This window comes from Cynocephalus volans, chromosome 12 (assembly GCF_027409185.1).
Source record: "Cynocephalus volans isolate mCynVol1 chromosome 12, mCynVol1.pri, whole genome shotgun sequence".
NCBI lineage: Eukaryota > Metazoa > Chordata > Mammalia > Dermoptera > Cynocephalidae > Cynocephalus > Cynocephalus volans.
Genome location: NC_084471.1, coordinates 105,739,679 through 105,883,857, shown reverse-complemented (window position 1 = coordinate 105,883,857; position 144,179 = coordinate 105,739,679). Strand labels below are relative to the sequence as shown.

Here is a 144,179-nt window from a genome sequence, read left to right as displayed (position 1 = left end):
GTATCTATGAAAAGAAAAAAAACATAAGAAGGTTGTAGGGTTTCCTGAGGAGTATTTCCTCAGTTGAGAGTGTGCAGTAGAGTAAGCTAAAGCAGGGGTCAGCAAACTTTCTGTGAAAGGCCAGATGCAAATATTTCAGGCTTTGTGGGCCATATGGTCTATGTCATAACTGATCAACTCGAGGCGGTAGCCATAGACAATATTAATAGAATGAGCGTGTCTGTGTACTAATACTGCCTCATTTACGAAAATAGGTGTTGGGCTAGATTTGCCTTGAGGGTTGTAATTAGTCCATCCTTGGGCTGAAGGAGATACAATTAGCTGTGAAGTCAAATGCTTCTATTAAAGATATCTATCCTAAAAACCAATGAACAAATAAAAGCTTATTGACTTTTCTGAGAGTGAATATCTGAAAGTGGAGAGTCCACTACAAGATAAGTGCTTTACTCCAGAGTTTTCTCTTCGTGTAAGAACATGCCATGTGATTCATCTCAGATTGAGACAGACTTGTAGAGAGTTTAAATTTTAGGGGAAATTTAGAGAGCAAATTTACTGGGGTATAATGCAGGTCATAAAATGTGACCTCTCACCTGTGCTGCAGGGGCCGACATATTCAGCAATAGCAGACTCATCTGAAAGAAACATTGGGTGAAGGCAGAAACAAAAGATCTATGAACTGGGGACCATATTAAATCTATTCACTTTACTCCTGGAGAAAAGTGAATTATATCAAAATTGTCAAAATTCCCTGTGAACAGAGCACATTTGAACCAGTTAGTTAAAATACCTGTATTCTCTTTCTCTGGGATGGGGAGTGGGGATTGAAACCTGTTCAGACAGCAGCTGTTCAAACTTTAAATTCTTAGGAAGATGTCCATCACGGCGTTAGCCCGTGGTTCTCTCCCCCATGAACTCTGCTTCTATTCGCTTTGTCCAGTTTGCTTCTTTACTCCCTTCTCTAAGATTATTGCTCCAGCTTGAATCTGCTCTACAAATTGTACTCACCCTTCAGGATCCAATTCGGATCTTTCTTCCTCTGTTTTTCTTTCTTGAGTTTTTCCTTCTTGAGCCTTCTGTGCCGTTTTTGTCTCCCCAACCTGTCCCCTAGTTTGCTAACACTCATTGGTCATTAACTTTCTTTGTTATATTATCTTTTCATGTGTATTATGTGCTCTGTGTCTCAAAACTACTTGACAGCAGTGACCTTATTTTTAAACTCTTAAGTTTCTGACTCAATAAATGTTAATTAATAAATTTGTTTAGTAGGTAATTTCTACAGTACAAGTATGTATCTTGGAGGAAAGAAACAAAGATGTAGTGTTGGTGGAATGGACTAAAGACAGGATCAATTGTCACAACAGAATCTATTTCTTAGCTCTGGTTAAGCTTCTTTAGTTGACTCGGTTTCCTCCCACTCCCCTGTCTCATAGTAATCATAGACCTTAACAATCGCTGGCTTCAAGTCTCTTGCCAGGATGTCTTGCAGAACCATGAAGGAAAACCTTAGTGTCTGATTTGTCACCTAAAGGAAAAGTGGGAGTCCCCAACAGCCCAGAAAGCCTCCTACTTTCTTCTTTAAACAAATCATATTCTGTATTCTTTATTGCTCTGTAACTTGACCCGTTGCTCTGTATTCACCTGTGTCTTTTAGATGAGCAAGCATTTGTGGATGTCACAGCAGGTTTTAGAACACAATCTTGGGAACTCTTTACAGTGAACAAAATTCTTCCAAATTTCTCCTAAACAACTGAGATAATCTGTAATCTTTTGAAATTTCCTGTATGAGATTAACTCTCTGGGCCTATGTGAATGTTTTCTAAGATGCAGAGACATGGCTTTGTACGATTTTTTTTTTTTTTCAAATTTTATTTTGTCGATATACATTGTGGCTGATTATTGTTCCCCATCACCAAAACCTCCCTCCCTTCTCCCTCCCCCCATCCCTCCCAACAATGTCCTTTCTGTTTGCTTGTCGTATCAACTTCAAATAATTGTAGTTGTTATATCTTCTCCCCCCCCCCCAGTTTGTGTGTGTGTCTGTGTGTGTGTGTGTGTGTGTGTGAATTTATATATTAATTTTTAGCTCCCACCAATAAGTGAGAACATGTGGTATTTCTCTTTCTGTGCCTGACTTGTTTCACTTAATATAATTCTCTCAAGGCCCATCCATGTTGTTGCAAATGGCAGTATTTCATTCGTTTTTATAGCTGAGTAGTATTCCATTGTGTAGATGTACCACATTTTCCGTATCCACTCATCCGATGATGGGCATTTGGGCTGGTTCCAACTCTTGGCTATTGTAAAGAGTGCTGCAATGAACATTGGGGAACAGGTATACCTTCAACTTGATGATTTCCATTCCTCTGGGTATATACCCAATAGTGGGATAGCTGGGTCGTATGGTAGATCTATCTGCAATTGTTTGAGGAACCTCCATACCATTTTCCATAGAGGCTGCACCATTTTGCAGTCCCACCAACAATGTATGAGAGTTCCTTTTTCTCCGCAGCCTCGCCAGCATTTATCGTTCATAGTCTTTTGGATTTTAGCCATCCTAACTGGGGTTAGATGGTATCTCAATGTGGTTTTGATTTGCATTTCCCGGGTGCTGAGTGATGTTGAGCATTTTTTCATATGTCTGTTGGCCATTTGGATATCTTCCTTAGAGAAATGCCTACTTAGCTCTTTTGCCCATTTTTTAATTGGGTTGCTTGTTTTCTTCTTGTACAGTTGTTTGAGTTCCTTAAATATTCTGGATATTAATCCTTTGTCAGATATATATTTTGCAAATATTTTCTCCCACTCTGTTGGTTGTCTTTTAACTCTTTTAATTGTTTCTTTTGCTGTGCAGAAGCTTTTTAGTTTGATATAATCCCATTTGTTTATTTTTCCTTTGGTTGCCCGTGCTTTTGGGGTCGTATTCATGAAGTCTGTGCCCAGTCCTATTTCCTGAAGTGTTTCTCCTATGTTTTCTTTGAGAAGTTTTATTGTTTCAGGGTGTATATTTAAATCCTTAATCCATTTTGAGTTGATTTTAGTATACGGCGAGAGGTATGGATCTAGTTTCATTCTCCTGCATATGGATATCCAGTTATCCCAGCACCATTTGCTGAAGAGGCAGTCCCTTCGCCACTGAATAGGCTTGGTGCCTTTTTCAAAGATCAGCTGACAGTAAGTGTGTGGGTTGATTTCTGGATTCTCTATTCTATTACATTGGTCAGTGTGTCTGTTTTTATGCCAGTACCATACTGTTTTGGTTATTATAGCTTTGTAGTATAGCTTAAAGTCAGGTAGTGTTATGCCTCCAGCTTTATTGTTTTTGCTCAGCATTGCTTTGGCTATGCGTGGTCTTTTATTGTGCCATATAAATGTCTGGATAGTTTTTTCCATTTCTGAGAAAAATGTCTCTGGAATTTTGATGGGGATTGCATTGAATTTGTATATCACTTTGGGTAGTATGGACATTTTCACTATGTTGATTCTTCCAATCCAAGAGCATGGGATATCTTTCCATCTTCTTGTATCCTCTCTAATTTCTCTCAGCAGTGGTTTGTAGTTCTCATTATAGAGATTTTTCACCTCCTTGGTTAACTCAATTCCTAAGTATTTTATTTTTTCTGGTGGCTATTGTAAATGGGCAGGCTTTCTTGATTTCTCGTTCTGCATGTTCACTATTGGAGAAAAGAAATGCTACTGATTTTTGTGTGTTGATTTTGTATCCTGCTACTGTGCTGAAATCATTTATCAATTGCAAGAGTTTTTTTGTAGAGGTTTTAGGCTGTTCGATATATAGGATCATGTCATCTGCAAACAGGGACAGTTTGACTTCATCTTTTCCAATCTGGATGCCCTTTATTTCCTTCTCTTCTCTGATTGCTCTGGCTAGTACTTCCAACACTATGTTGAATAGGAGTGGTGAGAGTGGGCATCCTTGTCTAGTTCCTGTTCTTAAAGGGAAAGCTTTCAGCTTTTCCCCATTCAGGATGATATTGGCAGTGGGTTTGTCATATATGGCTTTGATTATGTTGAGATACTTTCCCTCTATACCTAACTTATAGAGGGTCTTTGTCATGAATGAGTGCTGAACTTTATCAAATGCTTTTTCAGCATCTATAGAGATGATCATATGGTCCTGGTGTTTGAGTTTATTAATATGGTGTATCACATTTATTGATTTGCGTATGTTGAACCAACCTTGCATCCCTGGGATGAATCCCACTTGATCGTGATGAATAATTTTACGTATGTGTTGCTGTATTCTGTTTGCTAGTAATTTAGTGAGGATTTTTGCATCTATATTCATCAAGGATATCGTCCTGTAGTTTTCTTTTTTGGTTATATCTTTCCTGGTTTTGGTATCAGGATGATGTTTGCTTCATAGAATGAGTTTGGGAGATTTGCGTCCGTTTCAATCTTTTGGAATAGTTTGTAAAGAATCGGTGTCAATTCCTGTTTGAATGTTTGGTAAAATTCTGCTGTGAATCCATGTGGTCCTGGGCTTTTCTTTGTTGGGAGCCTTCTGATAACAGCTTCAATCTCCTTTATTGTTATTGGTCTGTTCAAATTTTCTACGTCTTCACGGTTCAGTTTTGGGAGCTTGTGTGTGTCCAGAAATTTATCCATTTCCTCCAGATTTTCAAATTTCTTGGCGTATAGTTGTTTATAGTAGTCTCGAATGATTCCTTGTATTTCAGATGAATCAGTTGTAATATCGCCTTTTTCATTTCTAATTTTTGTTATTTGAGTCTTCTCTCTTCTTTTTTTTGTTAGCCATGCTAATGGTTTGTCAGTTTTATTTATCTTTTCAAAAAACCAACTTTTTGATTCGTTGATCTTTTGAATTGTTTTTTGGTTTTCAATTTCATTCAGTTCTGCTCTGATCTTAATGATTTCTTTCCGTCTGCTAACTTTAGGTTTGGATTGTTCTTGTTTTTGTAGTTCTTTTAGGTGAATTGTTAGTTTCTTCACTTGCCATCTTTCTATTCTTCTGAAGTGAGCATTTAATGCAATAAATTTTCCCCTCAATACTGCTTTTGCAGTATCCCACAGGTTTTGGTATGATGTATCATTGTTTTCATTAGTTTCAATAAATTTTTGGATTTCCTGCTTGATTTCTTCTTGGACCCATATGTCATTAAGTAGAATGCTGTTTAATTTCCATGTGTTTGTATAGTTTCCAGAGGTTCGTTTGTTGTTAATTTCTAGTTTTAATCCATTGTGGTCTGAGAAGATACAGGGGATAATTGCAATTTTTTTGAATTTATTGAGACTTGATTTGTGACCTAATATGTGATCTATCCTGGAGAATGATCCATGTGCTGATGAGAAAAATGAATATTCTGAGGTTGCTGGGTGGAATGTTCTGTAGATATCTGCCAATTCCAATTGGTCTAGAGTCTTGTTTAGATCTTGTGTTTCTCTACTGATTCTTTGCCTAGATGATCTGTCTAATATTGACAGTGGGGTGTTCAGGTCCCCTGCTATTATGGTATTAGTGTCTATTTCCTTCTTTAGGTCTAATAGAGTTTGTTTTATAAATCTGGCTGCTCCAACATTGGGTGCATACATATTTATGATTGTTATGTCTTCTTGATGGATCAGTCCTTTTATCATTAAGTAGTGTCCCTCATTGTCTCTTTTTATGGTTTTTAGTTTAAAGTCTATTTTGTCAGATATAAGAATAGCTACTCCAGCTCGTTTTTCTTTTCTGTTTGCATGGTAAATCTTTTTCCATCCTTTCACTCTTAGTCTGTATGAATCTTTATGGGTGAGGTGGGTCTCTTGTAGGCAGCATATAGTTGGGTCCTGCTTTTTGATCCTGTCAGCCAGTCTGTGTCTTTTAATTGGGGAATTTAAGCCTTTTACATTAAGAGTTGTTATTGAAAGGTGTTGATTTATTCCTAGCATTTTATTGGTTGTTTGGTTGTCTTAAGTGTCTTTTGTTCCTTGCTTTCTGATTTACTGTTTGTTTTCTGTGTTTGTTGGTTCCTTAGGTTGTAGATAGTGTTTTTGTTAGCTTGTTTTCTCTTCATGAATGCCATTTTTATTATACTAGCGGGTTTAGATTTTTCTTGGGTTTTTATGGCAGTGGTAGTTATTTTTCAGGAACCAAACCCAGTACTCCCTTGAGGATTTCTTGTAAGGGTGGTCTTGTGGTAGTGAACTCCCACAGTTTTTGTTTGTCTGAGAAATATACTATTTGCCCCTCATTTCGGAAGGATAGCCTTGCAGTGTAGAGTATTCTTGGCTGGCAATCTTTGTCTTTTAGTATTTTGAAAATATCATCCCATTCCTTTCTAGCTTTTAGGGTTTGTGATGAAAAGTCTGATGTTAACCTGATTGGGGCTCCCTTATAGGTGATTTGACGCGTCTCTCTTGCAGCTTTTAAGATTCTCTCTTTATCTCTGAGTTTTGCCAATTTGACTATGACATGTCTTGGAGAAGGTCTTTTTGGGTTGAATACATTTGGAGATCGTTGAGCTTCCTGGATCTGAAGATCTGTGATTTTTCCTATACCTGGGAAGTTTTCTGCCACTATTTTGTTGAATATGTTTTCAATGGAATCTCCATTTTCCTCCCCTTCTGGAATACCCATGACTCGGATTATTGATCGCTTATGGTTGTCTGATATCTCTCTCAGATTTTCTTCAATGTCCTTGATTCTTTTTTCTTTCTTTTTGTCTGCTTGTGTTATTTCAAACAGCCCATGTTCAAGTTCAGAGGTTCTCTCTTCAACTTCGACAAGCCTGCTGGTTAAACTCTGCGTTGTGTTTTTTATTTTGTTGAATAACTTCTTCAGTTCAGCAAGTTCTGCTACATTTTTTTTCAGGTCATTGATTTCCTTGTACATTTCCTCTTTCAGATCCTGTATACTTTTCCTCATTTCATCATGATGTCTAGCTGAGTTTTCTTGTGTCTCATTCAGTTTCCTTAGAATTATCACTCGAAATTCCTTGTCAGTCATTTCAAGGGCTTCTTGTTCTATAGGATCTAGAGTTTGAGATTTATTAACTTTTGGTGGTGTACTTTCTTGATTTTTTGTATTTCTGGTAACTTTTTTTTGGTGTTTATTCATTGTGGCCGGGGGTTTCACAGTCCACCGTTTTGAGACTAATGACTAACTAGGGTGTTGCTGTGGTTGCCAATTTGGTATGGCTCCCTCCGTGACTGCTCAGTTGGCCTCTAGTGCCTTGTGTGTGTGGTTGCCTCGGGTCTTGGGCTTCTCCGGGGAGCCACCTTTCTGGTCAGCTTGGACTCTGCTGGGCTGCTGGATCACGTACCACAGGGTGTGTGATCTCTGTTGAGCTTTCACTTCCTGTGCAGGACTTCTCCCCGTTCCATGTGCTCTGGCCCAAGCTGTTAGATCTTGCAATAGCGACCCCACTGGGTGTGTGGTTTTTGTCGAGTCTCCGCCTCCCTGGCCGCATGTCTCCCCACTCTGTGCACACTGTGCTGGGCTGGGGCATGTCTTCTGCACCCCTCGTCTATCAGCTGGGCCTTCAAGACCCTGCTCGGCACCGCCTCGCCCAGGAAGTCTACCAGGTTTCTGCTGGGCACAGACGACCGGTCTCTCTGGGTGCCTTTGTAGCACTATGTAGATCTTTCTCGGGTCTTGTTCACCTTTGTATCCCCCCAGTATAAACCGAGTCTAGCGCCCACCTGCAGCCTGGTCTCCAGCAGGTTCAAGCGGACCTGGGAACTCTCCTACCACACTATTCCCAACCAGAAATTCGTTAGGCTTTTTTCCAAACTGGTGGCCGCAGAGATGGTATCTGCCTCCCAGTAACAGGGAGTTTACCTGGCGCCGGAGTCCAGGGTATGGTGGCGTGACAGTCGGCCCACCCGTACTTCCTTGCCCTCCCGACACTGGCCCAGGACGCCCTCCGCCACCAGCCCCGCCAGAGAACCACCGAGGGAGTGGGAGCGAAGGCCGGTCCGCAGGCTCCGGAAAGCCTGGCGCCAGGCCAGCAAGTGGGAGGGCTCAGTGATGGCCAAGCAGGGTAGAGCTGCCCGCACCTGGGAAAATGGAGGCAGCACCTGGCGGTGAGTGGCCTGGTGGTGCAGGCGGGAGCCGCGTGGGCATCCACCCCCCGAACAGAGCTGTGCCAGGGGTCACTCACAGTGCTGTGCCAGGTCGGGTGCTCGCTCTCTGTCTCTGGTTTGCCGCCTTTCCCAGTTCTCGGCCGCTGCCGCCTCAGGCTGTTCCGTCGCAGCGCGGCTCGGGCACTCCCAGGAATCTTCTTTAATGCCGGCCTGAAACCTCGAATCCTGAATAGGGCAGCTGGCCGCCTTCAGCGCGGCCCCGGCCTCCGGGATCCTGGCTGCATCCACAGCAGCCCTGGCGCCGTGTTCCCTGTTTCGAGACTCACTATTGCAGCTAAGAAACAGTTCTTTTCCTGCTCCACACTTCAAAGCTGTTGCCTGTAAATGAGGCAGCCTTTCCTGCCGGGGGGCAAAGTGGCGGTCACCCCCCACGACCGGTCAGCAGCAGCAGTCCTCCCTTAAGAGATGGCGAGAGGAAGGTCCACAAGTTTCCCGGCTGCCTGAGGCCCAGTGGCCACCTTTTCCACCTCAGCTATTCCGCGCCAGCCGCCGCAGCCGCCGCCATCTTGAAAAACCCGGCTTTGTACAATTTGTACAAACCATTCCTTTTGTGTGGTAAGATTAAAACATTGCCTTGGCCTTGTAGTCAGATTTGAGGATATTCATGAATCCATATATTTTTTTTAACTAATGAATATTTTAACTATTAGAATATTAACAATTTCATTAATCAACCATTGTGGTCCTGTTTATTCCTTTTGGGGAGGGTCTTTAAAATAACAGGGGTAGATGATAAACATTTTGTTCTATTGATTTCGTACTTGAAATTTTATGGAAATACTCATATTCCAATTTCAATGTAATTAGAAAGAGAGCACACCATTCCATGAAATTAAAAGATTTCTCTTTTATTCTCTTTAGAATAGAGAAGTTTTCTTAAAAAGCATTGTTAATCATGCTTTCCTCACATTAGTGGTTTCCTAGTGAAGAGACCCTCTTAGAAAGACCACCAACGTGCACAGTCTCAGCCCGAATGTCAGAGGCCTCACCTTTTCCACACAAGTGAGGACATGGTGGTGGCTCACGTCTGTCCTGCTCACATAGCTAGATCTTTCAAGCTGAGTAGAATTAGAGAATAGATCAGAGGACGCTGTGAGACCTAAAGCAGATTGTCGTAAGGAACAAATGGTTATTCTTCAAACAATGTAGGACTAGGATTTTTATTTTATTTTTTTTATTATTATTATTAATTGATTAATTTATTTTTTTGCATTTCTTTTTTATTTTTTTAATTTTTTTTTATTCTTATTTTTTAAAAATTTTATTTTGTCGATATACATTGTGGCTGATTATTGCTCCCCATCACCAAAACCGCCCTCCCTTCTCCCTCCCCCCCTACCCCCCAACAATGTCCTTTCTGTTTGCTTGTCATATCAACTTCAAGTAATTGTGGTTGTTATATCTTCTTCCCCCCCCTGGTTTTGTGTGTGTGTGTGTGTGTGTGTGTGTGTGTGTGTGTGTGTGTGTGTGTGTGTGTGAATTTATATATTAATTTTTAGCTCCCACCAATAAGTGAGAACATGTGGTATTTCTCTTTCTGTGCCTGACTTGTTTCACTTAATATAATTCTCTCAAGGTCCATCCATGTTGTTGCAAATGGCAGTATTTCATTTGTTTATATAGCTGAGTAGTATTCCATTGTGTAGATATACCACATTTTCCGTATCCACTCATCCGATGATGGACATTTGGGCTGGTTCCAACTCTTGGCTATTGTAAGGAGTGCTGCGATGAACATTGGGGAACAGGTATACCTTCGACTTGATGATTTCCATTCTTCTGGGTATATTCCCAGCAGTGGGATAGCTGGGTCATATGGTAGATCTATCTGCAGTTGCTTGAGGAACCTCCATACCATTTTCCATAGAGGCTGCACCATGTATGAGAGTTCCTTTTTCTCCGCAACCTCACCAGCATTTATCGTTCAGAGTCTTTTGGATTTTAGCCATCCTGACTGGGGTGAGATGGTATCTCAGTGTGGTTTTGATTTGCATTTCCCGGATGCTGAGTGATGCTGAGCATTTTTTCATATGTCTGTTGGCCATTTGTATATCTTCCTCAGAGAAATGCCTACTTAGCTCTTTGGTGCATTTTTTAATTGGGTTGCTTGTTTTTTTCTTGTATAGTTGTTTGAGTTCCTTGCATATTCTGGATATTAATCCTTTGCCAGATGTATAATTGCAAATATTTTCTCCCACTCGGTTGGTTGTCTTTTAACTCTGTTAATTGTTTCTTTTGCTGTGTAGAAGCTTTTTAGTTTGATATAATCCGATTTGTTTATTTTACCTTTGGTGGCCTGTGCGTTCGGGGTCGTATTCATGAAGTCTGTGTCCTGTCCTACTTCCTGAAATGTCTCTCCTATGTTTTCTTTAAGAAGTTTTATTGTTTCAGGGTGTATATTTAATTCTTTAATCCATTTTGAGTTGACTTTAGTGTATGGTGAAAGGTATGGGTCTAGTTTCATTCTCCTGCATATGGATATCTAGTTCTCCGAGCACCGTTTGCTGAAGAGGCAGTCTCTTCTCCAGTGTATAGGCTTGGTGCCTTTGTCAAAGATCAGATGGCTGTAGGTGTGTGGGTTGATTTCTGGATTCTCTATTCTATTCCATTGGTCAGTATGTCTGTTTTTATGCCAGTACCATACTGTTTTGGTTATTATAGCTTTGTAGTATAGCTTAAAGTCAGGTAGTGTTATGCCTCCAGCTTTATTTTTTTTGCTCAGCATTGCTTTGGCTATGCATGATCTTTTGTTATTCCATATAAATGTCTGCATAGTTCTTTCCATTTCTGAGAAAAATGTCTTTGGAATTTTGAAAGGGAATGTATTGAATTTGTATATCACTTTGGGTAGTATGGACATTTTCACTACGTTGATTTTTCCAATCCAAGAACATGGGATATCTTTCCATCTTCTTGTGTCCTTTCTAATTTCTCTCAGCAGTGGTTTGTAGTTCTCATCATAGAGATTTTTCTCATCCTTGGTTAACTCAATTCCTAAGTATTTTATTTTATTTTTTTTGGCTATTGTAAAAGGGCAAGCTATCTTGATTTCCCTTTCTGCATGTTCACTATTGGAGAAAAGAAATGCTACTGATTTTTGGGTGTTGATTTTGTATCCTGCTACTGTGCTGAAATCATTTATCACCTCCAAGAGTTTTTTTGTAGAGGCTTTTGGCTGTTCGATATATAGGATCATGTCATCTGCAAACAGGGACAGTTTGACATCATCTTTTCCAATCTGGATGCCCTTTATTTCCTTCTCTTCTCTGATTGCTCTGGCTAGTACTTCCAACACTATGTTGAATAGGAGTGGTGAGAGTGGGCATCCTTGTCTAGTTCCTGATCTTAAAGGAAAAGCTTTCAGCTTTTCCCCATTCGGGATGATATTGGCAGTGGGTTTATCATATATGGCTTTGATTATGTTGAGATACTTTCCATCTATACCTAACTTATAGAGGGTCTGTGTCATGAATGAGTGTTGAATTTTATCAAATGCTTTTTCGGCATCTATAGAGATGATCATATGGTCCTTGTGTTTGATTTTATTAATATGGCGTATCACATTTATTGATTTGCGTATGTTGAACCAACCTTGCCTCTCTGGGATGAATCCCACTTGATCATGATGTATAATTTTGTGTATGTGTTGCTGTATTCTGTTAGCTAGTATTTTATTGAGGATTTTTTCGTTTATATTCATCAAGGATATTGGCCTGCAGTTTTCTACTTTTGATGCATCTTTGTCTGGTTTTGGTATCAAGGTGATGTCTGCCTCATAGAATGGGTTAGGGAGATTTGTGTCTGTTTCAGTCTTTTGGAATAGTTTGTAAAGAATCGGTGTCAATTCCTCTTTGAATGTTTGGTAAAATTCTGCTGTGAATCCATCTGGTCCTGGGCTTTTCTTTGTTGGGAGCCTTCTGATAACAGCTTCAAACGCCTTTATTGTTATTGGTCTGTTCAGATTTTCTACATCTTCATGGCTCAGTTTTGGGAGCTTGTGTTTGTCCAGAAATTTATCCATTTTCTCTAGATTTTCAAATTTGTTGGTGTATAGTTGTTTATAGTAGTCTCGAATGATTCCTTGTATTTCAGATGAATCAGTGGAAATATTACCTTTTTCATTTCTAATTTTTGTTTTTTGGACTTCTCTCTTCTTTTTTTTTTTTTTTTTTAAATGATAAATTAAATTTTATTAAAACTTAAAACTTTTGCACTTTATTTTTTATTTTTTATTTTTTTTAATTTTATTTTGTCGATATACATTGTAGCTGATTAATGCTCCCCATCACCAAAACCTCCCTCCCTTCTCCCTCCCCCCCTCCCCCCAACAATGTCCTTTCTGTTTGCTTGTTGTATCAACTTCAAGTAATTGTGGTTGTTATATCTTCTTCCCTCCCCCCCCCCCGATTTGTGTGTGTGTGTGTGTATGTGTGTGTGTGAATTTATATATTAATGTTTAGCTCCCTCCAATAAGTGAGAACATGTGGTATTTCTCTTTCTGTGCCTGACTTGTTTCACTTAATATAATTCTCTCAAGGTCCATCCATGTTGTTGCAAATGGCAGTATTTCATTCGTTTTTATAGCTGAGTAGTATTCCATTGTGTAGATGTACCACATTTTCCGTATCCACTCATCTGATGATGGGCATTTGGGCTGGTTCCAACTCTTGGCTATTGTAAAGAGTGCTGCGATGAACATTGGGGAACAGGTATACCTTCGACTTGATGATTTCCATTCCTCTGGGTATATTCCCAACAGTGGGATGGCTGGGTCGTATGGTAGATCTATTTGCAATTGTTTAAGGAACCTCCATACCATTTTCCATAGAGGCTGCACCATTTTGCAGTCCCACCAACAATGTATGAGAGTTCCTTTTTCTCCGCAGCCTCGCCAGCATTTATCGTTCATAGTCTTTTGGATTTTAGCCATCCTAACTGGGGTTAGATGGTATCTCAATGTGGTTTTGATTTGCATTTCCCGGATGCTGAGTGATGTTGAGCATTTTTTCATATGTGTGTTGGCCATTTGGATATCTTCCTTAGAGAAATGCCTACTTAGCTCTTTTGCCCATTTTTTAATTGGGTTGCTTGTTTTCTTCTTGTAAAGTTGTTTGAGTTCCTTATATATTCTGGATATTAATCCTTTGTCATATGTATATCTTGCAAATATTTTCTCCCACTCTGTTGGTTGTCTTTTAACTCTTTTAATTGTTTCTTTTGCTGTGCAGAAGCTTTTTAGTTTGATATAATCCCATTTGTTTATTTTTCCTTTGGTTGCCCGTGCTTTTGGGGTCGTATTCATGAAGTCTGTGCCCAGTCCTATTTCCTGAAGTGTTTCCCCTATGTTTTCTTTAAGAAGTTTTATTGTCTCAGGGTGTATATTTAAATCATTAATCCATTTTGAGTTGATTTTAGTATACGGTGAGAGGTATGGATCTAGTTTCATTCTCCTGCATATCGATATCCATTTATCCCAACACCACTTGCTGAAGAGGCAGTCCCTTCCCCAGTGAATAGGCTTGGTGCCTTTGTCAAAGATCAGATGGCAGTAAGTGTGTGGGTTGATTTCTGGATTCTCTATTCTATTCCATTGGTCAGTGTGTCTGTTTTTATGCCAGTACCATACTGTTTTGGTTATTATAGCTTTGTAGTATAGCTTAAAGTCAGGTAGTGTTATGCCTCCAGCTTTATTGTTTTTGCTCAGCATTGCTTTGGCTATGCGTGGTCTTTTATTGTGCCATATAGATGACTGGATAGTTTTTTCCATTTCTGAGAAAAATGTCTTTGGAATTTTGATGGGGATTGCATTGAATTTGTATATCACTTTGGGTAGTATGGACATTTTCACTATGTTGATTCTTCCAATCCAAGAGCATGGAATATCTTTCCATCTTCTTGTATCCTCTCTAATTTCTCTCAGCAGTGGTTTGTAGTTCTCATTATAGAGATTTTTCACCTCCTTGGTTAACTCAATTCCTAAGTATTTTATTTTTTTGGTGGCTATTGTAAATGGGCAGGCTTTCTTGATTTCTCCTTCTGCATGTTCACTATTGGAGAAAAGAAATGCTACTGATTTTTGTGTGTTGATTTTGTATCCTGCTACTGTGCTGAAATCATTTATCAATTCCAACAGTTTTTTTGTAGAGGTTTTAGGCTGTTCGATAGATAGGATCATGTCATCTGCAAACAGGGACAGTTTGACTTCATCTTTTCCAATCTGGATGCCCTTTATTTCCTTCTCTTCTCTGATTGCTCTGGCTAGTACTTCCAACACTATGTTGAATAGGAGTGGTGAGAGTGGGCATCCTTGTCTAGTGCCTGTTCTTAAAGGAAAAGCTTTCAGCTTTTCCCCATTCAGGATGATATTGGCAGTGGGTTTGTCATATATGGCTTTAATTATGTTGAGATACTTTCCCTCTATACCTAACTTATAGAGGGTCTTTGTCATGAATGAGTGCTGAACTTTATCAAATGCTTTTTCAGCATCTATAGAGATGATCATATGGTCCTGGTGTTTGAGTTTATTAATATGGTGTATCACATTTATTGATTTGCGTATGTTGAACCAACCTTGCATCCCTGGGATGAATCCCACTTGATCATGATGAATAATTTTTCGTATGTGTTGCTGTATTCTGTTTGCTAGTATTTTAGTGAGGATTTTTGCATCTATATTCATCAAGGATATCGGCCTGTAGTTTTCTTTTTTGGTTATATCTTTACCTGGTTTTGGTATCAGGATGATGTTTGCTTCATAGAATGAGTTTGGGAGATTTGCGTCCGTTTCAATCTTTTGGAATAGTTTGTAAAGAATCGGTGTCAATTCCTCTTTGAATGTTTGGTAAAAGTCTGCTGTGAATCCATCTGGTCCTGGGCTTTTCTTTGTTGGGAGCCTTCTGATAACAGCTTCAATCTCCTTTATTGTTATTGGTCTGTTCAAATTTTCTACGTCTTCACGGTTCAGTTTTGGGAGCTTGTGTGTGTCCAGAAATTTATCCATTTCCTCCAGATTTTCAAATTTGTTGGCGTATAGTTGTTTATAGTAGTCTCGAATGATTCCTTGTATTTCAGATGAATCAGTTGTAATATCGCCTTTTTCATTTCTAATTTTTGTTATTTGAGTCTTCTCTCTTCTTTTTTTTGTTAGCCATGCTAATGGTTTGTCAATTTTATTTATCTTTTCAAAAAACCAACTTTTTGATTCGTTGATCTTTTGAATTGTTTTTTGGTTTTCAATTTCATTCAGTTCTGCTCTGATCTTAATGATTTCTTTCCGTCTGCTAACTTTAGGATTGGATTATTCTTGTTTTTCTAGTTCTTTAAGGTGAAGTGTTAGGTTGTTCACTTGCCATCTTTCCATTCTTCTGAAGTGAGCATTTAATGCAATAAATTTTCCCCTCAATACTGCTTTTGCAGTATCCCACAGGTTTTGGTATGATGTATCATTGTTTTCATTAGTTTCAATAAACTTTTTGATTTCCTGCTTGATTTCTTCTTCGACCCATATGTCATTAAGCAGAATGCTGTTTAATTTCCATGTGTTTGTATAGTTTCCAGAATTTTGCTTGTTATTGATTTCTAATTTAAATCCATTGTGGTCTGAAAAAATACATGGGATAATTCCAATTTTTTTGAATTTGTTGAGACTTGATTTGTGACCTAATATGTGATCTATCCTGGAGAATGATCCATGTGCTGATGAGAAGAAGGAATATTCTGAGTTTGTTGGATGGAATATTCCGTAGATATCTGTCAAGTCCAATTGGTCTAGAGTATTGTTTAGATCTTGTGTTTCTCTGCTGATTCTTTGCCTAGATGATCTGTCCAATATTGACAGTGGGGTGTTCAGGTCTCCTGCTATTATGGTATTAGTGTCTATTTCCTTGTTTAGGTCTAAAAGAGTATGTTTTATAAATCTGGCTGCTCCAACATTGGGTGCGTACATATTTATGACTGTTATGTCTTCTTGATGGATCAGTCCTTTTATCATTATGTAGTGTCCCTCATTGTCTCTTTTTATGATTTTTAGTTTAAAGTCTATTTTGTCAGATATAAGAATAGCTACTCCAGCTCGTTTTTCTTTTCTGTTTGCATGGTAAATATTTTTCCATCCTTTCACTCTTAGTCTATGTGAGTCTTTATGGGTGAGGTGGGTCTCTTGAAGGCAGCATATAGTTGGGTCCTCCTTTTTAATCCAGTCAGCCAGTCTGTGTCTTTTGATTGGTGAACTTAAGCCATTTACATTAAGATTTGTTATTGTTGATTTATTCCTAGCATTTTATTGATTAATGTTTGGCTGTCTTATGTGTCTTTTGTTCCTGTCTTTCTGATTTACTGTTTGTTTTCTGTGTTTGTTGATTCCTTAGGTTGTAGATAGCGTTTTTGTTTGTTTGTTTTCTCTTCATGAATGCCATTTTTATTATACTAGTGGGTTTTGATTTTTCTTAGGTGTTTTTGGCAGTGGTTGTTATTTTTCAGGACCCAAACCCAGTGCTCCCTTGAGGATTTCTTGTAAGGGTGGTCGTGTGGTGGTGAACTCCCGCAGTTTTTGTTTGTCTGAGAAATATACTATTTGCCCTTCATTTCGGAAGGATAGCCTTGCCGGGTAGAGTATTCTTGGCTGACAATCTGTGTCTTTTAGTATTCTGAATATATCATCCCATTCCTTTCTGGCTTTTAGTGTTTGCCATGAAAAGTCTGATGTCAGTCTGATTGGGGCTCCCTTATAGGTTATTTGATGCTTCTCTCTTGCAGCTTTTAAGATTCTCTATTTGTCTTTGAGTTTTGCCAATTTGACTATAACATGTCTTGGAGAAGGCCTTTTTGGGTTGAATACGTTTGGGGATCTTTGAGCTTCCTGGATCTGAAGATCTGTGATTTTTCCTATACCTGGGAAGTTTTCTGCCACTAGTTTGTTGAATATGTTTTCAATGCAATCTCCATTTTCCTCCCCTTCTGGAATACCCATGACTCGGATATTTGAGCGCTTAAGGTTGTCTGATATCTCTCTCAGATTTTCTTCAGTGCCTTTGATTCTTTTTTCTTTCTTTTTTTTGTCTGCTTGTGTTATTTCAAACAGCCCATCTTCAAGTTCAGAGGTTCTCTCTTCAACTTCCGCAAGCCTGTTGGTTAAACTCTCTGTTGTGTTTTTTATTTCGCTGAATAAATTCTTCAGTTCGGCATGCTCTGCTACAGTTTTTTTCAGGGCATTGATTTCCTTGTACATTTCTTTTTTCAGGTCCTGTATACTTTTCCTCATTTCATCATGATGTCTAGCTGAGTTTTCTTGTATCTCATTTAGTTTCCTTAGAATTATCACTTGAAATTCCTTGTCAGACATTTCAAGGGCTTCTTGTTTTATAGGATCTAGAGCTTGAGAGTTATTCCCCTTTGGTCGTATACTTTCTTTATTTTTCATATTTCTGTTATCTTTTCTTTGATGTTTATTCATTGTGGCAGGGGGTTTCACAGTCCACAGGTTTGACACTATTGTCTGACTAAGATGTTGCTGGGGTTGCCAATTTGGTATGGTTACCTCAGTGACTGCTCAGTTGGCCACTAGTGCCTTAGGTGTGTGGTTGCCTCAGGTCTTGGGCCTCTCTGGGAAGCCACCTCTCTGGGCTGCTTGGACTCTGCCGCCTGCTGGGTCATGGGTCAGTACCGCAGGGTGGTCTCTGCTGAGCTTCCACCTCACCTGCTGGACATCTCCCTGTTCTGCGTGCACTGGGCCAGGCTGCTGGGATGTGTGGAGGCACTGAAGAGTGTGTGGTCTCTGTGGAGCTTCCCCTTCCCCTGCTGGATGTCTTCATGCTCTGCGTGCACTGGGCTGGGCTGCTGGATCACGTGGTGGTGGTGTGGTCCCCATGGAGCTCCCGCCTCCCCTGCCGGACGTCACCCTGCTCTGTGCGCACTGGGCTGGGCTGGGAATGGAGCTGGGTGGTGGCGGTGAAGCCTATCTGCTGGATCACACAACGGCGGCCCTGCAGGGCATGTGGTCTCCGTGGAGCTTCTGCCTCCCCCGCTTGATGTCTCCCCATTCCATATGCACTTGATGTTATGTTTTATAATTGTAAATTGGTTGATTTGTGGGAGAGAGTGACGCTAGGGACCATCTATTCTGCCATTTATTTGTCCTGTTAATCTTTGAAGATTCAGCAGACTCGACTCAAACCTCCAAAGGAGCCTCTTCTTTTATGTTGCATCCAGCTTGTTTAGAGTTTTGCTGTTTGGGAAATCTGAAGTCCAGGGAATGCATCCAGTTAGGGTCTTCCTTGGTGGTGACTTTACAGCAATTCAGGGGTCTCACATGCTAGAAAATGGCTGAGCAGAGAGAGAGAATAAATGGATTATTCATAGTTTTTAACATCACAAATACCCATGACATGTCTACTTATGCATTTTTGCAAGGGTTTCTCTAAGGTATACAGCAGAAATTGGATTATGGGCCATATACATATATGTACATCTTGAAGTTTATCAGATAATCAGTAAATTGATCTCCGAAGTGTTACACAGATTTTAATACCTATCTGCAATGGAAGATATTTCCAGCTTTATGTCTTTACTATCCTTTTTCTATTTTAAGCATTTTACTTTTTGTTAATCTGATGGGTGAAGAAGTATCTTGCTTTTATTTGTACTAAACATTACATATCTTCTAATATGTTTATTGACCATTTGAATAACATCTTCAATTGGGTATCTCAACACAATGTGTGCAGGGTTCTATCAGGAGCCTCTCCCTGCCCCAGTTTGGTGGGCCTCGGACTCCGATTGCTGTAGATTTATTTAGTAAAGACTTCAAAAAGTGCTTCTCAACCTCTTAGCCAAATCTTCGGGAATTGTCAAATGCCCTGAGGGAAAACTGTCCTCAAACACAGAACAGCACCTCTGGGTTGCTATCTTACCCTGAATCTTGAATTTATAATTTGTCAGTGTTTTAGCATTTTAATACCTTCAGTGAATACATATAACCAACCACTACTAGTGTTTCTAGTTTTTTCAAGGGGGAAGTTTGTCCTCAATTACCGTGTATGCCTTTACTGGAAATTAAAGTCCTATATGTGTATTTTTAATTCATATAAATAATATTGAGACATAGGCTCTGTCTGTCTTTTTGGTTATTGCTAGTTTTAAACAATCCTTTCATATTTTTATGTATGTATATAATTGATTGCATCTTATTACAGTATAGTACTTTTTGGAGATCATCTACCATATTTAATGTTTTCACTCTCCCAGTGATAGGAACAGCATTTTCTCCATATCTCCATTGGTCTGCCACCATAAATAACACTTTGACAAATGTCTTTTTACATTTTTTTTTACAGACTTAGATAAAACATTTTGGGGGACACATCTCACAGAAGTGAGATTGTTGGATCAGAAGCATGAAATTAAATGACTAAATACTGCCAGATTACTCTCCAGAATGACTACATCGCACTAAAGTTCCATCAGTAGTGCATGAGGATTTTTATATCTCCATATTGCCACTAACACTTGATCTTCTCTAACTTTTCTATTTTTCAGCCAGTTTTCTTTAAATAAACATCTGCTTGTTTTTCTTATTCTTGTTCTGGGACTTTCATAAGTTTGTGTATTTGTACGCTTGGTGGTGTTCCATAGGTCCTTTCTTTTTCATTCTTTTTTTCTTTCTGCTCCTCTGGCTAAATTATTTCCAGTGACCTGCCTTTCAGTAGCTAATTCTTTCTTCCACATGACTCAGTCTGCTGTAGAGATCTCTATTAAATTTTTCACTTCTGTCATATTCTTGAGCTCTAGTATTTCTGTTTGGTTCTTTTAAATGGTTTTTATTTCTTTATTAAACTTCTCATTTTGTTCATGCACTGTTTCCCTAATTTTATTTTGTTGTCGATCTGTCTTTTCTTACATCTTGTTGAGCTTCTTTAACATGATTGTTTTGAATTCTTTTTTAGGAAATTTGTAGATCTCCATTTCTTTGGAGTCAGTTACTGGAGCTTTATTGGTCATTGGTGGTATTGTTTGCCTAATTCTTTTTTATCCATGTAGTCTTGCATTGGTGTCTCTGCATCAGGATCTACAGATGGTGGACAGGTTAGCAGATGCATAGATAGATGTGGCTTCCTCCAGTTCCCTAGGGGGGCTCCCTCTGGGCCACTTGGAGGGCCCCTGGGCAGGCAGTACTGGCCTTAGACTGTGACTGAGTGGGGTGGAAATCAAGTTGCAGGGTTGCTTCATGAGGTACAGCTGAGACTGTTTTTTGCAGGCCTGTCTCTGGGTTCATAGATGGGCATGTCTCCTAGTGGATCACTGTGTGGACCAGCCAGCCTCAGACCACAGCTGAGAGGGACTGGAGCTGATTTACAGGGCTGTTTCAGGATCCAGAATGGGGACAAGGTCAGCAGGCCTGCCTGCAAGAGCACCTTCAGGCATGTCTCCCAGCAGGTCTCCGTGAGGGCAGACTGCTCTGAGATTGAAGCTTATGTTACGGGGCACAGGTCAGGCTGCCCGCCTTCTTTCAAAAACAAACCACTCAAAAGTCAAATGTTGGTGAAAGTGGAAGTCAACTTTTATTCAGGTATACCAGTGAGCTGTGGAGAGATGTGAAGCTAACCCGTCTCTCTAGTAAACCTGAAGGAGAATGGCCCGACTGAAGCTATCTCCCTGATTCAGATTTACTGAAGAGCTTTTAAAGAAGGGTTCGAGGGAACAGAAAGCAGGAGGAGATGACGTGAGCTGCAGGGGCTACATGAAAGGGGCCAGGTGCAAATTCTCTTCAAGGCTCTGTCTGGCTTATATTTCCATCCTTATCTCAGGGTCCTGCTAGATAGTACATGCCTCGTTGGAAGTCTGAAGCTTCAGGCTGGCTGGAAAACTGCATTCACATAAATAATGTTATCTTGCCTCATAACCAAGGTTCAAAATATCAAATAACCATGGGAAAAGAGAGAACTTAGAGAAATCCTTGCCAAGAAAAAAACTGTGTCTTTTAAAAATCTTTTAGAACCTATGTGGTTTTAGGTCCCAACATGGCTTCAGTCCTGCTCACTCCAACACTTGGAGGAGTTGGAGTTGAACTTCGGGGCTATTTCATGATCCACTGTATTGGAGAGAAAATTCTCAATGATCTCTTCCAGGTTTTTAAAAAAATTTTTTCTGTTAAATAGTTATTTTTTTGCACTGAAAGTTATAACTTATATGTATAGTTGAGGCTATAGCAGCAACAACAGTGACAGAAAAACATAACTGTGTATGTGAGGTAATAGGACGAGTGTTTTCCAAGGGAAAAAAGGGAGTAGTTTTGTACTAAAATATCTAGTTTGTTGAGAATGTTGAATAAAATAGTGAAAGAGAAAACCTGAATTAATGTAGAATAAGGTTTACAGGAAAAGAAAAATTTCTCTTCAATTATGACATTGAATCTTAAAAACAAAACAGTAAATTTTTTTCATAGCTGGATATTTTTTAGCAATTTTTTTGCTGAGATAAAATTTACATAACAAAATTTACCATATTAATGTGTACAAGTCAGTGGTTCTTAGTATGCTCATGATGTTCTGCAACTATCACCACCCACCATTACCTAATCATAAAACTTTTTTTATCACATCAAAAAGACAACACATACTATTTAGAGTCACTCCAAATTTCCAGTAAATGGATGTGTGATTCCTTTATTCCCTGGCAACCAACCATTTAATTTCTATTTTTATGAATTTACCTGTTCTGGAAATTTTATATAAATGGAATCATAATACATGTGTCCTTTGTGTGTCACTTCTTTCATGTAGCTTAATGTTTTCTAGGTTCATCGTTGTTGAGCATATATTTGTATTTCATTTCTTTGTATGGATGAAAAATATTTTGCCATATGGATGTACCACACTTCATACATTCATTTTTCAGTTGATGAACATTTGGGTTATTTCCATTTTTTTGACTATCGTTAATAATTCTGCAATGAATATTTGTGAACAAATTTTTGCATGAGCGTGTTTTCAATTCTATTAGAAATATACCCAGAAGTCAATTCATGGGTCATATGGTTGTTCCATGTTTAACTTTTTATTATACAAGTTGTTTTCCACAGTGGCTTAACCATATTAAATTTCCACCAACAATGTATGAGGATTCCATTTTCTTCACACTCTTGCTGACATTTGTTCTATTTGAATTTTTAAAGTTATTATAGCCATAGCAGTGAATGTAAAGGAATGTCTTATTGTGGTTTTGCTTTGCATTTCCTTAATAAATAATAATGTCGAAGGTCTTCTATGTGCTTAAAGGCTCTTTGTGTATATTCTTCAGGGAAATGTCTTTTTAGTTTATTTGCCCATCTTTTAATTTGGTTGTTTATCTTTTATTGTTGAGTTGTAAGAATTCTTTATGTATTCTTGATCTTTGATCTTTATCAGATATATAATTTGCAAATATTTTTTCCCTTCTGTGAGTTACTTTTTTATACTTGATAATGTCCTGTGGCATGAAAATTATTTAGTTTTGGTAAAATGCAATTTAAAAATATTTTCTCTGGTTGGTTGTATCATATTTAAGAAATTATTGCCTAATTCAAAGTCACAAAGACTTATATTTGTGTTTCCTTCTAGGAGTTTTATAAATTTAGCTCTTAAATTTAGGTCTATGAAGTCTCTGCAGGGAAGGAGGATTTGGAACCCTGAGGTTTGGGTTGGGCTGTTCACAATGGCGGTGGCTGCGGCAGTTGGCGCGGAGTAGCTGAGGTGAAAAAGGCAGCCACTGGGCCTTAGGCAGCCGGGAAACTTGTGGACCTTCCTCTCGCCATCTCTTAAGGGAGGACCACTGCTGGTGGCCAGTCGTGGGGGTGACCGCCACTTTGCCCCTGGCAGGAGAGGCTGCCTCATTTACAGGCAACAGCTTTGAAGTGTGGAGCAGGAAAAGAACTGTTTCTTAGCTGCAAAAGCGAGTCTCGAAACAGGGAACATAGCGCCAGGGCTGCTGTGGATGCAGACAGGATCCCGGAGGCCGGGCGGCCAGCTGCCCTATTCAGGATTCGAGGTTTCAGGCCGGCATTAAAGAAGATTCCTGGGAGTGCCCGAGCCGCGCCGCGACTGAACAGCCTGAGGCGGCAGCGGCCGAGAACAGGGAAGGCGACAAACCAGAGGCAGAGAGTGAGCACCCGGCCTGGCACAGCCCTGTGAGTGACCCCTGGCCCAGCTCTGTTAGGGGGGCTGACGCCCACCCGGCTCCCGCCTGCATCACTGGTTCACTCACCGCCCCGGGGCTGCCTCCATTTTCCCAGGTGCTGAGAGCTCCGCCCGGCTCGGCTGTCACTGAGCCATCCCACTTGCTTGGCCAGGTGCGGGGCTTTCCGGAGCCTGTGGGCTGGCCTCCCCTCCCACTCCCTCCGTGGTTCTCTGGTGGGGCCGGGGGCGTGGGGCATCCCCGGCCAGTGTCGGGAGGGCAAGGAAGTACAGGTGGGCCGACTGTCACTCCATCACACCCTGGACTCCGGCCCCCGGTAAACTTCCTGTTACTGGGAGGCAGATACCATCTCTGTGGCCACCAGTTCAGAAAAAAGCCTAACCAATTCCTGGTTGGGAATAGTGTGGTAGGAGAGTTCCCAGGTCCACTTGAACCTGCTGGAGAGCTGGCTGCAGGTGTGCACTAGATTCGGTCTATGCCAGGGGGATACAAAGGTGAACAAGCCCCGAGAAAGATCTACACAGTGGTACAAAGGCACCCAGAGAGACGGGTCATCTGTGCCTACCAGAAACCTGGTAGACTTCCTGGGCAAGGTGGTGCCAAGCAGGGCCTTGAAGGCCCAGCTGATAGACGAGGGGTGCAGAAGACACGCCCCAGCCCAGCACAGTGCGCACAGAGTGGGGAGACGTGCGGCCAGGGAGGCGGAGGCTCAACAGAAACCACACACCCAGTGGGGTCGCCACTGCACGATCCAACAGCCTGGGCCAGAGCACACGGAACAGGGAGAAGTCCTGCACAGGAAGTGAAAGCTCAACAGAGATCACACACCCTGTGGTACGTGATCCACCAGCCCAGCAGAGTCCAAGCTGACCAGAAAGGTGGCTCCCCGGAGAAGCCCAAGACCCGAGGCAACCACACACACAAGGCACCTGAGGCCAACTGAGCAGTCACGGAGGGAGCCATACGAAATTGGCAACCACAGCAACATCCTAGTTAGTCAGGTATATAGTTTGCAATTTTTTTTGTCCCATTCCATAGGCTGCCTTTTCATCCTGTTGATTGTTGTCTTTTTTGTGAAAAAGCCTTTTAGTTTAATCCTCCTTTTATATTTTCATTTTGTTGCCTGTGTTTTTGGTGTGATATTTAAGAAATCCTTGACAAAACCAATATCAAGAAATTTTTCTCCTATATTTCCGTCTAGGAGATTTGTAATTTCAGGTTTTGTATTTGATTTTTTTACCCCATTTTGAATTGATTTTTGTGTATGGTATAAGGTAGGAGCTCAATTTTATTTCTTTGAATGTGGATATCCAGTTTTTCCAACAGTTTATTGAAGAGACTATCTTTTCCTCACTGTGTATCCTCTTTGCATATTCTTGGGACCTTTGTCAAAGGTCAGTTGACCTTATCTGTGTGGGTTAACTTCTGGGCTCCTATTCTGTTCCATTGGCCTATATGTCAGTATTTATGCCAGTACCTTGCTGTTTTAATTACTGTAGTTCTGCAGTGTGTTTTGAAATCAGAAAGTGTATTGCCTCCTTCTTCTTTCTCAAGATCATTTTGGCTATTCATGGTCTTTTGTCATTCCATATGAATTTTAGAATTGCTTTTTTCTTCTATTTCTGTAAAAAATGTCATTTCCCAAAGCATATATACAAATGGTTAACAGGTATATGAAAAGATATCAACATGATAATTTTCAGAGAAATGCAAATCAAAACTGTAACCAGATATTATTGCACTCTTGTTATGTGGTTATTATAAAAAAACCAGAAGATAACAAATGTTGGTGAGGATGTGGAGAAACTGGAACCCTTTTACTCTGTTGGTGGGATTATAAGAAGATGCAGCATTTATGTAAAATAGTATAGAGTTTCCTTAAAAAATTAAGAATACAAGTACCATATGATCCAGCAATTTCACTACTGGGTATATATTCAAAGAAATTTAAATCAGGATCTGCACTCCCATATTTGTTACTGTTATCAAGGACAGTGCAGACATGAGGGAGATGGCTGCAGCCACTGGTGCCACTGCTGCTGCTATGAAGTAACCCCACCACTGCCAAGGACACAGCTAAGGACACTGCTGATGCCAAGGAGGAAGTGGCATCTGCTAGTGCTGCTGCCACCCCCATGAGGTAACCCCACTGCCATTGCAGACACCATAGCTGTGCAGGACAACTCTGTGGACACTGCAGCCAAGTGGGTGGCTGCTGCAATTGCTATTACTGCAGTTGTCACCACCACCAATGCTGCCAGGCAGCCACCATCATCATGCAAGCATCCCACCACCATTGGAGCCACCACTGCCATGCAGGCAGCCCACCAAAGGTACCTCCACAACCACTGTTGCTGCAAGGGTGGCCTGCTAGCACAACAGTAGCCACAATACTGATTGACACTGTGCAGGTGGACCACAACCACTCGACTGCATTCACACAAAGAAGGTCACCAGTGGAGTCCAGGGAAGGAGAGTAGTAGAAGAAGCAACCACTATGCCAGATGAACAGACATCAATGTAGATATACTAAAAATACAAAAAAAAAAAAAAAAACCCAAGAAAATATGAGTCCACAAAAGGAATACAATAGCTCTCAAATAACAAACTCCATAGAGCTGGAAAACCTTGAAATGACTGAAAAGAATTTCTGAGTAAAAATCTTAAGGAAACACAATGAGACATCAGAAGATGAAGCTAGATGCCACAATGAATTGAGCAAAACAATCCAGGATATGAAGAAGGAAATCTACAAAGAAATTAATACTTTAAAAAAGAATGCAGCAGAACTTTTGGAAATGAAGGAGTCATTCAATGAAATAAAAAGCACACTGAGAGCTTAAGCAGCAGGCTAGAGGAAGCAGAAGAAAGAATTTCTGATCTTAAAGACAGTCTCTTCAAAATAACTCAGGTGGACCAAAAAAAAAAAAAAAAGAGTTAAAAGTATGAAGAAAATCTAAAAGAGATAGCAAACAACCTAAAAAGCACCACCTATGTGCATGATGGATATTCCTGAAGGGGAGGAGAAAGGAAAAGGTTTTGAAAACATACACAGTGACATAATAGCAGAAAATTTCCCAGGTATAGGGAGAAACACAGACCTTCAGATTCAGGAATCTCCAAACAGATTCAATTCAAAAACGTTCTCTCCAAAGCACATTATACTCAAACTGGCAAAGCTCCAAGACAAAGAGAGAATCTTAAAAACAGCAGGAGAAAAACATCAAGTCACCTAGGAAGGAGTCCCCATCAGACTAAGAGCAGACTTCTCAACAGAAACTGTACAAGCCAGAAAAGAATGGGAGGATATATTCAAAATAATAAAAGAAAAACAAAACAAACAAACAAACAAAACCCCTGCCAGCCAACAATAATATACCCAACAAGGCTATCCTTCAGAAATAAGGGAGAATAGTGTATTTCTGAGGCCAACAAAAATTAGAGAGTTCAACAGCACACAACCAGCCCTACAAGAAATCCTCAAGGGAGCCCTACATCTGGAATCCAAAAAATGATAATCACTGCCAGGAATACACAAGAAAGAACAAAACCCACAAGCAGAACAAAAATGCAAATGAAAAAGAGAAAGAAACTATCTTAACACCTCCAAAAACCAACAAACACTGAAGACAAAAAGCAAAAGAGAAAGAAAATAACAAAAGATATTTAAAATACCCAAATGAAAATTGATAAAAAGCCACAAATATGGCAATATCTTAACAGGGTGATGCTGGCCTCATGGAACAAGCTTGGGAGAATGATCTCTGTTTCAATTTTTTGGAATAGTTTGGAGAAAATTGTTATTAATTCCTCCTTAAAGGGTTGGTAGAATTCAGCAGTAAAACCATCTGGTCCTGGCCTTTTCTTTGTTGTGACATGCTGATTGCTGCTTCAATCTCATTGTTTCCTATTGGTCTATTCAGCTTTTCTATTTCTTCAGCAAGAAAAGAATACTATAGACCAATATCCTTAATGAACATAGATGCAAAAACTCTCAATAAAATATTAGCAAATATAATACAGGAACAAATCAAGAAAATTATATAGCACGGTCAAGTGGGATTCATCCCAGGGATACAAGGATGGTTCAACATACTCAAGTCAATAAATGTGATACATTACATCAACAAAATCAAGGACAAAAACCATGTAAGTATCTCAATAGACACAGAAAATGCATTGGACAAAATTCACCATCCCTTTATTATGAAGACTCTCAGCAAAACTATTATAGAAGGAAATTATATCCACATGATAAAAATCATATATGACAAACCCTCTGCCAATATCATCCTGAATGGGGAAAAGCTTAAAGACTAAGGGAAAAGCCGAATGCTTTAAGACAAGGGTCCCACTTTTACTACTCCTATTTAACATAGTATTGGAAGTACTAAACAGAGCAATGAGGCAAGAAAAAGAAATAAAGCGTATCCAGATTGGAAAAGACAAAGTCAAATTTTCCCTATTTGAAGATAATATGTTCCTGTATATAGTAATACCTAAAGACTCTACCAAAAAACTCTTAGAGTTGATAAACAATTTCAGTAAAGTTGCAAGATATAAAATCAGCATGCAAAAATCATGTTGTATAAAATTGAACAGTGAACAACCAACTAGCAGAAAAAGAAATCAAGAAAGCTAGCCCATTTACAATAGTTAACAGTAAATGAAAACAAAATAAATACCTAGGAGGAAATTTAACTAAGGAGGTGAAAGATCCAAGAACAAACTAGAAGAAAAAGAAATCAAGAAAGCCAGCCCATTTACAATAGTCACCAAAAAAATAAAATACCTAGAAATCAATCTAATTTATTAGGTGAAAGATCTCTACAATTAGAACTACAAATCACTGTTTAAAGAAATTAAAGAGGAACATAAAGATGGAAAGACATTTCACGCTCTTGGACTGGAACAATTAACATTGTGAAAATGTCCATAATACCCAAAGTGATCTACAGATTCAGTGCAATCCCCATCAAAAATACCAATGATATTCTTCACAGAAATAGAAAAAACAATCCTGACATTCACATGGACCAAAGAAAGACCCTAAAAAACCTAGGCAATCCTGAGCAAAAAAAACTACCTCAAACAAATTATATGTGTGTGTGTGTATATACATATCTATCTATCTATCTATCTATCTATCTATCTATCTATCTATCTATCTATCTGTCTATCTTTCTGTCTGTCTGTCTGTCTAAGCCAGAGGAATAACACTACACAACTTCAAATTACACTATGAAGCTATAGTAACCAAAACCAGCATGGTACCAGCATAAAAACAGACACTCTGACCAATGGAGTAGGATAACCCCAAAATCAACCCACAAACTTATACCCCACTGATCTTCAACAAAGTCACCAAGACCGTACTTTGGGGAATAGACTGTCTCTTCAATGAATGGTGCGGAGAAAACTGGATATCCACATGCAGAAGAATGAAACTAGACCTGTACCTCTCACCATAAACTAAGATCAACTCAATATGGACTATAGACTTAAATATAAGACCTGAACCTGTAAATCTTCAAAAAGAAAATATAGGGGAAACATTCAGGAAGTAGGACTGGGCAAGGACTTTATGATCCACAAAGCACAGACAACAAAACGAAAAATAAACAAATCCGATTATATGAAACTAAAAACTTCTGCACAGCAAAAAAAAAAAAAAAAAAAAAAAAAAAAAAAAAATTAAAAGAGTAAAAAAACCCTGCAGAGTGGGAGAAAATATTTGCAAAATCCTGACTAATCCTCTGTATAATCCAGAGTATACAAGGAACTCAAACAACTTAAGAGTAAAAAGCCAAATAACCCAATTAAAAAAAGGCAAAGGAGCTGAATAGGCATTTGTTAAAGGAAGGTAGACAAATGGCCAACAGACACATGAAAACATGCTCGACATCAAGGAAATGAAAATTAAAAGCACACTGAGGTATCATGTCACCCTAATTAGACTTGCTGTTATGAAAAAGACAGATAATAATAAGTGCTATTGAAGATGCAGAGAATGGGAAACTCTCCTCCATTGTTGGTGGGACTGAAAATTGGTGCAGCTATTCTGGAAAATGGTATGGAGTTTCTTAATACAACTGCAGATAGAACTGCCATATGACCCAGCAACTCCAGTGCTGAGTATATACCTAAAGGAATGGAAATCATTATGTCAAAGGGATCCTGCAACCTCAGCTTTATCACAACCCTATTTACAGTAGCCAAGATTTGGAACCCACTTAAATGTCTATTGGCGGAGGACTGGATAGGGAAAATGCGGTACATATACACAGTGGAACACTACTCTGCCATAAGAAAGAATGAAATACTGCCATTCTCAGCAACGTGGATGAGCTTAGAGAAAATCATGTTATGTCAAATAAGCAAGGCACAGGAGAAATACCATATGTCCTCACTCATAAGTGGCAGCTAAAAAATAAGTAAATTTTATGAAAAGAAAGAAAGAAATATTCAATAATCAGAAAGTATGTTGAACTTTCAAAAGAGAGAACAGAACTGAGGTTACCAGAGGTAGAAAAGGGGAAGGGGAAGGAGGTAAAGGAGAAATTGGTAAAAGGACATGAAAAATGATTACATTGTATAATGTTGAATATACTAATTAGACTGATTTGAGCATCACGTATTGCACACAGGTATTGATATTTAACTCTGTACCCTACAGATATGTACAATCAACTATGTTACAATAAAAAATAAACAAAATTAAAAACATAAAAACAGCAACTCTGCACAACAGGTAAGTAAATAAAGAAAATGTGGTATACATGCACAATGAAATAGTATTCAACCATAAAATAATGAAGTACTGTCATTTGTGTCCACATGGATAAAACTTAAATACATTAAGCTTAGTGAAATCAGTCAGTCACAGGAGAACAAATACTCACATGATGTATCTATAATAGTCAAACTCTTAGAAACAGAGAATACGATAGTGGTTGCCAGGGCCTGTGGGGGGTAAACAGGGAGTTGTTGTGCATTGGGTATAAAGTTTCAGTTATGAATAAATGCTAGAGATCTACCGTACAAGATGATGCCTATAGTTAACAATATGTTTTGTTTTTTTCCTTTGGTGGCTGACCAGTATGGGGGTCATACAGACCTTTGAACTTGGTGTTATAATACCACAGCCAACTGAGGTAACCAACCAGCCTTGGATTAAAGAATTAAACCTAAGACCTGAAAGTATAGAGCCCCTAGAAGAAAACACAGGGGAAAAGCTTCCTGATATTGGTTTGGCAATGATTTTGCATTTTTGTAAAACAAAAACAGAACAAAGGGACACAAGAAAACTTGGGGAGGTACTGGATATGTCTGCTAGCTTTATTGTGGTGGGGGTACCATGGATATTTGCATATGTCCAAACTCATCAAATGGTACATATTAAATATGTGCAGTTCTTCAAATATCATGATTTGGCTCCTTCTCACTTTTTCTTGTTTGCTGATCTTAAAAAGTCTGCAAAGGGCACCCATTTTTCTTCAGCTAATAATGTAAATCAACCAAACAAACCAAAAAAACTGCATTGACATGGTTAAATTTCCAGGACCCTCAGTTCTTTAGGGATAAATGGCTAGGTATCATTGCTTACCAAAGTGTCTTGATAGAACTTATATTGAGATGTAACGTTTATATTTTTTATTTTTTATCTTTTAATTCCTTTTTTCCATGAACTTTTTGAAGCCCTCTTATACTTGTTAATTAGCTCATAAATGTTGTAAGAGCTACATGAGAAGAATGATCAAACCAGAAGAGATACTCAGTCTTCCATAAGTTAAGTTTGTATGTGCAACGTATTATTAACATAAATATTTCAGAAATTGTACCCCTTCTGTGAAGGCACTGGAGATTTGTCAATGCCTTCCCTGTTCATAATATGTTCTTGCTCTCAGGAAAACGTTGATGAAATCCTTATGAAATAGCAATGTGTGGTATCCCAAGAGATAATTTTACCCCCCTCCATTCTGATATTATTGTTTATTCTAATAAATTAATCAATTTCATTATTAAGCAGATTTCTGCTTCTTTATGCTTGCTGAAGGCTTCTGGGAAGAACCCCATTAGATACTCTGAACTTTCATTCTTCAAAGAATAAACCCTTGATTTAATCTACTGAGCTATAATTCCTTTGAAAGTTTTCAGACTACCAGTAGATCGAGACAGAATTTCCAAGACTCTTTTTAGTTCAGAAGTAAATATACTTCATGAAAGAAGAACGCTTCACACACAAAAAGCAGAGGAAGAGTTACTAGGACTGGATGAACTGAGGAGAAAACTAATTGTAGCTACTTATTTGGAATAGGGAAGGCATTATTTAAAATATGTTTTTAATGAATATGGGAAAAGTTCTATTTTTTACACTTATCTAACCCTCAATTTAGCATATTATACTTCTGTGGATAGAATTAAACATTTCAAAATGTATCTGATTTTTCTGCCCTCTTTCAGAATTGAGTAAAAAAATACTTTTACTGCATTTCTTTACTTTTTATGGCAATAGTTATTTACGTTATTTAATAAGAATCTGTTCCTTTTTGTTTACCTGAATATAACTGGACACATCAATCCAGTTATATCAACGCACACCTGGAATGTTAATATTTGAAAATAATTCTCATTTAACCAGGCATGATAAGGTCACTGCTAAGAAATATTTATGAAGCTAATGCCTACAATGTCCTCCTATAAAATTGACTTGGTACCTGACTTATTGAGCCCCAGTTTCCCAAGTATAAAGAAAACTGTTTTCTGGCTGGTAGAAATTTGGGGTGAGTTCTAGATAAAGGGAATACACTCAACTTTGTGAGTGCTACAGGTGAAATAACACGTCATATATGTCTTTTCACTTTCAAATCAAGATGTCTTATGAAAGGGCGTGGACAAAAGTTACTTGTGTGGCCTTGGTAGTTGCTTAATACTGAATGGTTAAGATTTGCCGACAAACTTACGGAGCCCTACACAATTAATGAACCTGCCTTATGCACCGATGGAAGTAATCCAAACCTAACGAGACTTTAATCCCCTTTTTCCTAACAAGAACAATCTTTGGTGAGGGGAGACTGTCAAAAGAATTATCAAACTCAGAAATTAGATAAAAATGATGGTATCACATTCTCTCAACACTATTTGAAGGCAAGGGTCACTTAAGCATTATATAGAGGAACATAATTAGTTTATCTCATTGTTTGCTATAGAGTACATGTTCCATACTTACTAAAGTTATTTGTCGATTTTTGTTAGATACTGATGCAACTTCTGTCCAGTGAAACAGATCAAAACTTTGTACCACATTTTATATCAACAAGTTTTATATCTAACATGTCATTTCTATCCTAATAGGTATTTTGTTAAATTTTCTGTATATATCCTTTTCAGATGCTCTTTGAGTTGGTAATAACATCTTATTAACTACTTTATTAATTAACAGGTTAAATAAAATCTGACATGTGTTCTTTTTATATTTGCCTAAGAATCATGGCCTTATGTTTTTAAAAATTATACTTTGACAAATAATTTGTCAAAATAGACAGCTACCATAGTTAATAATACTCATCTATGAGTCCCAGTATAAATCTTTAGTAGAAAAAGTATTTTATAGAAAAAGTGCTCTTTAGGCACTAATTGGGAGTTTCAAGATGGCGGCGGCTGCGGCGGCTGGCGCGGAGTAGCTGAGGTGGAAAAGGTGGCCACTGGGCCTCAGGCAGCCGGGAAACTTGTGGACCTTCCTCTGGCCATCTCTTAAGGGAGGACCGCTGCTGGTGGCCGGTCGTGGGGGCTCAACGCCACTTTGCCCCCGGCAGGAGAGGCTGCCTCATTTACAGGCAACAGCTTTGAAGTGTGGAGCAGGAAAAGAACTGATTCTTAGCTGCAAAAGCGAGTCTTGAAACAGGGAACACGGCGCCAGGGCTGCTGTGGATGCAGCCAGGATCCCGGAGGCTGGAGCCGCACTGAAGGCGGCCAGCTGCCCTATTCAGGATTCGAGGTTTCAGGCCGGCATTAAAGAAGATTCCTGGGAGCGCCCGAGCGGCGCCCGCGACTGAACAGCCCGAGGCGGCAGCGCCGAGAACACGGAAGGCAACAAACCAGAGACAGAGCGAGCGCCCGACCTGGCACAGCACTGTGAGTGATCCCTGGCACAGCTCTGTTCGGGGGGTGGATGCCCACGCGGCTCCCGCCTGCACCACCAGGCCACTCACTGCCCTGGTGCTGCCTCTATTTTCCCAGGTGCGGGCAGCTCCGCCCTGCTCGGCCATCACTGAGCCCATTTGCTTGGCCTGGCGCAGGGCTTTCCGGACCCTGCGGGCTGGCCTCCTCTCCCACTCCCTCCACGGTTCTCTGGCGGGGCTGGGGGTGTGGGGCGTCCCGACCAGTGTTGGGAGGGCAAGGAAGTACGGGCGGGCCGACTGTCACTCCACCACACCCTGGACTCCGCCCCGGTAAACTTCCTGTTACTGGGAGGCAGATACCATCTCTGCGACCACCAGTTTGGAAAAAAGCCTAACGAATTTCTGGTTGGGAATAGTGTGGTAGGAGAGTTCCCAGGTCCGCTTGAACCTGCCGGAGAGCAGGCTGCAGGCGGGCACTAGACTCGGTTTATACCGGGGGGATACAAAGGTGAACAAGACCCGAGAAAGATCTACACAGTGCTACAAAGGCACCCAGAGAGACCGGTCGTCTGTGCCTAGCAGAAACCTGGTAGACTTCCTGGGCGAGGCGGTGCCGAGCAGGGTCTTGAAGGCCCAGCTGATAGACGAGGGGTGCAGAAGACACGCCCCAGCCCAGCACAGTGCCCACAGAGGGGGGAGACGTGCGGCCAGGGAGGCGGAGACTCGACAGAAACCACACACCCAGTGGGGTCACCACTGCACGATCTAACAGCCTGGGCCAGAGCACACGGAACGGGGAGAAGTCCTGTACAGAAAGGGAAAGCTCAACAGAGATCACACACCCTGTGGTACGTGATCCACCAGCCCAGCAGAGTCCAAGCTGACCAGAAAGGTGGATTCCCGGAGAAGCCCAAGACCCGAGGCAACCACACACACAAGACACTAGAGGCCAACTGAGCAGTCACGGCGGGAGCCATACCAAATTGGCAACCACAGCAACATCCTAGTTAGTCATTAGTCTCAAACCGGTGGACTGTGAAACCCCCTGCCACAATGAATAAACACCAAAAAAAAAGACACCAGAAACAAAAAATCAAGAAAGTACACCACCAAAAGTTAATAAATCTCATACTCTAGATCCTATAGAACAAGAAGCCCTTGAAATAACTGACAAGGAATTTCGAGTGATAATTCTAAGGAAACTGAATGAGATACAAGAAAACTCAGCTAGACATCATGATGAAATGAGGAAAAGTATACAGGATCTGAAAGAGGAAATATACAAGGAAATCAATGTCCTGAAAAAAAATGTAGCAGAACTTGCTGAACTGAAGAAGTTATTCAGCGAAATAAAAAACACAACGGAGAGTTTAACCAGCAGGCTTGTCGAAGTTGAAGAGAGAACCTCTGAACTTGAAGATGGGCTGTTTGAAATAACACAAGCAGACAAAAAGAAAGAAAAAAGAATCAAGGACATGGAAGAAAATCTGAGAGAGATATCAGACAACCTCAAGCGCTCAAATATCCGAGTCATGGGTATTCCAGAAGGGGAGGAAAATGGAGATTCCATTGAAAACATATTCAACAAAATAGTGGCAGAAAACTTCCCAGGTATAGGAAAAATCACAGATCTTCAGATCCCGGAAGCTCAACGATCTCCAAACGTATTCAACCCAAAAAGGCCTTCTCCAAGACATGTCATAGTCAAATTGGCAAAACTCAGAGACAAAGAGGGAATCTTAAAAGCTGCAAGAGAGAAGCATCAAATCACCTATAAGGGAGCCCCAATCAGGTTAACATCAGACTTTTTATCACAAACCCTAAAAGCTAGAAAGGAATGGGATGATATTTTCAAAATACTAAAAGACAAAGATTGCCAGCCAAGAATACTCTACCCTGCAAGGCTATCCTTCCGAAATGAGGGGCAAATAGTATATTTCTCAGACAAACAAAAACTGCGGGAGTTCACTACCACAAGACCACCCTTACAAGAAATCCTCAAGGGAGTACTGGGTTTGGTTCCTGAAAAATAACTACCACTGCCATAAAAACCTAAGAAAAATCTAAACCCGCTAGTACAATAAAAATGGCATTCATGAAGAGAAAACAAGCTAACAAAAACACTATCTACAACCTAAGGAACCAACAAACAAAGAAACCAAACAGTAAACCAGAAAGCAAGGAACAAAAGTCACCTAAGACAACCAAACAACCAATAAAATGCTAGGAATAAATCAACACCTTTCAATAACAACTCTTAATGTTAAAGGCTTAAATTCCCCAATTAAAAGACACAGACTGGCTGACTGGATCAAAAAGCAGGACCCAACTATATGCTGCCTACAAGAGATCCACCTCACCCATAAAGATTCACACAGACTAAGAGTGAAAGGATGGAAAAAGATTTACCATGCAAACAGAAAAGAAAAACGAGCTGGAGTGGCTATTCTTATATCTGACAAAATAGACTTTAAACTAAAAACCATAAAAAGAGACAATGAGGGACACTACTTAATGATAAAAGGACTGATCCATCAAGAAGACATAACAATCATAAATATGTATGCACCCAATGTCGGAGCAGCCAGATTTATAAAACAAACTCTATTAGACCTAAAGAAGGAAATAGACACTAATACCATAATAGCAGGGGACCTGAACACTCCACTGTCAATATTAGACAGATCATCTAGGCAAAGAATCAGTAGAGAAACACAAGATCTAAACAAGACTCTAGACCAATTGGAATTGGCAGATATCTACAGAACATTCCACCCAACAACCTCAGAATATTCATTCTTCTCATCAGCACATGGGTCATTCTCCAGGATAGATCACATATTAGGTCACAAATCAAGTCTCAATAAATTCAAAAAAATTGGAATTATCCCATGTATCTTCTCAGACCACAATGGATTAAAACTAGAAATTAATAACAAACAAAACTCTGGAAACTATACAAACACATGGAAATTAAACAGCATTCTACTTAATGACATATGGGTCCAAGAAGAAATCAAGCAGGAAATCAAAAAGTTTATTGAAACTAATGAAAACAATGATACATCATACCAAAACCTGTGGGATACTGCAAAAGCAGTATTAAGGGGGAAATTTATTGCATTAAATGCTCACTTCAGAAGAATGGAAAGATGGCAAGTGAACAACCTAACACTTCACCTTAAAGAACTAGAAAAACAAGAACAATCCAATCCTAAAGTTAGCAGACGGAAAGAAATCATTAAGATCAGAGCAGAACTGAATGAAATTGAAAACCAAAAAACAATTCAAAAGATCAACGAATCAAAAAGTTGGTTTTTTGAAAAGATAAATAAAATTGACAAACCATTAGCATGGCTAACAAAAAAAAGAAGAGAGAAGACTCAAATAACAAAAATTAGAAATGAAAAAGGCGATATTACAACTGATTCATCTGAAATACAAGGAATCATTCGAGACTACTATAAACAACTATACGCCAACAAATTTGAAAATCTGGAGGAAATGGATAAATTTCTGGACACACACAAGCTCCCAAAACTGAACCGTGAAGACGTAGAAAATTTGAACAGACCAATAACAATAAAGGAGATTGAAGCTGTTATCAGAAGGCTCCCAACAAAGAAAAGCCCAGGACCAGATGGATTCACAGCAGACTTTTACCAAACATTCAAAGAGGAATTGACACCGATTCTTTACAAACTATTCCAAAAGATTGAAACGGACGCAAATCTCCCAAACTCATTCTATGAAGCAAACATCATCCTGATACCAAAACCAGGTAAAGATATAACCAAAAAAGAAAACTACAGGCCGATATCCTTGATGAATATAGATGCAAAAATCCTCACTAAAATACTAGCAAACAGAATACAGCAACACATACGAAAAATTATTCATCACGATCAAGTGGGATTCATCTCAGGGATGCAAGGTTGGTTCAACATACGCAAATCAATAAATGTGATACACCATATTAATAAACTCAAACACAAGGACCATATGATCATCTCTATAGATGCTGAAAAAGCATTTGATAAAGTTCAGCACTCATTCATGACAAAGACTCTCTATAAGTTAGGTATAGAGGGAAAGTATCTCAACATAATTAAAGCCATATATGACAAACCCACTGCCAATATCATCCTGAATGGGGAAAAGCTGAAAGCTTTCCCTTTAAGAACAGGCACTAGACAAGGATGCCCACTCTCACCACTCCTATTCAACATAGTGTTGGAAGTACTAGCCAGAGCAATCAGAGAAGAGAAGGAAATAAAGGGCATCCAGATTGGAAAAGATGAAGTCAAACTGCCCCTGTTTGCAGATGACATGATCCTATATATCGAACAGCCTAAAACCTCTACAAAAAAACTGTTGGAATTGATAAATGATTTCAGCACAGTAGCAGGATACAAAATCAACACACAAAAATCAGTAGCATTTCTTTTCTCCAATAGTGAACATGCAGAAGGAGAAATCAAGAAAGCCTGCCCATTTACAATAGCCACCAAAAAAATAAAATACTTAGGAATTGAGTTAACCAAGGAGGTGAAAAATCTCTATAATGAGAACTGCAAACCACTGCTGAGAGAAATTAGAGAGGATACAAGAAGATGGAAAGATCTTCCATGCTCTTGGATTGGAAGAATCAACATAGTGAAAATGTCCATACTACCCAAAGTGATATACAAATTCAATGCAATCCCCATCAAAATTCCAAAGACATTTTTCTCAGAAATGGAAAAAACTATTCAGACATTTATATGGAACAATAAAAGACCACGAATAGCCAAAGCAATGCTCAGCAAAAAAAATAAAGCTGGAGGCATAACACTACCTGACTTTAAGCTATACTACAAAGCTATAATAACCAAAACAGTATGGTACTGGCATAAAAACAGACACACTGACCAATGGAATAGAATAGAGAATCCAGAAATCAACCCACACACTTACTGCCATCTGATCTTTGACAAAGGCACCAAGCCTATTCACTGGGGAAGGGACTGCCTCTTCAGCAAGTAGTGCTGGGATAACTGGATATCGATATTCAGGAGAATGAAACTAGATCCATACCTCTCACCGTATACTAAAATCAACTCAAAATGGATAAAGGATTTAAATATACACCCTGAGACAATAAAACTTCTTAAAGAAAACATAGGAGAAACACTTCAGGAAATAGGACTGGGCACAGACTTCATGAATACGACCCCAAAAGCACGGGCAACCAAAGGAAAAATAAACAAATGGGATTATATAAAACTAAAAAGCTTCTGCACAGCAAAAGAAACAATTAACAGGTTAAAAGACAACCAACAGAGTGGGAGAAAATATTTGCAAAATATACATCTGACAAAGGATTAATATCCAGAATATATAAGGAACTCAAACAACTTTACAAGAAGAAAACAAGCAACCCAATTAAAAAATGGGCAAAAGAGCTAAGTAGGCATTTCTCTAAGGAAGATATCCAAATGGCCAACAGACATATGAAAAAATGCTCAACATCACTCAGCATCCGGGAAATGCAAATCAAAACCACATTGAGATACCATCTAACCCCAGTTAGGATGGCTAAAATCCAAAAGACTATGAACGATAAATGCTGGCGAGGCTGCGGAGAAAAAGGAACTCTCATACATTGTTGGTGGGACTGCAAAATGGTGCAGCCTCTATGGAAAATGGTATGGAGGTTCCTTAAACAATTGCAAATAGATCTACCATACGACCCAGCCATCCCACTGTTGGGAATATACCCAGAGGAATGGAAATCATCAAGTCGAAGGTATACCTGTTCCCCAATGTTCATCGCAGCACTCTTTACAATAGCCAAGAGTTGGAACCAGCCCAAATGCCCATCATCAGATGAGTGGATACGGAAAATGTGGTACATCTACACAATGGAATACTACTCAGCTATAAAAACGAATGAAATACTGCCATTTGCAACAACATGGATGGACCTTGAGAGAATTATATGAAGTGAAACAAGTCAGGCACAGAAAGAGAAATACCACATGTTCTCACTTATTGGAGGGAGCTAAAAATTAATATATAAATTCACACACACACATACACACACACACACACAAACCGGGGGGGGGGGGGGAAGAAGATATAACAACCACAATTATTTGAAGTTGATACAACAAACAAACAGAAAGGACATTGTTGGGGGGGAGGGGGGTGGGAGAAGGGAGGGAGGTTTTGGTGATGGGGAGCATTAATCAGCTACAATGTATATCGACAAAATAAAATTTTAAATAAATAAATAAATAAATAAAATTAAAAAATAAAAAAAATTAAAAAATAAAATTAAAAAAAATAAAAAAACAACAAACCCCCCCCCACACAATTATTTGAAGTTGATACAACAAACAAACAGAAAGGACATGGTTGGGGGGGAGGGGGGGAGGGAGAAGGGAGGGAGGTTTTGGTGATGGGGAGCAATAATCAGCCACGATGTATATCGAAAAAATAAAATTAAAAAAAAAAAAAAAAAAAAAGTGCTCTTTAATTTACATAATTTGACAAAGCATTTCATTTTCAATCTTTTCTCTTTTTTCCCTGCCTGCTACAAAGAAGCAATTTAATTTTACATTCAGCTTCTCTGTGCTGTGGAGAGAGCATTTTGGGGCCAAGTGCGACTCAAGTGTACTGATGATGAAAGACTTTTGGGTGGTTAATATATTAACAGACTTTGATCAAAGATCATTTACTGGACACGACAAGCTTCATCTTGTCAGATTGAGCACACATTACATTTTGGCACAGGTTTTCTCAGCCGAATTTTGTTCAACAATAACTTGAATCCACACAGGATCTCTCCCTTTAATACCTTGAATATTCCTTGTTTTAATGTTATGTCATTAATTCTCATTGCAAAATTTTGTAAGTGTCTAAGAATATTAAGTAAAAAACATAAACATATTTTTCACACTATTGCTATTTAAAAACTAAGAAGAAAGGTCTTCAGCAATACTTCTGCTTTGTATGAAATACTAATCAAACATTCCTTTGAGGATGTACCAGAACAAATTAAAATCTATGAATCAGCTTTTCTACCCAAACACGCATTGCAGTCCAGAAATATTAACGACTCATGAATTTATTTTTGTATTATGACTCATCCTTTTATTTTCCTTATGACCACAGGGAAAATAAACAAGAAAAGTCTTCCTAGAGAACTTTAACAGGAGATTCATCTTTTTTTGATATGTTTTAAGCATGGCAGAGGGCTAGAAAACAGAGAAGTGAGATATTAGACACAGTAGTTATTAAAACTTTTTATTAAGCCACAGTAATTCAAATATGTCAATACTTGTGAAAGAACAGACCAGCTTCTAAATGGAATAGAATAGATCATTGATAATCAAGCCTTAGTATACATGATAATTTAATATGTGATAAAAGAGGCACTTTTTATTAGCAAGGAAAGATTGAATTGGTCAAATAATGGTAATGGGTCTACTAGAAAGTCACATCGAAAAAAGTCACTCACCTACTCACCACACAATACATAACAAAACGATGTGAGATGGAATTAAATGTAAAAATTTGGACTTTTGCTTCCACACATGTAGGATTTCATCACTAAAAAGAGCTCTCTAATGCTACCCCTTTCTAGTCACACCCATCCCCCTCCTGCTACCATCCATAACCCCTGGTAATCACTAATTTGTTTTCTGTCTCTATAATTTTGTCATTTAGAGAACGTTGTATAAAAGGAATCATCCAGGATGTGACCTTTTCAGATTGGCTTTTTATTTCACTCAGCATAATGTTTCTGAGATTCATCGAAGTTGTGTCTATCAATTGTTTGTTTCTTTTTATTGCCCAGTAGTATTCATGGTATGGATACATAACGTTTGTTAAACCATTTACTTATTGGTAGACATTTTGGTTGTTTCCAATGTTTTCTTTTTCCTGTCTTCTTGTGGGTTAATACCAAAAGATGTGTGATTATGGTGTTTTATTGTCTTTGATTTATCTATGGAGTTTTTGAGTGTACCTCTTTGTATAGCATTTTTGGTGGTTTTAAAAATACTGTGGAGAACAGATACATATTTCAGAAAGGAAATATAATATTGATAAAGAACAAAAGAAAAGATAAAGATATAAATGTCATAAATTTATTCAACATACAAATTTTATTTCCAATTCCCTTCCCTTCTTTCTACAACTACACTCTCTTATCCTGATAAGTCTGTTCTTCATTTCTGGAGAAGTTCATCTGATGAGGCCTGTAAGTTTCCATTTTCAAGCATTTCCTTGTTCAGACTCTAAATAGTAGGAAACAAGGTAGACATAGTGAAATTCTGTGACCTACTGAAGAAATATTTTTTCATATTTAAAATATAAATACTTGAACTTAATAACCTTTAATTATTTTATTATTTTTTAAAATTTTAACTTCTCAAAATAACCTTTAATTATTTTTAATGACGGGGATGTTCTCAGTTTCTTTGTATTTTAAAATGGAGAACCCAAGGTCTCACAGCAAATGCTTTATTGCCAAAGATGAATCCTGTCAATCAGCCTAAAACATGTCTCTTAGGCTGTGCTATATAGATAATTACGGTGACAAGTTTCCTAACTTTAACTAGTGTACATTTAGAAAGATCCCAGAAAGGTCATGGATGATAAATATATATACTGGATACAGAATGTTAATTAAGTATTAGATAATTTCGTTTTTATATGTGGCAATTCTTGGATTTATCTTCAAATAAGAAACCAGTAATTATACTTTACTTGCATTTTTTTCTGCTGAGAAATTCTATAATAAATTTGCCATAGTTCAATTCATAAATGACACATCCAGGGTTTTCACAATATGGAAAACATACACCCATCTTAAGAAGCAGTCTTATGCAAAGAACAGAGATGCTTATTTATTTTCTTTAACTTGGCATTAGATTTTACTGTTTATACTTTACCAGCACTGCAAGGGGCACTGTATTCTTCAATGGTGAATTCATCTGAAACACAAAAATAATTAGACAAAGAGAGCTCAGATATTCAGTAATAGGCACCTGAGCAGTTAATTGTAAATAAACTATGTAAGCTAAGAAAGAAAGTATGAAGTGTAGTTATAGAGCCAGTAAAAACGACTTACTTCTGTACTAAACTGTCTGGGATTGGGGGGAGGAGACTAAGAGAAAATTGGACTTGGGAACAGAACTGAGGGGCAAGTTAGACAGATGGAATGGCTCGTGTCACAATAGGACTCCGTGTAGTCTCTTTTCACAGCTGCATTTTTTTCCACTGGAGTTTTACCTTCTCTCTGAACCTTTCCTTAATCTAAGAAGGAGATAAGTTGCAACACTACCAGCATGCTGTGATCCTGGTGAGTTTCTCGCTAAAAGTTAAATGGAAGAATTTCCTGATATATTACAGTTTCCCAAATTTTGTGATACTATCCAAAACACTAGTGAAAAACAGATCAAGTTTTAAGTCTCACAACACACATCAGTACTGAGACATGGCTTTTTAGTTACTGCTGCTCTTCTTGTCTCTCTGGAATAATTCAGCCTAGAACAAACGACTTTATAGGGAAAACTTTATAGGGAAATTTAGATAGAACTAATCACCTTATTGCTTTATGATCAGTTTATAAGAATTGCTCCGAGACTTGTTTAGGGGCCACATGAGAGGTTAATGTATGAAGAAATGATTATCCAGTGAGTATATATACTCACTTTTTCTTCCAATGAAAGACAGTAAAGTTTTGCTTTAGTTAAGGCAACCCTGAGCTAGGTTAGTCATTTTTTCCTTGCAAAGCTCAGCATGTCTGAATCTCACTCACCAGTCTCATAATAATCATAGGCTTTTACTGTAGCTGGTTTTAAATTCTTCACTTGGATATCTTGTTCCACCAAGAAGGAGAAACTCAGGGTTCGACTGGTTAACTGGAGAGACAGGAAAACTGAATTGGAATCAAAGATTAACTTAGTTACTAGTTACCATCCTCTCTTCTTAAGATGTTATTATACCCTGTAGTTATGCTATTCATCTGTACAAAACCTATGGAAAGAATGGGGCATTTTGTCATCTGCACAACGTAGTTGTCTATTCTATGAACAAACATGGAAAATTGAGCCTTGTTGACCAGTTCAGGCTTCATCTCCCTTTCTAGAAATTTTGCCCCCCCCTCCCCCCGCTCACCCGTGTATGTGAAAAGTGCTATTTAGAATCTGGACTGGTCTGTTAGAACCTGTAGCAGTTCTTCCAGATCCAGCAGAGTCACAGAGTCTTACCTCTTCAAAGTAAATTAGGACATGGTTGATGCTAACTTCAGTTCTCTGAATCTGAGGTTGTTGCTGAAGCTGTTGACAAAGAAAATATGGAATTTTATACTGGGAGCAGTTTTCAAGTACTAGAAATCTCAATGGCTTCTCAGAAGCATCCAAACTGCTGTTTTTTATTTCTTCAGGAATAATAGTAGTATTATTAAACCCTTACTGTATCTCCATATATGCTAGAAGTGTATATACAGATACATATATATGGGAGATATATATACATATACACCCTATTTTTCTTTCTATGTATTGTTAGAAGGCAATTCAATACCACGCCACATAGCTAGGTGTCTTAGGGCCTGCTGGAGCATTATTCATTGTGTTTATGGCCTATGACTTATATATGACACCATATAACAGTGACATCTACTTTATAACCATGATATCCACTAGAGAAGCAAGTCTGAGGAAGCAAACCTCTTGAAAAATACATCAATAAAATCAGACTGAAAACTACAAATGTCAATATTTATCATGACTTTGACACCTGTAAGGGACTTAGGGTTTACCTTTTTCACTGACGGTTTCACAGGAATGAAGCCCGACACCATCTTTACGTCAACAATGACCATGTTGGAGCTGGGTCGCTCCCCAGTATAACTATGAAGGCAAGGCATACAGATAAGGCATTCAGACAAAATTCTTTAGGATTCATTCAAGACAATCATCTTCCTTCTTTATTTCTACCACTAGGTTTCTCTGTCTACTGTATTTGCTTCTGTTATGATGGTTTGGGGAAACCTGCCATTTTAAACTTACTTAAAGTGTTCAGATTTGGCAACATTATATTCTCAAAGTTAAGGCTTTTCAGTAAGAATAAAGAAAATTTTCTTGTTAATAAATACTGCAATGATTTCATATTTATTAGGTGTGGCTTTGGACAGTGGAGTTCTCCCCAGCAAGAAAATCAATTTCTCCCTATTCTACAAAAGGTCTGGTAATGATTTAGGATTTACCTAATGCTGATGTGAATCTGGAATTTCCTGTGAGCATCTACTCCGTCACAGTTCTTGGGAAGAGTATCAACCTGCAGAGCGAAGGGTGCTTTCCTTTCTTTCTTGGGAAGGATGTTGTATTTCAGGGATGTCTAAAAGAAATTGAAAAAAACTCTTTGTCTTTGCACTCAGATAGTTTCATAATCTTTTCCAGATGACTCATAGCTTCCCTTAACATACGTTTCTTTTTTTAGTTTGAAATTTAAATTTAACTCTGAGACTTTTCTCCCATTTTCAGCACCCTGTAAACTCTGGGAGTCTCACCTGGAGGTACACACATCCTGACCCTGACACTGTTGTGCTGTACTCCCCTGGAACCTCTGGCAACCCGACCTCCTGCAGCAGTAGGCGGTTGGTGTCATCTAACTGGAATTCTTCAGAGAAGGTCTCTGAAGATTTGACGGTGACCAAAGTTGCATTCTCATTTTTGGTAAAAGTTGCTGATCCATATTTGGCAAGGGCTTGGAGGGCTACCACTGTATCCTGAAAAAAGATGAGCACAGAAATTATTGGAGAAGAAGGCAGCAAATTTACACTGGATGTAAACCATATCAACATTATTCTCTTTCAACTGAATTACAATTCAGTTCATTTCTGGTTATAAATAATGAACTATTCTAGGTACTTTGGGGGAAATTTTAAAAAGTTTCCTCATTCAAGTAGTGTACAAGATACGGAGATAAGACTCAAAAGTTTGACACAAGCACAGGCTATTTCAATAATTTATAAATTTATGTAGTAATATTTGTTGTAAAGAGTCAGAGAAGATAGAAGAAAATATGGACTAGAATAGTAAAAGAAGACTGAAGAAAGTGAGAAATAATATTATATCTGAATAGCAAGAAGGGTTTATGTGGACAGAAGAGAGGCATCAGGGGGTACCAGGGTAGAGAACGTTCTACATAAAGACATGGAAATGGCCATGGGTCAATTCCAGAAAGAGCAAAAGGATCTGCCTAATTAAACTGGTGCATTCATGTTTACTGGGGAGAAGAAATATTTTGGAGAAGATCTTAGATAATTTTAGGCTTTGGATGAAAAAGATTTATTTTCTCAGGGAAGTATTCCCATGAAAATATTGCTTTGGGAAGATTGACGTACTTGTGCTGTTGGGGGTACACTGAGGAGAGAAGACATGAGAGACTGTAAAGAGGAAAGAGTAGTAATCCAGATGTAAAATAATAAGGCCAGGTACTCGTTTAGTGATCAAGGAATGGAGAAGGTATGAGTGAGAAATATTAACTATTCAAGTATTCAACTCCTACAATATGATTGTGTCTAAGTGTGTGTAAATATATTTATTTTCCCTCTTAGAATCCCTCCACAGACCTGAGTGGAGGAGAAGCCCCCATGGGGGTTTTGTTGCTTGGTGACCCATTTCACAATACGTGATGCCGCAGACAGGTCCTCCGAAGACGGAGAGGGCTGCACTGTAAGAAGGGCAAGAAGCACGTAGGACGCCATCTCCACTTCAACAGAAGGAGCCCGTGGTTGATGAAAGACTGTCTCAGCTTCTTGACGTTTCCTGGGATGTTCCCAGTGCATTGAATCCTCTTTGAAAAGGAAAAGAGGTAGAATCTTTAGCTTAGAGAATGGTTTCAAAATGTGATTCATGAATGAGGATTATCATTAGATCTCACCTAATGAATTGACATAAATAAAGAGAAAGTGCTGGTTACCATCAAGCAAATCTTTGCCAAGAAAGTAAATTAAGGTTCCAACTAATAATCAAAGTGAGTCTTTGTGTCTGTCACATACTTGTGTGACATTAGAAGTTGAGCTGTATGGTCTATACTGTGTGGATTGATGAAATGGTCCAGGTTATCTAGAGAATTTAAATGTTAGATCAATGATAGTTGTTCTTATTGTCACTATAGTTAAGGTAGCATGATAGATGTGAGCTCGGTAGAGGGACTCTCTCTTCTTGTGATCACTGGTAATTGTTAGAAGTGAATTTTGCAGTAGCAGTGCTTACCTTCCTTCACAGCATCTCTGACTAGTGATTCAAGTAGCTCACTTCGCTTGGCCTGGTTTCCTGCTAGGGCGAAGGCATAGGCCAATAATGCCTTGGTATAGACAAGACTTCCTTGGGCCTCCGAGGTTGAGCTCCAGGCCATTTCCAGGCAGAACAGAGCATTGCGAACAACATTGTGCTATTAAGAAGATGAAAATCTATCCTCAAATTGCAGAACCAGGCTAACGAACAGTCCCCAGGCTGTCCCCAGATTAAAAAGTTTAATGTGTCTGCACAACAGCACAGTTCTGACCAGAGAATAGTCTCTCTTAAAGCTTCCAAAAGAACCTAGTCCTTTACATTCCAGTGAAATATACCAAAATTAAATATCATGAAAACCACAATTAATTTTCCTCAGGGACTTATGATTCTATGATTTTTATTCCTTACATTTGGGAAGGCGGTACAGGGAATGAGCTTGTACATACTGTGACAGGCAATGGCATCTCCAGCAGAGCAATGGTGACGTACGCAGAGAGTGTCACTTCATCGTCCACTCCACCCTGTAAGGATCAGAGGCAGAGACAATCACACACTCCAGTATTCATCAGCCAGAGTGCACTCTCTTCCTCTTTGGCATCTTCCTCCAGATAGCTTGTGTGTGTGTGTGTGTGTGTGTGTGTGTGTGTGTGTGTGTGTGTGTGTGTGTGTGTGTGTGTGTGTGTGTGCGTGTGCACGTGCGTGTGTGTGTGTGCTGTATTGTTGATATTGTTGATTTTCCCATTTCCTCCTTTACCCTAAAATTCTTGAGTCTGTCTCAAATCACCTCCCCTCACTTTTAATAATAGATTTTTAAGCACTGTTTTCATTCAATAAAAAACTACTAATTGATTGCTAGATTTCAAGAGCTTTAGAATCCACCATGTTTCCTTAAAGCTATGTCACCAGGACTCAGAGACTCAATAGAAGCATCATTTTCTCTTACATATCACCATTTTCAGGGACCAGAATAAATTGGAGAAGGCATCACCTTAATAGCATTGTTTAGCAGTGATCCAGCGCGTTGGAAACACCCATTTTCCTTTTGTTTCCGTGAGAGCCAGGTGAAGGCATTCATGATGTGTGAGCTCTCCACGAAGATGTATGATTGGGCTTGAGCAAAGGACTTGAGCACAAAGGCAGTGAGCCTGTCAAGTAAAAAAGAGACCGAAATGTGAGGACCACCTCACTCTAAGAGCTCACCTTGCGTGCTGGCTCCAGACATTAATCTTCTCAACTCAGCGCAGGAAATTGTTGGGGGGAATTGGTGGGGAAATGACACTTGAAAGCTGAATATTCTCTAGTTTGACAAACTTCTGAATTAAAAAAAAAATCTTTCCACTTTATTGGTTTCCCCAGAGTTTATGCTTTCCGTGTGTGTGTGTGTGTGTGTGTGTGAGTGTGTGTGTAATATTGGTTAAAGCCTCCAAGCCTCCCGACCCTCAAAACTGAACTTCCTGAATGACTTCTGATCTGACTACATCGCAGTCTCTTTCTGTCCTCTCCCTCTGCTCCTCCTTTAATGCACATTGTGATCCTTATTTCACCACTCTCTGCTGTGCTGTCAGAGAGGGTGAGCTTTCAGCTATGAAATGGAGAATTTTTAAAGACTAGCAATTTTCCCTGGAAGAACCCCAGGTATTAGAGAGTAGCTATTTCTAGAACCCTGAGATATTATGCATCTGAAGAGAGTATCTGGAAGCAGTTATCTTACCAAGTGTTTCCATGACTTTTACCATCATGATCCCCAAAGGTGCTGTATGAACCATCACTGTGCTTGTAATTCAATTGCCTTTGGTACCCTAAAGAGGAAGTTTTCATAGATTTATTATTAATTAATGATTATAATGATTTATTAATAATTGGAAGATTATTAAGTTTTTTTCTCAACTCTGTTGAGGAATCACAGTGCAACTATTATTTTATTAAGCTGTTTCCAAGGCTTGATGATACCATTAAATTTTCTAGATGTATGGTGGGACATTTTATTGAAAATCACAGCAACAATGACTATTAGATCTTAACTAAAGCGATGCCAATTTGGGTTCATTAAAAGTTCAATGAAGGTTTCTCCTTTTGAGATAATCTCTCACCACTGATGAGGTGGCTGATGGCTTTGGACTTGATCTTTTCTGTCAGCTGCCGTGTCTCATTCAGATAGTTCAGAACATAGATGTTAGGGACAAAAAGAACCATATTCTGTTCTCCACAACCGTAGGGCATCCGGAGAAGATTCTGAAGGTTTTGCATTGCAGAGCCTAGTATATCACCTGGGGAATGAAAGTTACAAAAAAACCAGAGGAACATAGTAATGGTTTGTGTTGGGCTGGGAAAATAGATTACTAACCTCCTGAGAGGCCAAATTACTTACAGGGGAAAGGATGAGAAAGCACGAAAGGCAAAGAAATGAGAAATAGAAAGGAAAACAGATGGAGGGAAAAATAAACAGTTTAAGGTGGAGAAAGCAGGGAAGAAACTGGATGGCATCTTTTCTGATGGGCCACATGTCTGGCAAAACTGAACTGCCAGTCATTTGCAAATCTACTAGGAGACATTACCCCTTAGTAAATAGCTTGCAGATGAGGGCCAGGGAGATGGCCCTTCTTACTTTCTGGGGTATATCAAGGCTTAATACGTAACAGAACATCTACTCATCCTCCTTCCCGACTAACACAGTGCAATCCCTGGCCTCATGCTCTTCCTCTCAGTACAATGCCTAGTGTTAGGAGCGTCATTAATCATGGACCGTAAGGCTCCTGTGCTAGAATTATGGAGAGAGACAGCTGCTTCCCTTGGGCTGAGACACTCACCCAACACTGAATATGTTGCCCTGGCAGATCCTTCAACCACATTTGAGGGAACTTTCAGTGACAAGTTTTCAGGTACTCCAGTATCTAATGAAAGAAGAGAAATGCATATAAGGGAGGGGAAAATGGGAGAAATGTTCTATTTTGTTATGATTTTTTTTTCCTCTAAATGTTCTATTTTTATTGTGAATTTTTTCCCTCTCCAACCTTTCATTTCTCTTGGTTATTATATAATCTCTCTGATGCAATTAGAGTTTTTCCTAAAGCCATAATTACTCTCTCAGTGAAATTGATATTAATCATATATATTTAGCATGTATATATATTTGTGTTAAAAAAGTCACATATGAGCAGAGACTATAAGTAAGTCAGGGAGTAAGATTTATAGATATCTCAGGGAAGATACTTTTAGAAAAAAGAAACAAAATATAAAAATACTCCAGAGATTGGAGCATGCTGGGTGTATTTCAATAGTAGAAAGGAGACCAGTGTAGCTGGAACAGGGTGAGTGGGGGAGAGATTCGTAGGATACGAAGTCAAGCGGGCAGTAAAGGTTTGTAGTTGACATTAAAGACTTAGGCTTTAACTTTGAGGAATATGGGAACCCCTGAAGGGTTTGGGCAGAGGAGGGACGTGATCTGACATATGCTTTAAAGAATCTCTCTTGCTGAAGGGGAACAAGTGAAGATGATCAGGAGACCAGTCAGGAAGTTATTGAGATAGACCAGGAGAGAAAAGATTAGAGTACAAGTGGATATGGTGAGAAGTGGGCAGGTTGTGGATACAACGGGAAGGTGGAGCTGATTAGATTTGTGAATGGGTTGGGTGTGGACTGGAAGAGAAAGAACATCGTAAAGGAGAACTCCAAATTTTTTTATCCCCCGCCAGTTGAAGAAAGGATTTTCCATCATTTGAGATGGAGAATATTATGGGAAGAGCAGGTTTGTGAGGACAAGCAGAGGTTCAGTTCTGAACATGCTAGTTTTGAGATGCTTACTAGACCTACAAGCCTTTAAGTGGGGATGGTGAGTGGGCTGTTGAATGCATGAGTTTGCGTTCAGGAAAGAGGTGTGAACCAGAGATACCAATTTTGTGGTCTCTATTCCTAGTTGTGGTTAAGGCTACTTGACTGGAAGAGGTTATCAAAGGATGCTTACAGAGAAGAGAGGAGATGTGTAGACCAAACATTATCCTCAAGATGATTCTAGATGGCACAGAGTTGAATTTTTTAGTGGTAAGTTTTATATGATTTTATGAGTGGTATTAGTAAAATATTGGTTTTCTGTACATGTTAGTGACCTGGAATTCCTTTTAAAATAAGTAAAAACATGAGTGCTTTTAATTTAATATTAATTGAATAATAAATATTACTAGTGCCACACAGATATTTCAATATTTTGAACCCATATTAGGAAGACCTGTGGGAAACAGGTGTATCAGAAAGAATCCTGTCCTGGGGTCAACAGCTTTAGTTCTCATTATTAACCAAGAGCTTCAGGAAAGTCTTTAACTTCTTTATGCCTCCATTTTTTTTTTACCCTTAAAATGTGGTAGTATTAATAACCTCAATAGCATTTCCTATTTATTCTTTTGAAGAAATTGAGCCTCATTACAAGTGATTTTTCATCAGGAAAATATCATTCTTCATCAGAGGTTTTTAGATTTGCACATGGAAGAGTGTAAAAGGTTTTTTTTGTCTTGTTTTGTTTTTTTCAGAAGAAAGCATGCTACAAAGGACATTCCACAATTATATAATCTGGCAACAGGCTTAATATAAGAATTCTTTTTTAATATACTTACCTGATGCACAGAGCAGTGTATTGAAAGTTTCCTCCTTTTCTATTCCTTCTTTTATATTGAAGGGGAAAAAAATCAAAAAGTAAAGTGATAATGAATGTATGGGAGTAAAATTAATCACTTTAAAGTAGAGGAGAAAATGTGAGTGAAAAATTGAATTGTAGATACATCTATATTCTTAGGACTGAAATGTCCCTGTCACATACATATTACATAAAGCTACATTTTATAATAAGGCTGCTGAGACTCAGAGATAGCACACTCACATACCTCAACTATTAATGGCTTGACTACAGTGTCCTTCAGTTCAGGTATTTGGACTTTAGGCACCTCATTGCTGCACAGTTTCTGAGATGGCAGGGCTTCCACAGTAGCTGTGAAATTCACCTTTCCTGGGAAATAAGGTTCTTACCGCGTTAAACAGTGCTTCTGTATTGAATGATTTCCTCTTTTAAGTTTCCCCAATATATCTAATGGTTTTCTTCTTCTTGATCAGTGTAAAGGAGAAGAAACATGTACATTCATGTGCTGCATAACAAGATTTCGGTCAATGATGAACTGTGTGGTAGTCCCATAAGACTGCGATGCCGTAGTTTTATTGTACCTCTTCTACGTGTAGATATGTTTAGATACACAGATACTTACAACGTGCTACAATTAATATCCTACAGTATTCAATATAGCAACATGCTGTACAGGTTTGTAGCCTAGGAGCAATAGGCTGTTCTGGCTATATCATCTACATTTGTGTGAGGACACTCTATGATGTTTGCACAATGACAAAATTGCCTAATGACACATTTCTCAGAAAGTACTGGTCATTAAGTGATGCGTGACTGTATGGGGGTCAGAGAGGAAAGTAAATGATCACAACATATAAAGTGGAATTATTTAACAGCTTTACCACTCACCCAGTGACTTTGGAGTCACAACCCAGGACACAGTTTTCTGCCTGTTTTCACAGACACAGTGAGATTCTTCATTCATCTCTGCTGGGACAGCCAGGAACGCAGAAGAGACCGCCAGCTGCACACTGACCTGTCCCCCACACCCAACCACAAGTTTGTAAAAGAACATAGGCAGAGGGTCAATAGTAGGAGAAAAAAGCTGAGAGGGACAACTGTACTAGTCCCAAAGCTTTGAGAAGTTCAAACAAGGTAAATCCCACCAAATACTTTGTAGTTTAGGTGTTTGCAATAAGGAAATTAAAAAGCTGGCTTAAATTAAAAAGAAATTAGGATAAATGCTTAGTGTTTAGGCTGCGCCAACACAAGGAAGAGATGTCTTCCTTAGGGTGAATAAATGAAGTAATAGTCTGGAAATAATGTCTGAATTTAGAAATACACAGATATTGAGGCCTGGGTGAATATAACCTTACTGCCTTAGACCTGTGAGGTAGGTTTGCTCCTAGTCCCTGTTCCATTTCAAAATTAGGATACATCATATTCAGTCCTGATTTCCTAGATCACTTAGGAGACCTAGGTAATGCATGATGATTCCATTTTTCCTTTCTAGTTTCACTCACTTCCAGAGTGCACTCACTTACCTGAATGCAGTAGGACAAATAGTTGAACACAGTGGCTTTGAGTATGAAGGTTTCTCCTCTCACCACAGCATATGGGAGGGTGAGTTCTAGGAAGAAGGGCTGGAAGGCTTGAAAAGAGATGATGGGGGAAAGGCCCAGCCCTGTGGTTCCAGACAGGCAGAGTGCACTGGCCTTCCACTCTGTGATGGTGTCAGGGACCTTCACTGCCAACTCACTTCCACCTGTTGAACTAGTAAAGGGGAAAAGAGGAGGAGAGTCAATGAATCTCTTTTGTAGCACAAACCATAGCTGATCCTAGAGCACGATACCTCAGTCAACTAGTATTAACGCCAAGCTTAATCTAAGGTTTGGTGCTAGTGAGGTTGCTGAAAGTCTTTCCTTCCTTCCTTCCTTCCTTCCTTTTAAGGGGGAGGGTAGCCTCCAGCTTTCTATTATTTTAGTTATCTCAGGACCAAATTAGAAAAAAAAATTAGTATTGTTTAGCCATGATGAATTGTGGACCCAAGAATTTACCGGAAAAGAGTGAAACAGAACTGAGAGGATCAGGAACCAAAGACAGCAGCAGAGTCATAGAGCAGGATTCGGATCCTCTCCTGAGCTAAATTGCAGGCGACGCACAACTTACTTAAGTACCACCAAGTCCCAGATCCAGGTCTCAGGAAAATACTTCCGGACTGTCTCTTTCACTTGCAGAGTCTGAACTTCTTCTCTTGGGTTGTAAGCCACTCCTGCAGCAGCAGTGACTCCATGGACCCCAGGGGATCCAAGTAAAACACCTTGTGGAGCTGTTATGGGAAGAAAACACACAGGCCCCAATGTGAACCTCATTTTTTGTCACTCATCTCTTACAGCTGCCTTATTTCTCCAGAGGAATAAGGTCATTTGCTTAGGGAATGTACGGAATAATGTAACGTACCAGCTTGTTAATTTGTTCACTTATCTATTTGTCTGCTCCTGTTGCTTCTCCAAATAGAGTCTAGAGGTAAGTGTGTTTTTCTCTGTAATAGAAGTTAATGTAGCTCTCTCTAAGATGATTATTCAACTGGCTTTGGGAAGGATAAAGAATAATTTAATACACCACATAGTGCTTTTACACTGAAATGATGGTCACATGTCTTCCATTTGCAGTGAGAATCAAACAAGAGAAACGGATATTAGCTGGGCAGTAGGATTTCAGGAATGATTTTTTGTTTGTTTGTTTTTACAGTGAATGAATAAACAATAAAAAATAGGATACAGTAAAGTAGGTGTTACAGTCAACTGGAAACTCAAGAAAGGAAAGAGAATCAACTTCAGTTTGGCCAGAAAAGACTTCACCGAGGGCTGTGCGGTTAGTTCATTTGGTTAGAGTGTGCTGTTAAACACCAAGGTCAAGAGTTCAGATCCCCATATGGGCCAGCCACCAAAAAAAAAAAAAAAAAAGAAAGAAAGAAAGAAAGAAAGAAAAGACTTTATCAGAGTGAAAATTAAGATGATCATTGATGGATAAGAAGCAGAGGAGAGGGCCGAGCCCGTGGCGCACTCGGGAGAGTGTGGCACTGGGAGCGCAGAGACACTCCCGCCGCAGGTTCGGATCCTATATGGGAATGGCCGGTGCATTCACTGGCTGAGTGCCGGTCACGAAAAAGACAAAAAAAAAAAAAAAAAAAAAAAAAAAAAAAGAAGCAGAGGAGGATGGGGAAGGCATTCCAGACAAAAGGCTATATAAAAATATATTCACAAAATGAGGAAGGTATGCTTCAAAATGATCATGAGGATCTATACCCCTCTAGAGTACAGTGTCTATTTTGGGGGTGTGTTTAACATAGCTGAGTAAACAGTAGGTGTAATTTTATAATAAAACACCATAAAGATCATGACAAATTATATCTGTTCAGGCAGGAGTTAATTAACTTGATAAAAAAAAGAAAGTGCTATCCAGAGATCAGAGGATATACATAGAATCTTCATATATTTTTACTATTACCTTTACATTTCTTGTTGTAATATTATTATATCTTCTATATCTTTTGCTCTCTGGAGTATTGGTTTCTTAATATAATTATATGTAAATATGCCATTGTAAATATGTATATATATAACATATATAAAATAATAGTGTTGGTCATGCTCTTTTAAAATCTTGACTACGATTATTCTATGAATTCTGGCAGCAGTGACTATGTCTGAGAAATAAGTGACATGAAAAAGCATATTGAAAGGCGATTAACCTCTCGCAGAATGCAGGTTAGACTGAAGTGGAAAAGGACAGGAGGCAAAGAAGGTAAATGTGGATGGTTTTTCAGTAAGCTCATTATGAAACGATGAGTAACAGAACTAGATGATATAACTGAAAATGAGGAAGAAAGAATGGATACTGACAAATACCAAAGGAAAAATTTGTGTAAAATATTGCAGATTATTTGAGATAACACTATAATGATGGTACCCTGAATTTTCAGGCTTTCTGAATTATTCCATTGACATATTTTCTTTTAGGGCTGGAAAAAATATATACACTTCATATTGAGGAGTATGAAAATCAATTAACAGTGATTTTCAGTTCCTTTTTAATAAAAAAAAATGCTATTACATAAAATCATAATTCGATTTTTAAATTTTATGCTCATGACCCCTCAGTGAATTCGGTGCTGTGATTCTGACTTTAGATACAATTATTTAAGCCTCTAAAAGGTTAAGAGAGTCTCTGAATTTTCAAAGTCACGTAGTCATAGCAGATAGGGGCGTGATGAGAAGTTGTTCCTTGGTTATTAAAACAGAGTTCTTTATTCACTGTACAGAGTTCAACTCTTTTTTTTTTTTCTGACTGGAATGTTACCCCTTGTCTTCCCAGGTAAATAATCTACTGTATTAAAATATGTGTTTATTCTTTAAAACAAAAACAAAAACACAAAAACCACCTTATACTGCTACTGTCATTTCTTACTAGAAAATAAGATTAGTAGACACTCAAGCATGGAAAAAAAATTTTCTCTAGGCCTGGTAGCAGTAGCAAAGAATGCTCAGAGTTAGAATCTTTTCAACTATTCCTCATTTTTAGGTATATTTAAAGCACACAATGAGACCAAAAGCTGAATTATTCTATTTTGTCCAATATATCAAAAATCACTTTGATTTCCACAGAAAGAAACAGTATGACAGAGGCAATTACTATCCATATGATCCTTTCCATTTCTCAGCCTCCCTTGCAGCGTGAGCAGAAATATGGGCACTCCCATTGCTGGCCATGAAAGTCATGTGCAAATCTACCCCTTCTCCCCCATGGCGTGATCCTGAAAGGCACACTGAAGATGGAAGGGTCAGCAGATGAAAGCAGACTGGTTATCCTTTTCTCACTGTTTGGCAGAGAGCTATTCTGAAGCGCTGCTGTACTTATAAGTAGGTTTTATATGAGCAAAAGGAGATGGCCATGTGCTCAGCCACTGAGATGTGGGGATTGGTTTGTTACTGCAGCACAACCTATCTTAACTAGTTAAGGTATTGAATCTACTTGGGGGTTAAGAGGATCTGAAGTAGCAAATCTATTGAAGGCTACGACAAAAATGTAGTCAATTTTGATGTCAGAGAGAGGGGGGGAGAGAGAGAGAGAGATAGCACTAAGTGCTTAGAGATACTATTTTGGGGGGGTGTTATTTGAAGATAACTTGTCAAGAAGTTGCTGGAGTTATAAAATCCAATACTTGGAAAAATAGCCTTTTATTTCAATCAAAACCAGGAAAGCGTAATTTTTCTTCTATTATTCCAGTAGACATATAAATTACATCCTTACCTGTAACATAGGCCATAGGCGCATACGAGAGAGGTGGTTGACAAAAATGTGGCTTACGAATTTTTGAGTTGGTAAGTATGCTTAATCCTGCAGACTGGAAAAATATTCATTGTTAAGGCATAGTGGCAAACCAATCTTGAGACCAAAATTAAGTTCTTGAACTTGCCTTGTACTTCATCATTTTACACATAGCTCCTAAGATCATCATGAAAATTTGACACAGTAAGGAGGAGTTATTCTATAAGTATGAAAATGGAGTCACAGAAAGTCAAGTTCGCTGAGCGAGTGAATGGGAGTTGAAATTAAAAATCTTCTTCTGATTTCTGTTTCTAAATATTGTCTGGTATACTCTGATGCCTCTTTAATTATTATTTTTTGCACCCAGAAAACGAAGTATTTTAGCTTTTAGGTGTTTTCTTCTCTTCTTTTCCCTCACAAAACAAATATCTATATTTATATATCCATACAGATAGAGAGATCTCTTTATTGCTTTATTGCAAAGAGTAATTTTTTTGTTTGTTTTTTGCCATTTAAAATGGTAGGGTTGCATGTTAGAGTTTTTTCTTTGCAATTTTGGTACACTTTGCTTTGTTTATGTTTTATTAAAAGATATGCCTTTCCCTGAATACTATGCTCAACTCATTCCTTTTGTGATTTGTCCTTTCCTCTTTTCTTTTCTTTTTTTTTTTTAATCTATCTTGAATGTCCTCATCTAAAACACATAAGCAGATGTCCCAAGTAGTCTGATTCCTAGAGTTCACCTGTTCTCAACTTCCTTCTTCCATATCAGTCATAGAAAAATACTACTTGCTGCCTTATCTCAGAGTATACCTGGGAAACTGTGGACTCTCTCACAGTTGCCAGTGGTGACTGTGATATGGGATAGGAAGAAAAAAAACCAGAAGTAATGTTTAATGATTAAACAGCTAGTTAACGAACCTAAAGAGTCTCCTTCCATCCCTCTGCCACATGACTCATCATTCTGGAGGCAGATCTCTAGGAGAAAAATGACGTACGTTTTCCCCAAGTTATAGCAAAAGTTTTTAGTTCTTTTTGATAGTGATAAGATTTAATTTCACAATGCGGATAAACTCTTCTTTTGTAACTTTGCTTAGCTATAGTTAATCCTAAGAGTATACACTTTAAAAACATGCTAACATTTCTAACACAAGTTTTGTTCATCTTTTCTTAGTAAGAGGCTACTTTCAGCTTTCCTGAAATTTTACTGCCTAAAGGTCAGGGTTAAAATATTGCACTTTATATATTTAATCATTTATTTATTCAACAAGTATTTATTGTGCAAATGACTGCTGTGATGGTTGCCCACAAGGTACTTACCTTTCCAATATTTTCTTTGTTTTATCTCACATGTTAGAATCTCTAAGAGTCTCTGAGGGAAATATGATGGTAGTAAGGAGCTCTGGGATCAATTTAGTTAAGGTTTGGGGACCTAAAAACAAACCACTTGCTGAGTGGTTTGCCAGACAAATTCATGTTTGAATGTCTATATACAAAGTTTTTTATGCCTCTGAGGTTCCAATATTTTTTTGTTACTTGTTGTTTTGTTGGGGTAGAGAGGATCAGATCCTGGAACTTGGAAGCCCGTTGGTTCTCTGTTATCAAAGGCTTGGAAATCAATTTGGGTTATGTTTTTAGGAAGAAGAGTTACCTGGAAGATACCGTGAACATCTTCATCACCCAGGGCCTGCTTTGGTGTGTAAATGATTCCATTGTGGGTTATGTCTCCTGCGTTGATGCATTCTTCAAAATCAGTACTCTCTGGATGTCCAAACCGATCATAAAGAATATCCTCTGGTGGTAGCGAGTGATAGACCTGTCAAAACAGGAGAACAAAGGGAAATCCTTTCTTATATATTTAAAAATTCTTTAAATGTGGTAATGTCCAATACAGGATTTAAAAGATGATGGTATTTATTTAACATTTCCATGCTTACATTATTAAAAGTGACACAGAGAATCATGGAAAGATAGTAAAGGTCATGGATCCTAATCATTTTGTTGTACGAAAGAAAGTACTATAGAGAGAGATGAAATGAATTGGTCAAAATCTCAGAGCCCGTTTTAGTTGAGTAAAAATAAAATCCAAGCCTTTGTCTCCTTACCAAATGCCTACTTTTAAAAGGAAGCAGAAAATCTGGACATTACAAAGAAGTGTCATGAAAGAATAAAAGCCACTCATAGTCCCATCCCTAGAAACAAGCTCTGTAAATACTTGATCCATTTCCTCCTAGGGTCTTACCAAGTTTTCTTTTTAGTCTACTATTTTAGGACCAAGTTTAGCTTGAGAAAAAAACAGATGTAGAGGCAACTTAGAAATAAATGAATTCTAGATCAGTTTTTGCCCAGAGCCTAGTAAAAGGCCACCCCCTCAGTTACACAGTGTTCAGGCTCTTGTACACACACTGGGCTTCATGCAGACCTCGTCATCTGGCTTCTGCCGTCCCTTCTCTGAGTGGCCCTTGTACACACACTGGGCTTCATGCAGACCTCGTCATCTGGCTTCTGCCATCCCTTCTCTGAGTGGCCCTTGTACACACACTGGGCTCCATGCAGACCTACTCATCTGGCTTCTGCCATCCCTTCTCTGAGTGGCCCTTGTACACACACTGGGCTTCATGCAGACCTCGTCATCTGGCTTCTGCCATCCCTTCTCTGAGTGGCCCTTGTACACACACTGGGCTTCATGCAGACCTTGTCATCTGGCTTCTGCCATCCCTTCTCTGAGTGGCCCTTGTACACACACTGGGCTCCATGCAGACCTACTCATCTGGCTTCTGCCATCCCTTCTCTGAGTGGCTCTTGTACACACACTGGGCTCCATGCAGACCTCGTCATCTGGCTTCTGCCGTCCCTTCTCTGAGTGGCTCTTGTACACACACTGGGCTCCATGCAGACCTCCTCATCTGGCTTCTGCCGTCCCTTCTCTGAGTGGCTCTTGTACACACACTGGGCTCCATGCAGACCTACTCATCTGGCTTCTGCCATCCCTTCTCTGAGTGGCTCTTGTACACACACTGGGCTCCATGCAGACCTCGTCATCTGGCTTCTGCCATCCCTTCTCTGAGTGGCTCTTGTACACACACTGGGCTCCATGCAGACCTACTCATCTGGCTTCTGCCATCCCTTCTCTGAGTGGCTCTTGTACACACACTGGGCTCCATGCAGACCTCGTCATCTGGCTTCTGCCATCCCTTCTCTGAGTGGCTCTTGTACACACACTGGGCTCCATGCAGACCTACTCATCTGGCTTCTGCCGTCCCTTCTCTGAGTGGCTCTTGTACACACACTGGGCTTCATGCAGACCTCCTCATCTGGCTTCTGCCGTCCCTTCTCTGAGTGGCTCTTGTACACACACTGGGCTCCATGCAGACCTCCTCATCTGGCTTCTGCCGTCCCTTCTCTGAGTGGCCCTTGTACACACACTGGGCTTCATGCAGACCTCGTCATCTGGCTTCTGCCGTCCCTTCTCTGAGTGGCCCTTGTACACACACTGGGCTCCATGCAGACCTCCTCATCTGGCTTCTGCCATCCCTTCTCTGAGTGGCCCTTGTACACACACTGGGCTCCATGCAGACCTCCTCATCTGGCTTCTGCCGTCCCTTCTCTGAGTGGCCCTTGTACACACACTGGGCTTCATGCAGACCTCGTCATCTGGCTTCTGCCATCCCTTCTCTGAGTGGCCCTTGTACACACACTGGGCTTCACGCAGACCTCCTCATCTGGCTTCTGCCATCCCTTCTCTGAGTGGCCCTTGTACACACACTGGGCTCCATGCAGACCTCGTCATCTGGCTTCTGCCATCCCTTCTCTGAGTGGCTCTTGTACACACACTGGGCTCCATGCAGACCTACTCATCTGGCTTCTGCCATCCCTTCTCTGAGTGGCCCTTGTACACACACTGGGCTCCATGCAGACCTCCTCATCTGGCTTCTGCCATCCCTTCTCTGAGTGGCCCTTGTACACACACTGGGCTTCATGCAGACCTCGTCATCTGGCTTCTGCCATCCCTTCTCTGAGTGGCCCTTGTACACACGTTGGGCTCCATGCAGACCTCGTCATCTGGCTTCTGTCGTCCCTTCTCTGAGTGGCCCTTGTACACACACTGGGCTTCACGCAGACCTCCTCATCTGGCTTCTGCCATCCCTTCTCTGAGTGGCCCTTGTACACACACTGGGCTCCATGCAGACCTCGTCATCTGGCTTCTGCCGTCCCTTCTCTGAGTGGCCCTTGTACACACGTTGGGCTCCATGCAGACCTCGTCATCTGGCTTCTGCCGTCCCTTCTCTGAGTGGCTCTTGTACACACACTGGGCTCCATGCAGACCTCGTCATCTGGCTTCTGTCGTCCCTTTTCTGAGTGGCCCTTGTACACACACTGGGCTCCATGCAGACCTCGTCATCTGGCTTCTGCCATCCCTTCTCTGAGTGGCTCTTGTACACACACTGGGCTTCATGCAGACCTCGTCATCTGGCTTCTGCCATCCCTTCTCTGAGTGGCCCTTGTACACACACTGGGCTCCATGCAGACCTCGTCATCTGGCTTCTGCCATCCCTTCTCTGAGTGGCTCTTGTACACACACTGGGCTCCATGCAGACCTCCTCATCTGGCTTCTGCCGTCCCTTCTCTGAGTGGCTCTTGTACACACACTGGGCTTCATGCAGACCTCGTCATCTGGCTTCTGCCGTCCCTTCTCTGAGTGGCCCTTGTACACACACTGGGCTCCATGCAGACCTCCTCATCTGGCTTCTGCCATCCCTTCTCTGAGTGGCCCTTGTACACACACTGGGCTTCATGCAGACCTCGTCATCTGGCTTCTGCCATCCCTTCTCTGAGTGGCCCTTGTACACACACTGGGCTCCATGCAGACCTCGTCATCTGGCTTCTGCCATCCCTTCTCTGAGTGGCTCTTGTACACACACTGGGCTCCAGGCAGACCTCGTCATCTGGCTTCTGCCATCCCTTCTCTGAGTGGCTCTTGTACACACACTGGGCTCCAGGCAGACCTCGTCATCTGGCTTCTGCCATCCCTTCTCTGAGTGGCCCTTGTACACACACTGGGCTTCACGCAGACCTCGTCATCTGGCTTCTGCCATCCCTTCTCTGAGTGGCCCTTGTACACACACTGGGCTTCATGCAGACCTCGTCATCTGGCTTCTGCCATCCCTTCTCTGAGTGGCCCTTGTACACACACTGGGCTCCATGCAGACCTCGTCATCTGGCTTCTGTCATCCCTTCTCTGAGTGGCCCTTGTACACACACTGGGCTCCATGCAGACCTCCTCATCTGGCTTCTGCCGTCCCTTCTCTGAGTGGCCCTTGTACACACACTGGGCTTCATGCAGACCTCCTCATCTGGCTTCTGCCGTCCCTTCTCTGAGTGGCCCTTGTACACACACTGGGCTCCATGCAGACCTCGTCATCTGGCTTCTGCCGTCCCTTCTCTGAGTGGCTCTTGTACACACGTTGGGCTCCATGCAGACCTCGTCATCTGGCTTCTGCCGTCCCTTCTCTGAGTGGCCCTTGTACACACACTGGGCTTCATGCAGACCTCCTCATCTGGCTTCTGCCATCCCTTCTCTGAGTGGCCCTTGTACACACACTGGGCTTCACGCAGACCTCCTCATCTGGCTTCTGCCGTCCCTTCTCTGAGTGGCCCTTGTACACACACTGGGCTCCATGCAGACCTCCTCATCTGGCTTCTGCCATCCCTTCTCTGAGTGGCCCTTGTACACACACTGGGCTTCATGCAGACCTCGTCATCTGGCTTCTGCCATCCCTTCTCTGAGTGGCCCTTGTACACACGTTGGGCTTCATGCAGACCTCGTCATCTGGCTTCTGCCGTCCCTTCTCTGAGTGGCCCTTGTACACACACTGGGCTTCACGCAGACCTCGTCATCTGGCTTCTGCCGTCCCTTCTCTGAGTGGCCCTTGTACACACACTGGGCTTCACGCAGACCTCCTCATCTGGCTTCTGCCATCCCTTCTCTGAGTGGCTCTTGTACACACACTGGGCTTCACGCAGACCTCGTCATCTGGCTTCTGCCATCCCTTCTCTGAGTGGCTCTTGTACACACACTGGGCTCCATGCAGACCTCGTCATCTGGCTTCTGCCATCCCTTCTCTGAGTGGCCCTTGTACACACACTGGGCTTCACGCAGACCTCGTCATCTGGCTTCTGCCATCCCTTCTCTGAGTGGCCCTTGTACACACACTGGGCTTCACGCAGACCTCCTCATCTGGCTTCTGCCGTCCCTTCTCTGAGTGGCCCTTGTACACACACTGGGCTCCATGCAGACCTCGTCATCTGGCTTCTGCCGTCCCTTCTCTGAGTGGCTCTTGTACACACGTTGGGCTCCATGCAGACCTCGTCATCTGGCTTCTGCCATCCCTTCTCTGAGTGGCTCTTGTACACACGTTGGGCTCCATGCAGACCTCGTCATCTGGCTTCTGCCATCCCTTTTCTGAGTGGCTCTTGTACACACACTGGGCTTCATGCAGACCTCGTCATCTGGCTTCTGCCGTCCCTTCTCTGAGTGGCTCTTGTACACACACTGGGCTTCATGCAGACCTCGTCATCTGGCTTCTGCCGTCCCTTCTCTGAGTGGCCCTTGTACACACACTGGGCTCCATGCAGACCTCCTCATCTGGCTTCTGCCGTCCCTTCTCTGAGTGGCCCTTGTACACACACTGGGCTTCATGCAGACCTCGTCATCTGGCTTCTGCCGTCCCTTCTCTGAGTGGCCCTTGTACACACACTGGGCTTCATGCAGACCTCGTCATCTGGCTTCTGCCGTCCCTTCTCTGAGTGGCCCTTGTACACACACTGGGCTCCATGCAGACCTCCTCATCTGGCTTCTGCCATCCCTTCTCTGAGTGGCCCTTGTACACACACTGGGCTTCATGCACACACACTGGGCTCCATGCAGACCTCGTCATCTGGCTTCTGCCATCCCTTCTCTGAGTGGCCCTTGTACACACACTGGGCTTCATGCACACACACTGGGCTCCATGCAGACCTCGTCATCTGGCTTCTGCCATCCCTTCTCTGAGTGGCCCTTGTACACACACTGGGCTTCATGCAGACCTCGTCATCTGGCTTCTGCCATCCCTTCTCTGAGTGGCCCTTGTACACACACTGGGCTTCATGCAGACCTCGTCATCTGGCTTCTGCCATCCCTTCTCTGAGTGGCCCTTGTACACACACTGGGCTTCACGCAGACCTCCTCATCTGGCTTCTGCCGTCCCTTCTCTGAGTGGCCCTTGTACACACACTGGGCTCCATGCAGACCTCCTCATCTGGCTTCTGCCATCCCTTCTCTGAGTGGCTCTTGTACACACACTGGGCTTCATGCAGACCTCGTCATCTGGCTTCTGCCGTCCCTTCTCTGAGTGGCCCTTGTACACACACTGGGCTCCATGCAGACCTCGTCATCTGGCTTCTGCCATCCCTTCTCTGAGTGGCCCTTGTACACACACTGGGCTTCATGCACACACACTGGGCTCCATGCAGACCTCGTCATCTGGCTTCTGCCATCCCTTCTCTGAGTGGCCCTTGTACACACACTGGGCTTCATGCAGACCTCGTCATCTGGCTTCTGCCATCCCTTCTCTGAGTGGCTCTTGTACACACACTGGGCTTCATGCAGACCTCCTCATCTGGCTTCTGCCGTCCCTTCTCTGAGTGGCCCTTGTACACACACTGGGCTTCATGCAGACCTCGTCATCTGGCTTCTGCCGTCCCTTCTCTGAGTGGCTCTTGTACACACACTGGGCTTCATGCAGACCTCCTCATCTGGCTTCTGCCGTCCCTTCTCTGAGTGGCCCTTGTACACACACTGGGCTTCATGCAGACCTCGTCATCTGGCTTCTGCCGTCCCTTCTCTGAGTGGCCCTTGTACACACACTGGGCTCCATGCAGACCTCGTCATCTGGCTTCTGTCGTCCCTTCTCTGAGTGGCCCTTGTACACACACTGGGCTTCATGCAGACCTCGTCATCTGGCTTCTGTCGTCCCTTCTCTGAGTGGCCCTTGTACACACACTGGGCTTCATGCAGACCTCGTCATCTGGCTTCTGCCGTCCCTTCTCTGAGTGGCCCTTGTACACACACTGGGCTTCACGCAGACCTCCTCATCTGGCTTCTGCCGTCCCTTCTCTGAGTGGCCCTTGTACACACACTGGGCTTCACGCAGACCTCGTCATCTGGCTTCTGCCGTCCCTTCTCTGAGTGGCCCTTGTACACACACTGGGCTTCGCGCAGACCTCGTCATCTGGCTTCTGCCGTCCCTTCTCTGAGTGGCCCTTGTACACACACTGGGCTTCACGCAGACCTCGTCATCTGGCTTCTGCCGTCCCTTCTCTGAGTGGCTCTTGTACACACACTGGGCTCCATGCAGACCTCCTCATCTGGCTTCTGCCGTCCCTTCTCTGAGTGGCCCTTGTACACACACTGGGCTCCATGCAGACCTCGTCATCTGGCTTCTGCCGTCCCTTCTCTGAGTGGCTCTTGTACACACACTGGGCTCCATGCAGACCTCCTCATCTGGCTTCTGCCGTCCCTTCTCTGAGTGGCCCTTGTACACACACTGGGCTTCACGCAGACCTCGTCATCTGGCTTCTGCCGTCCCTTCTCTGAGTGGCCCTTGTACACACACTGGGCTTCATGCAGACCTCGTCATCTGGCTTCTGCCGTCCCTTCTCTGAGTGGCCCTTGTACACACACTGGGCTCCATGCAGACCTCCTCATCTGGCTTCTGCCGTCCCTTCTCTGAGTGGCCCTTGTACACACACTGGGCTCCATGCAGACCTCCTCATCTGGCTTCTGCCGTCCCTTCTCTGAGTGGCCCTTGTACACACACTGGGCTCCATGCAGACCTCCTCATCTGGCTTCTGCCGTCCCTTCTCTGAGTGGCTCTTGTACACACACTGGGCTTCATGCAGACCTCGTCATCTGGCTTCTGCCGTCCCTTCTCTGAGTGGCCCTTGTACACACACTGGGCTCCATGCAGACCTCCTCATCTGGCTTCTGCCGTCCCTTCTCTGAGTGGCCCTTGTACACACACTGGGCTTCATGCAGACCTCGTCATCTGGCTTCTGCCGTCCCTTCTCTGAGTGGCTCTTGTACACACACTGGGCTCCATGCAGACCTCGTCATCTGGCTTCTGCCGTCCCTTCTCTGAGTGGCCCTTGTACACACACTGGGCTCCATGCAGACCTCGTCATCTGGCTTCTGCCGTCCCTTCTCTGAGTGGCCCTTGTACACACACTGGGCTCCATGCAGACCTCGTCATCTGGCTTCTGCCGTCCCTTCTCTGAGTGGCCCTTGTACACACACTGGGCTTCACGCAGACCTCGTCATCTGGCTTCTGCCGTCCCTTCTCCGAGTGGCCCTTGTACACACACTGGGCTTCACGCAGACCTCGTCATCTGGCTTCTGCCGTCCCTTCTCTGAGTGGCCCTTGTACACACACTGGGCTTCACGCAGACCTCGTCATCTGGCTTCTGCCGTCCCTTTTCTGAGTGGCCCTTGTACACACACTGGGCTTCACGCAGACCTCGTCATCTGGCTTCTGCCGTCCCTTCTCTGAGTGGCCCTTGTACACACACTGGGCTTCATGCAGACCTTGTCATCTGGCTTCTGCCGTCCCTTCTCTGAGTTGCCCTTGTACACACACTGGGCTCCATGCAGACCTCGTCATCTGGCTTCTGCCGTCCCTTCTCTGAGTTGCCCTTGTACACACACTGGGCTCCATGCAGACCTCGTCATCTGGCTTCTGCCATCCCTTCTCTGAGTGGCTCTTGTACACACACTGGGCTTCATGCAGACCTTGTCATCTGGCTTCTGCCGTCCCTTCTCTGAGTTGCCCTTGTACACACACTGGGCTTCACGCAGACCTCGTCATCTGGCTTCTGCCGTCCCTTCTCTGAGTGGCCCTTGTACACACACTGGGCTTCATGCAGACCTCCTCATCTGGCTTCTGCCGTCCCTTCTCTGAGTGGCTCTTGTACACACACTGGGCTCCATGCAGACCTCCTCATCTGGCTTCTGCCGTCCCTTCTCTGAGTGGCCCTTGTACACACACTGGGCTTCACGCAGACCTCGTCATCTGGCTTCTGCCGTCCCTTCTCTGAGTGGCCCTTGTACACACACTGGGCTTCATGCAGACCTCGTCATCTGGCTTCTGCCATCCCTTCTCTGAGTGGCTCTTGTACACACACTGGGCTTCACGCAGACCTCCTCATCTGGCTTCTGCCATCCCTTCTCTGAGTGGCCCTTGTACACACACTGGGCTCCATGCAGACCTACTCATCTGGCTTCTGCCATCCCTTCTCTGAGTGGCTCTTGTACACACACTGGGCTTCACGCAGACCTCCTCATCTGGCTTCTGCCGTCCCTTCTCTGAGTGGCCCTTGTACACACACTGGGCTCCATGCAGACCTCCTCATCTGGCTTCTGCCGTCCCTTCTCTGAGTGGCCCTTGTACACACACTGGGCTCCATGCAGACCTCCTCATCTGGCTTCTGCCGTCCCTTCTCTGAGTGGCCCTTGTACACACACTGGGCTCCATGCAGACCTCCTCATCTGGCTTCTGCCGTCCCTTCTCTGAGTGGCTCTTGTACACACACTGGGCTTCATGCAGACCTCGTCATCTGGCTTCTGCCGTCCCTTCTCTGAGTGGCCCTTGTACACACACTGGGCTCCATGCAGACCTCCTCATCTGGCTTCTGCCGTCCCTTCTCTGAGTGGCCCTTGTACACACACTGGGCTTCATGCAGACCTCGTCATCTGGCTTCTGCCGTCCCTTCTCTGAGTGGCTCTTGTACACACACTGGGCTCCATGCAGACCTCGTCATCTGGCTTCTGCCGTCCCTTCTCTGAGTGGCCCTTGTACACACACTGGGCTCCATGCAGACCTCGTCATCTGGCTTCTGCCGTCCCTTCTCTGAGTGGCCCTTGTACACACACTGGGCTCCATGCAGACCTCGTCATCTGGCTTCTGCCGTCCCTTCTCCGAGTGGCCCTTGTACACACACTGGGCTTCACGCAGACCTCGTCATCTGGCTTCTGCCGTCCCTTCTCTGAGTGGCCCTTGTACACACACTGGGCTTCACGCAGACCTCGTCATCTGGCTTCTGCCGTCCCTTTTCTGAGTGGCCCTTGTACACACACTGGGCTTCACGCAGACCTCGTCATCTGGCTTCTGCCATCCCTTCTCTGAGTGGCCCTTGTACACACACTGGGCTTCATGCAGACCTTGTCATCTGGCTTCTGCCATCCCTTCTCTGAGTTGCCCTTGTACACACACTGGGCTCCATGCAGACCTCCTCATCTGGCTTCTGCCATCCCTTCTCTGAGTTACTCTAATAGTTTTCTAACTATTCCCACGCTTTCATTCTTGCTCCCATATTCTTGGCAGCAAACATGGTCTTCTTAATAGATGAAACTAAACAGTCCATTCTCCTGCTGAAAGCTCCTCAGTGATTTATTATTGCATTTACTATCAACTCCAACTCCACACATAGTGAGCAGACTTTGCCGTAGTCTTTCAAGTTTTCCATTCCCCCAGCAGCCTCTACCACCCTCCCCTCTTAACACTGCAGATTAACTCATTCCCTTTCTAGAACACTCCAAACTCATTCTTTAGCTCGAAGCTTTTGGGCATGCTGCTTCCCTTCTTTTTCATGCCTGCCCCTGCCCCTGCACGACTCTCCAACCTAAAGAGACTCCCCTAATCACTATTTCAGAAATTGCTCAATTTCTTTATTCTTTATCTCAACATCATGTTTATTCCCTTTAGAGTACTCACCAGAATCTGGAATTATTATATGTCTATATGTTTTTGTTGCTTATTTGTTTTAATATCTCACAAGATTATAAGTCTAAAATGGTCAAAGACCAAATCTGGAGTGTTCACCATTAGTTATCTTGGTCTCAGCACAGCGTCCATGCTATAGTCAAGATGCAGTGAATATTTTTAAAATAAATAAATGGAACACAAAGCCAGTAAATTATAGAGCCCTTTTGAAAGTGCTTCATTATAAGAGACATTTTAAAAGACAAGTCTGAATAGAATAGAGACTCTTTTGTCCACACTTAAAACCAGTGAGAAAGTGCCTGGATTTTAGGGAAAGCTTAAAAAATCTGGCATTTCACATGATACCTTGAAATGTGGTGGGTTAGAAAGTAGCACTGGAAGAAATTTGGTTCATATTTCACTTCTAAAATATATTTTTGGCATGTTTTCTCTATAAATATTTAAAATATCCTAGTGGTGTTTTCTTCATTCATAAAATTAAGGTGATAATACTCACTCCAAGAATTTTTATTCATTTCTTCACTCATTAGAAATGTGTTGTGCACCTGCCATACATAAGAAACTGTGCTAGGCATGGGGACCGTAGTGGCAAACCAGTTTGCTCCCTCATTGAGAAGACAACAGAATAAAATGACATGATATATGTAAAGTACTTTGTGCAATGTCTATTTGTTGCGAAATTACATTATGCCTGTCACTCTGAAGAACCTGTCCTTTGCAGTTATAATATCCAACCTGCAAAAATGATCTTATCATGTGAGTATTTTGTGGTACGCAGTATTGAAACGGGACTCACTGACTGAGGTGAGAGCTCCGCTTCAGGCTTCATGAGCAGCACACTCGGGTCGACTGCACGGAGGGCGCAGACGGAGACAGGAGTGGCGGCGACCGCCAGGCGGGAGTCGGAGGCTGGCAGGCCCCGGGCTGGGGAGAAACTCAAACTGACCTGTAAAGAGGGTAGGATTGTAGCAGCAACTTTTATAATTATTACAGTCTCACACCTCTCTTCTACTCCAGGCTAAGCCTCGCCTTTTCCACACTTCCTTTCTCTTTATCCGTCTTAGATCAAAATTGAGATGAACCATCCTAGGAACTACTATTTAAGCATCTCTGGAATCATCTGGAAATGTGGTTCCAGTTAACTCAAGTTTCCCACTTCTTATATAACTGGTGAAATAGAAATTGATCTTGATCACATTGAAAGAGAGTTCTGAGTGGGATTCAGGATTGAAAACATACACAGTAAGAGAGACACATGCCTTGTTAATGCTGACCTGTCCCTGTGCACTGTTTTGTGATTAAAGTGTGTAGTTTGCATGGTATTGTGAAAAATCGCACTTTACCCCTGAGACCAGCCAGCTGAAGTCTCCTCCAGTTGGCAGTCTTAGTCATCTGAAATTGTAAAGCAGTGTAGTACTGTTTATCATGATTGGGAATTTAGTGGGCCATTAAAAAAATCAAACATCTCTTATACATCCCAAGAGTTAATTGGTTCAAAAAAGTCAAACAATTGTGAAAAAGAGCAAAACCAACAGAATAATGGAAAATTGTGCAGAATCTCTTTTAGAGATTTGATTCTTCCTTTGTGAGTAGAAATTCATTGGTAGTGAATCTATTTATTCCTTCTGTTTATGTAGATGTTTCTTGAGTAGACTCTGAGTTATATTCAAGTTATACTTTAATGGCATCAGGTAACTTTCCAGATTCTTGAACTGAAAACTGACTTGGATTGGAATGAAATGTCAGCATCTTTAGCTAAATAACATTGGACTTGGGTTGCTGAATTTGACTATGACAATCCTGTGTGGTCTTCTGAATTAACGTAGTAGTTTGGAATCATGTACCATAAGACACATATGAAAAAATAAATCATTCATTACTTATCCTCAAGATGCAGTACTAGTGTTCATCTCTATAATTCAGTATACTTATGAAAGCTCTGCTTTTGGAGAATTCTATTTTCTACATGTTTATTTTTATCCTTAGAAAATTTAAGTTCATTAAAATATGTTTGTGTATGCCCACATCAAGTGAACAAGCATATTATTTGGGATTATAATCAATTGAATATACTATTAACCAAGAAGTGGACATGGTAGAACATATAAAGTGTTTTACTGATATGAAAACCAAAACAGAACTTTAAGGCATATTTTGAAGGAGTCTATGCCTACCTATATTAATCAATGTTATCCTTAATAAATACTTATATTCAGTTGAGAATAACAAACAAAAAATCTAAACCATTACATACTATTTATGTGTACTCTAAATCTGTTGTCATTAAGTGAAGAAAAAGGTATATGAATTTTGAATAGAAAATTCATATAACACAATTTTTCTCTGAAAAAAAAAGTTAAAAATGTATTGCTTGAAAACAACAACAAAAAACCCCCAACCAAACACAACAACAACAACAACAACAACAACAAAAAAAAAAACAAAGAAAAGAAAAGAAAAACTAAGTGTATTGTTTTGAAGGGACCCATGGCTCAATCTGACTGGGGTTTTTTTTTCACATTCTCAATCCACTAATTCTGTTTGCTCATCATCCTGCCAAGATGCCTAACTTCTAGGGTCCTTAATTTGTAACTTTAATAGATCTACCCTTTTCTAACTTTCTGTGGTAAACAATTTTCTTCTGAATACCCCATGGATATTCATTCATATTATTATTATTTTTTTTCTTTTTTAAGTTCCACTATCAATTTAATGATCTTTGTAATACAGTACTGGTAATAGGTTGTTGTGCTCTTTTACCTGCCCATAATGCTGCTGACTGGGCCAATTGTCAAGCTAGGGCTGGGTCTGGAGCTCACAGACACCTCAAGCCCATTGTCCAGACTGGGTCACAAACCCTTCACATGCCAGGCTGGGTCACCAGACCCCTCACATGCAGGTCTATGAGCTAAGTAACCAGCAAACAGGTCCTTGGAGCCATAGGTCGCAGACCATGGCCGCACGCAGGAGATGCCGGAGGCAGATGCCAGCCAAGTTGTGGCATTGTGCATTCATATTATTTTTCTCATCGCTTATCTTCACCTCTGATCAATGGTAAGTTAAAAGGTATTTGACATGAAGTTCATAGACTTTTGCTTTTATGTTGAAGCTTTTGATGTTACACAGGGGTTGTTATACGTTTTGCAGAATCAGAAGCATTTTTCAAATTGGACTCTGAGGAGAAAAGTTACTCTTCTGCCAATTATGTTTATAATACCTCTTTCATTTCAAGAGTGTGAAGAGAATACTGACCCACCAGAAAGAGACCACTGCTCCGCTGCTAGAATGAGTAAGGTGTGCTGAAAGCTGTAGCATAACATGGCCGTTCCAAGATTTAACACACAACTAAATACCCGTGATGACCAGGAAAGGCACTGAAGCACGAAGCAGAAGTCTCTTGGAATACACAGGAGACCCAAACAGAATAGCCACTGAGCAATGAAACACCCTGTCCAGGTTTAATAGCATTCTTTAGGAAGATGGAATTGAAGATTTAGATCAGAATTCACTGTGTTTTTTTCTTACATCATTATGTATTTAAAAAGATAATATTCATATAGTTCTCATGGCAGAAATGTTAACTTGCTATAAACATACATTGTTTTACTCTCCATAAAGTACATGTTAAAGAGTCATTCTAGGTATATTTTTAAAAAGGTATCTGAAGTAGGCAGGTCCTATCGGATTGCTAATGTCAAGATTCTGTCACCAGAATAGTAAAAAATCAGATAAACAGCACCAAATTCTGTTGTAATAAAATTTATTTATATGTGTGCTTCATACTGCAGTTTTGTGTTCTTTAAAAATAAAAAAAAAAAGATCCCATTTGCACCTTTGGTAGATTTTTACTCTGTAATCATTATTAGAGTATCCAGGTTATGTTTCTCAAAAAAGGTACATATATATATATATATATATATATATATATATATATATATATATATATATCCCTCTTCTGTATTATTAAACTGGATTTAAGCTCACAGTAACTTACTGGTTTCTGCATGGTACATAAAGGTGAGCTGGGCATGTGATGTGATAAAATTGACACTTTATGGAGCATCATTTTAAATAAAAAATTTGAGTGACAAAATGTTTTAAATTTAAAACTATTACAGGTTTAGAATGGAATTGATGTTGTACATCCCTATGAATTTTATGATAAGACGAGACTTTAAAAAAATTGTGCTTGTGACCACTTACTTTGGACATCACCATTAGACATCTCAGGGTATGACATCTCTCTCTGCCTTTAGAGGCACTTTGGAGGTAAGTTTCAGGAGCACTGTGTGACAGTCTTTTAACATATATAACTTTAATGTATATGTGTGTGTGTGTATATATATATGTGTATATATATATATAAAATGTATAGTTTTCCACATTTCAAGAGGGGAGTTGAGTAAAAGGACGAATTTAAACAAAACATCCCACCTTGTTGGCAAAACAGTTTTCAATCTCGAGTTTGTCAGTGTCTACAACAATTTCTCCATCAGGTAAAACAGTATAAACAAACAAATGAGCAGTAGGAGCAATATCTGATTCCACTTGAAAAGAGAAGGAAAATGTCCCTTTCACTAGAAAATAAAGAAAGTTCAAGATAATACATTAGGAACAGAATTTTTGATTAAAGGGATTCTCATGTTATTTACCTTATGCACATATGAAGCCCACTGACATAAGACTTGCTTTTATACCACTGTGCAGAGTAGCATTCAATAAATATATGCTGAACTAATGACAGTTTTCCTTAAAGATACAGGTTTGATTGTCCATTTCCTCTGCTTAAGTAGGAAAAAAACATTTAGTGCACTTCTCTATTTCTAAATTAAAAATATATATTTAATAAGACAGTAGTTGAGAGAGAAGAAAAGAGAGAACTTCCAGAAACCTTTTGTTACCTCTAAGATGCAAATAAGCACAATTCTTTTCCTGTTTGTAAAGGGAAATGAAAGAATGCAACCCTGTCTCTACCTTCAGGCATTTGCAATAGAGCAGGAGACGCCTGCTCACCAAAACACTGTGGGCTCTGATTTTTATAAAAGACTCTGTGTATTTATCTTAGAAGTTACTTTCTGTGTGAATTACCTGGTGCTTATGTAACATACCCACTTGATTTTTTCCTTAGTGTTCTAAGTTTGGCCTTGGTAGCATAAAAGTCTTTAAAAACTACACCCTTCCTGTATCTATAAAAGATTTGATGGCAGCTTGTGGTTAATGTTGGCTAATATACCCTCTGCCAGAAAAGTAAAATGGTGTTAAAGACCGAGATACACAAAATGATGCCTGAGAAAGTTTCCTGGAAAACCCCCACCCAGAAAAATCCCCTAGCTGCCAGGTCACCTTTCTGCACACGCAATTTTGCCTGCCTATGAGAAAGTCCCAGCTCAGCTTAAAGCCCGCCTGCTTCCCTCCCCTTCCTTCTTAGCCAATAGGAACAGTCCAGCTCAGCCTGACTGGATATAAAAGGCCCACCCGACTCTCCCGGCTGCTGCTCCCACCCTCAAGAGGGCAGCCGCTTGTTCACTTTGCCTGCCTGATACACTTCGGTTGAGTCCCTGTCTTCTGGTGTGTCTTATTTTGCGCTCGGGCCTGGGTTTTTCCTTTCAGTTAACCCACATAAAAACAGCCGAGTCAAAATAAATTTAAAACAGTAATACTAAAACCATATGAAGGTGAATTTCTGGAGCAGGCTTAAACATAGGCAGGAGTTAATTTTATTACAAGGCTGCAACAAAACAGTTATTTGGGGAGAGTACCTGAATGTATTATTGAGTTTCTTAGAAGTCAAAGACAAATGGAAAAACAACCATTTTATCATTAAATAACATTAAGCTTTGTTTTTTTTTAAAGAGACACTTCTCCCCACTCCACCTCTCTAGTTACTCAATTCATATAGGATTTAAACTCTACTAAAGAAACTAATTTTGAAGATATTGCTTCATAAGGCAGTTTGCTTTTCATGTTATTAGAAACAAAGTTACCTGCTCGAAAAAATCAATATAATGTTCAATCACATAAAATCAGTAATTAAATGGAAATTTAGAGTGAATGTTTCAGATTTGAGTGGATGTATTCAAATTTTGTGCTTTTTTAAAGCAGTTAAAAAAAATTAGTGAGAGATTTTATAGACCAAAAAGATGTTATAGACCTAAGAAGAATTTATGGTGAGCAGAATTTTAGAGTGGTGGATACTACATCTTTAGCATGGCCTTGACAGCCTCATGCTTGATGAAAAGGGAAAGGCAAGGGGAAAAATGCTTTTATCTAGAAGTAGAGTTAGAAGAAATTTAATAGGAAGCTAATCTGAAAATCAAATGATTACAAAGTCTTTAATATTTTTAAATAACACTAAAATCATTATTAATTATAAGGGATATTTTATCTTCTTTTTTTTTTGAAGGCTGGCCGGTATGGGGATCCAAACCGTTGACCTCGGTGTTATAACACCATGCTCTTACCAACTGAGCTAGCTAACCAGCCGGCCTATAGGGTATATTTTAATCATGCTTTATATAACTATTTAAAGTAAAGGTTGTAAATTATTGAATTAAATGACTAATTAAAAATCAGTTTTTATTTGGAAACTTCTATAGGATGTTAGGGTACAATGTTTGCTTGATGCTGTGTCGAACTATTTAAATGAAAAGAGGTAAAGGGCAACTAGAAAAATAGACTGAGAGGAGACTTTTCTTATCATAGGCTTTTACTAATTTGAGCAAGTTAAGACATCTTTCTAGGTAACAATTTTCCCACTTGCAAAATAAATTGCCTATAGTAAGGAATTTAATACCTCTAAGTTTTTGTTTAGCACTTCTATTCAGATTTTTAAGAAGGAATGGGATTTATTATAACTTTTAAATGCTTAAGCAGAAAAATATCACCCAGTATCTCTACTAGACTATGAACATCTTGAGGGCCTGGAACATGTCTTATTAATGCTTTTACCCAAAATTCTTATTACAGAAATGTTTTAAGACAAGAAGATATACTCTTTGGATATAGTTATCATGGGAAAACTTTTTCACAGTTTGGCTCTCATAAATTGTAAAAAAAAGATATCCTATTCTTGATTTATGAATTAATTTAAAAATATTATGTACCCACTGTGTGCCAGGTGCTAAAATAAAAAATGGTTTTTCAGAAATAAAAGATAAAAACATTCCAAACCTTAAAATACATACTCTTCACTCTTTCCTGGATATATTAACTCACCTTGAGGGTACAGGCATTATGATCTTTCTAAATGTGCTCTGTTAATAAAAGTTGCTTTAGTCAAATAACAGCTCATAGATATTCAAATGAGTCAAGAAAAGAAAAGGAAACTTTACGTTAGAATACTTCCTTATGAGATTTAACCCGGGGACAACATGTAACAAGTAAATAGGCCAACTCTATTTATCTTTTTGTCAAAAAAGGTACTTTTTTGTACTGATCTTTTCATTAAAAGTTAATTATTCTTACTAGGGTGCCAGAAATTAATAAATATTTATGATTCAAGGAAGTCCAGAAGGAAAGTGTGATCTAAAATATAAAAATGTTACCAACCATCATGACCTAAATGACATTTAGAGAACACTCCACTTAGTAACAGAATACGCATGCTAACACTTACCAAAATATAACATATTTGGGGCCATAAAATATGTTTTCAATAAACTTAAAGGAATTAAATTCACATGACCACAACAGCAGAAATATCTCTGAATATCTCTGAAATATCTCTCAATAACTCATGGTTCAAAAAAGAAATCAAAAGGAAAAGTAGAAAATGTTTTGAACTGAAGAAAAATGAAAGCATCACTTGTAAAAATATTTATAAGATGCAGCTAAAGCAGTTCCTAGAGGGAAATGCGTAATGCTAAACACTTGTATCCCGAAACAAAAAAGGTCTCAATCAATGATCTCAGCTTCCTCAAGAAGAAACTAGAAAAAAAAAGTAAATTAAACATAAATTAAGCAGAATAAATAATTGATAAATATCAGTTGATGTCAATGACATAAAAACAGAAAAACAAAAAGAGAATTAATTGAACCAAAAACTAGTTGTTAGACAAGATTAGTAAACTTGTTAATCTTTAGACAGACTTATCAAGAAATAAAGAGAATATACAAATTATGAGTATCTTAAATGAAAGAGGTGCTATCACTGTATAGTACAGACATTTAAAATTATAAATGAATATTATAAACTATGTTGTGTTAATAAATTAGATGATTTAGAGAAATAACAAAGTCTTCAGTGACACACACTACCAAAAATCATTCAGTAACTATAAGCAAACCTAAACTGTACTTTATTAAATGAAATGAATTTGTAGTTAAAATCTTCTCACTAAGAAAATTCTGTGCCCAGATGGCTTTATAGGTAAAATCCATCAAATATTAAAAGCAAGGAAATACCAAGTCTTAATAAATTCTTCCAGAAAATAGAAGAGGAAGGAATATTTTTCAGCTGATTCCATTAGATTTGTTTTACCTTAATATCAAATCCAGGCAAAGAAGAAAAAAACTGTAGACCAATATCCCAATATCCCAATAATGAACAGAGATATACAAAATTTTTTAAAAAATGAATGAATCCATTCATATATTAAAGGGATAATATACCATGATCAATTATTTTTTCAATTCCCAGAAATTCAAAGTTAGTTCAATACTAAAACGTCACTGTAATTCATTATATTAATAAACTGCCAAAGAAAAAAAGATCAGCTTATTAGATACAAAATAAAGTTATTAAAAAAAAGAGTAAGATGAAGAAATGCAGGAAGAAAAATAACCCCAAAGAAGGCGTGAGTAGAAATTTATTTTAGAAATTAAACATATTTTGCTGCATTATTAGTCATAATTTAATATAGATGTCCAAAGACAGTGCAATGATGACAACACGTATGTTTAAGAATTGGTGGAACATTTTGCAGTGAAGTTGTGATATAGAGGGATATATAAAATTTCTTAAGTATTGATAGTTTAATAAAAAGCTGAATGCAAAACATTATGAAATAAATTTAAAAAACTATTTTAATGAGAATTCTTGGAAAAATAACTTGAAAACTAACACAGATTTTGGCACCTGGAAGTGGAATTCTACATTTACAAATACCTGAAAATGTGAAAGTGGTTTTGGAATTTGGCAATGAGAAGAGTCTGGAAGAATTTTGAGAAGCATAAAGAGTAACAGCCTAGTTTGCTTTTAACAGACTGTTAGTAGATATAGGGACGCTAAAAAGTCTGCGAGGGAGGACTCAAAGTAAAGTAATAAGCATGATAGAAAAGACATGCACTATCTTAGGGAAAATATAAATTGTTATGAACAGACTCCCAGTAAAAACAAAAGTATGTAAAGTGAAAGTACTGCCAGTGAGGGGTCTGAAGGAGACTGAAGAAAAGGGGATTCTGGGTATGTAGAGGCAGGAAGTTTAGTTGAATTCTGTCTTGCAGTTATGTGGAAAGCAAATCTTGCAAATAATAAATTCAGGTATTTAGTGAGAAGCTTTTAAAGAAAAGTGTTAAAGGTTCATGCTAGTTTCTTCTTGCTGCTTATAGTGTAATTCAAGAGGAAAGAGATAAATTAAAGAAAGAATTGTTCATCAAAAAGGAATCAGGACTTGATAATTTGGAAAACATTCAGCCCAGAACCACACCCACTGCAGAGCAGCTCCCCACAGAGCAGCAGTCCTGCCAGTACCATGTCCCTCCAGCCACAGATTCCAGAGATGTGAGAGAGGTTGCTGCAAGCGCTGCTGCTGCTGCTGCTCCTGCTGTGAATTAACCTCACTGCCTCCAAGGACAACACATACACAAAAGAGAAGGCTGTAGCAACCAGCACTGCTGCCTCCACCCTGAGGTAATGCCACTGCTGCCAAGGACACTGCAGATACAAGGGATGCAGTTGCAGCCATCACCATGAGGTAAGCCCCCTGTTGCCAAGGACACTGCCAAGGCAACTGCCAAGATGTGAGGCAGGCAGGTGTAGCCACCTGCCACCATGAGGTAACCCCACTGCTGTCATGGATACCACACATGCCAGGGAAGCAGTTGCAGCCATCAATGCCACTGCCATTGCCACAAGGTAACTTCATTGCTGCTGTGGACACTGCAGCTGCATGGGCAGTGGATGCAGACACCACAGTCAAATGGGTGGCTGCTGCAACCACCACTGCTGCAGCTGCCCCCACCATTGGCACTGCCAGGGAGCAACCATCATCATGAAAGCATCCCACCACCATTGAAGCCACCACTGCCATGCAGGCAGCCTATAAAAGCCACCACCACAGCCACTGCTGCTACAAGCATGGCCTGCTACCATAGCAGCAGCCTAAGCAGACTTCTCAACAGAAACTCTACGGGCCAGAAGAGAATGGGATGGTAATTCAAAAAGCTAAAAGAGAAAAACTGCCAGCCAAGAATACTGTACCCAAAAAGGCTATCCTTTAGAAATGAAGGAGAAATAATATATTTTCCAGATCAACAAAAACTGTAGGAGTTCACCACCACATGACCAGCCCTGCAAGAAATCCTCAAGGGAGTCCTCAGTCTGGAATCTGAAAAATAATAATCACTATCGTGAATACACAAGAAAGAACAAAACACACTGGTAGAACAAAAATGCAATGAGAAAAAGGAAGAAACTGTATCTTACCACCTCCACAAACCAACAAACACTAAAGACAAACAATAAGGGGAAAGAAAGCAACAAAAGTTATTTAAAACATCCAAATGAAAATCAATAAAATGCCAGGAGTGAGACAATACCTTTCAGTAAAAAACCTAAACATAAATGGATTAAATTCCCTACTAAAAAGACTCAGACAGGCTGATTGGATTAAAAAGCTAGACCCAACTATATGCTACCTTCAAGAGATTCACTTCAACTGGAAAGACACACACAGACTAAGAGTGAAGGGATAGAAAAACATATACCACACAAATAGAGACCAGAAAGAAGCAGGACTAGCTATTATCTTATCAGACAAAATAAACTTAAAACAAAAACTATAAAAAAGACAAAGCCACTGTATAATGATAAAGGGATCTATCCAACAAGAATACATAACAATCATAAATATACAGGCACTTGACATCAGAGTACTCAGATATATAAAGCAAACAATGCCAGACTTATGGAAAGACATAGACCTAAATACAGTAATGGTTGGACACCTGAACACCCTTCTCTCAACATTGGAGAGATCATCTTGGCAACAAATCATAGGAGAAACACCAGATTTAAAACATACTTTAGACCAATTGGACTTGGCATATATCTACAGAATGTTTCATGCAACAACCACAGAATATACGTTCTTCTCATCAACCGAAGATATATGCCTCTGGATAGACCACATGTTATGTCACAAATCAAGAAATTTTAAAAAATTAAAATTATTTTAAGTATTTTTTCATACCACAATGGATTAACCCTAGAAAACAATCATAAGTGAAACTCTGGAAACTTTATGAACACATGGAAATTAAACAACATTCTCCTTAATGACCTGTGGGTCAAAGAATAAATTAAACAGGAAATAAAAAAAATTTCTTGAAACTAATGAAAATAGAGACAAATCATACCAATGCCTTTGGGATACTGTAAAAGTAGTAATAATGGCAAAGTTTATTGAAAAAAATGCCTATATTAAAAGAATAGAAAGATTTCAAATAAATACCCTAACACAACACCTCAAAGAATTACAAAAACAAGAAAAATCTAATCACAAAATTAGTAAATGGAAAGAAATAATTAAGATCAGAGCAGGGCTAAATGAAATAGAAACCCCCAAAATGATACAAATGATCAAAGAAATGAAAAGTGAGTTTTTCAAGAAAATAAACAAAATAGAGAAACCATTAGCTAGGCTAACTATGAAAAGGAGAGAAGACCCAAGTAAAAAAATTAGAAATAAAAACTTAGACATTGCAACTGATACCACAGAAATACAAAGAATCATTAGAGACTATTGTAAACAACTATACACCAACAAATTTGAAAACTTGAAGGAAATGGATAATTTCTGAACACATCCAAACTACCAGGACTATACAAAGAAGACACAGAAAACTTGAACAGACCAATAACAAGCAATGAGATTGAAACAATAATCAGCAGTGTCCCAACAAAGAAAAGCCCAGGATCAGATGGCTTCAGTGCTGAATTTTACCAAACCTTTAAAAAGGAATTAATACCAATTTACTTCAAACTATTCTAAAAAATTAAAACAGAGATAATTTTCCCAAAGTCATTCTATGAGGCCAGCGTCACCCTGATACCAAAACCAGACAAAGATACAATAAAAAGAGAAAACTGTAGGCCAATATACTTGATGAACATAGACACAAAAATCCTCAATAAAATATTAGCAAATAGAATATAGCAACACATCAAAGAAATTATACACCATGATCAAGTGAGATTCATCCAGTGAATATAAGGATGGTTCAATATACACAAATCAGTAAATGTGATACACCACAACAACAAAACCAAGAACAAAAACCATCTCAATAAATGCAGAAGAAGCATTTGACAAAATTCAACATCGCTTCCTGATAAAGATTCTCAGCAAATTATGTATAGAAGGAAAGTATCTCAGCGCAATAAATCTATATATGACAAACTCACTGTCAGTATCATCCCAAATGGGAATAAGACAAGGATATCCACTCTTACTACTCCTATTTAACATAGTATTGGAAGTACTAGCCAGAACCATCAGGCAAGAGAAAGAAATAAAGGGCATCCAGACTGGAAAAGACAAAGTCAAACTGTCCCTGTTTGCAGATGATGTGATCCTATATACAGAAGAGCCTAAGGACCCTACAAAAAACAAAAAAACAAAAAACTCTTAAGAGTTAATAAATGATTTCAGTAAAGTTACAGGATACAAAATCAAAATGCAAAAATCAGTAGGGTTTTTATACTCCAACAACAAACTAGCAGGAAAAAAAAAATGAAGAAAGCTAGCCCATTTACAATAGTCACCCCAAAAATAAAATACCTAGGAATCAGTTTAACCAAGGAGGTGAAAGATCTCTACAACAAATCACTGTTGAAAGAAATTAGAGTACACTAAAAGATGGAAAGACATTCCATGCTCTTGGCTTAGAAGAATTAACATTGTGAAAATGTCCATACTACCCAAAATGATCTACAGAGTCAATGCAATCCCCATCAAAATATCAATGATGTGCTTCACAGAAATAGAATAAACAATCCTAACATTCATATGGAGCAACAAAAGCCTCTGAACAGCCAAAGCAATAATCCTGAGCATAATAATAATAATAATAATAATAATAACAACAACAACAATAACAATAATAATAATAATAATAAAGCCATAATACTACGTGACTGCAAATTATCTTACAAAGCTATAGTAACCAAAACATCATGATACTGGCATAAAAACAGACACTTGGCCCAATGGAACAGAAAAAAGAACCCAGAAATCAACCCACATTCTTACGCCAATCGCTCTTCGCCACAGGCAACAAGCACATACATTAGGGAAAAGACTTCCTCTTCAATAAATAGCACTGGGAAAACTGGAATCCATATGTAGAAGAATGAAACTATACCCGTACCTCTTGTCTTATACTCAAATCAACTCAATATGGATTAAAGACTTAAATATAAGTCTTAGAAGACCTGTAATTATAAAACTCCTAAAAGAAAACAGCAGAAATACTTCAGGAAATAGGACTGGGCAAACAATTACTGAATATGACCCCAAAAGCACAGGCCACAAAAGGAAAAATAAATAAATGGAATTATATTAAACTAAAAAGCTTCTGTATAGGAAAAAAAAAAAAAACTCAAATCAAAAAATTAACAATTAACAGAGCAAACAGACAACCTACAGAGTGGGAGAAAATATTCACAAACTATGCACCTGACAATGGATTAATATCCAGAATATACAAGAAACTCAAACAACTTAAGAGTAAAAAACCCCCAAATAACCCAATTATAAAATAGGCAAAGGAGTTGAATAGGCATTGCTTAAAGGAAGATATACAAATGGCCAACAGACATGAAAAAATGCTCAGTCAGCATCACTCAGCATCAGGGAAACACAAATCAAAACCACACAGAGATATCATCTCACCATGGTTACACTGGCTATTATCAAAATGACCAAGAATAATAAATGTTTCAAGGATGCTAAACTGTTAGTGGGACTGTAAATTAGTGCAGCCATTAAGGAAAATGGTATGGTGGTTCCTCAATCAACTGCAGATAGAACTGCTGTATGATCTAGCAATTCCACTGCTGGGTGTATACCCAAAGGAATGGAAATCATCATGTTGAATGGATAGTTGCATTCGCATTTTTATTGCAGCTCTATTTACAACAGCCAAGAATTGGAACTAACCTAAATGTCCATAGTAAGACAACTGGATAGGGAAAATGCAGAATATTTAAACAGTGGAATACTATTTTTCCATAAAGAAAAAATGAAATATTGCATTCACAGCAACAATGATGAACTTGGAGAAAATCATGTTAAGTGAAATAAGCCAGTCACAGAAAGAGAAATACTGCATGTCCTCACTAGTAAGTGGCATCTATAAAAATGAAGAAATAAATTTTACAAAGAAAGAAAGCAAGATACAACAATCACAATAATACGTTGAACTTTCAAAATGAGAAAACAGAACTGAGGTTACAGGAGGTTGGAAAGGTAGAGGGATAAGGGGGGTAAGGGAGGAATTGGTGAAGGGCCATGAAAAACTATTACCCTGCATAATGTTGAATATACTGATTATCCTGATTTGAGCATCACATATTACACACAGGTATTGATATTCAACTCCTGTTTGTGCTCTATAGAAAAAGCCATGATGTGACTGGACAGACTTTTGCTAATATCTCAGAAAAATTAAAGTGTCACAATATTCACTCATTAAATAGGCTCTTGAAGAGATTAAGTGTATGACTCATAAATCCCCTCATTTATCTCAGCAAAAGCCAAAATGGGAGATGGAATTTTCCAGGGAAGATCTGTGGAGAAGCTTTCTTTTTTCAGCAGAATGAGTTCCTCTGGCACACTGAATCCTATCTGGTTCTTGAGAAATTTATACCAACAGGAACACTGTCATCTTGGACCAAAAGAAACAGAGTATAAAATGAAAGAAGAATGCCAGATCTCTCTAATTATATGAGAAGGAAACAAGCAGCAAACACATGCTATTCTTCGTGACAAAGGAAGGATGATTCTAAGAGTGGAGCCTTGAGCCCAGAGGGTGGAGACATGAACCAAATAGGATTATTCTCAGGTGTTGAAACCTAATGTTGTTTACCAGATGAGTTTCAAGACTTAGGATTAATGACTTTTTTTGCCCTAGGATGGATTATATCCAGGACCTCATTAACACCTAATTTAGATGATTGCGATGATGAGATTTGTGACTGTTGTGCTGATGAGAGTCACATGAGATTTTTGGACTTGATTTAATGCTGTAATGGACTGAGGCTTTTGGAATGTTGAAATGGTTGAATACATTTTGAATGTGGGCTGGATATGAATCTTTGGGGCCAGAGGGAAGATTATGGTGAGCAGAATAACAGCCTTCTGAAGATATTCAGTCTTTGAAACCTGTGAATATGGTACGTTATATGGCAAAAGGGTCTCTGCAGATGTGATTAAATTGAGAATCTCAGCATTTAAAGATCATCCTGTATTATCCAGGTGAGCCCAATGTAATCCCCAAGGGTCTTTAGAGGAGAGAGACAGGAAGATGAGAGAAGGATTTGTAGATGGTGTGCTGCTGGCTTTGAAGATGGAGGAAGAAACCACAAACCAAGGAATGCAGAAGACCTCCCTAAAAGCTGGAAAAGGTAAGAAAATAGAGTTTCCCCTAGAGCTCCAGAAGGAACGCAGTTCTGCTGACATCTTGATCTGAGCTCAGTGATACTTCTGACCAAAAGAGCATTTGATTTGTTTTAAACCAGTAAATTTGGAGTAATCTGTCACAGCAGCAATAGAAAACTAATTCACAAACATATGTAGTAACTTTTTCTTTGGTTATTTTCCTGCCTTTTTCAATTATTTTCTGATTATAACTAATCAATAAAATTATTGATTAATTTATAATCAATTAATTATGAAATAAATATATTTTATTTTACGAATAAAATTTAAAATATAAGAATGCTATAAAAAGAAGAAAAATACTAAATGGGCTAAAATAAACTTAGTATGTCATTCTATTACATCAGCTTCCGCATCTTTGGATGACAAAAGTTGGTCCATTTCCTCTAATGTGAAAATAGCTCCAACTTGCTGAACTGTTCAGGATTTGACAAGATGAGAGAAAAAGAAAAAAGAAAATCTTGAAAATACTTACCAGGTCCTTGTTTAATAGACAACACATGGATTCCTGATTTGGAGATGCTTCCTCTTGCTTTGATCTGAAGATAGAGGGAAATACATTCACTATTGTTTTAAAGTATACATATTAACCTTACTTTACAACATTCATAATACATAAATAAACAATAGTCTTACTACTCCAACCCAGAAGTTATTATTTTTTTCCATCACCTCAATACATGGAAAAATCTAACACCCATTCATGATACATAAACTCTCAGCAACAAGGAATAGAAGAATACTCCCTCAGTTTAATAAAGAACATCTTTGAAAAAACTATAGCTAATCCCATACTTAACGGTGAAATATTGAACATTTTCTTCCTAAGAGCAGGAACAATGTAAGTGTGTTTGCTTCTCACCTATTTAATATTGTACTAAAGGTCCAAGCAATGCAATAAGAGAAGAAAACAAAATAAAAGGCATGCAGGGAAGGAAAAAGTAAAACTATCATTTTTTGGAGGTGTCACAATTCTGTCTAGGTCAGTTACAAAAATCACTAATATTTCTATGCTCTAGCAACAAATATATAAAAACTAATTTAAAATACCATTTATAATAGCATCAGAAAACATAAAATAGAGATAAATTTAACAAAATATTTGCAGTATCTCTATGAAGAAAATGATAAAACATTGCTGAGAGAAGTTAAGAAGATCTAAATAAATGGAGAGATGTATATTATATTCATGGACTGTTGGAATGTCCATTTTCTCCAAACTGATTTATAGATAAACACAGTCTTAGTTGGCTTTTTTTCCCTTTAGAAATTAGACAAACATATTCTAAAATGTCTAAAATGTATATAAAAATACAAAGGACCTAAAACAGCCAGGACAATTTTGGAAAACATGAACAAAGTTGAAGGGCTTACACTTCCTGATTTTAAGACTTACTATAAATTTACAGTAACCAATGCCTTGTGGTTCTAGAATAAGAATAGACACATAAATCAATGGAACAGAATAGAATCTGGTAATACACTCACACCATCTATGGTCAATTAATATTTTATGATGGTGCCAATGTAATTCAATGGGAAAAGATAGTCTTTCCAACAACTGCTGCTGGAAAAACTAGATATTTATATTTGGAAAATTGAACTACAACCCCTTCTTTACCACATATAAAAAGTTAATTTTATGTGAATCATAGACCTAAAAGTAAAAGATAAAACTATAAAATGCCTATAATAAAAACATAAAGTAAAATCTTTGCAACTTAGGCATAGGCAAAAATTTCTTACGCAGGATACAAAAAGCATTAATCATTACAAAGAAAAAAAATGATAATTTGGATATTTTCAAAATTAAAGTTTTCTGCTCTTTGAAATACTGATATACCATTAAGACACTTAAAATTCAAGCTATGGAGTAGGAGGAAATATCCAAAATATGTATATCTGAGAAAGAACTTGTGTCCAGAATGTATAAAGAACTCTCAAAACTCAATAAAAAGACAATTCAATTTTATTAAATGGGCCAAAGACTGGAGACACTTTGCAGAAGGAGACAAATGGCCAATATGAACATAAAAAGATGGTCAAGAAAAGTGGGCATCCAGGAAAAGAAAATTAAACTACAGTGAGATATCACTTCATTCCCACTTGTTTGGATAAAATTAAAAAGACTGACAAAAGCAAGTGTTGATGGGCTGTGGAGAAATGAACTCCTACTAGGGTGAACCACACTTTAGGAAGTTTGAAGGTGTTTCAATTTCTTGGAATAGTTTGAAGAGAACTGGTATTAATTCCTCTTTAAAGGTTTGGTAGAATTCAGCAGTAAAGCCATACAGTCCTAGGCTTTTCTTTTTTGGGACACTGCTGATTACTCCTTCAATCTCATTGCCTGTTATTGGTCTGTTCAGGTTTTCTATTTCTTCTTAGTTCAATCTTGGTAGTTCATATGCATCCATAAATTTATCCATTTCTTTCAGGTTTTCAAATTTGTTGGTGGATAGTTGTTTATAATAGCCTCTAATGATTTTTTGTATTTCTGTGGTATCATTTGCAATCTCTACTTTTTCATTTCTGAGTTTTGTAATTTGAATCTTCATTCTTCTTTTAGTAAGCCTGCCTAATGTTTCTCTATTTATCTGCTCAAAAAAACCAACTTTTTTTTCATTGATCTTTTGTATTGTTTCTTTGGGTGTCTATTTCATTTAGTTCTGCTCTGATATTAATTATTTCTTTTCATCTACTAATTTAGGGATTGGATTTTTCTTGTTTTTCTAGTTCTTTGAAGTATAATATTAGCCTGTTTATTTGAAATCTTTCTCTTCTTTTGTTGTAAGCATTTATTGCAATAACCTTCCCTCCTAGGACTGCTCAGCAGTATCCCACAGATTTCAGTATGATGTGTCTTTATTTTCATTAGTTTCAAGAAATTTTTTATTTCCTGTTTAATTTCTTCTTGGACCCATAGGTTGTTAAGGAACATTTTGTTTAATTTCCATGTATTTGTAAAGTTTCCAGAGTTTTGCTTATTATTGATTACTAGTTTTAATCCATTGTGGTCTGAGAAAATGCTTGAAGTAATTTTAATTTTTAAAAATTTCTGGGGAGAGGGAGGAGGGAAGGAGGAATTGGTAAAGGGACATGAAAATCAACTACATTGTATATTGTTAAATTCAAAGGAAAAAGAAAAAAAGTTTCTTGATGCTTGGTTTGTGACCTAACATGTGGTCTATCCTGGAGAATATTCCATGTGCTGATGAGAAAAATGTATATTCCATTGGATAAAATATTCTGCAGATATATGTCAAGTCTAATTGGTCTAAAGTGTGTTTTAAATCCTGTGTTTCTCATATGATTCGTTGCCTACATGATCTCTCCAATGTTGAGAGAAGAGTGTTCAGGAATCCAACTGTTATCGTACTTAGGTCTATCTCTTTCCTTAAGTCTAGCATTGTTTGCTTTATATATCTGAGTGCTCTGATGTTAGGTGCCTGTATATTTATGATTGTTATGTCTTCTTGTTGGATAGAACCCTTTATCATTATACAGTGGCTTTGTCTTATTTTAATAGCTTTTGGTTTAAGTTTATTTTGTCTGATCAGATAATAGCTAGTCCTGCTTCTTTTTGGTTTCTGTTTGTGTGGTATATGTTTTTCTATCCCTTCACTCTTAGTCTGTGTGTGTCTTTACAGTTGAAGTGAATCTCTTGAAGGTAGCATATAGTTGGGTCTAGCTTTTTAATCCAATCAGCCAGTCTGAGTCTTTTTAGTAGAGAATTTAATCCATTTACGTTTAGGTTTTTTACTGAAAGGTATTGTCTCACTCCTGGCATTTTATTGATTTTCATTTGGATGTTTTAAATATCTTTTGTTGCTTTCTTTCCCCTTATTGTTTGTCTTTAGTGTTTGTTGGTATGTGGAGGTGGTAAGATACAGTTTCTTCCTCTTTCTCATTGCATTTTTGTTCTACCAGTGTGTTTTATTCTTTCTTTTGTATTCATGATAGTGAGTATTATTTTTCAGATTCCAGACTGAGGACTCCCTTGAGGATTTCTTGCAGGGCTGGTCATGTGGTGGTGAACTCCTACAGTTTTTGTTTGTCTGGAAAATACACTATTTCTCCCTCATTTCTGAAAGACAGAATTTTGGGGTATAGGAATCTAGACTGGAAGTTTTTTCTTTTAGTATTTTGAATATATCATCCCATTTTGTTCTGGCCTGTGCAGTTTCTGTTGAGAAGTCTGCTTTTAGTCTGATGGGGACTCCCTCATAGAATCAAGGTGACTTGATGCTTTTCTCCTGCTGTTGTTAGGATTCTCTCTTTGTCTTTGAGCTTTGCCAGTTTGACTATAATGTGTCCTAGAGAGGGTCTTTTTAGATCGAATCTGTTTGTGGATCTTTGCCCCTCCATAATTTGAAGGTCCTTGTCTCCCTATACCTGTGATTTATTATTATTATTATTGTTTCATTGAATAGGTTTTCAATGCCTTTTCCTTTGTGTTTCATTCTGGAACACCCATGGTTCAAATGTTTGCATGCTTAAGGTTGCCTGACATCTCTTTTAGATTTTCTTCATTTTTTAAAATTCCTTTTTTTCTTTTTTCCTTTTTTTTTGTGCACTTGGGTTATTTTGGAAAAAAACTGTCTGCAAGATCAGAAATTCTTTCTTCTGCTTTTTCTAGACTGATGCTTAAGCTCTCAGTTGTATTTTCTATTTTGCTGAGTGAATCTTTCATTTCCAAGAGTTCTGCTACATTCTTTTTTAAGGTATTAATCTCTTTGTAAATTTCCTCCTTCATACCCTGGATTTTTTTTCTCATTTCATTGTGTTGTCTAACTGAGTCTTCTCCTATCTCATTGAGTTTCCTTATTATTGTTGCTTGAAATTCCTTTTCAGTCATTTCAAGTGTTTCCTGCTTTATAGGGTCTGGTATTTGAGAATTACTGTTTTATTTTGGTGGTGTCATATTTTCTTGGATTTTCATATTTCTTGTATCTCTTCATTGATGTCTGGTCATCTGATAGAGCGGTTGCTTCTTCTATTACTCCAAAGTTGGCTTGAGGAGAGAGACTTCCTCTTCTTTATCTGGTCTCCACTGGGGACTCCTCTTGTACCAATAAAGTTGAGTGTCTGATGGGCTGCCTGCATGGTGGCTGTGAGTAGTACCATGGTGGTGTGTGGCTATAGTGATTTCTGTGGTGGGCCACCTGAGCAGAAATGGTGTTTTCAGCATGCTCCTGCCAGATGCTGGGTGGGGACTGCTGCTCATGGTTCCTGCCTAGGACCCCATGCATATTTCTGCCGGCTGCCAGGTGGTGGGGGCTGTCCACAGTTCCTGCTTAGGACCCTGTGTATTCTCCTGCCTCCAGAAGTTATTTTTGATCACTAAATTTCCCTTCCAATATTTTCCTATGTATCTGTTTATATACTTTACGTAGCAAATATTTAATTTTATGATGTTTTCCTGTTTTATTTAATATTTACTATTTGTATTAAATATGAGGATACGTCAAAAGTTTGTGGAAAAATAGAATTAAAAGGTAATATGAATATTTCCATGAACCTTTTGAAGTATCCCATATTAATATTTTAATTTCACATATTGTTTCAACAAATGTTTTAAGCATCTACTATATGAAAAGCAATATATAGTGAAGGCAGATATAAAATATAAACAAGATGCCCAAGATCCACAGAGACCATGTGCCCCACAGTGCCAGCACATGACCCAGCAGGTAGGCCAAGCCACCACCGGACTCCATCACCAGCCTGGCTGAGTGAGCACTGACCAGAGAGGTGCCTCCACAGAGAGGCCCAAGACCCAAGGCAACTATGCACCTGAGTCACCAGTTGGAAACTGAACAGAAACTGCAGCAGCCATGCCAAACTGGCATCCCCAGCAGCATCCTAGCCAAACAGTAGTGTCGAACCAGTGGACTGTGAAATCCCCTGCCACAATGACTAAACATCAAAGGAAAGATACCAGAAATATGAAAAATCAAGAAAGTACACCACCAAAGGGTAATAACTCTCAAGCTCTAGATCCTATAGAATAAGAAGCCCTTGAAATGTCTGACAAGGAATTTCGAGTGATAATCCTAAGGAAACTAAATGAGATACAAAAAAACTCAGCTAGAAAACATAATGAAATGAGGAAAAGTATACAGGACCTTAAAGAAGAAATGTACAAGGAAATCAATGCCCTGAAAAAAAAATGTAGCAGAGCTTGCTGAGCTGAAGGATTCATTCAACAAAATAAAAAACACAACAGAAAGCTTAACCAGCACGCTTGCAGAAGCAGAAGAGAGAACTTCTGACCTTGAAGATGAGGTGTTTGAAATAACACAGGCAGACAAAAAAAAAAAAGAATTAAAAACATTGAAGAAAATCTAAGAGAGATATCAGACAACCTTAAGTGCTCAAATATCCAAGTCAAGGGTGTTTCAGAGGGGAGGAAAAGGAGATTGCATTGAAAACATATTCAACAAAATAATGGCAGAAAACTTCCCAGGTATAGAAAAAGACACAGAACTTCAGATTCAGGAAGCTCAAAGATCCCCAACTGTATTCAACCCAAAAAGGCCTTCTTCAAGACATGTTATAGTCAAATGGGCAAAACTCAAAGACAAAGAGAGAATCTTAAAAGCTTCAAGAGAGAAACGTCAAATCACCTATAAGAGAGCCCCAATCAGTCTAACATCAGATGTTTCATCACAAACCCTAAAATCCAGAAAGGAATGGGATGATATATTCAAAATAGTAAAAGACAGAGATTGCCAGCCAAGAATATTCTACCCCACAAGGCTATCCTTCTGAAATGAAGGGCAAATAGTATATTTCTCAGACAGACAAAAACTGAGGGAGTTCATTAACACAACAGCCACCCTTACAAGAAACTCTCAAGGGAGTCCTGGGTTTGGTACCTGAAAAATAACTACCACTGCCATAAAAATTCAATAAAAATCAAAACCCACTAGTAAAATAAAAATGCCAACAATGAAGAGAAAAAAAAAAAGTTTATCTACAACCCAAGGAACCAACAAATACAGAAGGCAAACAGTAAATCAGAAAGAAAGGAACAGAAGACACTTCAGACATCCAAATGAAAATCAATAAAATGCTAGAAGTAAATCAACACTTTTCAATAACAACTCCTAATGTAAAAGGATTAAATTCCCCAATCAAAAGACACAGACTGGCTGACTGGATTAAAAAGGAGGACCCAACTATATGATGCCTTCAAGAGACCCAACTCACCTATAAAGACTCACATAGACTAAGAGTGAAAGGATAGAAAAAGATTTACCAACCATACAGAAATGAAAAATGAGGTGGAGTAGCTATTCTTATATCTGATAAAATAGATTTTAAACTAAAAACCATAAAAAGAGATAATGAGTGCCACAACATAATGATAAAAGGATTGATCCATCAAGAAGACATAACAATCATAAATATATATGCACCCATATTGGAGCAGCCAGATTCATAAAGCAAACTCTATTAGACCAAAAGAAGGAAATAGATACTAATACCATAATAGCAGGGGACCTGAACACCCCACTGTCAGTTTTGGACAGATCATCAAGGCAAAGAATCAGCAGAGAAACACAAGATCTAAACAACACTCTAGACCAATTGGACTTGGCAGATATCTACAGAACATTCCATCCAACAACCTTAGAATATTCATTCTTCTCATCAGCACATGGATCATTTTCCAGGATAGATCACATGTTAGGTCACAAATCAAGTCTCAACAAATTCAAAAAAATTGGAATTATCCCATGTTTTTTTTCAGACCACAATGGATTAAAATTAGAAATCAATAACAAACAAAATTCTGGAAACTATACAAATACATGGAAATTAATCAGCATTCTACTAAATGACATATGGGTCCAAGAAGAAATCAAGCAGGAAATCAAAAAAAATTTTGAAGCTAATTAAAACAATGATACATCATACCAAAACCTGTGGGATAATGCAAAAGCAGTATTAAGGGGGAAATTTATCACAATAAATGCTTACTTCAGAAGAATGAAAAGATGGCAAGTGAACAACCTAATGCTTCACCTTAAAGAACTAGAAGAACAAAAACAATCCAAACCCAAAGTTAGCAGATGGAAAGAAATCATTAAGATCAGAGCAGAACTTAATGAAATTGAAACCCAAAAAACAATACAAAAGATCAATGAACCAAAAGTTGGTTTTTTGAAAAGATAAATAAAATTGTCAAACCATTCACATGGCTAACTAAAAAAAGAAGAGAGAAGACTCAAAAAACAACAATTAGAAATGAAAAAGGTGATGTTATAACTGATACCTCTGAAATCAAGGAATCATTTGAGACTACAATAAATGACTATATGCCAACAAATTTGAAAATCTGGAGGAAATGGATAAATTTCTGGACACACACAAACTACCAAAACTGAGCCAAGAAAATGTAGAAAGTCTGAACAGACCAATAACAATAAAGGAGATTGAAGCTCTTATCAGAAGTCTCCCAACAAAGAAAAACCAAGGACCAGATGGATTCACAGCAGAATTCTACCAAACATTCAAACAGGTATTGACACCAATTATCTAAACTTTATTCCAAAAGATCGAAACAAAGGCAGTTCCCCCAAACTCATTCTATGAAGTAAACATCACCCTGATACCAAAACCAGGTAAAGATACAACTAAGAAAGCAAACTACAGGCCAATATTCTTGATGAATATAGATGCAAAAATCCTCACTAAAATACTAGCTAACAGAATACAGCAACACATATGTAAAATTATGCACCATGATCAAGTGGGATTCATCCCAGGGATGCAAGGTTAGTTCAATATATGCAAATCAATAAATGTGATACACCATATCAATAAAAGCAAACACAAGGACTATATGATCATCTCTATAGATGCTGAAGAAACATTTGATAAAATTCAACACTGATTCATGATAAAGACTCTCTACAAGTTAGGTATAGATGGAAAGTATCTCAACATAATTAAATCCATATATGATAAACCCACTGCCAATATCATCCTGAATGGGAAAAAGCTGAAAGGTTTTCCTTTAAGAACAGGAACTAGACAAGGATGTCCACTCTCACCACTCCTATTCAACATAGTGTTGGAAGTACTAGCCAGAACAATCAGAGAAGAGGAGGAAATAAAGGGCATCCAGATTGGAAAAGATGAAGTCAAACTGTCCCTCTTTGCAGATGACATGATCCTATATATCGAACCACCTAAAGCCTCTACAAAAAAAACCTCTTGGAATTGATAAACGATTTCAGCAAAGTTGCAGGATACAAAACCAACACCCAAAAATCAGTAGCATTTCTATTCTCCAGTAGTGAACATGCGGAAAGAGAAATCAAGAAAGCTTGCCCATTTACAATAGCCACTAAAAAAATAAAATACTTAGGAATAGAGTTAATCTAGGATTTGAAAAGTCTCTACAATGAGAACTGCAAACCACTGCTGAGAGAAATTAAAGAGGACACAAGAAGATGGAAAGATAAGAATCAACATTGTAAAAATGTCAATACTACCCAAAGTGATATAAAAATTCAATATAATCTCCATCAAAATTCCAATAACATTTTTCTCTGAAATGGAAAGAACTATCCAGACATTTATATGGAATAACAAAAAACCATGCATAGCCAAGGCAATTCTGAGCAAAAAAAAAAAAAAAATAAAGCTGGAGGCATAACACTACCTGACTTTAAGCTATACTACAAAGCTATAATAACCAAAACAGTATGGTACTGGCATAAAAACAGACACACTGACCAATGGAATAGAATAGAGAATCCAGAAATCAACCCACACACTTACTGCCATCTGATCTTTGACAAAGGCACCAAGCCTATGCACTGGGGAGGAGACTACCTCTTCAGCAAATGGTGCTTGGATAACTGGATATCCATCTGTGGGAGAATGAAACTAGACTCATACTTCTCACCATATACTAAAATCAACTCAAAATGGATTAAAGAATTAAATATACACTCTGAAACAATAAACTTCTTAAAAAAAACATTGGAGAAACACTTCAGGAAATAGGACTGGGCACAGACTTCATGAATACGACCCCAAAAGAATGGGCAACCACAGGAAAAATAACCAAATGGTATTATATCAAACTAAAAAGCTTCTGCACAGCAAAAGAAACAATTAACAGAGTTAAAGGACAACCAACAGAGTGGGAGAAAATATTTGCAAAATATACATCTGACAAGGGATTAATATCTGGAATAGACAAGGAACTCAAACAACTTTACAACAACAAAACAAGCAACCCATTTAAAAAATGGGCAGAAGAGCTAAATAGGCATTTCTCAAAGGAAGATATATGAATGGCTAAGAGACACATGAAAATTGCTCAACATCACTCAGCATTCGGGAAATGCAAATCAAAACCACACTGAGATATCATCTCACCCCAGTTATGATGGCTATTATGCAAAAGACTCTAAATGATAAATGCTGGCTAGGTTGCGGAGAAAAAGGAACTCTCATACATTGTTGGTGGGACTGCAAAATGGTGCAGCCTCTATGGAAAATGGTATGGAGGTTCCTCAAACAATTGCAGATAGATCTACCATATGACCCAGCTATCCCACTCCTGGGAATATACCCAGAGGAATGGAAATCATCAAGTCGAAGGTATATCTGTTCCCCAATGTTCATCGCAGCACTCTTTACAATACCTAAGAGTTGGAACCAGGCCAAATGTCCATCATCAGATGAGTGGATATGGAAAATGTGGTATATCTACACAATGGAATACTACTGAGGTATAAAAAAGAATGAAATACTGCCATTTGCAATGACATGGATGGACCTAGAGAGAATCATATTAAGTGAAACAAGTCAGGCACAGAAAGCGAAATATCACATGTTCTCACTTATTTGTGGGAGCTAAAAATAAATAAATAAATGCATAAATAAACTGGCGGGGGGTGGGGTGGGAGAAAAAGACACAACAATTACAATTCCTTGAAGTTGATTGACAAGTGAAGAGAAAGGCCATTGTTGGGAGGGAGGGGGGACCAGGAGGAGGGATGGAGGTTTCGGTAATTGGTTACTATAATCAACCACGTTGTGTATTGACAAAATAAAATTAAATTAAAAAAATAAAATAAAATATAAATAAGTACTCTCTGTTGCTACCTCCATTTAAAGGAAACTAAATGTACTGAGCATTCTATATGTGCAAGGAACTGAGTTAAATAATTTATATTTAATTATTTAATTTGCACAATAATTCTATAAAGTAGGTAGTAATATTATCTTCATTTTCAGGTGTGATGACTAACATTTCTATTTATAGATGAAATTAGGTAATATTCCAAAGTCACATAACTAGGAAGCAACAAAACTGAAATTCTAACTATTGTTAATTTTTCTACTCTTTACAGAATTAAAAAAATATTATTTATTATTAATATTCTTGTACAGAATTTTCTACATTTAACTTTTTCTTCTGATATATTTGGGTAACTACCAGCTTTAGACAATTTAAATTTGGGAACATACATGGGTATATTGGCTTAAACAGTGTCATGCCAATTTATGGCGTACCTGTTAATGTACATCTCCCCTGTAGTTACACCAGTCATGAGCTTTGTAAACTATTTAGGACAGAGGAGTTTTCCAGAAGATTGTTTATAATTTTTGCTTCTTTTTGAATAATTTTTAGTTCTTATCCTTTGCTTGTTTACCTAGTGAGTTCCACACACACAAAAAAATCCCGTTTGACTGACAAAGCTTTTTTCCTAGGCTCTTTCCCCTCCCTCTCAATAATTTGCCACTGGAACTCGGCAAGAACGAAGCCTAAGCATTTCAGTGGTGACCAGAGCATAAATGAGAAATTAAAGCATTAATAATTTGGTGAAAGTAACTTCTCTTCAACCTTAAAAATGAAACAAAACAAAACAAAACCAAAACTACTCATATTGATATCTTATAAAAGGGATTACTTAACACAGGCACTCAGCAATTTTGGAGTCTACACAATCACAAAGACAGTAGCTCTTATTCTTACCAAATAATAGAAGGTTAACTCTTTTTCATCCTTCAGAATCTGTCCATTCAGCATGTATTGTACCCGGATCTCCTGGGTTTGCCCACAGGTCAAAGTACCAACAACAGGTACAAGGTGAATGTAACTTTTGCTTGGGGAAAAAACATGATATGCAGTGTGATGTGCTTGTGTATGAAATTCATCGAGCCACCAGTTATCAAAACAGTGTTGATTTTGTTTGTAAGTGACCTGTTTGTAAATGGAAGAATAAATAGGCTATTTATTTATACATATAATTATATATATAATATAACATGTAAAAAGGCTGCATTCCCAAGTACAACATGATCTATAAACAGTTTCCCTTTAAGGTCATTTAAGCTTATACTGTACTGATTCAGTAGATATTATTCATTTGTAATCAAGATCAATTATTTTTTCTTAGGACCCTTATGGCCATAAATTGCATAAGAATATTTGAATCTTCAACACAAAACAAAAATAGTAGTATGCCCAAAAGAAAAAAAACTAAGCAAAATCTAACATGTATTAGAATTATAAAAATATTGCATTTTTCAAGGGAATACCAAGATGATCTGTTCAATGTCTCCTAAAACTAGATCATGTTGTCAACATAGTCGATCTAAAAGTAAACACTTCTGACAGAGAATTTTCTGTTTCTTATCATTTAGGTCACCCCATTGCTTAATTTGTATTTTATTCTTTATTACCTTCTCTTTTATTCCTAGAGTTCACATCCTTCTCCTATATTCTTAAATTAAGCTGTCCCAGTGATATCTATCTTTTTGGTCCCAGATGCTACTTTCCACTTACCGTAACAGTAATGAAATAAGATGTTAAGTTGGTAGTATCAATAAAAATGTTAGCCAAGCCATGCTTATTAGTAGTGAAACTGGAAATGTATACTGCATCCACAGCCACAAGTATATTTTTGTTGGGGATTGGCTGATCCTTTTCATCAACTAGAAGAACCTAGAGATATGAATATAATAGCAGATTACAATCATCATACAGCAATAACATCTTCCAATCTTTGCTGTGTTCATCTTTTTACCTTTTGGTCACTCCCTGTCATTTACTGAAGATCTTAGATGCTGAAAGCAAGACTTGTTTTATGAGCTCTAAACTGTGATTTTTTTCTTCTTAGTATTTCCTTTTAAAAAATGACTTTGAAAGCTGAATTGTAGTTTATTTATATTTTTAATCGGCAAATCTTGATTACGTACCTTTCTGGGGTACAATGTAATTTTTTAATACATGTATCCAATGTGGAGTGATTCTAGCTAATTCACATTTGTCATCTCACCTGCTTATCATTTTTTGTGGTGAGATGTTTGAAATTTACTGTCTAGATTATTTTGAAATATATAGCACATTATCATTGACGATAGTCACCATGCTGTGCAATAAAGATCCAAATCTTTCGAATTTTTCTATTTGGTTATCTTGTGGGTACTCGAATTGAGAATATCCAAAAGTGGGATCATGATGCAACCTTCCCAAGTTTTCTTTATCACCAGTGTTCTCTATTTCCCTATATGGTTCTCCTATCTGATAGCTTATGCAGGAATATTGAGGGCCTTTTTGAGCCATTTTCTCTCTTTCACTGCCAGTCTTTAACTCGATGCCAAGTGCTCTCTCTTCCCCTGTCAAATATATTTTGATCCTATCCACTTCTCTCCAAATTCACTCTACCATTCTAGCAAAAACCACAATTTTTTTCCATCTTGTTTTCAATAGCTTTAAATTTAGTCTTCTGCAGTCTACCCTCTTGCTTCATCCTTGCTCCAAACCATTCTCTATACAGCCTGACCTAAACTGATCATGTTACACTCCTTCTTAAAACCTTCAGTCACTTCTCAATCCAAAATTCTTATCAGACCCTGAAAAATCCTCAAGATCTGTCCTTACCAACAACACTTCAGTCAATTCAGTATACCTTTTATCTTAGCTGCAGTCACATTAGCTACCTTTTAGTTCTTTGCTCTTGAAAAGCTATTTCACATCTAGGGCCTTGGCCATTCTTTCTTCTATCTTAAATTTCTGGCCAAGTCATAGTCATCCTTTAAGTCATCAGTTTTCTTATGATCTTCTCTCTACCTGAAATGGCCTTGTCAAATTATATCTATCTACTTATTAACTTCATACCAATTTGATATGAAATACTAGAATAAATGAAGAAAATATAAAATTCAAATAGAAAATATCAGATAAAAACAAAATATAAGATGAGAAAATTGCCTATAAACTGTCAATTTAAAGATTAATTACTACAAAAAATAAAAAGAAAAAAGAAGTACAAACAAAAAGCAAACAAAAGAACAACAAAGATTAGTTACTGCAAAAGATAACTGAAAATGCCTAGAAACTTTACATCTCTTATGTGAAAGAAAATTGATACTTTACTAAATTGAATTATCAGTTCTAAAATTTACGTATATTGATATTACCAATATTGAGCTTTAAAGTTGAAAAAAAACTTTAAAAAATCATTAAGAAGAAAATTCAACCACTTATATGAAAAAGTATCTTTTTATTCTTTCTATGGAATATTATATTACAAAATCATTGTTGAAGAGGCTATCAAAGAGTATGCAGCCAAACTACACAGAAAAAATATATTACAGAGGTATGTTAGAAATAATGTTAATAAAAATATGCTTTGTTTTCCTGGATATTGTGATATTTGCTTTTTAAATTTGTAATTTGCTATTATTTCTTTTTTATTTTAAATATTCTTTCTCAAATAAATTTTGATGTTGTGATATTTAAAATTCATTTTCTTAAAAGCCTCATGTCTCAAATTATGGTTACATTGAGAAGATATTTTACCTGCCCGAAAAAAGGGAGTCCACGTCTGTAATATGAATCTACTTTAGTAAATTTCAGTTTGCTTAAGATATTCGTGATTTCACACAATCCATGTCCAGTTAATTCCAACCCTAAAAAAGGATATAAATGAAGTTGAACAGTTTCAAGTATTCAAAACTCAACTTCTACCTCCACCCAGCCTCACTTCATCATAACAAAATATTATACATATTCCCTTTTCTTATTCTTTCCAGAATTTCTCACTCAAACTATTTGACAAGCAATTTGACATTAGCTACCCTTTCATATAAAACATTACTGGTATCTTCAATACTTAATTCCTTTGATTTTGCAAGTATCCTGCTTGTTCCACCAATGTCCTTGACTGTTTTCTCATCTCCTCTGTGATCTTGCTCCATTATTGTTTCTGTCTCTCATGTCCCTGCACTCTCTCTACAACTTTCCGCATATAGTTAGATTCTTTACGTTCACGTTGGTCTAAAAATATGCTTAAATTTCTACCACAATCTGCTTCCCCATCAAGACCATTCTTTTGGTTTCATGGCCTCGCCAAGGTATAGCCAGCACCTGGTAGTTTTCTAATCAGTTAAGTGCAATCTGCATCTTGTTTTTGTCATCTAAAATACCACAGTAGCAAAGTCTAAAAGATCGCTGACTTGTCCCCCATATACTATTCTCACCTCATATTTCATCATACATGAACTTTATATGTAACTACCACTGAAATTCTTCCTTCTAGTGGCTTCTAAAAAAATTGGACTCTTTTATTTTGCCCCTATTCCTAATTTTATTCTAATTTTCTTATGCTGACTTACCTGCTACTATCCCCTAAATGTAGTCGTTTTTGTCCTTGGACACCTCTTTGTTCTATCTTAAATTTAGCAATGCTAAATGAGCTCATTTTCAGAGCAATTGCATTCATTCTTAGGAGGATATAGACACAATGGGAATGGCTGCAGATTTATATCTCTGGTCCTGATTTTGCTCTGGCTGCCTTTTTAAATAATTAGCTGAATGAATCCAATTCATTTTGATATTTCAAATTATGACTAATTATCTTTGACACATTCTCATCTCAATAGTTCTTTTTCAACTACTCCATGTTTTGGTTAATGACATTTCCATTTTGCAGTCCCCAAATTTGGAATCTTTGGAGTCATCTTGAATATCTGATATATCACATTTTAACACATTTTTCATCTAGCCTGTCCTCTTCATTTCTGCAAGAATTCTCTTTTAAAAATAGCAATTTGTTTAGGTTATTCTCCTTAAAGATATCTGAAGATATCCAATGCTTTTCAGAACAGAGTCTAAACTTTTAGCGTATGATCTACTTTCCTTCTCAACTTAGCACCCTACATTTTCAGATTCTTCTGAGACCAAAGACATTTTTTAAATGCCTGTCATGTTTTCCCTCTTTATCATTAGTCTTTTGAAATATTACCTATCTTGTACAAATCAGTTCAAGTGCTACTTTATCTATAAGGGTTTCTTCTAGCTCTACATTAGAATCAATTACCTCTCTCCATACTCATTTTCCCCTTAGTTTTTACATTTCTTGTGGATATTTTATTATGGATATGCAAACACACACACACACACACACACACACACAATTTCTATTTTTAGATGTTTAATCCCCTGATGGCAGGGCACATGTCACTTTTATAATCCCCGGAAACTCTAAAGCGTTTTACATGGAATGGAAGTTTGATAGATATGTATTGAATTGATATTTTAAAATACAAACCTGTTCCCTCTTCTTTGACCTTGGCTTCCACCTGTATTGTCATGTCATGCCCTTTTTGCCTCAGCTGAAATATTTTAGTTTTTACGAGTTTCGTGAAGCATCCTTTATTGTCTGCCTGAAGAGAAAGGAAGAGAATTTCTGGGTTCTCTGATTTGCCATCAAAAAAGTCAGTTATCAATCTATGAAAATGTTTTACTGTCCACAGAAGTAAATTTTGCAAGTGTTCTGACCATCTCTTTTGGTGCTTACCCTTTCTCAAGTCCAAGAATGACATAAAGTTTCTTTATTAATTCTTGAGTTAGTCACTGTAAACCTTTGCCTTCTGCCCTTTCTTCTGAAAACTGATCCTACTCCTGCCATATTAAACTTCCTAGAGTTTCTGAATGTGCCATGGTATTTTGTCTGCTTGGTTTTTGTTGTTGTTGTTGTTTTGTTTTTTGCTTTTTCTGTGTGTGCATGGCTGATCTCTACGGGGATCGAAACCCTTGACCTTGGTGTTACCAACACCATGCTCCAACCAAGTGAGCAAACCAGCCAGCCTGACATGGTATTTTGTGATTCTGTCTCTTTGCATATGTTGTTCCTTAAATGATAACTTTCTCTCATTCTTACTTTGGCCAATGGTTACAGTTCCTTGAAACTTAACTCAGGTATAGCATTTTCTAAGAGGCCTTCTGTAACCACCTCCACCTATACTGACTAAGAATTGTGTGTTCTCAACGTTTAGGACATTAGTAGAAACATATACGTTGATTGAATAGATTAATCCTTGAACTAATCAGTTTTCCAAACTAAACGGTGGGATCTATGTTTTCATAAAGATGTGTTTTCATTTTAAACCGACATGAAAGTATTTATTGCATAATAAAGTTCATTCATATTTATTTTATTTATATGTAGATGTCATGACTCACTTGAAAATAAAAATTAATCCTGGTTTCCCTGATATATTAAAGATTTGGCAGCTAGATTTCTCTCATCTTTATCTTGCTTATCAACTTTTATCTTGATTTTTATCATTATATTCACCACCGTGGCTTCCCATTTATTTGCGCTGCAGCTTCGATAACTTTCTCTTCTGTGCCTTTACGGTGCCTGCACACACCACTGCACTCTGGACTTCATGTACTCCTCCTCTGAAATCCACAATTTATGCATTCCATTTTTGAATTCCACTTTCAACAATTTCCCTTAATTATTCTTATTATACCCTTTCTTTGATATAATTGAAGTCTCCAATTCATTGCCTTCTAGGTTTTTCTTTCTTCAGCTCCATGGTGGTTTAATATTCCGCCACATGCTGTTTAGATCCATGGCAAGTCATTTGATTCTCCCACTAGCCAAATATTAACACCTGCCACATTCTTCTATTATTTGTTTGATAAAAACCAGTTTTGGAAATTTGCACTTCCTTTTATGCTCTTGTGCCTGGCATGTTGGTTGCTGTTGGAAGGGAATTATTAAACTGGCCAAACAAGTACCACTTCAAATTCATGAGCCCAGCCCTCAGGTGGGCCCCTGACACACTGCCAGGTAATCTTTCAATTTTTCCCTTTACTCCACAATTTTTTTCATATTTCAAACATCATTCACTATTGTATTTATTCACTATTGTAATCCGTGAGAAAATAAGATCTGGTATTAGTGCTCTGCAGAGAGTGGTTCCCACATACCTGTTGACTGAACTCCTCACAGATACTTTGTGAATGTTTGTCATGGCAGAGGGACCGGTACTGTGAATATTTTCTGCATATATTAATTGTCACCAGACCAGGGACAGGCTTTCCATATGTGTACCTATAAGAACAAAGTAGTCACACAAAAACATACTTAATATAAAAAACACAGATGTTTCTTCACCTGATTTGACCCATTCATACATCCATCTTATTCATCTAAAGCAATTTTACTACCTTCCATAGCATTTGCACTTTAGAGGCACTTATTCTGAGAAACTGTCTTAATTATCCAAATGGGAACACATCTATAACTAAAACCAGTACTTAATGAAGAATGGTTTTGAAACACTGCCAAAAGGACAATTACCAATTTACTTTTTCTCTGATTTTTCCTCTTTCTCAGTTGAGATTTTACTTTGAGACTGTCTTACTCTCCTTTTCCTCTGTGGTTGGATTGTAGAGGTTACAATTCCAGCTTTGACAACACCTAAGTTCTTTAGGGCAGTGAATTTAAGGATAAGTAGACAGTGTATTTCTAAGTCCTCCCTAATTCATAAGTATTTTAAGAGGACAAATGAGATGTTAGATGGGAAAGGAGTAGCTATATAACAAAAATGTTTTATGTAAACAGTATCCTAATGACTCAGTTTGATTCTGCCAAGTATGATGGAAGAATATGATGCAAAGCTGAAATAAATTTATTGATTCTCAATGTGTGCCTTGTGGACCACCTACATTAAAATTACCTGGGATACGTATTTAGATGCAGATTCCTGAATCTTTCCTCACATTTATTATTGGAATCAGGGTGGGGGGGGTGTCTGGAAAGTCTACATTTTAACTAAGCACCCCGCATAGATTCTAATGCACACTGAAGTTTGAAACCTATTGTCTTACCCCAACTATGAGTTAGGTAAGGTGTAGTCTGAGTGCCCCAAGCTTCCCCTTTTTATAGTTTTTTCCCCAAATTCCTAAGTGCTGATTAATAAATAAATCATTTTTTAAATTTCAATTACTTATTTAATATTATCATTAAATATGGATCAGAAAGCTTTCCCTCTGACTAAAAAACCCAAGACACCAAAGCTGGTCAGAAGGATGAAAACATGTTTCTCATGTTTTCAAAAGCAAGAGGGAAAGTTTCTCCCATCTGTGTATGTGGAGGCTGCTCTAGTGCCTAATTGGGGAAGAAATAACTATATGTATTTTTAATTCTACCATATTATATCCAGGATTTAAGGTAGAGCATGGCCTAACGTTTTCCCAACTATTTTCCACAATTTAAGAAATTGGGAGCAATAAAGAAAATGGAGAGAATAAGACACAGAATAACTCAGAAGGTGTGAATGTGAGCCTCATAGCTGGATGGCCTAGGTTCAGTTTAGCACAGTGTCTGGGATATATAAATACTTCATAAAATTAGATTATTTTAATTGCAGAAGTAATATAGAATAGTGGTGAAAAGTCCAGGGTCTGGAGCTAGACTGTGGGATTTAAATTCCAAGCTGCCATTTACTAACTGCAGTAATTTGAGCAAGTTTTTTTTCCTCTGTACATTACAGTTTCCTCATTGTAAATTGAGAATAATAATTATACCCATCTCACAGAGTTAGTATAAGAATAAAAATGTTATTAAGTACCAGGCACTTAGTACATTGTCTGGCACATTTTAAATTTCCAGTAAATGGCTGCATTATTTGTAGGACTCTCATATGCTGCCACCCCTGCTCCCTAGTGAGATCTTAGGCAAGCTGGAGAGTGAATTATTCCTCCCCTAATTAAAACACTTTAAAGTCCAGTAACTGATATTTACAACACATCCCCTCAGAGTATGAAAATAGAAACGAGATGAAACAATGCAACTCACAAGCCACAGGCAGACACCATAAATTCTTCTTCTAAAAAACCAATAGTCTTGGGCATTTTTACTTGGACCTCAAATTTGGGCAAAACTGTTTTCAATAGAAAACAAAAGATAAAAGGAGGTGAGAGCGGGCAGGAGATCTTGTAAGTATTAATCACGGATTCTATTTCAGAACCTCATAACATAGGATCCCATGAAATGACTTCGACTGCAGCAGGGAGCCCCGGGGACAACACTGAGAAGCCATTCATTGCCACGGGCAATTTGCGCTGTGTTAACTGGCTACGCTAGTACTACATTTCCTAGACTCTGCTCTGAATTTGTGCAAGCTTTCCAAGGTGGGAGGAAAGCAACACAGTCTCTGAAGATCATCACAGCTAGATGTGGTAACAGAAGTGTCAACAGGTTCCAACTTGTCTTTGTTTTTTCCCTTTCTGTGTCCAGCTCTTCTTCCCAAATGCTAGCCCTGCTTATGAAGGGAGGTTTCAGGCCTACCCCCAGACACTCGGCTTCCTTGCATGGTCCACCCCGGCAGCGGAAGATGCCTGGCATCCCCCGTCCACTGCAAGTTCTAGTTTACTCATCCCCACGAGTGGTTCAGAACTGGTGAGGAATTTTCTCCGATGTGTCAACTCCCCCTAATGGACCGCTACTTTTCTAGCCTCTTCCACAGTTGTGTAAGGTGTTCCTCCTGTAACACATCCCTACTGTGTGATTCTTACCGCAGTTCTGGTGAGTTTGGGGAATCATGTGTTGTGATAGGGCTCCTTATCCATGCCATGAAATGTTAAATTTACATTAGAAAATCTTCATAACTGATAACTAATAAGAAGCCTTCAATGTCTGATTTAGTGATCACAACCAGTTACTAAATTAACTACGTTATGGTTTAGTTCTTTACTATACTTAGTTTGTTGAACTATAGTTTAGTTGATTACGAAATTACCACAGTTTAGGAATTACAGTTGATTAGTGCTATCGACACTACTCTATAACATGGTTAAAGACAACCATGAGATAATCCCAGGAAATACCTTCAGTCATAAAACATAGGTAAATAAACACACGGTACATGTAGACAACACAATATATTGGTTAACAATTTATGTTTGAATAGGGTCAAAGAGGTCTGTTCAAATCTCTCTTGCCTCTTATTGGCTCTGTAATTTTGGTAAGTTAGTAACTTTTCTAGTATTGATAGACTCATTTGTAAAATGGAGATAATAATCATATCTGCTTCAGTGGGCTGTTGTGAGGATTAAACAAGACTGCATAAAAAGTGCTTAGAAAATATCTGGGTCAATCAAAAAGCTTGCTAATTTTCAATTACTGTATGCTAGACTTTTGCTACCTATGTGTGCAAATTATCCTATCGTAAATATTCTAATGTCACAAATGCCTTACACATGTAGAATTCTTACCATATTCATTCACTTCAAAGGATTGTGTTATTTTTTTCCCTGGCTCCTTATGCAGTATGACCTTGTAGTGACCCAGAATGGGCTCCACTGACAGTGGGAAAGAGAGCTGGCTGAGTCCCCCTTGCAACTTGAGACTTTGCTGTTGGAAAATTCTGTTCTTCTTGGGATTCTATAGGTAAAAATATTATGAGTTCATAGAAACAATTGAAATATATAACTTTGAGTAGAGGGACAGCTTTTCAAATAACAGTGACATGAAGAGTTGGATAATAGATGGTTGGTAAATTGGTACCAAAGATACTCATAAACTTTCCTAAGAATTCTAGATTGAGAAAAGGGCAATAAGTTTATTGGCTATGAGATAGTACAGAAGACATTTTATACTGGCGCCTCTCTTTGATACGCATATCCAGAAATATTGAAAGAGTCACTAAATTGCATCATCTCAAAGAATTTTGTTTCTTCATTTTCATCTTATTCACTTCTCCAAAGAATGTAAGATAGGCAGAGAAAATAGCATTTGTTTAGTTTTGGTGAAGTGGGGACCCTTCACCAAAGGGAAGAGAGGCAATGTAACATAACTTGTAGTGAGTCTTCATTCCATTTGAGATGCATAGTATACTACCTACCTCAACGTAAACAACCGGGAACTGAAAGGAAAGAAAGAAATAGTATGAGCAGGCAATAGAATTTAGAAAGAGAAAACATGACATCAGCACTGATAGAGTATATGCACCAAAGGAAGTAAGTCTCTATATTTCTTGTCAAAACAAGGAAATGTCTCCTATTTGGTTCAAGCACTTTATACATTTAGTTTGGGACATACATCTCTTAAGAAGGTATGACTTTCCTTTTGTGAAATAATGTACAATTGAGGAAACCTATTTAGATAAAAAAGATCCAAGTAATAAGTGTATTATTACTATTTTGCAGATAGTATTTGTTTTATAGATGATATTTGTTTAAGATTCTTTTCTTTTTTAAAATTTATTTTTAATTGAAACATAATTGATTATACATATTTTATGGGGCACAGAGTTGGCTGTCAGTATTTGTGTACAACATGTGATGATCAAATCAATACTGCTAGCATGTTCATCATTACCAATCGTGATTATTCTTTGTGTTGCTTACCCAATCTCTCCCCTAACTCCCTTCCCCCTCCCCCTTTCCCACCTCTTATATTCAACAAAAATCACTGGAATCTTTCAGAGAAAAACTTCAACTGAGTACTTAATTCATTTTAAGAATGCAGTTCATACACTGCCTTGACCCTACTTCCCTGGTTCTTCTAGTGGTGAGACCTCTATGAGATCTTTCTGTGGGAGATTTAAGTATCTCTTATACTGGTCTTAAGTTTTCCAAAAGAATAGGCTTTAATTTTTTGCCTGTTTTTCCTAACCTCACCCCACTGTTATGAGACTCACCGTTTCATCCAAAGGGTGAAAATTCATATCCACAGAGACAATGCGGATTCTCACTGAAACACAGAGATTTTCCCCATGAAACCTCCCAGTGATAACCTGGGGTAGTAACAGCATGCCAGAATTTCCGTGTCTGCAGAATACAGTAGTAAAGAACCTCCCTCCTTCTGCAAAGTTGCCCTTGCTCGTTTGGAACCCATACCTGTTTGACCTGGTTTGTAGATGGGTTTGTCTGTCTGGAGAAAGATTAGGCTCTCTGCTTTTATTACGTGCATTATTTTCCTCTTTATGAAATCTTGGGTTGGTCCCTTTACCTGCACAGTAATGAATGCCGAGGAAGAAGGCAACTCTGGAATCTGTAGAACAGAAATGAGCTGAAGAATCTGCCCGGACCCACTTCTGAGTGTCTCAGCCTTTATGATTTTCTGTTTTCCTGATTAGTCCCTGAGAGTCAGTAAGGCACAAGGTCAAGAATTATGTCCTCTCTTTTATAAGCAGATCGTTATGATTGTGTAACATGACATAACAATTTGTTGATTTGATTAAAAGAGAAAATATCATTGCAATAAAATGAACCAATTCTTCATTCTGATCATGACAGTGAAAGAAATGGCATGCTTACGTTTTCACAGCAATATGGTCTCATTAAAATAATTATTAAGTTTTCCAAATGTCAACTTTCTTCATGACTATTTTAAACATCATTATGTGTTATCATTTGCAATAAGCCAGTGTGATTAAACATTTAATACCTTAAGCAATAAAGGATTACAAGCACAATGCATCAACCATCAACTATCTGCGAGATCTTAGGTAAGTCTCTTGGCTTTGAGAATTTCAGTGTTTATACCTGGAATGGCGTCAACATTATTTACCTCAGAAGTTTACTTTAAGATCAATGAAATTCTTTCTATAACTAGTCACCTTTCATATATTGGACTAGATCTGCTTGTAAATACTTTGGCAGCGTATTCAGTAGAACTTACATTCTTAGTATTTAATTTTAAACTCACTCTGAACTCCTCGTTTTTCCTTTATTATGCTTTCTTATTTTTGAGGGATCAAAACACAGGGTATCAGCTAATATGCTCTTTTTCTACCGATCTCCCTTGCCCCAAGGAGTAATACTGACAGTAAAGGAGCTGCAGTAGAAGGAGTTCCTCTGCGTCACCCGGTCTGAGAAGAGGGTTTTGGTCACCATTTCACACTCCAGAGTCACGGTCAGTGTCACCGTCTCATTCATGTGATTAAGGATGACACAGGCCTTTTCAGTAACCCCAGTGTAGAGCTGTGATGGGACCAGCACCACGTACTGCCTGTGGAGTCAACCATGGAGGGGTTAAAAAGACATCGTTATTGTGGCTGTTTTCTATTCTGTCCTTACTATTGCTGCCAATCTTAGAGCAGAGCCAGGTTTCCACAGAAGCGCGTTCTTCAAAGGCCAACCCCAGAGACCTGAGGAACTCAGAAGACCCCAAATCGAAAATCAATATGCTTCTCTTGTGTTGTGAAAATATTCACTGTCACAATATTAGAAAACCTATTATTAGCCATGGATAAGGAATCCATGAGCTATTACATATTTCAAATTTCCAAAATGCGAGTTAATCAACAAATCACCACTGAAAATACTAAGAACCTGTCTGCATGTGATCTTGGGTTTCATGTAAATGACATCGTGAATCTCTTTGTTGTAGGAAACACTAGAAAAATATTTAATACTCGGAGAGAAGATAAATTGCTTTTCACTATGGTTTCAGAAGCTGACTTAGCTATTTTCTTTCTTTCACTCTGGTGACTGAAGACATACCAAGCAAAGCTAGCCTAAGCACCAGACATATTACCATATAATCCTCCCGCCCACCAAAAAGAAGAAAATACCACTCTCCTTTCACTGCTTGTTGTTCACTTACAATCACCCAAACATGCTGCACTTCATGATGCTGTGTATTTGCACACACCGCTCTCTTTCTGAGTGTCCTTGTCTATCTGAAAAACTTCTATTTGCTTCTTAAGACAACTTTGAAAAGCGACTTTCTCTGTGCAGTTTGGTGATGCCCCTTGTCTTACATCAGGTTTCATGAATAATTAGATTTTCTTTGTGGGCATCTCACAGAAGCCTTCAATGCCTGCATGTTCTGTTCTCATGCTATATTTTGTTCTCTGTGCACCGTCTCTCTCCTTCTCCACACTGTGAGGTATTGAGGACAGGGTCTAAATGTTGTTAATCTGCATATTCCCAAGACCTAATGCCAGCCCTGAAGGTTTGCTGAAGGATTGAGTGAACTGACACACAGATCCTGGCTTGCCTGCAGCTCATGCATTCATCTTGGCAATCCCTGACTTTGGGTAAACACAGACGCTGAGTCACAATGACCAAGATGCTGCCGCCCATTATATAAGCCAATAAAGAGTTTATTTTTTTTTTGTAGGAATTCTATATTCTTGTTTGGTGAATATTTCACAAATGTTACTATACTATGTCTCTGAGCTTTCTAGAATTCGAGTATGTCTCTTTCCACACAAACGGTAACAAGTACTGACCCTTCCAAGACCTTTCAACAATAGATATTTGCATGGGTAAAGATCAGGGTGCGTGATACAGGGCACAATCGCAATTTGTGGTAATGCGCATGCTGCTAGTATGGATCTGGCCTTCACATCTTGGGCACGAGGTGTGACAATCAGCTTTGTATCTCATGAATATTCATAACCAATAAAAAAAATGGAATTAACAGATAAGAAAAGAAAACAAAGATCAGGAAGGAGAGAACACAACGGGAAAGAGGAAGGATAATAGAATTTTCCGAAAATATTGCTTACGGTTTTGCAGTAGCTGAAGCATCTCTGGGAAGGAGCAGGAAAAGTAGAATCAAGACTGGCTTGGGCAGCTGATTTCTTCCCCTCATGGTCTGGAGAGGAATAGGAGGGAAGGGAAGTCTGAGCCCTTGATTCTTTGAACTCTGTTCTTCTTCCAGATTCACTGGCTTTTATTTTACCTTATGGGCAGTGAAAGCAAACTGCTAACCATTTATTTTTGTAACATATTAACTACTTCCAGTATAAAAAAATCAATTCCAGATTATTTCCATGACCATCAGTATTCTTCCATCTGCTTTCTAAAATTTGCAAATGCTTGAAAAATTGTACTTTGAAGCTACCACTGGCTCAGATTATTAATCAGTACTTTAAATATTTTTTAAAAAGTAAATTACATGGTTTGCTGAAATAAATCAATGTTTTTGACTTTTTTTTTTAAAAAAAGGTCTATTAATGTAAAGCCATACCCCAAATCTTTTCTTGGTTTGATAGTCCAGGCAGCATCATATATGTTCACCCAATATTCATCCTAAATGGCTCTTTAATGAAATAGGGAAATGAAATCTACCACTGCATTTTAAACAAAGTAATATTGAAGACAATCTCTACACTGTTTAAAAGTTTGACTTTTGCCCTTTGTAGCTATCCTTATGCAGTGGGCCTTCTGTATTCATTGATTTCACCTCCATGGATTCAACCAACCACAGATCAAAAATGTTTGGGAAAAAATGCATCTGCACTGAACATGTACAACCTTTTTTTTCTTGTCCTTAGTCCCTAAACAATACAGTGTTACAACCACCTAGCACTTACATTGTATTGGGTATTATAAGTAATCTAGAGATTATTTAAAGCATGTGGGAGGATATGTATAGGTTATGTGCAAATATTACGCCATTTTATATCAAGGCCTTGAGCATCTTTGGATTTTGGTACCTGTGGGAGGTCCTGGAACCAATCCCCTGCAGATACCAAGGGATGACTTATTTGTTTATTTTAAAGAAAATGAGAGTTCTTTTGGATATAACAACTTGTATAGTAATTATTTATTGTTTCTTAATTTATTCAGCATCTAGAATATAAAGCCAATTAATATATTTTATTCTCTAAAGAGATGACCTCTACTTGATAAACATTCTTATTTAATTTGAACTTGAGTGGCATAAAAATATTTCATCGATAGTGTTCCTCATCCTATTTGCTTTCTGAGGGAGATTGGGATGTTAAAATCTGTTTTTTATGGAATTTCGAAAAAAGAAAGATCCCTCTGTTACATTAATATAGCTTGGTACCCTCAAAATTGAAGCTTGTGTATTTTGAATAGAGAGTTGGTTTAAACTATAAAATAAGATGTGAAGAGAAATAGGCACTTCTGAGGATGGAAAATATTTTCTTGTGCTCACCTCTGCATTGGGGCTAGACAGGTCTTGACGTACATTTTTGTACATGATCTGAAAGACTGAGGAAGGAATGAAGATAAATGTGACCACCTGTGCTGAAGTGTGAAACTATGCATATGCAAGATATTAAAGTTTCAGTGATGATAATAAACTGTGGGTGAAAGAAATGCCAAATCAAATAAAATAACCTGTAATCGTACATCGTGCTAGCCCTTGGTCGGCAAGTGCTTGCTGAATGAATGTAAAACTCTTCTGCTTTGTTTCGTATGAATTCTCTCCCTAGAATCCACATCCCTTTTTCAATTGCACTGACCTTCCCCACTCTCCCTGCCTCCCATGTCCCATGCCTACAGTGCCATAAATACCCTTATTTGTTACCAGGTCAATGTAGGATAAATTAACTTATAATAAATAAGAGATGACTTTCAAGAGGTCTCTATGTTACTTTTTCCAGGCTTGATTATACTTTTTGGATATGCACCAAACCTGTATGAGTATTTGTCAATATGCTAAATGACTAAGTATAAAAATAGTTTTTTTGGACAAAGCAAAAACGATCATGATAGTTTGAACTTCAGGAATGAAAGAATAAATCTAAAATGTTATCAAAATTGTATCATTTTGATTTTTAATTAAAAATTTTAGTAGATAATTTTCAATATTTGACATTAGAGGGCAAAACCAATACTTTCTCAGTATGTCAGCTAAGGCTTTTATACTCTTATGGTCTTTAAACTTTTTTCTTGTATTCCCTAAAAGAGTTTTATTAAACATGTAACCCCTCACACATACTAAATTTTATTATTACTATTTATTATAAGCATATTCATTATTACAAATGGTGATTTTTTCTTTATGACCTTTACTTGACCTGTCCTCCCTAAGCCCCCTCCCTTCCTTCCCACCATCTCTAGTATCCTCAGGTTTGTTCTGTCCTTCTGAAAGTTCAAAGCACTCTGGTCTTTGCTTTCTTTCTTTCTTTCTTTTGTCTTTCTTCATACTAAATTTTTAAATCTAAAATTTTTCACCATGAGCAAGATGACAAAAGGTTATAGCATAAATACGGATATTTAAAAAGTAAAATTGTAATATCACTGTTTAAGTGTGTCCAGTGAAGTGTAAATACTGCAGGGATTTGTTGTCTACCAGTACACATTTAAAACATACATAAACTTTTTATTTTACCTGTTGGAGATTTTTTTACATCATTCTTGTTTTTTTTAATCTTGCATTTCCATCCTACTTCCCCAGGTAATTTTAGTCTGGTGTTTCATGCTTCAGTATATTATGTTAATCACCCTATCATACATTTTTGCAAGTAAAGATAATCAAAATTATATTTTAAAAAGTCTCGTGCTTCCAAAGTTCTAAGTAGTAATAACGTTTTTCTAGACTGTTATTAAAATTATTATCAGTGTATTACTTATCAAAACTGTATACATCTACTATAATCAATGAATATTAAACACAAAAAATAAAATTTTGTTTGAAAATTATTTACTAATGAAATAGATTATGTATTCCATCTGGATCCCTCAATCAGATTGTGTATTCTTGGATAAATAATGCTTATTGCAAGATTGAAACAAGTTTCAGCGATCTCTTCTCTTTCTAGTTTTCTGTTCTATCATATTTTTATTCTGTGATATTCCTATGCTATTTTCTATTGTGTAGTTATAAGCACTAAGAAACCTTGTTCACATAAACAGGAAGATAGAAATGAGGTAAGCTCTGCTATAACATTGTCATTTAATTATTTAGGCTTCTAAATTATAAATCAAAAGTCACATTATAATAATCACTAAAAACTAATTTTAATTATCTATGGACTGATAAATCAATCGTGTCCTCTTTAATTTTGTTGAAAGCAAAGCACTGGAAGCTACTTCAAAAGGATTTGGAAATTCGTCATTGGAATCATTGCAAAAGGCCCATTGCGGAAGGATTTAGAAATTAGTCGTTAGGATTGTTTTCATTCTTGGTTCCTAGAAAGTGTGCAACAAAGGTTTACCAGGTCTAACACATGGCAACCAATTGCTGCTTTTCTACTTGAAGACACAGTTTTTAACCCAATATACTCAGGAAATTTGGGAAAATGGAAATATTATTAATTTGAATGTGCTTTTGTCAATATAAAACCTCATAAAATGCTTTTATCTTATCAAAACCATGACTTACACATTTGGCTAATTAAATTTATGGAAAGTGCCCAACAAAAACCTAATTTGCAGAGCCATCCCTCACTGTCAAAAATGTCAGTCAAATTAGGGTAATTTCTGATAGGAAAAATATCACTTCATTTTTAAGTCTAATAAACTCACTAATGCACATCCCTATGAGAACTCTTCCACTTCTGAATTCTAAGATAAGGGAAAGAGTCTCGCTAGGTTATTTGTTACCCAGAAAAAGTAAGACATCTCTATTTCGATCTTTCCGTGCTCTCTGCTTTATTTCATGGAAGTCTCAGGGGCAATGCAAACATTGACAATAGTTGGAAAAGGGAAAAGATGGGGGGCTCTTAAAATAAAAATTGTCGTTATTTCTGCCCCCCATCTCTACAATATGTATGAGAATAGAAAATTCCAAAAATGTGCCAGAAGAGCCCATTTCTAATGTCATCCTTTTCTTATACCAGAAATAGAATAAAAACAGATGGGTGTATGAGGTCTACACTGGGCTTATAATGCCTTGATTAAGGAAGTTTTTGTATAAATATAAATATTTTAAGTGTGTCTTTGTGAGAGACAAACAAGCAAGAAGTTTTCACTCCAAGATATATCTAAAATACATATTATAACTGAAATAATATTTATTTATATATTAAAATAAAACCATAAGTCATGTCTCGATTATATTATCAATATTATGATAATGATTTTATATAATTATTACCTACGATGATCATGGGATTATCGATCTTACGAAGTTTCAAGGAATTCTAGAAATGTTGAAACAGATTGAGGCCAAAGTTGAATGTGAACGGCACATTTTTGCCAAATGTTAAAGTCATAGATAAATATCATGGCATTCCAACAAATATTATGCATTTATCAAAAGTGATAAATATGAAGACTTTATCACATCAAAAGCTTTTGTATAAAAGACAAAACAAAAGCCAAGTTATAAAAAAGACAGAACAAAAATTAAGTCATGACTGTAATTATAGCATCAAGTATTTACATAAACAAGGACTAGAATAGAAAAAATAAATGTGAAAAGAGTTGACTTTGCAATTGGTGATAATTTTGATATGTTAATTCTATAACAAATAGATTTTTTGAATCATCAGAATAAAGCTATTTTAAAAAACTCTAAGAAAAATGTCATTACCTTTGGACATATTTCTAAACCAATGTCATTTCCAAACAGAAATGTGTTTACAAAGCATTGAGCAACTGTGAGTGGGTTGAGAATGAAAGTGTCCTTTGCCACTTTAGTGGACTTTGGGGGAGGTAGAGTTGGAATCTTGACATATGTGGAATGAAATTCAAGCTCATATTAATACACATGGGACATGAATAGAAATACTTTTAATGAATAGATAAAGCAGGAATCCTGGTTTTTAGAAATTTATCTACCATGATAACTCGCTGATTAATCCAGTGTGTTTTTTCTTTTTGTGAATACTTGGCCCGGTAGAGAGCAGGCTGGAAAAATCAGGGGATTACAGAACACGTTCCCATCCTTCAAGTATTTTCCTACATTGATTCTGAGAGGTAGGACGAATGATAAAAAGAATGTAAGGATGTGCTATTTTTGTCTTAGAAAAACTCATGTTTAATATCACACTATATTAATATTCAGAGATCAGGCCAGCAGGCTGGTCGACTGAGCTGGGTTTCCTCCAGGCTGCTTTATTAAAGACTATCGTAGTGCATCATAAAAACTGCCCTAGTGGCAAAACTCTCTACTCAGAACAGTCTTCTTCCTCTGAGTCATCAGTGGAAGCTTTGCCCGGGAGAATAAGATGTCCTCTGCCTGCACATAGATACCCCGGGACCCCCAATCCCCACAACCCCCATCTGCTGACTCTTCTACCTTCTCTGCTTCAGCCACACTGAACTCTTTGCTTTCCTTCAGCACTTGAGAACCTTCTTACTTAAAGCTGTTGTGTTTTTTCCAGCCCTCTCCAGTGTTGCTCTTCTGCAGACATTCACATGGCTGACTTCCTCATCTCCCCAGAGACGGTCGTTCACCTATCAGTTTCTCAGTGAGCTCTACCCTGACCTCACCATTTACAATTGCAAAGTCGACCTCCTTATCTCGTGGCACTCCTGTCATCCCTGCTCTGCTCTTCCTCATTTTCTTCTTTCCTTTTTTTTTTTTTTAATATATATAGCATCTGTCATTTTCTGACATATTATACAGCACACTTACTATATTTCTTGTTTATTGCCTGCATCTCCTCACTGGAATATAAGGCAGAGATTTTGTCTTGTTTTTCACTGTTCCTTGTCATCGAGAATTGTATTCACTAATAACAAACATTCAATAATTATTTGTTGAACGGATGAATGAAAGAATCATGTGCCCATGAGACATAACATTTGCTTTTGTCTCTTACATAGTATATAAAAAAGATAAACAAATAAATAGAATTGTATGAATATATTTATTTATTTATTTTTCCTTTTTTTATTTTTAATTTTTGTTGAATCAAAATTGATTATACATATTTTGGGGGTTCAACGTTGAGATATGTTGATCAAATCAATATTACTAGCATATATATTGTTACAAATCATACTTATTCTTTATGGCCCTTGTCCAATCTCTCCCTGCCCCCTAATTACCCTAGATTTCTTCTCTCCCTCTGAAAGAATAGTGGTTACACTGTTGATTTGTTGCCCAATTGATCTGTCCAATGCTGAGAGGTGTGATCAGGTCCCCCAGTATTATCATAGAGCAGATGCTTCTTCTGTCACTCTGGCATGGGCTTTGTGGAAAGAGACATCCTCTTCTTTTCTTTGGTCTCTGCTGGTGACTCTCCTTATGTCAATGCACTCCAGTGGCTGGTGGGCCATCTGCATGGTGGTTGTGGTGTGTAGTCACTTTCATGGCAGACATGGTTATTCTGATAGAGCTATGGTGGGCCACCCATATGGAGGTGATGTTTTTGGCATGCTCCTTGGTGCTGGCAGTGTGCCTGATTGTGGGGGGGGGGGTTCCTGGTTCCCAGCTCAATACTTCAAGTCCCCAAGCAGTACCTGAGGCGCTGGTGGTATGTCTGAGCTGGAACTAATTTGTTGTCCTTTGCTTACTTTTAAAGTGTGAGAACTTCCTGTTGGAACCAGTACTTGAGCTGTGTCGTTGAGCTAAATTGTTGCTTTGCTGCTGCTTCCCTAAGGAAGGCTTTTTGTGCAGCTCAGGTTATAATGGTTGACTTTATAGGTACTTACAGCTCTCCAGAGACTTGGTGTACCTGGGTTGTGTAGAAACTCTAATCTGGGCCTGAGTATTTTCATCAAATTGCACCCCATGCAATTCTATAGTCTTGACCAATCTCCTCTGAGTGGTCCTATGCTGACTGGGGTGCAGACTGGCTGTCCTTGCTGTGCCCCAGTGTTCCCCCAGTGGGCCCGTTTCCCTCACTGCTGTGCTGCAATCACTTCCCGTGGGACTGGCCATGTGCCAGACGCTTGCAATGACTCAACGGCCTCCGAGTGGCTCTTTTTTTTCAGTTGTTGGGGCTTATCACTTCTATGTGGGTCCATGGGAACCCTGTTGGTGGTCTTGCTGGCTTGGAGGACAGCAAGGCCCTCTTATCCCCTGCCACCACCAAGCAACTCCATTGAAGGGCACAGCTGCGGTTTTTGCCAGCTCCTTTTCTGTGCACTCAGCAGCTCCAGGCTTAAAGCTGCAATGGCACAAAATGGTCGGAGTGGTTTTTTCTTTCTGTCATCATGGCTTCTCCTGCCTTCATGCACTCCGTAGGTCTCTCCTCCTCTTTCCCTGAGCTCTAGTGGCCCCAGCTTGGCTGTTGTTGCTTTTTTATATAGTTGTAAATTTATTGATTTGTGGGAGAGAGCGACACTGAGGACCATCTATTCCACCATCTTGACCAGAAGCTGGATGCTTCCATGTGGCTTTCCTAGTGTATTAGTCCTTTTTTGTTACTTATAACAAAATACCTGCAACTGGGAGATTTATAAAGAAACCAAAATTTATTGCTTACAGTTTCTGAGGCCGGGAAGTCCAAAGTCCATCTGGTGGTAACAGTGACCCAGGGGTCTCACAAGAAGCCGAGAGAGCAGAGAGAGCCTGCATATATTTAATATAGATTGAAACAATAACATTTCAAGGAGAATGAGTTAAGACTTACCTTAGGCAATGTCAAGTTAGTTTTTCTACAAGTGATCATGTTCCAGTTTCAATTACATAGTTTTATCAGCAGATCACAGGGTTTTCTTCCTCTTTTATTAATGATGTGGATGAAGATAATGTATATCCTGTATACATAAGCATGTCTTAAAATCATTAAAAATACTAGCTAAATGTAAGAAAGAAATGCAATTCTCTTTTATATTCTTCTAGTGTCTTATTATTTCCTGAGAGTATACTTCTACATAAATTTACTTTTGAGGTAATGTTAAAACAAAGATTTTGTAAGATCATAAGAATCTATGTTGAGTTCATGTAGCTTATTCCATAGCCAGTTAACAACCAAAGAATCAAAGGCCAGTTAGAGGTCACAGTAATAAGCAGGTTTATATTTTCATGACTGATTTTGTAACAAAATGACAGCGTATAGCAAAAATTAATAGTAATGTAGTACTCTCTGAAGCTTGCCTTTTGCCTAATAAAAGCATTGATTTATTAGATGTTAATCTGAAATTTCCTAGGAAGAAAACATGCTCCTTAAATTTTTGAAGAGCAACTCAGAGAAATTAGAAATTTATTATTTTGAGAGAATGGTGCCCTTTTTTGAAAATCTAAAAGGGATTCTTCAGTTCCCCAGATGACGTAAAGCAGCTCCAAACTACAGGAGAGAATGGTAAACGCTGGGAGGAGAAGTAGTCACGGGGTATGTGTCTTTCCCAACCACTGGGCTAAACCAAATTGTGGGACGAGTTCTGTTATGATTAACACCCCGCCTTCCAGTGTGGAAACTGGAACCATTAAAGTAACAAATGTTAATTAAAACAATAGACTAAACCTGCCTCAATATAGAATTACTGACATAGAAAGTAAGTATGGACTGAGAGCGGAATGACATGATTTAAAAGGAATCTGGAAAGGAAATAGTTTGACATTCAGAGAAAAGTGATCCAAAATAAACATAACCTGTGCCTCCTAAAACCTCTTAACAAATAGAAAGGTATTACTAGAAATAAAGATGTTACACTTTGCTTTTAAGTTGAAAGGTCATCTTTTGGATGTAAAAGAGGAGAAACTTGGAAAGAGGTAGAAAAGTGGGGAAAAGAGATTGAAGTCTCCTAACAGGTGGAGGGTTTGCCTCAGGTGGAAATAGAAATAAACCATGGATATCGAGGGAAAAGTCCAACAAATAAAAAGACACACATTTCAAATTGCTATTGAGACAGCACATGGATAAGAGTCTTGTTCTATACAGACAATTTAAGAAATGAAATTTACGTAAGACTTTCTGAAACAAAATTGCATTACGGACTATTTCTTACTAATATCTCTCGTCCTTCCCAATAACTTAAATCTTATCTATCTATCTCTCTACGTGTGTGTGTGTGTGTGTGTGTGTGTGTGTGTATTTTGTTTGTTTTTGAGGAACTAAAAGAGATATGAACTATTTTAAAGGAATCATTAAAACATCTCAACATTATAGAACGGTTAGGCCTGCACTGATCGAATCAGCCCCCAGGGCAGCTGATTAGTCTGCTTAGGTTAAGTGTCCTAGGAGCTTCTGAGGTCCCTCAGGGATTGCATCCCCCTTACTGTGTCAGCCCACTTCCCCCTTGCCCCCCACTAATCAGTGAAAGGGCAGAGTGAGCGAATGCTCGGATATGCATATTATAAAAATATTAGGAAAAAAGATTGATAAAATATTTTGACAAAATATTTTATTTCTCATCAAATACTATTCCAGAGTTTTTATGAATCATGGCTTGGGAGCTGAAAAGTAAGGAAAATCTTAACAATTCCTCTATTCTAAGCAGATTGACTGCCATGGAGCGGGGTGGGGGTGAGGTGTTGCAAAAAGTAATTTGACCTCTCAGTAATACTATAACAGTATAAATTTGATTTGATTAAATAATTAACTTCTTTAGTCACTAAAAGATTGTTAACAAAAGAGGACCACAGGATCTGCTAAGGAGAAAAGGGAGACTTTATTTTCCAGAAAAAGAAAAAATGGGAAAAGGGACGATCTGCAGGTTGGGGAACACAGGCCCCCGCTGGACCTGAGACAAGTATTCTGGCCCACAAAGGAGGAAGGCTAGTCTTCGTGCCTCCCAATGTCAAGTTTACATGCATATTCAGTGAGCTTGGAGGAAGGCTATGAATATGTCCGGCAAAGGCTGCACACATGCACAGTGAGGGAACATATCACACAGGTGTGTTAGTGCTCAGGCTCTACAAGCTGATTGTGGCTGGTTCGAATGCGGCTTCTCCTATAGGAGAATGTCCTAGGAGTCTGTTTCTGTCTTATTGGAACCATAGTTGGCCCCCAGGAATGAGGAGGAGGGGGTGGGTAGCTGGCCCCAGTTGGACTCGCTGAAGGTCAATGTAGAATTTACAGCTACAGCCGATCTGGCCTTACCTTCTGAGAGTTGCCTTTGTTTAGTCACAGAAAAGGAAACTTCATAACAGTTAGTGACATACAACTTGTGTTACTGAGACCCCAAAGGTCCACTTGCTCACTGCTCAGTAGCCAATAATCGAGAGACAAGTGTTGGTATAAGGAAAGGTAGCCTTTAATCAGGAAGCCGGCAGCCTGGGGAAATGGTGGACTCATGTCTCAAAGACCATCTCCGCCTCTCCCAGGTTTGTCAAAGCACTTTTATAGGGGTTGTGGTGGAAAGCTGATTCCTGACAACCAAGTGGGGATGTGTTTCAAATAATCCAGGAACTTTCCAGGAGGGACTGACCAGTGTCATACTTCATTCTTCATGGGTTCAGTTCCTGTTATTCTCAAGTAAGATCAGAGTTAGCAAGCTAGTAAAGAATAGCTATCTGGGGTAATAATTTTCCTGTAATTACTTGTGTACAATGCGAGAGCAAGAGTCATTGTGCTCTGGCAATTAGCTGCAGGCTCTGTGGTTTGGGTTACAGGAGAGAACACATTTTTAATTCAAAGGTTTAAGAATGTGGAGTCACTTCTGTTCACGCTGTTAGACACGCAGGCTGAGAAATACATGTCTGCCCTTTCCCTCACGCTGTGGCCATTTGGTTCCATTTAACAATTTGAATGTCTCTTTTAACCACAGTCAGTTCATTTTATCTGTTCTTTGGGGTGCATTTTAACAAGAGATTGATTGTAAAAGAAAATCAGAGGTTCTGAAGTTTTGTTTCATAAACTATCATTTAAAAGGAATCTTGATGTGGTTACAAAGAGTAGATTTACTTCCCACATAATTGAAGAGCAAATTAAGAAATAAGTGCTATGTTCAGTATTTTTTTAAAATGAAACTTGTTCACATTATAGTTTACTTCCTGTATGTATGTCCTCTAAGAAAAAAAGTAATGAAGTTTACAAGTCTCTGAAAGATCAGGAGTTATGAAGAACTGAAGAGAGATTTAGTAAGTTGTCTTTCTCTAATTAGCAATTATTGCCTTCACAGAGACAAACTGAAGTTTAATTTTTTTATCCTCGTGGGGTAAAAATTCAAGGACACTAATGAGTCAAAGGATTTTACAAATCCTTATTTTGCCTTATAGACAGACACCAAAATAATATTCAGTATCCCTGGAATTGAAATGTCTTTCAACTCTGCTTAGAGATAGAAAACTTTGTGCCCAAGCAGTTCTCAGACAGCAGGCAGCATATTGCTCTCTCATGTCAGGCTTTTTAGGAGTGCTCTGGCTGGGGGACACAATCTATAGTTGATTTTGTTCCATGTCAAACACAAAAACAAACACCTATTGATTGGAGAAAGAAAAACTGTCACTTGCCATAGTAAAAATAAATTCTTAGGAATTCATCAAAAATTTTGTGGTCACCACCACAATGCCAAACTTACATGCTCTTCCTCAGATCCAAGTTCCAGAAATGAAAAACAAATAGTTTGAGCAGGGCAGTTGTTGTGGCTGTCCTCTCAATGTAGTTATACTTAATCTTCTTTGGCACCACAAAAAAATCTTTCTAAATTTTAGGTCTAAATTGACTGTGCTTAGACACCAGAGTATCCAGGGCAAATTTAGTTATCCTGGGATTCTTAATGTGACTGTTCCATAAATGGGCTTCTGGGATTATATAAACCCATATAAATTTTAGACACTCACATGAAAGTGAAAAAAATCACAGGAAAAAGATCTGAATCTTCATGGTTAAAGAGTCTGAAGCTTTCATCAGATTGTCAGGGGTATCTTTGAGCCAAACAAACCTGATTCAATCACTTGATTTGCATTGATTTGTATTGATTTAATTTGCCTTTCCTAAAAAAGCTAATCATCACGGTGGACGTCTTCCTTCTGCGGTTTCAGAAATGGAGTGCTTGCTATTCAAAATAAGTTATCTGTTCCTAGAAGTTAGAGGTAAATTGGATGAGCAGAAAAATATTTTCAAAGTTGTGTAATTCTTTAGAGCGAAGAAGCATTGTTGAAGTACTAAGAGAGAAATTCACATTGGATACATGAAAGTGCTAGTGACTCCATGTTCAGGGCATGCTATAGATGGAAAAAAAAAAGTTTCTCGAAGGAACTGCCCGTGTCTTGAACTACTTCATCACTTAATAGTGGTGTGAGCTCTAGAAAGTTACAAACAATTGTAAACGTACTTGTGAAGATTGTGGAGTACAGATCCACTGCTATGTTGACTTATGGGATTTGACATGAACCCAGTATTGGGCTCAGAATAGCAGGGGCTTTGGAACAAAGCCATAGGGTATGGAACTCTCTCCACCTTGATTCAATCACCTAATTGCCTATGAATATTCCAACTGGAATTCATTGAATACCCTTTAAACCTGTAAAGATAACCACCACAGCCTTAGTTTTACTTCTTCTGGATGTCAATAGTGAAAAGAGGCACACACCAGATTTAGTCATCTACCATGTCTAATAAATCAAAATTGCTCCTTTATGCTAAAAAATCTCATCATAATAAAAGTATTCCAAGTTTTATTTTCCAGAATCACTCATTGGACATTCCTTTGGACATCGTCCAAAGAGAGATGATATGTCCCATAAAGGCATGCTTTTTGCAACATTGTCCCCTTGTCAGATTTAGTATCTATTTATCCTTTATAAATTGCCTTTAGATTCCTCAAAATTTATTTTTTGTCTTTTTCAACACCTTTCTATGCTGGTTATGGAAAGGAAAAGAGTCAGAGTTGAAGACAAGTCTATCTGTCTATTTTAAGAGTGCTTAAGTGTTGTGTGAATTTAGATCTTTTCTATTTCTATTTCTCTCCCAGACCTAAACATCTTATGTCACACCCCTTCTCTCACTTTGTGCATGGCTCTCTCTCTCTCTTTATCTAACTCTACTTTTTTTTACTCCTTTGTTCTCTATATCATTTACTGGTGCCATCACTTTAATCCATGAAGCAGGGATTAAGAGAATAAGTGAAATCTTCTTTGGTGAAATATGCTTTCCTAGGAAGCTACAGTTTTCTGCAGTTTTTATATATATATATAAAATATGAAAAAAAAAATATTATTACATAAACTTTCCACTGATGGTGAATTTCTGGAAAAATTGTCTTAGAAAACTGTAAGATGGAAGAAGACATTCAAATGCTATTAGTGATGACAGCAAACAGTGAAAAAGAAATGGCCAGAAGAAACGACATACCTGAGGCTACCTCACTGTCTCTATCAGATTTTTAGCAAGATAGTTGGGGTAGGGAAAAAGGGGTAGAGACAGGGCATGAACAAAGACATTGGACTTAATTTGAAAGTAAAAAACAAACACACAAATAAAAAGCAGACTCCTTCAAAACTTGCTTGATTTACAGGGCAGGGGGTCATAAGGTAAAGTAGTAACTTCTGCTGCAAATGCTCTTCCATCCAACTCATGTACTCAGAGCAGTGGTAAACATAACTAGTTGAAGAGTCATTTTTCTCAAATAATGTATGTATTTTTGTTGTTGTTTGGAAAAAATAACAAGGAGGAGATAAAATTGTTATTACTCTGATCTAGCGCCGTGCAAGGATAATTTACTAAGTGCTTACCATAGAACAGTTACTGTCCTAAGGTATTATATTTATTAACATATTTAATCCTCACAATAATCCAATGAAGTAGTTACTATTATTACCTCACTTTTCTAGATAATGAAGCTCAAACACAGATAGATTAGTGAATTGTCCAAACTGGGACTTGAACATAGTCAATGCATTTTAGAACTTATGTTTTAAAATTTTTATGCTAGATTAAAAGATAAAGCCAAATCATTGATGGAAAAAAATATATTAGGGTTAATAAAAAAATTCAATGAAGTTGTCTAATAAATCTAAATTAACCAAAATCAAGAGTTCTAATATGCTAAATAACCAGATAGAAGCAAAAATGAAGGCAAAGCCTGTTTACAAAAGCATTTTTTAAAAAATTTTATTTTGTCGATATACATTGTGTACAAAAGCATTTTTAAAAGTTAAGAATAACATTATTGAGAATAATATACTTACATGACGGTTAAAATTTTATGGAAAAATATAAATAGCTGAGTGCACAGACACAGTGTTTTTTAGTAAGGAAAATAATTCTTCACCAAATAGTTGAGATAATATAAATCAAACGAAAATCTGTGGGAATGGATGCCGCACTTCCTGAATGTTCTAATCTCCAGGCCTTTAGAAAGTGAATTCTTTTCTGGTAGTGTTTCCCAAAACGTGGCTGATGGTTATCTCCAGGGAAGTCTGTAAAAAAGACTGTAAAAAAGTCTTTTTCACATTCTCAGGAACTTTCTCTGGAGATATTAACTGATTAGGTCAGGAATAAGGGCAAGAAATTTACATTTTAATGAAGAGATCTGGAGGGTGGTGACGATTAACCAGATTTGGAGATTTCTTCCTAAAGAATGGATGGGGTAGAAGGTAGTAATTTGGGGGGAGATTTAAGAGTTTCCTGAAGTCCAATTTCCTCTCCTAATTCAACGTGGTTCCAACCAAGCCTCTGAAGAAGAGAAAACATTGCCTACCTCCATGCAGACAGTATCCTGGAGTGCTGGGGCTCAGGGACGATTAGGTGGCTGGGATCCAGAGGCAATATGAGGATCAAGGCAGCTTTAGGAGTTTGGAATTCTCTCAGCATCTGTATTTCTTCTCCAGAAAAGGTTCAATAATAGACCCTCTAAATTGTTAAGTTAAGGAAGGCTGTCTTGGGAAAATACTAAAGTAATAACACCTGACGGAAAGCTCAGTTGACAGATGAATAATGTCTGAATACAATTTCTGCCCTTATCATTTCATTTCTGTGCTATAGTGTTGGAATGAGCAGGACCGAAACCATATTGGGACCTAAAACAGCATGGGCTTTAGAAAAAAAAAAAGCAGCAATATTTTCTTTATCATGCATTTCTCTGAGTTCCCTCTTTTCCCATGGTTATTTGATATTTTGAGCCTTGATTACAGGGCAAGATGAAGTTATTTACATAAATGTAAAGTTGTTTTTCTGTCAGCCTGGAGCTGCGGACTTTCCATGAGACATGCCCTATCCAGATCCCGAGAAACCAAGGAAGACATCAAGAAAACTGTGCTGATTCCACTCGAAAGCAAATCAAAATCCTGCAAGACCCTAAGATAATGTCAAGGACGAGAACAGAAACTAGACAGAGCCTTGGAGACTTTGTCACCTGGCTCCCTGCACAGAGCCCCCATAGTTCATGTTCCCTTCTCTCCTGCTTTTCACTTACCACGTTCCATTTCCTCAATCCCTTCTTTTAAAACCCACAGTAAAATTGAACTTTGACATGGGTTAGTCTACTATCTCCTTCAGGTTACCGGTACCAAATATAGCTGGCTTCCCATATCACCAACATTTGACTTTTGAGTGTTTTGTTTGTTTGGGTGGGAGGCAGATGGAAGAGGGTTCAGTAATGATAGGAAAGAGATTACAGAAGGTTTTGCTATCAAGCGGTAGCATGCGCCAAATGGAAGTCCAACCTTTGAATTCTGCAGTTGGTGAATTGTGCAAATAAACCTAAAGTCAAGATGAATTTGGAGATTGCAGGAAAGCGGGGCGGGGTAGGAAAGGGTGGGGGGATGCGCAGCTGGAGCCATGACAGCACACGCGGGGATCTGCAGCCTCACAGCTGGCAGGGCCACCCTGCTTGTTGGGGGCAGTACATGCAGTCTTCAGGCCCTGGAGTAGGTCTCAGCAAGAGAATGAACCCAGCTTCCCTCACCAGAGATTGTCCCCACCTCTCTCACTGGAGATGTGGAGTGCCAACCTCTGACGCCAAGATGCCAAAATCAGTATAATATATGTGCTTCTTCAGTGAAATAATAATATACTACTCACATATAAATAGAGTATATCAGTAACGTAACAGAAGTGTCTTATGGTCAAATGGATGCGGAGCCACATGGAATGAAGCACTGAGCACCTAACTTGTGTAGTGTATTTACGTCCTCACTCAGACTTCTAAAAGTGAATCTAAAATAAGGAAAGACAGTTTTTTTCCCCTAAGAAGCTCCCAGGTTTTTCAGAAATAACTTTACTTCAAACACTTTGTGTTCTGTAAGCTACACGATGATATTTCTGAGATTTCGTCCTGTTCCTTAGCATGAGGAGAGGGGCATACGGAGGAAGGATGTTAAACTTGCCCGTTCGCAGCCCCAGTGCCTAGTGACAAGTGAACGGGTACATAAAGTTGGTATATACACATAGTGGAATATTTTTCAGCTTTGAAAAGAAAGGAAATTCTGACACATACGGCACTGTGAATGGACTTGGAGGATATTATGCTAAATGAAATAAGCCATGAGTCAAACACAGTCCTCCATTTCCATGGGTTTCACATCCCTGGATTTGACCAACTGTGGATCAAAAATATTTGGGGAAAAAGCCAATAAAATTAAGGCAAATAAATAACAATACAGTATAACAACTGTTCGCATAGCATTTACATTGTATGAGGTATTATAAGTAACAGAGATGATTTCAAGTATAATGGAGGATATGCATAGATTATATGCAAATACTACACCATTTTATATAAGGGACTTAAGCATCCTCAGATTGTGGTATCCATAGGTGTTGGGGGTCCTGGAGCCAATCCCCCAGGGATACCAAGGGACTGTACTTTGTGACTCCACTTATGTGAAATACCTAGAGTGGTCAGATTATAGGAACAGAAAGTAAAATGGTGGCTTCCAGGGGCTGTGGGAGTGGGGAAATTGTGAGTTAGCATTTAATGGGTACAGAGTTTCAGTCTTGCAGGATGAAAAGAGCTCTGGTGATGAATGGTAATGAAGGTTGCACAACAATGTAAATGTACTCAATATTACTGGAACTGTACACTTAAAAGATGGTTACAATGGTAAAATTTATGTGCATTTTACCTGCCTTGGATTGAGTGTCCCCCCAAAACTTGACCCCCACTGTGAAGTGTTAAGAGGGGGGGAATCCTATTATGGTAATTGAAAGGTGGGGCTTGAAGAGGTGATTAGATCATAGGTCTATGCTATAGTGAATGGATTAAAAATGGTGGTCATGGGCATTGTTTAGAGGGCTTTAAAAGGAGAGTAAATGAAGAGGTTAGTCTCTCTCTGCTCCAACATTTTTGCAATGTGATACTCTCCATCACTGAAACCACTACCAAGACTCTCACTAGATATGTTCCCTGCACTGTGGACTTCCCAGCCTCTGAAACTGTAAGTGATAAATTTTATTTTCTTAATAAATCACCCAGCTTCAGGTATTTTGTTATGAGCAACAGAAATGGACTAATACAGAAAATTGGTACCAGAGAAGTGGGGTGCTGCTTATAAAATACTCAAAAATATGGAAGCTGCTTTGGAACTGGGTATTGAGGAGAGGCTGAAGGAATTTGGAGCAAGGGGCTAGAAAAAGCCTAGATGCAGGTCAAAGATTCGAAGACAATAAAATCAGAGAAAGTTTGGAATGTTTTAGAGGTTGGTAAAGTGGTGGCAATCAGAATGCTGATGGAAATATGGACAGTAAAGACCATTATAAGGAGGTCTCAGATGTAAATGAGAAAGGACTTATCGGAAACTGGGGCAAAGATCACCCTTGCTATGAACTGGCAAGGAACTTTGCTGCATTGTGTGATGCCCTAGGACTTTGTGGAAGTTGGAACTTAAGAGTTGTAAACCAGAATATTTGGTGGAAGAAATTTCTAAGCAGCAAAGCATTCAGGGAGCTGCATAGCTACTTTTAACCGCCTATGCTGAGTTATGACAGAAAAGGCATGATGTAAAGCCAGATTTTAAAACGGAAGCAGAGCATAAAGATTTGGAAAATGTGCAGCCTGGCCATGTGGTAGAGAAGCAAAGAAGAAAAATGCAGTGATACTAGGATGATTAGAACCAAGGAAAGGGATTATCAAGAGAAGGGGGAAGGGCCCTGAAGGCATTGCAGAAACCTCTGGGGCCAACCCTTCCATTTCAGGCCCAAAGGCCTAGGGAGACTAAATGGTCTTGGGGAACAGGCCTGAGGCCCCTCCACATGCTCACTTCCCAGAGCCACTTCAGGATGCTGCTTCCCACAAGCCCGCTGCTCCAGCCTGGGCTAAATTGGCCCCAAGCATGGCAGGACCTGCACCTTTGAAAGATGCAAGCCAGAAGCTTTGTCAATGTCCACATGGTGTTAGGTCTGCAGGCTTGCAAAATGGGAGAGCTGTGAAGACTTGGAAGCCTCCACCCTGATTTCAAAAGATGTGTTGAAAAGTCTGGGGCCCAGGAAGAGATCTGTTGTAGAGGCAGATTCACTACACAGAGCCTTCACTAGACAGTGCTGAGCAGAAATGTGGGATCAGAGTTGCCACAGAAAAATCCCCATCAGTGCCATGCCTAGTGGAGCCATGAGAGCAGGACCACCATGGAGACCTCAGGCCTGTGGAGTAACCAGCATGCAATGCTAGCCTGGGAGAGCTGAAGCATGGCCTCAGACCAGGAAAGCCATAGGAGTGGAGCTGCCTGAGGACTTGGGGACCCAACCCTTGCATCAGCATGCAGAGGATGTCAAACATGCAGTCAAGGTACATGATTCACCAGCTTTAAGATTCAATGCCTGTCCTGCTCGGTTTCAGACTTGTTTGGGACTTATTACACCTTTCTTCTGGCCTTTTTCTCCCTTTTTGAATGGGTATATGTACCCTATGTTTTCTCCACCATTGTATCTTGGAAGTAGATAACTTCTTTTTTACTTCCCAGATGGGACTTTGGAACTTTGAGTTGAAACCAGTTAAGACTTTGGGGATGAAATAAATGTATGTGTATGTGAAAAGGACATGAGTTTTGGGGAGCCAGGGGCAGAATGCCTTGGATTGATTGTCCCTCCAAAATTTAACCCCCACTGTGGCAGTGTTAAGGTAGGGGGGAAATCCTATTACGGTAATTGAAAGGAGGGGCTTGAAGAGGTGATTAGATTGTAGGACCATGCCATAGTGAATGATTAAAAATGGTGGTCAGGGGCATGGTTTAGAGGACTTTTAAAGGAGAGCACATAAGAGGTTAGTCTCTCTCTCTGCACCATTTTCTCAGTGTGATTCCCTGCAGTGTGATACCACCACCAAGACCCTCACCAGATGTGTTTCCTGCAAGGTGGACTTCCTGGCCTCTGAAACTGTAAGTGACAAATTTCGTTTTCTTTATAAATCACCCAGTTTCAGATATTTTGTTTTAATCAAATGAGTTTTTTGTTATAATTAAATGGATTAATACATACCACAATTTTTAAAAAGAGTAGAAACCAAAAGCTGTTTTTTTAAAATTAGAATATAAAAACTAATCCTCTCACAAAACTTTATAAGAAAGAGAGATGAAAAACTATACATCATTTGATTGAGAAAAGAAATATAATTTATGCCTGTGGGAGTAATGACAAATTTTATGAATAAGGAAATATTCTATCCTGGTTGGCTTATTACAAGCTTATATCAGTTGTCTTTACGTGACTGTGAACAGTAGCCATTTGCTCTAAAAAGTTAGACAATCCATTATATAGTTAACCAATTTATAAGGAATTATTACAATGAATATGAAGATGGTGAATTTGAAAACAGAGAGGAAATAGATAGTTTTGTTTATTTAAATACAAAATAATTGTCTACAATTGACCCAAGAAGAACAGAGGTTTGAGAAAAGAAAACACCATAAAAACTTTAGAAAGATTGTGAGAACCCATTATTAAGTCCTCAAGATACAGTTTCTTAGCTGAGTTCTGTTCTATCTAGTCATCGGAGAACTAGAGAATTAAAACAGTCTTTAAAAATTCTAAGACCCCAATTGATTTTATGAAGACAGCCTAACTTAAATGCCGAAAACCAGAGATACGGTTCCAAAAAAGAATAAATAAATATAGATACAAAAATTCTAAATAAAATATTAGCAAATATAATACAGTAATGCATTAAAAATAAGTTTTATTCACAGAATGCAGGAAGTACTTTAATATCCAGATGTCTTAATTTATTATATCAACAGTGTATTTTTTTTGGATTCTCCATATATCAGATTTAAACTTTCTATGAAAAAGGCATTTCTTAAACTTGGATGTTGCTTTCAGGTTTCTAACTGTGCTGGTGACAAATAAGCATCGGGCCCACTGTGTTAAAATACCAAACATTTTATATTTGAAAGAAAAGTAAATATATTAATAACACAAGAATGAGTCACTAAGACAAAAATTGCTGAGGTATCCAATGAGTGATGTTTTGAATGCGATGGTCATTTCTGAGAGTGCAGCATCGTTGAAATAATTTCTTCCTGAAAGAAAATGAAAAAAAAAAAATTCAAATTAATTGTACAATTTCAGTGTATTTATGGGCAGCTGGAGGCTTGGATAAAAACGTATTTCAGAACCAAAGCACATGCTTCAGTCCGTTATCTCTTGCTACACCTGAGAGACTGAGTGATTCATAAAAAACAAATTTATTTCTTACAGTTCTGAGGCTGGGAAATCCAAGGTCAAGGGGCTACATCTTGTAATGGCAGCTCAGGGCATCACGTGATGAGGGGGCACATTAGGAGCCAACGTGGCTTTTAAAACAGACCCACTCTCATGATAACTAACCCACTCCATGTAATACGCCATTCATCTATTAAACAATTAATTCATTAATCTGTGAATGAATTAATTCTTTCAAGAGGTCAGAGTCTTCATGATCCAATGACCTCTTAAAGGCCCACATTTTAATACTGTTACATTGGGCAATAAGTTTCAACATGAGTTTCAGAGGGGACAATAATTTAAATAATAGCAGCATGGAAAGAAATATTTGTATAAGTAGTCTAAGGAATATGCTCTGAAACTCTCATGGTACTCTAAAGAACAACCCAAAGGACTAAGATGGAGATTTGTGAGAAATGTTTCCATCACAACACTGAGAGTGTGTGTGAAGATGAGAGAGAGAGACAGACACAGAGAGAGAGAGAGAGAGAGAGACAGAGACAGAGAGAGAGAGAGAGAGACAGACACAGAGAGAGAGAGAGAGAGACAGACAGACAGAGAGAGAGAGAGAGACAGAGAGAGAGAACAAGCCGACAGAGCAGGAGGAAAAATAAGAGGCAGAAAAAGGGTGAAGAGCTGCTTTGTGACCTTTCTTCCAACTTCAGGGATGCCTGACGATTTCATCTTCAGGCAAATCCTCCTTGAATAACTGACTCGAATAATTTCTGAGTGCACAGATCTAAGATAAATGTGAATCTGATGAAGCGACTCTGTACTCATCGTCAAGTTTAATGAGTACAGAGTAACCTGCAGCGATGAGGCTGAGACACCAGAGAGAGGGCTAGGTACACCTGCCTGGGATGGGCGTCAGGGGAGAATGTGTGACTAACAAAGCACCAAAAAATAAAGGACCCAGAACCGACGGCTTCCCTGAGATGAGATGGCCTGAGCCATCTCTGTGATGACCATATGTGTGCCCAGTACTGCATCTCTTGGGAACATCAGAATGTCCTTCTGGGAGGCATGTGCTGTGCTGTTCTGAAAATACTCTTTTTGCCAATCCTGTGTGTTTTCTTAGAGAAAGTAAATCTGGGTAGGGTGAAGCTGACTGTCTCGAGTTTGATTGTCAATCTGAACTAAGGCCACATCTTCTTAAGCCAAATAAGCATTGCAAAGAAACAAATAAAGGTATTGGGAAAAGAGAGTTATTCAGTAGTTATGAGGCCAGATTGGGGAAAAAATACTCACACAGCTCTTCACTTCTTCTGTCATGTTGTGCACCATTTTGAGAAATCTTCTCTTCTTTTTATGGCGCAAGATTACCTTAATTAAAATATAATTGAATTATATTTATTAAATCATTTAATTTAATTTAACATAAACTAAATTAAATTACAAAATTGTATAATTTTATTGTTCATTTTGTATCACTGTAGAATTTTCCTGTTTGTGTACTGTCAGGATTAATAGAACTTTAGGAAATTTCAAGTATCTGGAGCTACTATCTTTCACTTCTTAATGTTAGCAGGAGGCCTCTGCTCTGACATGCAGATAGATGTCAATTTGGAAGATGACTCTGACTCACAAGTCATGTTGGCCTTACCTCTTTTCTAGCACGGTGGCAAGTTTTCCGTAGGATCTTTTCTGTTCTCGACTCACACGGTCCATCCTGATCACTCTCAGAAACCAAGGGATTCTTTGATTCCTCCTGGTTTTCTGACTTCGAGTTTGTCCCTTCAAAGAAATCAAGCCCTGTTGGGGTAATGGAAAATGTCAGTTTTTCCTTACTCAGTATTAGTGACATTTAAGATTAGTACAGGCATAGTATTCCATGCATATAGGAATATCTATATAAAGGAGTGAATATATGCATAAAAAATTTTATATCCCATCTCTATCCCTTTTCTTCACCCCAGCAATCTTGCAAAACCCCTTACAGAGACAGACTGACCTGGTGGAGTAGCTGGAGGAACATGGTTTCTTTCAGCCATTTCTTTTTCACTGCTTGCTGGCATCTCCAATAGTATTTTAATGTCTTCTTCCATTTCATAGTTTTGTAAAAACTTCTCTAGGTAATCATCACCAACAACAGGTTGACCTGATAATACAGAAAAATTTGCTGAAAACTGGAACTTCCTGGGAAAGCACCTTTCACTAAAGAGTATTCCTCTTATACAACATGCAGCAATACCCCCACTTTATGGATTAAAGTATGGCACCAGTAGGTGGCATGGAGAACAGAGGAGGACAAAATGTGTTAGATGACAGAGAGAGAGAGAGAGAGAGAGAGAGACTCTCTCCACATACAAACTGAGGAAGACAAAAAGCAGCAAAAAATGTTTGGGTCTCAGAGTGAATCAGAAGTAAAAAGGATCTGAATTTGCATAAGACTTAAAAACTCTTAAAATAGAAAAATACAAGCTCGTCTTCAGCCTTAACTTTTTTTCTCCTTTTTCCTCAAAAAGTTATTTTCTGTCCTTTTCCAACCAAGATAGGTGTTAAAAAAAATAATGGTAATTGTTAATGAAAGTAAACGGGACAGTATTGACAAAAGCATCTCTCTGTGAGAAATTTCCTTTGGTGGGTATGCTCAAAGGAAAATCCAATGAATGTTTCCGGTAAATTAAAAAAAAAAATTATAGATTTAAGCAAATAGCATAATTATGCTTACTGGAAATGATCAGTGCTTAAATATGACATTTGGATGTGCATCTTTGTTTCTCTGTATTACATCCCAGAAGTAAAGTTAAATTACTGTGGATAGTTCCTCCAGGCTCAAAAGTATTTGAAAACTTTCAGTTGGAACATTCACAAGCAGTTAAGATATGACATCCACTTAGCGAGACTTCCATGGCCTGTGGCTCTGCCCAATGCCCTTGGTGTTCTGAGCCTAATATTAACTTGGCTATGTGCATGACAAATCTAATACACCAATATAATTTTAGTGGAATCGGTGCTCCATCCTAATACTGTCACAGTCCTTATTGGTGCATTTATACTTACACATAATTTTCTAGAGTGCACAGAGTTATTAACGGATGCAGTAGTTCAGACCATGGATGTTTTCTTTACACAACTTTTCCTCTCTCCAGAGTACACCCTGAACATGGAGTCATCAGCACTTTCATGTATTAGGAGAATTTTTCTCCTAATACCTCAACAACACTTGTTTTTCTTAAAAGAATTATAAATTCTTGATAATATTTCTATGTTATCACAACTTGCCTTTACCTTCCAAGGATGAAATTACCTTGAATGAGGAATACTCTGTCTCCAAAATCACAAAAGGAAATTTTACCAGGAGAATTCCCTTTTTAAGGGACAGAAAATTAAATCAATGTAAATAAAATGATTAATCAGGTTTGTTTGGCTCACACATACCCCTGTGTATTAGTCTGTTTCTGTTGTTTGTAACAGAATACCTGAAACTGGGCAATTTATAAAGAAGAAAAAATTTATTTCTTACAGTTTGGGAGGCTGGGAAGTCCATGGTCCAGGGAAAACATTTGGTGAGGGTCTTCTCCTTGGTGCTGACTCTCTACTGTGATGCAGGGTGTCAAGTGGTGAGAATGGCCTCAGCAAGAGTAAGCTAACCTTTTCATTTGCCCTCCTTATAAAGCCATCAGAGCCACACCCATTCCTCCATGATTGGATCCATCCATTCACCAGGATGCAATCCTCACAATCTAATCACCTCTTAAAGGCCCCACCTTTCAAATATCATAATTGAATCTTCCACCCTCTTAACACTGTTACAATGGAAACCAAAAGCCATCAGAGCCACACCCATTCCTCCATGATTGGATCCATTCATTCACCAGGATACAATCCTCACAATCTAATCACCTCTTAAAGTTCCCACCTTTCAAATACCATAATTGAATCTTCCACCCTCTTAACACTGTTACAATGGAGACCAATTTTCCAACACATGAACGTTTGAGGGGACACATTTGACCCTTAGCACCCTGATAATTAGATGAAAACTCAGACTCTTTAATGAGAAAGACCCCTATGAGTAGTTGTATTAGTCCATTTCTGTTGCTTATAACAAAATACCTGGAACTGGGTGATTTATACAGAAAACAAAATTTATTGCTTACAGTTTTGAAGGCTGGGAAATCCACAGTGCAGGGAACACCTCTGGTGAGGGTTTTGGTGGTGGCGACAGTGACCCAATAGAAGGTAGTGGAGCAGAAAGAGACTAACCTGTCATGTTCTCTTCTTTTAATGCCCTCAGAACCACATCCCTGACCACCATTATCAACCTATTCACTATGGCATGGTCCTACAATCTAATCATTTCTTCCAATGCCTCATCTTTCAATGACCGTAATAGGATTTCCCACCTTAATTACAGTTGGAATTAAGCCTCTAATATATGAACTTCGGGGACACGATTCAATCAGATATTATCAATGATAATATATAAAGTTTCTAAGTGTTTACATGATCTCTGAAGTCGATTTATGGAACAGTGATGTTTAGAATTCCCAGATAAGTGAATTTTCCATGGAGACTTTAGTGTCTAAGTGTTACCAAACTCAGGTCTGGCTACTCAACCCCTCAAAAAGGAAAGAAAAAGACTCAGAAGTCAAATGGTTGGTGTTAGAAGAGCAAATGCATTCAGCTGAAGATGGTAGGCTATCCCATTTCAAAGACTTAGATTTACTGAGGGGCTTTTAAAGGGGAAGGGGAGCTGAGGGAATGGAATGTGGGAGGTGAAAAGCAGGAGAGACAGAGACATGAGCTACTGAAGGGTCTTTGTCTATCAATCAGGTGCAAGGTCTCACCAAGGCCTGTTCTGGTTTCTGTTCTCATCTTCACCGTTGTCTCAGGGTCCTGTAAGATTTTGATTTGCTCCACAGTAGAATCGACTTTTCTACAAAGTCTTTTGCACAGTTTGGCTTTGCAGAGCTCTGGTTAACTTGGCTGGTGGCCAAGGTCAGCTTCCAGTCATTTGGCCTTGAGCACTTTTCAAAACTCTAAGAGTCTCAAAGAAAGAACTGTTAGCTTTGCAAAGCACTGATTAGCTTCTCAGCCTTGTTTTCCTACTTAGCAAGCAAGATAAGAAAGTCAGAGGGTGGGAAGAAAGAGTGGAGAGAAAAGAAAAAAAAAACTGTCCTTTTTAAATTCCCTCCCACCTTGCAGCCCAGGCAATTTTAGTTCCCAAGATGGCTTCAGTCCTGCTCACTCCAACATAAACACAGTCATATTTATCCTGTACCTAAAACTTAGGAGCATTAGTAGGTGTGACAAAGATTGAGCCTAACTGTAATGAGAGGCTAGCCAAAAAACCAAAGACCAAAACTGTGTTGTTCAAATTATGTGTTTTTCACATTTGAATTTAGATTCGTGAAAGAGAATATAAAACGGCACCCTTGTTACACAAGATATCCACGCAGTGCTAACTACAAAATTTTTTATTAATTCATAAGGTCTATTTTTCTCCCACTCTGTCAAATGACATTTCCCCCCCCTGTCAGGAGGTTATTTTCTTTAGGAAGTTTGGGCAAAGTTTCTTCAGAAGCCTCTCACCCATGCTACTCCTGAAAATTCCTGATACGAGAAGCAATATGTTTCCTCTTGCCTTAGGATTACTTGAACACTTGAAGTTTTTCATCTTTAGGTGGAGTTAAAAGACATTTCATTTCCAATTAATACTGAACTTTATTTTGGCATTGTGTTTAGTGTGAAAAATAAGGATTTGTGAAATCCTTGGACTCATTTTTGTCTCTTGGTGTCTCTAAATTTCTTCCTCATTCAGATAAAAAATTAAACTACAATTGGTGGTGAGAAAAAAGCCATCTCTCTTTGGGGCAAGATGCCAAACTATCCCCAGTATCTTTTCTTTACTGAGATGACTTCTTCTAAGGTGCCACCCCAACAGACAATTGCGGTGCTGTTGACATGTTGGGGGGATCTGGCCCCAGGGGCAGGACCAGCGTCACCCAAGACAGTAAATCTGATCAAATTCTCTCTTCCTTGGTGATTAGGTTAGGAGCAAGACTAAAATATGGGGCTAATTCAATTAGCACAAATCTTAATGGGTCTTTATTTAAAAAAAAAAAAATAGCCTTTCCTTTAAAGATAGTTTAGATCTTTTCTAAATCTTTAGACTCAAAATGTATGTGTTGATAAGATTAACATAATTAATAAAAAAAAATATTGGTAAGAGAGGGCATGGTAAGAATAGTCCCTAATGCAACTTTGTTTCAGGAAGTCTTACTTAAACTATATTTCTTTAATTGTCTTTACTGTAACATGACTCTTATTTACGTTCAACCAGAAAAATAGCAATTTGAAATGTGTTCCTCTTTATTTTTGGACTTTCGCCTCAATATGTGGTTTATTTCTATTGTTGTTTGAAGCAAAATCCCTCCACCTATTCAATCACTTTTTCACAGTTTTTTTTTTAACTCTTTCCAGGTCTTTTATCTTTTACACCCAAAGGTAACCTTTCAGTTGAAAAGAAAAATATGACATCTTCATTCCTAGAAGTTTCCCTTCTTGGGAAACTATAATGAAAAGCAAAATTTCCCAACCCAGAAAGTTTCTCCACAAAGGCAGTAGAAAAGGAAAATACTTTTATTATTGAATAAGTATTTTCTTCTTTTTAAAATTTTGTTTATTTTTCAAATTTTTTTTTTTTTTTTTACATTCTAAGATGTTGTTGTGAAGCAGTCAAAGGGGAGGGGGTGAGGGGAAGGGAGAAGGAAATAGGGTGGGAGAAAGAGAAAGGAGGGGCGGGTTTGAGGCCTGCGGTGCCCCCCTCATTCCTGCAGGGGAGACCAGGGGGCTTCCAGCAGTGGCTTGGTCATTGTGGGGCTTGGTGCAGATGTCAGGGGGGTGTGGCTGAAGACCTCGTCCCCCCACTACCCTAGCTCAGGAGACTACGGGGCTTCCAGGGGTGTCTCAGTGGTCTGGGTTCCTAACCCAGAGAGGCAAGAGGGCCAGGGGCCTCAGCCATGTCCCCCGACATCTGCAACCAGCCCAGCATTGGTGTTTTAGTGGTCATTGCTGGGCTAGTTGCAGATGTCGGGGGACATGGCTGAGGCTCCCGGCCCTCTCCCCTCCCTGGGTTAGGAGTCCAGGGGGCTTCTGGTCCTTTAAAGTTTCATACATGTTCTTTGGAGATGTGAGACCTTGACTAGTTAATATCAAAATTTGTCTCTGGTCTGTGGGTATTTATTTTTTTCTTTCAGTTCTGTGTTGGATTATTCACTGTTCCTACCACTTCAACTCTTCACTGGAACTAATTTGTTGTCCTTTGCTAACTTTTAAAATGGGGGAACTTCCTGTGGGGATCAGTACTTGAGCTCTATGGTTGAGCTAATTTGATGCTTTGCTGCTGATTCTTTGAGGAAGGATTTTTGTGCAGCTCAGGTTTTAATAGTTGACCTTATAGGTACTTCCAAGTCTGGTGAGATCTGGTGCACCTGGGTTGTATAGAAACTCTGGTCTGGGCCTGAGCCTTTTCAGCAAACTGCATCCCCTGCAGTTCTATATTCTTGACCAGGCTCCAGTGAGTGGGCCTGTGCTGACTGGGGGGCAGATCAGCTGTCCTTGCTGTGCCGCTGGTGGGCCTGTCTCCCCCACTGCCTGTGCTCCAAATACTTCCCTTGGGATGGGTCATGTGCCGGTCCCTTGCAGTGACTGACTAGCCTCTCAAGGGTTTCTTTTTTTCAGTTGTTGTGGCCCCTCACTCCTATGTGGGTCCGTGGGAACTCTGTTAATGGTCTTGCTGGCCTGAGGGCCACCAGGGCCCTCCCCTCCCCTGCTGCCTCCAAACAACTTCGTACAAAGGGCACAGTTGTGGCCTTTGCCAGCTCCTGCTCCATGTGCTCACCAAGGCCAAACTCGAAGCGGCCGGGACTCAAGACAGTAGGAGCAATCCTTTCTTCCTTTCATCGTGGCTTTTCCCACCTTCATGAACTCTGTAGTTTTCTCCTCCTCTTCCCCTCAGCTCTAGCGACCCCAGCTTGGCTGTTGTTGCTTTTTAATAGCTGTAAATTGGTTGATTTGTGGGAGAGAGTGACACTGGGGGCCATCTATTCCACCATCTTGACTGGAAGCCTTCATTATTGAATAACTATTAAACCAGGATGTGATGCCCATCACAGGCAATCTGCTAAGAGATTGCAAAGACAGAATAAAATCTCTGCCTTTTGTATGGACACAGATACAACCCATTACACGCATGTTCTTCAAATAACTAGTCTTCACATAAAAGGGTCTGACAGCACTGTTTATTACATATAAATCATCTTAGATTCACCTGATAATTGGGGTGACCATCTGTATTAGTTAAATGAGTTTATCTAAAGGAAAGATAAACTTCTGATATCTTTATGATGAGGTAGTTTTGCAACTTGGAGCAAGGTGCCTGTCCAAGTCAGGCTCCTGCTGTCCCACAGCAACCGGTGTAGGGCTGCTGTCTCCCTGATGTTTGCATTTCAAGCAGATGGCTCCCAGGTTCTTCAGAAAGACATTCCTGGGCCACAATGCTGACAAAAGACCTATCTAGTTTTCAAAAGGATTAATATACATTCCAAAGAGGAGAAAGTACTTAAAATTATGAATTTTCTAAGAAAACTCTAAGAAAAGGGAGAAAGAAAAAGTCTCTTCTTATTTTCAACAAGGAGAAATAAGCCTCTTATTTTAAATTATTTGTCTTCATGCTTTACAACAACGAATTCACTTCTCTTTAACTGTCAAGTGGAGAAATAGCAGCAGCTATACCAGACAGGGTGAGATAGCATGTAAATGCTTGGAGATACATTCAATCATAATTTTTTGCAATTTTTTTTTTCTAAAACATGGAATCATCCCTTCTTTTATTTCATTGTGTTACAAGGGCCACTCAGCTCCTGGCTTGCTCTCCAAAATTGTTGCAGGGCACACTCAGTTCCTAACTGAAGCTCCCCCAAATGGATACCAAAGTCACAGGTCCGACTGCCTGCCCCAGACAAAAATAGCAAGCAAATAAAAGTCATATATTGGTGAAAATGGAAGTCAGCTTTTATTCAGTAATACCAGTGACCTGAGGAGAGATGTCAGGCTGACCCATCTCTCTAGTAAACCTGAAGAAGAATGGCCAGGCTAAAGCCATCTCAAGGACTCAGCTTTACTGAGGGGTTTTTTAAGAGAGGGCGGAGGGAAAAGAAGGTGGGAAAATGAAAAGCAGGAGGGAGGGGACGTGAGCAGCGAGGGCTTCATGCAAGGTCTCAGGTGCAAAGTCTCGCCAAGACTCTGTCTTGTTTCTGCTCCCGTCCTCATCTCAGGGTCTGGGTAGTACGTGCAAGTTTGCAACTTCAGGCTGCTGGAAAACAGCTCCGCATTCATTTAAATAATGTCATCTTGCTCCATAACTGAGGTTCAAAATACCAAATAACCATGGGAAAAGAGGCAACTCAGAGAAATGTAGGCCAGGAAGAACGCTGTGTCCTTTTAAAATTTGTCTACGGCCCATGGGGTTTTAGGTCCCAACATGGCTTCAGTCCCGCTCACTCCAACCAATGAAAAACCATGGAAATGTCATCTGTGATGCAATGAGAATTAAGGGAAAATACATTAAGAAGCTGGCCAAAGAAGAAATGTTTGGAAGGCACTATTTATAGAAATTGAGTTTAGGAGCCATATGCAATATTCAGGAGGACAAAAGAAAAACAATTGTAAGAGTTATTTAATGAATATTCCTCTATGATTTGCATGTCCATTACTCAAGGCAAACATATCCACTCTCTTCTTACACAGAATAAATCTTCTCTCTACTCAGGGTCTTTGCATACCAAACCAGAGCGACGACATAGAGAAGTGAAAGGCACTTTCAGGTTTAACATGAAGTTGTTTAGAACCAAATCAAAGCTTTCGCCTCTAAGACACAGGGCAAAAATTGAATTGGAATGTGGTTTCGTACTCTTTATGACCTCTGAAAGGAATATGAATTTGCTGGTAAATCCTTTCAGTGGAGCCCATTTGCCTCTTAAAAAGCAAACTGAGAGTATGGTACTAGATTAGACACTCCATGGTAACTGTAATCAAATGCAGAGAGGAAAGCATGTCTCAAAAATCTTGTGATTTTGTGGGTTTGGCCCTTGTATTTTAATGGAATTAAAAAATAAAAACTTACAGTGTCTAATATATCCAATTAGTATTTGTCAAAAGGAAAAATGGCCTTCAGTTTTGAAAGATCTGTGTTGGCACAGATGCTGCAAGTTTCTTTTTTCTTTTAAAGGAGAATGATAATGCATCCGTTCAAGATGTAGAAAGTCCTTCGGGCCACTAGCTTTCTATGTCAGAAAGGAAGCTGGGAACACTGTTCAGATGCTAGGGAAGGAATACTCTCCAATGCTCTCTTCAGATGTGGACAAATGATAAGAGAGAAAAGGAAGGGCCTCCCAGAGGTTGAAGCACAAACCATGCACTGGGGAGCTACTCTCTGGGAGCAGGGTGGAGGCTTCTCTGCCCTCAGAGTAGGGGAACCTGGCTTACTTGCCTGGCAGGGGTTTCAGACTGTAATGTCAGACAAATGTGACTTCTTTGTGTGCTCTTCCCCTTTTTGAGTAGGAGGTTTTATTGTGGTTATCTTCCTGTTCCGTTATTGTATTCTGGGAGTTCAGGGGGTAGATAACTCGTCATTTTAATCTGTTGTTATCTCGATAAGGAGGAGGTGCATACAGATATGAGGTGGATCTCAAAAATCTGGATTTGGAGCCTGGTGCTCAACTGAATACTATTGGAGATGTATGAGGATGGTGAATGTATTTTGAGTAAGGAATGAAATTGAACAGATGTGGTCAAGAGAGTAGACTAGTATACCGGATTATTGTTTAAACTTATCCCATCCCTTCATGGTACAAAGTTTTACACCTATGTCCTTGGACAGGTTACCTTGCAGAGTTTTCCGTTAGAGTCAATAGAATATATTTATCCACTCACTGATGTTGGCCTTGGTCATATGATTTCCTTAGGCTAGTGGAAAGTGGGTGGAAGTAACAATGTAAGGGCTCTGAGCTGAGGTCTTTAGATGCATTTTATGTTTCTTCTTCACTCTCTTGCTTTTTGTCATTTTACATAGGATGAGAGGCACATGGATCAGACTTAAACTCAAACTTCAGTCTGGGTACAAGTCAGCCAATCCCAAATAAGTCCAACATAGCCACATCTGACCCACTGACGAATGAGGAAGAAGTAAATATTTCTTGTTGGAAGTCACTGAGTTTTGGGTTGGATTTTTAAATCTTCATTATTGCATCAAGCTGAGTAATATACTCTTAATGCCTTTTTTAAAAAAATAGACTTTATGCTTTAGGGCAGTTTTAGGTTCATAGCAAAAATGTATGTAAAGTAGAGTTCCCATGTGTCCTCTGTCCCCACTATCAATATCTGGCACCAGAGTGGTATATTTGGTACAACTATTGACTATACACTGACACATCATTATCACCCCCAAATGAGTGACATTTGGAATTTTAGTATTTGGTAAGTTCGAGATGTTTGTGAGACAGTGCATTAATTCCCTATCGCTGCTGTAACTTCATGGCTTAAAACAACTCAAATTTATTCTTTTATCTTAATAGTCATGTGCAACGTAGTGACATTTCAGTCAATGGTGAAGTGGACTACATATATGATGGTGGTCCCACAAGATCATAACACCATATTTTTACTGTACCTTTTCTCTGTGGTTTGAATGTCTCCCCACGCTCATGTTGGAACTTAACTCCCAATATGGTGGTGGAGGGTGGGACCTTCAAAAGGTGTTTGTATTGGGAGGACTGTGCCCTAGTGAATACACTGATCCATTCATGGAGTAATGGGTTGATGGTTTAATGAGTTGTCATGGATATGGTTCTAATGGTTTAATAAGGAGAGTGAATGAGAAGATTAATTCTCTTGCTCTTGCTATGTGACACCTTGTGTCACCACAGGACCCTGCAGAGAGTTCCCACCCAGTAGAAGGCCCTCACCAGATGTGCCTCCTGAACCCTGGGCTTCTCAGCCTCCAGACTGTAAAAAACAAACCTCTTTTCTTTATACATTACCCAGTTTCAGGCATTCTGTTATAAGTGACAGAAATGGACTAATACAGAAAATTGATTTTGAGAAGTGGGGTGCTGCTTATAACAAATACCTGAAAATGTGGAAACAGCTTTGCAATGGGGTAATGGTCAGAGGCTGGAAGAATTTGGAGTCTAGGAAAAGTCTATATTCTGGTGAAGGCTTAGAAGACAAGAAGGCTATGGAAATTTTGGAACTTCTTAGACATTGATTAAATGGTGATGATCAGAATGCTGATAGAAATATGGACTGTGCTATGGGTTAAAAGTGTCTCCCCAATGATCATGTATTTGAATCTTAATATTCATCGCAACAGTCTTAAGAAGGTGGGAAAACCTATTATGGTAATTGAAAGGTGGGGCCTTTAAAAGGTGATTAGATTGTGAGGGCTATACCCTTGTGAATGGGTTAATCCATTGATGATTTCATGGGCATGGTTCTGATGGCTTTATCAGGAGAGCAAGTGAGCAGGTTAATTCTCTCTTAGCCTACTCTTGCCATGTGGCACCCTGCATTACTGTAGAATCACCACCAAGAAGGCAGCCCTCACCAGATGTATTCCCTGGACCTTATACTTCCCACCTCCCAAACTGTAAGAAATAAATTTCATTTCCCTTATAAATTACCCGGTTTCAGGTACTACTCTGCTATAAGCAACAGAAATGGACTAATACACTTTTCTATGTTTAGATATGCTTAGATTCCTAAATACTTACCATCGTATTATAACTGTCTGCAGTATTCAATTTGTTGCCTAGGCTAGGCTATACCTACCATATAGCCTAGGTGTACAGTGGGCTGCACCATCTAGGTTTGTGTAAGTACACTCTGTGATGTTCACACAATGACAAAATCGCCTAACGAAGAATTTTTCAGAATGTATCTTTATCATTAAACCACACGTGACTGTAGTTACATGTAAGTAAATACTTTGGGCACATGTTTAAAAATAGTTTGGTAAATTATACACATTCGTAATAAGTGATAATGGATATTTGATCTTATAATTAAATCAAGTATCCAAGACTTTTAAAGATATTTTATATCCAAGAAAATTTTACAGACATATTTTCAGAAATGATCCTCCAAGTGATCCTGTGTGGGGGGAGGGAAGAGAAAGGAGGAATGTTTGTTTCATGCTGGGCGTGTCCTGAGAAAGTAAACTCAATTCTGAAATGCAAATTAAAATGCATAGATTCTTGTCATGTTTTATTCAACAATGGTTGCCAAGTAAAATAAACATGATTACCCTTAAATATTGTCAAAGTCTTACTCCAAGAGTAAAAAACACAAAGTGTGTGTTTTCTTATACTCTTACTCAGAAACAATCAACACAGAAGACTGACTTCTGTGACCAAATGTGTGGGTATTTCTCTCCACTGGCAAGC

General features: G+C 38.8%; 1 protein-coding gene across 1 annotated transcript; it reads right to left on the bottom strand.

Moving 5' to 3' along the window:
- Positions 1-41,651: 41,651 nt before the first annotated feature.
- Positions 41,652-110,204, bottom strand: LOC134360381 (pregnancy zone protein-like). Its single transcript, XM_063074672.1, is given in 36 exon segments — positions 41,652-41,674; positions 42,332-42,373; positions 43,201-43,303; positions 43,652-43,720; positions 44,206-44,296; positions 44,653-44,783; positions 44,956-45,174; positions 46,021-46,244; positions 46,667-46,844; positions 47,134-47,208; positions 47,676-47,832; positions 48,399-48,486; positions 48,778-48,954; positions 49,495-49,578; positions 51,292-51,339; positions 51,555-51,680; positions 52,200-52,326; positions 52,835-53,063; positions 53,460-53,619; positions 56,604-56,697; positions 58,273-58,437; positions 69,234-69,383; positions 72,872-73,014; positions 84,794-84,857; positions 96,326-96,553; positions 97,139-97,297; positions 99,158-99,267; positions 100,908-101,022; positions 102,581-102,704; positions 104,454-104,538; positions 105,872-106,040; positions 106,501-106,521; positions 107,299-107,351; positions 107,498-107,651; positions 108,428-108,611; positions 110,119-110,204. Coding segments are annotated over 36 exon segments (4,455 nt in total).
- Positions 110,205-144,179: the final 33,975 nt, after the last annotated feature.